This window comes from Rhinolophus sinicus, linkage group LG05, assembly GCF_036562045.2.
Source record: "Rhinolophus sinicus isolate RSC01 linkage group LG05, ASM3656204v1, whole genome shotgun sequence".
In the NCBI taxonomy this organism is placed as follows: Eukaryota; Metazoa; Chordata; class Mammalia; order Chiroptera; family Rhinolophidae; genus Rhinolophus; species Rhinolophus sinicus.
Window position 1 is genome coordinate 91194565 of NC_133755.1, and position 144179 is coordinate 91338743.

The window sequence follows — 144179 nt, forward strand, 5'->3', positions numbered from 1 at the left end:
TGTGTGTGTGTGTGTGTGTGTGTGTGTGTGTGTGTGTTCAGACTGAGGGACAAAGGCAGAGAGTGGCAAGGAAGTTAGTATCAGCATTCATTCAAGAGGCATTCAACAAATTTATTGACTACCTACTATGTGCCAGGTACTGTTCTAGACACTTACCAATTCCCTGTGCCCCTGGCATTGGAAATGGCCATTTGGAAGCAGACCCTTTAGAGTAGGAGTCTAGCAGAGACGCAGAAGCCAAATAGCATCTGCTCCATTATTAATTGCTTAATAACATTTGGTCTTCTAATTTATTTGCCTGGGGACGAGAGAGACTCCAGGTTGTCAGGGCAGGATGAAGCTGTTGGCCAATAGCTGCAGAGATTTCTCTCTCTCTCTCCCTCCCTCCCTCCCTCCCTCCCTCCCTCCCTCCCTCCTCCCTCTCCTCTCCTCTCTCTGAGCCTCCCAATGCCCTAGGGTTTTGTGTGTTTTGCTTTGTAAGAGAGATACCTGTTCTATCTTCCCCTTCTGTCTTTCTCTCCATGGTGACAGCTGTGACCATGAGGCCAACACATGCCCTCGTGGTTGTGTTACCAGCCTTATAGGTCCAGCGCTGCTTGTCATCCAGTGTCCGAGAACTTGAGTGACAAGGGTTGGTGAGGAGAAAAGCGTACTTTATTCTAGATTCTGGCAGCTAAGGAAGATGGCAGACTAAGGTCCAGAAAAAAACCACCTTCCCTGAACTGAGAATAATCAGGAAGTTTTATAGTCAGGCAGGCAGGTGGGGGAAAGAATAAAGAAAAGTAGGAGTTGGTCATGTAAGTTTCAGGGCTGACAGTTGAGAAATTGCCTCCCAGGGCCTGGTCTGAGAAATCGCCTTCCATCGCCTGGTCAGCTTCATAAGGTTGTCTCCAACTCAGCTGCCGTGGCTTGAGTGTTTCATGTGTCATCAGCAAAAACTGCAGGGCAGTTGTAACCATAGATCCTGGTATCCGGGCATCTAAGAATTGAGAAATTGTTCTTTCTGGGTTAGTGCTCTGCTGATTAGTTAGATCAATAAGGTATATGTAGTCTTAAGAAAGGGAACCACGCAGAGTCATTAAGTCAAGGAGTGAAGGGGAAAAACAAAAAGAAAACATGAATAGCAAGCTATGAGGTGCCTGAACTAAGTCTAACTAAGTCATTAATTTCCCAAGTTTCACCCTTACAAATTCGGCCAGGGTCGTCATGGGGCTTCACATGATGCCCTCTGCTCTTGGTTTGGGAAATTAAACAGATTGAGAAGAGAATTTGCCACGGTGAAAGCCCAAATCGTGGGAGCAGAGCTGAGGTCATGTAGTCACTTACCAGACCTCCGCCATCCAGGTGGGTTCTTTTGGCTACTGTTCTTTGTGAGTTGTTATTTAGGGACTTTTGAAATATGGTTTCCTTGGGAAATGTGTAGTCTTTTTTTGGACTTTGAGTTTCTATAGATAGTGATAGTGAATTCTTAACTTTTTATTCTGGCGGAGACCATAGCATCAATCCCATGATCCTGTGTTTTTTCCTTTGCGAATGTAGATGAAAGGTGTTGTTTTGAAAGTGTTTTGCCTGTTTTGTTTTTTCCGGTGTTTTTGGAAAAGGAACCTAAAGCCAGATGGGGGATTCTGTGAGACGGATGATCTTGAGACAATTCTGTGAAATTCTTCCCCAAACTGAGATGGCAGTGTTTTCATAGAAAAATCTAGCTGGAGTCTTTACCTAGTACTGATGTTAACTTTTTTTTCCCTTAGGATTTTGTTCAGAAAGTTTTTATAGTAGGAACTTATAGTAGGAATTTCATGTTTTTAGACTAGTGTGAATCTAGTATGGATCGATGGATTTTTGTTTTCAAATAGCTTTATGGAAATATAATTCATATGGCATTCAATTCATCTATTTAAAGCATACAATTCAGTGGCTTTTAGTACATTCACAGACTTGTCATCCATCACTACAATCAATTTTAGAACACTTTCACTATCTCCCAAAAGAAACCCACACCTTTTAGCTATTAACCCAATCTCCCAATTCTTTCCGTAGGCAACCACTAATCTACTTTCTGTCCCTATACATTTGCCTATTTTGAACATTTCCTATAAATGGAACCATGCAATAAGTTTGTGTTTGGCTTCTTTCACATAGCGTAATATTTTCAATGTTTATCCATGTTGTAGCATGTATCATGGATTTTTAGAAATGTGGGTTTTTTAAATTTGTTTTCTGTTTAAAAAGGGTTTCCCCCCATCTTACTATTTTTTCCTTGCCGTTAAGAAAATGATCATTTTCTTTTCTTTAAATGTGGTGTTCTCTGGTAAGTCAGTCTCTTCTTTTTAATATTTCCCAGTTAAACAAAGTGGTTCTTCTGAGACTGGGACGTGTCTTTTCTGGTTTGCCACTGTCATCTGATGAGGAAGTTAAACTTGAGGTCTGCAGTTTCCCAAGATTGATGGATGTGGAGAGAACTCGCCAGACTGGAAAGTGACTGACCTGGGAACTTCTCTCAGGAGTATTTATCCACTGACTTAGTATTCATAGGAATTTCATTTGGGGTTTAAAATGCAAGTGGGTTCTGTTTCCTGGGAGCTGTTCAGTTAGGTTTGGGTGCTGCTTTCCCTGGGTCTAGGATTGCCCTTACATTGCCATTTTACTTACTTATCGTGGCAGATCCAAGGTGCCCATTCTTTGAACCCTCTCTTTCCACGTTATTCATAAGAAGCAACACCCTGATTCTGGGAATGAAACTTGTCCTTCCTGATTTCCCCATTGACTTTCAGAGCAGGAACCTGAGGTCAGTGACGCATTGTGTCCTGGACTGATGGTCAGAGGAGACACGAGGGAATTCTCACTCTTACTGAGCATAGAGAACTCAGCTTTGGGAACTTCCTCTTATAAATTATAAAGGCTGTCTTGTAGTGTCTAGGTTAAAAGTTCATCCTATAAGAGGTGTCCCTAACTTGAAGTATTTTTGCCTTATCTGGATTGTGAAAGCAAGGCTTGTCAGACATGAATAAGGATGGGGATCTCCTGAGATCTTGTTACAAATGCAGACACTGATTCAGTAGGTCTGGGATGAGGTGGAAATTCTGTATTTCTAGCAGGCACATCCTAGGAGATGCTGTTGCATCCCCTCGTCTACTAGACCATACCTTGAGTGACAAGGGTGTGGTAGAGAACTTGTGGGATGAATTGGGACACAGACTTTTGCTGGGGCCAGGCCCCCGGGATTGGGTGCCCCTCGGTTCTCCTTTTTATTCCGGAGAGGGTGGGTGGAGCCGAGAGCTCCTACTGCGCATGCGTGCTCATTCTCCTACCATCCTCTCCACCTTTGGTGGTCTTGAGGGTCGCGCCTGTTGCTGAGACGCAGCGGTAGCCCGAACTTGCAGCCACGGAGGGGAGCGTCGCCCTGGGGAGACCTAGGGAGGGCACGGATGGCAAGGCTCCAGGGGTGGAAGCCTCTTAGGATCAGAGATGAAAGAATTAGCGGACCCTTGAGGGTCGCAATGTTCAGGTTCGTTTTTATGCATTATTAAATAGTTACATTTTAAATGGTTATATAAGTACCTACACAATATCCTAGATTTTGCCTCCTGGCCTTCAAAATTCGTGTTATCTGGTCCTTTGAAAAAAGTTTGCCAACCCCTGTATTAGAGGTTTAAAAGTTTAATTATTAGGAGGCAAACATCTTTGTATCCACCATCCAGGTCCGGAATAGAACTTTGAAACCACCTGAGGAGCCCTCCTTAGACTCTGCCTTCACCCCTACCACCTACCTCCTCCCAAAGGTGATTACTCCCCCAGCTTTCATAGTAATCACTACTTCGCCGGTCTTTATAGTTTTATCACCCAAATATCTGTCAACATAAGAAACGTTCAAACCTGTAAAGAACTTTTGTAAGAGTTTTTTGAGCCGAACTGATGATATATGCGGGGGAGCAAGATCTCAAACGCTTCACAGAATAACAGTTTTGCAGCAGCTTTTATGCATTTGAAATTAAGGAGGGGACGTAGAAAAGGCAAGGAAAATTGGAGAAAACAAGGTGGGGATTGGATTACAGGGTAGATAATAAGGTATATGCTCTCTTGAGGGATAATACCACTGGTATTACTTCTGGTATTTCAAAAATGTGTTAACTGAGATACACAAGAACAATGGACAGGCCTCAGCTTAAGACAAAGATAAACCTTATACAGGCCTGGGGCCTGACTACCCACCTTGACCTCCCCAATTAAGAATTTATGATCAGCTCAGCCTGGGAGGTTACTTTCCATGGAACCCCTTTATTTTGTCCTCATATCCATCCTTAGATGTTAATAGTTTTCTTTGTTATTTTAGAAAGCTTACTTGATATGCGTTTTAAGTCTATAGGTTTCCTCTTAATCCCCCTTTTTTCCTTAGAGTGTGTCTAGTGCAGAGCCAGGGAGGTGTGACCTGTAGAGTTTCCCACAGTCTTAAGTTTTTACTGACTACATATGCAACATTAACTCACATTCACCATGTTCCTCTGTCTTCTCCCTTTCATGCACATTAGCATCTGGATCCAGAGACTTGATCAGACACAGGTTTAGATCCTTTTGGCAAGACTCTAGATCAGGGGTGTCCAAACTGCGGCCCGCGGGCCAACTGTGGCCCATGATCCATTTTTTTATTGGCCTGCAGCAAATTCCAAAAATATATTTAGTTTACTTAAATAAACCAGGTGAGGCAATACGTACTTCACCTCATGTGAGTGGCCCGGCTGTTTGTGTATTTTACCACATATCGCCCTTGGTGAAAAATGTTGAAAAAGGTTTGGACACTCTTGCTCTAGATGGTACTGTGCTCTTTCAGAAGAGGGCACGCTGATGTCTGGTTGTCTTTCTATGGTTTTAGCAGCCACTTACACATACTGCCTAAATCTGTTAAATCACTGGAGGGTGAAACGTGGTGATATTCTAATTCTATTATTTCTTTTTCATTAGTTGGACTCTTTCTATAAAGAGGTGCTTCCTCTAATCTATTATTTGTTCACCAGTGGTAGAGTTGACGTAGAAAAGGCAGGATAAATGCTTGACTTCTTTCCCCTTTAATTATCAGTGTTTAAGGTAATGAATTTGTTTCTTATCACTCTTCAAAGATGACCTATCACTTTATTTTTCAATAGCATTATGAACTCATGGATTGCAGCATATTTGGTGGTTTCAATCCATTGCCAAGTGGACGAGAAAAAGGGGTTCTATGGAAAGTCACCTCACAGGGTGATCTGATCATAAACGCCTAACTGGGCAGGTCATGGTGGGGAGTCACGCCCAGGCCTGTAACTTCTCTAGCGAAAGGTTTGAAGCCAGCCGTGTCCATTGTTCTTGTGCATCTAGGTTAACACAACTTTACAATGCCAGAAATAATACTTCCTTGAAGGAGGTACTAACTCTCAAGAGGGCACATAATCTTATTCCCTCCTTAATTTCAAATGCATAAAAGAAGGTGCAAAATTGCTATTCTTGGGAGCATTTGAGGTCTTGCTCCCTGGCTTATGTTGTCAGTTTGGCTCAAATAAACTCATAAAAATTCTCTGTAGGTTTGGACGTGTCTTATGATGACAGCAATTATCTCTGTTAAACCTCAAATTGGCCCACCTTTGGTGAGTGGGAACCTCTTCGATTTGGCTTCTGAGCCCTTTTGACACGACCCTGGGAGTCATTGATAGGTTTCTTGCTTTCTGTTATGAGAAGATATTCCTGGCTCTTTTTGTATATTTCTTGCCCCAGACTTGGAATAAGTCATTTCCAAAAGTCCTGGTTTCTTTTAGTGGGAAATGGTATCTCAAAACTACGAACTGGGTGCTAGGGATGCTCATTGTTTCTGGGCTGGTCATTGTTTCTAGGTTTTTATAGAGGACACAGATAGGGAGAATATATGTTTACAGATAAAATGTTCCATTCGAGGATTTTAAGCAGGGGAGCAATGATCTGATTTACGCTTTTGAAAGATCATCCCACTGAGAGAGAATGGCCTATGGGGACAAGAGGTGAGGCAGGAATGAATGCCTGTTAGGTCGTTGTCCAGAAGAGAGGGGAGGGCCAGGACTGCAGCAGTAGGGACAAGAAGTGGTTGGATTCAGACTATAAGTGGAGACAGAAGTACCTATGCCCATGGATGGAATGCAGGAAAAGAGAGAAAAGACTAATTTCTAAGTTTACGATCTCAGTAACTGGGTGGTGGCGGTGCCGTTCACAGACATGGCAAAACCTCAGGGGTAGCCAGGTGTGGAAGGGAATCAGGAGTTGAAGTTCAGACATCTAAGTGGAGATGTCACTCGATTTGGGTGTAAAAGTCTGGAGTGCAGAGACACGATCAGGGCTGCCGCTATAGATTTGGGAGTTAGCAGTACGTCGCTGGTCCTGGATGAGGTGAGATCAACTGGTGGAGAAGTGGGATGGATGGGCAGGTCCTGAGCTGCATGCTGGGGAGCTGGAAGAGGAGACCCCTGCAGGGAGCCTGAGAAAGCAATCGGGGTCAGGCAGAAAACTGGAGAGTGTGATTACATCCAAGCCTCAAGGAGAGAAGATAATGTTCAAGGAAGAGGGAGGTGGCCGGCCCGGTAGCTCAGGCAGTTGGAGCTCCGTGCTCCTAACTCCGAAGGCTGCCAGTTTGATTCCCACATGGGCCAGTGGGCTCTCAACCACAAGGTTGCCGGTTCGATTCCTCGATTCCCACAAGGGATGGTGGGCTCCGCCCCCTGCAACTAAGATTGAACATGGCACCTTGAGCTGAGCTGCCGCTGAGCCCCGGATGGCTCAGTTGGTTGGAGCGTGTCCTCTCTACCACAAGGTTGCCGGTTCGACTCCCGCAAGGGATGGTGGGCTGCACCCCCTGCAACTAACAACGGCAACTGGACCTGAAGCTGAGATGCACCCTCCACAACTAAGATTGAAAGGACAACAACTTGACTTGGAAAAAGTCTTAGAAGTACACACTGTTCTCCAATAAAGTCCTGTTCCCCTTCCCCAATAAAATCTTAAAAAAAAAAAAAAAAAGAAAGAAAGGGAGGGACCAGTTGTATCAAGTGCTGCTGAGGGTTGAGTGAAATGAGAGCCGGAGACCTGACCAATGGATTGGGCGAGATGGGAGTGGTTTCAGGGGGACGGTGGGAAGGGAAGCCCAGCCAGAGTGAGTGAGAAGGAGAGGTGTGAAGGTGGGGACAGGAAATGCAGGCAAGTCTGGAGGGCTTTTGCTGGGAAGAAAAGCTGGAAAAAAAATAATGGAGGCTGGCAAGGGCTGTGGGCTTTAGGTAGTATGTTTGTTTATTTTTAATAATAATTTTTAAGGCTAGTTTGTATGCCAATGGATGTGATCCAGTATCAGGAAGAAACTGATAAAGCAAGAGAATGAGAGGATGATCGCAGTAGCAAAGTTTTTAAGTATCTGAAGAGACTGAAAAATTCAATGCAAAATGGAGGGATAGGCCATATCCATGAGCAGGGACATTCCTTCCACTATAATAAGAGAGGGAGAGCCGGATACAAATGCTAGTAGGTCAGTGGGTCTAGGGCCGGCAAAGCTGGGGCGTACCCATCCTCATGCATCTATTTCCTTAGTGAGTACACAGTGAGGTGAAGAGATAAAATTCCTGTCTTGAAAGAGAGAAGGAGACTTACTGGAGAAGTGTAGTAGGATTAGCTAACAGTGTTGGCCATTCTTTTAAGATTTGAGGTTATCAATTTAAAAGGAGACTCGTCACACAGTGGGGTTTTCGCTGTCCGTGCTTAGGTGCTCAGGTGCAAGCACAGAGCCGACGGGTAATGGGGTGTAATTGGGTCTGGAGTTCTGCCATCTGAGTGTGATGGAGGTGGGGGGGCAGGCATGAGTAAGGGTGTTTGCAGGGAAATGGTTCAAGTCCTGAACCTCATTCAGTATTTGAGTTCTAAACTCTATCCACATAGGCTCATCTCATCTAATAGCCTTAGTGAGTATCATGTCTCAAATCTTAAAACACAAACCTTAATCAAAAATGATGTATATGATATGTGGCTTCTCCCTCCCCGCGCCCTCCTTCCTTTGGAAGCTTTGTTACTTTAAGGTGGAGAAAAGAGACAAGAGACTGTTAGCCTATAACATTTAAAAATTATGTTAAAGAAATAGGGCCGGCCCGGTGGCTCAGGCGGTTGGAGCTCCGTGCTCCTAACTCCAAAGGCTGCCAGTTCGATTCCCACATGGGCCAGTGGGCTCTCAACCACAAGGTTGCCATTTTGATTCCTCGGCTCTCGCAAGGGATGGTGGGCAGCGCCCCCTGCAACTAGCAACGGCAACTGTACCTGGAGCTGAGCTGCGCCCTCCACAACTAAGACTGAGGGGACAACAACTTGACTTGGAAAAAAGTCCTGGAAGTATACACTGTTCCCCAATAAAAGTCCTGTTCCCCTTCCCCCAAAAAATCTTAAAAAAAAAAAAAAAAAAAGAAATAGTCAGTAGTTTAGTAAGAGAAAAAGTTGTCATTAAGGTGACTTTTCATCAGAAACCATAGAGGCCAGAAGACAGTGGAGAGGCATCTTTAAAGTGCTGAAACAGAAAAACCTGTCAACACAGAATTTCTTATCCAGCATAAATATCTTTCAAGAATGAAGACAAAATAAAAGTTTTAGGTAAAAACTAAGAGAGTTTATTGCCACGAGGAAATTCTTCAGGTTAAAGGGAAATACTACCAGATAGAAAGTTGAGTCTTTAGGTGAATAAAGAACACTGGAAATGATAACCGTGAATGAATATGTAAGGCTATCTTTTCCCCTCAATTGATTTAGAACACACCTAAATCTTTAAAGCAAAAGAATTTTACAATTGTATGGTTCTATTTATTGCCCCATCCTTTATGTTATGTATTTATATAACTGACTATACCATAAAGGAAGGGAATGGTAAATGGAGCTATATAGTTGTAAAGTTCTTACATTTGACATGAAGTGTTATAATATTTAGATAGTCTCTGAAAAGTTAAAGATGTATATTGTAATCCCCAGAGCAGAGCTCAAAGTGTGGTACAAGGACTTTGGGGGCCCCCAAAACCCACCTACGAGGTTGGCGAGGTCCTCCCTTTTCCAACTACATAGCTCTGTGAGGTTGACTTTTATTCACATACGCCAACCAAAACAACACATCACAACAGATTGAATGCAGAAGTTGGTATGAGAAGCCATCTGTCTTTTAAGCCAGACATTAAAGAGATTTGCAAAAATGTAAAGCAGTGCCTCTCTTCTCATTATTTCTTTAGAAAAAAATATTTTTCATAAAAATGTGTTGTTTATGTTAATATATAATGGATTTATTTATTTTAATTAAAAATAAATATTAAAATTTGGTTTAATTATAACATCTAGGTGGTGGGTATATGAATGCTTACTAGTCATGCTTTCAATTTTATGTTTGGAATTTTCATAGTAAATTTTCTTTGGGGGGAAATTTTCTTTGTCTTAAAGAATTTTTGCACCTGGCCGAGACGCCTTTAGAGAATGTGGGACCTGAAGGGCTGAAAGGACCCCTTTAGCAATTCAGAGGACTCAAGGGAAATTGTGTAGAACCAATAGACCTGGAACTGGATAGGTGTGTATTAATGTGGGGGTGGGGAGAAAGAGTAAAAGGACCAAGGGGACCAGGAATGGAGAATGGAAAAAAGGGAGGGCAATTAGAGAGAATCTCTACCTTTGAATGTTCAGCTAGGGTGGACCTGTCTGGACAAGGGGATTACATATAGTACTGGTTTTCCTGTTGCTTCGGGCACTTAACACTATGGAGAATCAAGAGAGCAGTATAAACTAAGGAGGACAGTTGACCACTTGGGCAGGATCTCCAAGTGGCATGATTGTACCAGGGCTCAGCGTTTGGGTCTCAGGATTGCAAGTCCAGAAACTAAAACATCCGAGCACCCCATGTGTGCCCAGATCATGCCATCCCCCTTCACAGTAGAAAACTACACAGACCAGATGATGACACATGGAAGTGCCTAGTGGATCGGATGTGTGGGGCAGGTGGTCATTGCATTCTCTTAATGGGCATGAGAAACAAATATCTTCGGAAGCCTGTTTGGGGAGCAGAACAGTACAGTAAGAGGAGTGAGTGGGATGATGGCTTAATGGCTGACGTCCTTGACTTACAGGACCAGATGCACGCCTGCAAATCCAATCGGAAGGTTCACCTTGGCTGGACTTCCCACACTCTCTCCTGGACAGAGCTGGAAACGCACTTTTCAACCTTGGTCTTCTCCTTTCTAGACTCCATGCTTCTGTTAACAGATTTTTTTTTTCTTCATATGACACAGTGAGTTAGGTTGTCACATTTTAAGTCAGTTATCCAATGGGTATTTTCCATGACTTCTTAACCACAACTTTGCACACCGGAGTCAAAGGTACATAAAATAACCCGCGTTTGGGGAATGGGAAATGCCAAGAAATTAGAAGGCGTGATTGTAGAGCTAGACAGCCAGCTGAGTACCCAGACTATTTGTCAGACCCTTTTCAGAGTTTATGGGTTCTGTTTGGATTTTAATCCTATGAGGTTTTCATCCCTCCCGCTTACCTTCCCAGCTGGTACATGGAACCATGTTTGATACCTCAGAGGGTGGCATTTTTCTGTACACTCTATTCCTACAACGCATTTTGGTTGGAGCTGAAGCAAGTTTCCACTTATCACTAACATTGGCTCTGATGGGATTTTCTCTCATCATCTCAGCGGCAGTCCCGAGTCAAGCAGTCTTTTCCAGATAGGCAGATAGAAAACTGAAACATCATTACCCTGGCTAACCAAGGTAATGTAGGCGTTTGTGAGAACTCATGTCAAAACATTTCATGGTGTATAATTTTTTAAAAAACTAAACCAATATTCAACCCAGTTGATGACATACATGCTGTACTATTTAGAGGTGAAGCGTTCGGATATTTCTTACTTTTAGAATGCATCAGAAATAGGATAGCTTTAGAGGTATTCATTTTAGACAGTGGGAAAAGGGACTCAAAACTTGTAGGCCACATGTTAATGGGGCACCAGTATGTATTCGCTGATTTTTTTAAAGTAGTATTCATTGCATATTTTTTTTAAATTTCAGAAGTGCATGTAGTGTAGAAAAGCTGAAGATTGAGCAGCTTCATTTAAGTGTGGCTTTGAAGGATACAGTTGTGTGGTGCACAGGAAAGCACCTTCCAGTTGTGGGCCAGAGGTGCTTTGATGCTGTGAGGGGAAGGAGAAGGGGTAAGATGTACAAAGAGCATGTCCGTGAACCCAGCCCTGTTGCTTGGCACTGTGCTTGAGTAGCCAGTAAGGCTCGTGCTGGAAGTGTCTGAGTAGCTTTCCAGGGGGCTGTACAGTTAAGAATCTATTCTCTCCTCACAGTTGACCAAGGCTGGGGGACCTGTGTAGTGTTTTTTTCCTTCCTTAGAGAATCTGCAATAAGGCAGTTCTTTCTGTAAAGCTATGAAAAGTTCTCCAAAGGTGAAAAGGAAAACACGCGGCATGGTGTGAGTGTATACTGTAACTGTGCACAAAGGGATGGAAAAAGAATGCTCATATTTTCTGGAAGGGCTGCACAAGCAATAACAGTGTTTTCTATTGGGATGGGGTGGAGGCGGGGCCTAGCCGGACGGGGGAGGCAGTGGGAGGGAGGCTTTGCTTGCATACCTTTTTATAGTTTTTGATTTTGCGAGCTATTTAAATGTATTTCCCAATCAAAATGAAATATAAAAAGAGCATATAGAGTAACATGAGATGATGCTTTCCAGTTCTTTGGAATAAATAAAAATGGCAAATGGTAAGGCGGCGGCGTTCCCCAATTAACCATAATTTTAGTTACAAAGACCAGCCCTACGTAGTGAGTTAGAGAACTCTGTCTTAATAAATGTCGTGCATCAGACTCATCCATCAAGGTACATTATTTCGATATTGGTTCTATTTCTCATTGTTTTTTTTTAAATTTTGTTTATCCTATAGTTTATCATTACATCTTCCTCTTTCACAAAGATATGTGGGCCGACCCCTGCCTGTACTTGTAGGTGGGATTTAGGGAGGCAGAATAGTGTTGTCTTCTAGAACACATGCTGCAAAGTCAGGCATCATGTGATGGCCGTGGCTCCTGGGAATCAAATTAGCTCACTCGCCAGCATATCTGATTTCCCTGATGCTTCCTTCTTTCTTGTTTGAGCTTTTAGGGATGGAGATAGTCATTCTGGCTTTGGTCTGGAGACTGCTGATGACAAGTCCCTTTGTAATAAGTATCTAATAAATTAGAACACAGATTTCCATTATCCCTTCTTGAGATGGGGCCTCTGTCTGTAAGGATGTCTGGAGAATGGAAAAGTAAACACAGAATTAGGAATCCTAACATTAATGAAGTTTCCCTCTGTTACCAGCTTACTCTGTTGTCTTTGAGATGCTATTAAAAATGCATACAGGATACAAGTGAGATAAAACATATCAAAATTCAAGTTGATTCCAATTTACAATGGCTCCATTTCCCTGGCCCTCCTGCTTCCAGCAGCATTAGCGATCTGGAACACAGCCCAGAGCGTGGGAGTAGGGGAAAAGGGCCTCTGGGCAGTGAAAAGTGCTGCCATAAAGCTCAAGAAGCTCAATTCAAAGGAGGTTCTTTCCCACACTTGCTCAGGGCCTGTGGAGTCACTAACTTATTTAATATTAATATAACAGCTCTCCCTGATTGGGGACTTACTGTTTGCCAGGTAACATACTTTGTATGTAATAACTTATTTAATCCTCACAACGATACAATGAGGATTATTGTAATTCCCATTTTACAGATGAAGAAACAGAGAGGTTAAGTGACTTGCTTAAGGTCACACAGTGAGTGACAGAGCAGTAATTTGATCTTAGGCAGCCGGGCTCCAGAGCCTATCTCCTTCACCACTTCTACTCGTGTTCCTCTGATTGTGTGTGTGTGTGTGTGTGTGTGTGTGTGTGTGTGTGTTTAACACACATAATTCTAAAAAGCTTATATATTTGGTTTTCTAACTCTCAGCAGATTAGGGCTACTAGAAGCAAGCATACTCATAACATCAAGAGACAGATGGAGAACCTGTAAACTCAAGCAGTCTGGTTCCTTGCTAGGAGTCACTCCCGCACATTTCAGTTGTCCTTGCAGGAACCACCAAAACCTAGTATAGTACCACAATTCAGATGTATAAAGATGGCTGTGGTAGACACAATAAGCTGTCCTCCATGTTCCATTTCCCCTTCTTCCTCTTAGTAATAGAACCCCCAACTCTTCCATGGACCGTGGCTGCTGAGTCTCTTCCTGCTAGGTGGGACCATGTGGCTAAGTTTTGGCCCCTGGACTAGGAGCGGAAGCGAGATGTGCCAGGTCGTACCAGCTCTGCCCTCTGCCTTTTCTTCTCCGTGGGCTGGGATGTGATCTTAGGGTCAGGTGGTGAGAAAGGAAATACCCAGGGATAACAGCAAAGGATGAAAAGGGCTGTATCCCTGACCCTGTGGAGTCACCCTGGGTGTCCTGGACTGTTCATTCCTGCATTGTTTCATGCGAGAGAAAAATACTCCTTGTAAAACCATTTTAAATCTCCCTTAGAGCAGCCAAACTCACAAGCCAATGAATATCCACAGGACATTACGGAACGGTTATGCTATGTTTGCTGTATTTTGTTAACAAATCAAGGACATAGTCAAACCATTTTAGAAAGGGTTCAATAACAAGCTTTAATGAGGTCTAATAGGGCAACTTTAATTATTTCGAAACATCCCCAGAAACTTTCTAAATGCAGAAAAAGGTTGATGTTATAAGGCGAGGATGTAAATTCAATTCGGTTCCACAAATATTTATGGAATGGCTACTATGTGCGAGACAAGGCCATAGAGTCCTTGTGGTCAGGGAGCCCTGCCAGTGGGGTGCAGGGCCGAGGGGGCGGACACAGACACGAGCTTGCGGATATAGGAAGTGATCAACCCCAATGGGCACAATACCCATCCCCAACTTGGGGCCTCCGGGAAGGCTCTTGGGAGGGACATCCAAGCTGAGTAGAAGGAGGACATTTGATTTGGAGGAAGTGGGCAGTCCTGCAGTCCAAGGCCTTACTCCCTCCAAAGCCCCACAGAGGGAACCAGTGAGCAAGGTGTCAGAAACGTGGGCCACAAGTCTGTGACAAGAGTTGGAGAAGACTGAAGAGGAAAATGTTTTTCCCTCTACTTGTAAAGTAACAGGGACCAGTGATTTAGCTCTTGGCAGTGCCGAGCTTCCCTTACAGAGAGGAGGACTTGTGTTTTAATGGGGAGTTGGAGCTGAAAAGCCCATTCAGGAGCTTCTCTACCCCGAGAAACATGTCCCATGAAACTAACATCTTGAGTTCCCCTCTTTCTCCTTCTGGTTCCAAGCGCCTCCCACCCATGGGACAGTTTCCAGCAAACTTTAGTTTTGTGCCCTGTTGGAATGTGGGTAAGCAGGTATTACCTAGGTGTGTCATCCAGGAATCAGAGGGTCTTCAGCTAATAGTGTCTTCTTTCATTTTTAAGTAGTGGTAAAAGCTGACGCAGTAGCCAGGAGCTGGGAGGATTAAAAAAAAGAGTGCTCACAGAAGCAGCGTTGGCTCCCGCTCACTCTCATCCTCAGTGACAGGCTGATAGATAATGGGCAAAATATTTAACTCTGGTTGTCAGCTCTGTGGATGATGATACCCTTACCCAGGCAAGGGACGGCAAGGAAAGACAAATTGAAGATATTAGATGGCACTTGGCAGACTGAGAAAGAATGTCAGTAATTAATTACTTTGGAACAGTTTTGCAGAAATATCGATGCCTGAAAGACATTTGACATTTTCTTGTCCCCAGACAGTATTAAATCAGGAAAAAAGTCCAGATTATGGTAGTTGGGATAGAGGAGTGAGTTGCGGGACACAGAGAACAAGCAGAGGTAGAATAGGGCCAGTCGTGACAACTGTCTTTCCCTGAATTGTGGTTTCAGGTTGGCTTCCTTGGGGCCTCACCCCAACTTTTTTGATTACTTTTTCAGTCCCCCAAGTTAAGACCAGATAAAAAAAGATGCAAAATAAATAAGTAAATAAATAAATACATAAATAAAATGGACTAAATAGAATACCAGAACAAAAAGCCCTTGAATTTGGCTGAAATGAAATTTCAACTATAAATGAGAAGGCTTCTAATTTACCCCGAATGAGTTAACATTGTTCTCTTTGATATAATAGATAAATATATTGAGCAGTAACTATTTGGCACACTGCACTAGTTAGTTGAATTGTAATCTAATTTCCCTGCCCCCCAAAAAAGTATAAAATGACTTCCTGATGTTCTTAGAAAAGAGAATGCAATCCCTAACCTAGTCTGGCAAGCCCTTCCTCACCCTCCTTCATTCTCCATGCTCTTACCCAGTTTCATTTTCTTCACAACACTTATCTCTAGCTCTCATTTTCATATTTATTTCTCTGCCATTTTAAAACTTGTCATTGAAGTATAACATAGGTGCAGAAAGCTGAGCTTAGGTGAACTCCTGGAGGGATTTTTCCAGTGGCTATGGACTTCTTAAACATTTTATTTTTATTGTAAAATATACATAACATGTACCATTTCATCCATTTTGAAGTATACAATTCAGCGGCATTAAGTACAGTTACATTGTTGTTTAACCATCTCCACCATCCCTCTCCAGAACGTTTCCATCATCCCCAACTGAAACTCTGCACCCATTAAACACTGATTCTCCGTCCCTTCTCTTCCAGCCCATATCCCCCAACCCCCAGTAACCATCAGTCTACTTTCTAGCTCTATGAATTTGACCACCCCGGGCACCTCCTATGTGGCGGTGGACTTTCAATGTCGAGTGGACTGGCTGTGGCCCTCAGACACCACGTGCCTCCCATTTCTTTTTATTTAGTGTAAGTTTATTAATGTCCCGCTGTGTGATGACAGTCCCCAGCTAGCAGTGGAGCCTCGAAGACTGTTCTTAGGGATTTTTCTCTCATTTCCTGTCATCACCATGAGAAACTGCTAGGCAGTGAATAGTTCAGGGTCAGACCGCTGTCTCCAGTGTGAGTAACAGGAAATGCCAACTTCACAGTTAACTTCTCTTGCCATAGTGATAAGTGGATTCCTTCCCCTTAAGTGGATTCGTTTGAGTGCTCAGTGGTGGTATGAGCTCCCTGTCTTAGAAGAAATCGAAACCATGTTTGAAAGATGCTTCTTCCAATAGTGATGATTTCTGAATGTTTCTTCTTCATCTGCTCTGAAAGACTTGCTTCCTAAAATATGAGGGTTTCCTATCCAAGAGTGTTTAAAACAAAAATGTGTTAAGTATGCAGTTCTGCCTCTTTCCTGCCCTGACCCCTTCCCTAAATCTGAGTCCTGTTTAGTTGAACAAGGAACATCTGGAGCTTTCTTTTTTTTCCTGAGCAATTTTATTTTGAGGAACTTATCCTATAGAAATATGCGCACATGTACAGAATTGTTCGGAGTAGCATGTTTTTTCCCTGCAAAATATTGGCAGTAACCTAAAAGACCATCAAAAGGGAACAGTTAAATAAGTTATAGTCTGCAATTCCTGGGCCTAGGAGTGCTGAGTTCAGACTCTTCTGGCTTTTTCTTCCCCTGGAATTCTGAAACTGGCTTCCCCTGTATATAGAGATCTGATACAAGTCCCCATTTGCTGCTTTCTCTACCCAGCCTGTGGGAGTGAGGAACTCTTTAGTTGAGGAACACCTGGAACTTTTAAAGGACTGTTTCATCTGGAAGAAAGGTATATCTGGTTTAGACTGTTTCTGGGATAAACAGAATAGGAGTTTGAAAAGATTACAGTGTTTTGGAAGATTGCAGTGTTGGAAGGACGTGTTCCTGCCTTATTCCAGAGCATGAGAATCATGAGGGCATTTGATTTGGAGGAAGCAAGCAGTCCTGCAGTCGAGGCCTTACTCTTTGCAAAGCCCCATGAGTGAACCATGAGCAAAGTGTCAGAAAAGTGGACTACAAGTTTGTCACAAGAGTTGGAGAAGACTGAAGAGGAAGACGTTTTTCCCTTCACTTGTAAAGTAAAAAGACCAATAGCCTCCTGAATCCCTGGGTGTTTTGGAGGAACTGTTGAGGATGGATGAAATTCATTGCATGAAATTCTTGTTCTCAGCTCCTCATACCCTCCCTGTATTAGAACTATACATCCACACCCTGTGCCATGTGATTTTGTATTATTGCCCACTGGTGTGTGTAGAGTACATGCCTCACTTCACTGATTTTGGGTTTTCCCATGAGACTTGCTTTGACCAACAGAAATATGGGTAGAACTGACAATGTGCCAATTCACTCATTCCTCTTGTGCTTATGCTTTTCTACATGAGAAGAACATGCATTGGGCAGCGGCTGATCCCAGAGGAATGAGACAAATCCCAGGAAGCAAACCTGAATCTAAGCTGTACCCTCAAGCCAGGCTGACCCGCAGCCTGAAGTAGATTGATGTTAGCTGACCTCCAGACCCATCAGTAATCAAAATATATGCTTGTTGTAGGCTACGGGATTTTGGAGAAATTTGTTACACAGCATTATGGTGGAAATCACTGACTAATACAAAGACCCAAATGCAGAAGATGAGAGTAAAAGGGTAAGTGAGGTAGATGGCTAATGGATGAGTAAGGAAAGAAGTGATGGTGAGGTCTAAGTGTAGCAAATAAGAAAGGGCCTCCAATGGGTGGCTGGCTGTCTCAGTTGGTTAGAGCACAGTGCTCATAATACCCAGGTCACCGGTTCGATTCCCACATGGGCCAGTGATCTGCGCCCTCCACAACTACATTGAAAAACAACGACTTGACTTGGAGCTGATGGGTCCTGGAAAAACACCCTGTTCCCCAATAAAAAATTTAAAAAAAAAAAAGAAAAAGAAAAAGAAAGAGCCTCCAAGAAAATGAGGTGGAGATGAGAGGAAAGGAGTACTGCAGCTGCAGTTCCATCTGATGCTGGATGGGCAGTGGGAGGAGGAGCAACACACACACACACACACACACACACACACACACACACACACACATCTTTGCTGTTGGTAAGCACTGGGCCTTTCCAGTGTCTGTTCAGTGTTGACAATGTCTGGGAGGTTTCCAGGGAGTAGAAGCTTGATTTCTAGCAGGGTCTAGACTTCCAGTTTTAGGGCCTACCTAGGCTATGGTAATAATATGAGGTGTGATTAAATAATATGGTGAATGTTTAAATAAAAATTTATTACAGTGGGGCCGGCCCGGTGGCTCAGGCGGTTAGAGCTCCATGCTCCTAACGCCGAAGGCTGTTGGTTCGATTCCCACATGGGCCAGTGGGCTCTCAACCACAAGGTTGCCAGTTCAATTCCTCGAGTCCCACAAGGGATGGTGGGCTCTGCCCTCTGCAACTAAGATTGAACACAGCACCTTGAGCTGAGCTGCCGCTGAGCTCCCGGATGGCTCAGTTGTTGGTTGGAGCACGGGCTCTCAACCACAAGGTTGCCGGTTCGACTCCCGCAAGGGATGGTGGGCTGTGCCCCCTGCAACAGCAACCGCAACTGGACCTGGAGCTGAGCTGCGCCCTCCACAATTAAGACTGAAAGGACAACAACTTGAAGCTGAACAGAACCCTCCAGAACTAAGATTGAAAGGACAACAACTTGACTTGAAAAAACAAGTCCTGAAGTACACACTGTTCCCCAATAAAGTCCTGTTCACCTTCCCCAATAAAAAAAAAAAATCTTAAAAAAGAAATTATTACAGTAAAAGACACATTACTGTTAATTCCCCTCAAAATATTCCCCCATCGCTTTGAACACAGTATCCCATCATCTTGCCACTTTCTGAAGCAGTTCTGGAAGTCCTCTTTCGTGAGTGTCTTTAGTTGCGTTGTCATGGCTGCCTCGATGTCCTGAATCATTTTGACTTTGGGGAAGAGCCAGAAGTCACGTGGTACCAGATCTGGTGAATAAGGTGGATGAGGACACACCACAATGTTTTTATTGGACAGAAATTGCCGTATACCAGAAGCGATGTGTTACATAAAGCATTGTCATGCTGGAGGATGATTTACGGCACACTTTAAAACACACCTTCTCTTAACCGTTGCTCACACTTGGCTGACTGCACCAAACAAGTTGAAACTTGTCACACACTGTGATTAAGGTTCAACATGCCATTCCTCGTATTAAAGATCCCTGCCTTTCTGTTGGATGGCACTCGGCAGCAGCATTCATTGTATTTTGTGATCACAACGTAAAGGCTTCATGTCACAATCGCTTCCAGTGTGGCAATTTCTGTCAAATAAAAACATTACTGTGTGTCCTCATCCACCTTATTCACTGGATCTAGCACCGTGCAACTTCTGGCTCTTCCCAAAGTCAAAATGACCATGAAAGGAAAATGTTTTGAATCAATTCAGGACATCGAGGCAGCCATGACAGCGCAACTAAAGACACTCACAAAAGAGGACTTCCAGCACTGCTCCAGAAAGTGGCACGAATGATGGGATAAGTGTGTTCGAAGCGAGGGGGAGTATTTTGAGGAAGATTAATGGCAATATGTCCTTTACTGTAATAAAGTTTTTAAAGTTTAAACATTCACTGTATTGTTTGATCACACCTCATATGTCATTGGAGCAAAATTAAAAAGGTGGCTAATGTGAGATCTAAGGATAGAACTACTGAACAGGTATTGCACCACTAACCACTAGCTGGGATGCTCCCTACCTTTAAAAAGTCATTAGTACAGGGAACCAGCCCTCCAAAGTACAGATGCCTGCTGTATGCTGGGCTCTCTAAGGTCTTGTGACCTTGGGAAAGTTACTTAATCTCTCCAGGCTGAGATTTGGAGATAATGGAAATAATAATAGTACCTATCCCATAGGATTGTCATGAGTAAGAGTGGGATTTTGGCACAGAGTAAAGCCCTCCATACATTAATGTCGATAACTGCTGCCATTTTGTAATAAGAACTGATATATGGTATTCAGTAGCAAATTGACATATTTGTATCTTGTGTTTCTGAGCCTAGATATTTAATAAAGGCAGGAGTCCCACCAAACACCTGACCAAGTCCTGAACTTTCATTGACAATACTCTGACCAGAAAGCAGTCCACCCAAGTTTGGGTACCTTCTTCCTCAGCGGACATCAGCCAACCTGTTGGCTTTTGTTTTTCCTTTTCTCTTTTTCTCAGGGAAGTCTGTTTATTCTTATGCTTGGGAGTGGAAAAAGGTGGAGGGGGATTTGAAGGAGCAGATGGCGGAGCTCAGTAAGATGCCCCATCTTACCATCAGCTTAGGCTGTGGTAGTATGATTTTCTAGTTGGCTTTTCCACCATGAGCTACGTGACCTGACCCCTCTGCAACACCTATAGTTTGTAAAATAGATTACATGACCTTTATCATGACTGCAGCTGTTTTTTTCTTTTCTTTTCTTTTTTTAAAGAATTTATCGGGGAAGGGGAAAAGGACTTTATTGGGGAACAGTGTGTACTTCCAGGCCTTTTTTCCAAGTCAAGTTGTTGTCCTTTCAATCTTAGTTGTGGAGGGTGCCGTTCAGCTTCAAGTTGTTGTCCTTTCAGTCTTAGTTGTGGAGGGCGCAGCTCAGCTCCAGGTCCAAGTTGCGGTTGCTAGTTGCAGGGGGCGCAGCCCACCATCCCTTGCGGGAGTCGAACCGGCAACCTTGTGGTTGAGAGGATGCACTCCAACCAACTGAGCCATCCGGGGGCTCAGCGGCAGCTCAGCTCAAAGTGCTGTGTTCAATCTTAGTTGCAGGGGGCAGAGCCCACCATCCCTTGCGGGACTCGAGGAATTGAACTGACAACCTTGTGGTTAAGAGCCCACTGGCCCATGTGGGAATTGAACCGGCAGCCTTCGGAGTTAGGAGCATGGAGCTCTAACCGCCTGAGCCACTGGCCGGCCCCTGTTTTTTTTTTTAAGCCAGGTTGGTCTCTGAACACTAACTTGCATTTATTTCCTTATCTGCTGTATACATTTGCTCCAGTTCTGTCTTGCATTCTCCTTTTCCAGGAAAGAATTTACCAGATCAATGGGCATGACCCAACCCCTTACCCAAAGGCCTCTAATCCAGCTCTTCAACAACCTGCAAAAATGAAAGTTGCTTTTATTGCTTTCTCTCCTTGCCCTTTACCCAAGAGAATAGGCCAAATGCTGTTCATTTCCTCTTGCAGCAGATTTGAGTTTGTACTTCATTATGATATAAGTCACTTGGAGGAGGAAATGCTCTTAACAAAAGTACACACTTATTGGCTTCTTAAGATCTGCGTTTCATTCTAAGTGCTTTAATGTATTTATTCATTAATCTGCTCAGTCACCTCTGAGGTGGGTGCTGTATTCATCTCCCTTTACAGGTGAGGACACTGAGTCTCATAGAGGCTAACTTGCCCAGGGATACACAGATGGTAAGTGGACCTGGCAAGATCTGCACTCAGGGAGTCTGGCTCTGAAGCCTGCACTTAAACCCTCTATGTCATTGTCACAGTATTGGCTGGTTTGAAGGTTATCATAACATTTATTTACTTATTTTTTTCTGGAAAAGTTACAGATATTCAGCAATGTTCAGAGATTTGGCAGACTCTTCATAGGCCCCAGGAAGAATCTGGCCCTCCACTGATAAATATTCTCTTAGAATATGGATTACTTAATGTCTCTTTGTCCCCAACTTTGAGCCCAGGGACCTATTCCAGGCAACAAGAAAAGTCCATTCAATTTCCTATTATTATGCCAACATCTCTCCACTCTCAGTTTGGCTGAAATCAAATTAACCATTTCCCTTGTCACCCCCTCTTTCCTCACTAATTCACACAGAGACTAATGTACAATTAGATCCATCTTTCGCGATCTGGCGTCCTCTACCCACAGGTGTTGGAGTGTCTTTGCCTTCTTCCTTTGTTGGTTGGCATCTCATAAGGCACTTCCACTCAGTCCTGCTCAGACAGTGGGCTTCCCATCTTATCAGACTAATCCACCTAGAACACTCGGGTTCCAGAAGGAAAGACATGGCACAGTCAAGCTAGGTAATTGCGGAGTGTAATAAAGGGACTCGTAACAAAGGTGCAGGTGGGCTTTAGGGAAGTCAACGAGGGATGGAGCAAAGCCCCAGGTCTGTAACAGTGGGGGGCCACTGTTACCCCTAGGCCTGAGGGGCCAGGGAAGGAAGCAATTACTGGACCTAGAGAGAGATGGCGGAGAAGGCCCTTGACAGGAGCCATGGCCTTAGAGAGAGGAATATCAACTACTGAAGCCCAAAAGGGAAGGAGCTGGGGGAATTAAAACCCTGATTTCACTTCTGTCCTTCCCTCCTGAGAGACACCCTCCAGTGTCTCTCAAGGGAGCTGGGGAATGCAGTCCATACAGGTCAGCCTCCTGGATACAGATCAGGGTGGGGAGAGTGGGGAGTGAACCTGGAGGGGCAAAGGGAAGATATAAAGGTACACAGATATACCACTTTTGCCTGATCTTTCTTCTCCTGAGGGATTTGCAATGACTTCCCATTCCATATTGGATCAAATTCAGCCTTCTCCCTTCAAAATCCATAGGGAACAGGCATTGCACTCACGTACTCATACACTGTTATCCTCACTCTGTGAGTCTATTTTATACATTGTGTATGTTACTGAAATCTTAGTCGTGTATTTATGTTACTCTGATATCCTAGCCAAGGGGAGATTGTTGTGCTTCTGGGGATGGGATGAACATCATCCAGGCCTTTCCTGGGCAGTCTGGCAGCATAGGATGGGAGTGGCAATTGCCTGGTTGGTACTGAGATAGCAAATGGACCCCTTTGCTGCTGAGAGCACATGCTGAGAAGGCTCTGGTACAGTGGTAAGAGCCCAGGCTCTGAATCTATAGAGACCGGGTTTAAACTCCAAGTTTGCCAGTTACTAATTGGACTGTATGTCACCCCTCTGAGCCTGTCTTTTGTCATCTGTAAAATGGGGAGGATTCTTAAAGCACCTTAAGGTTGTAAGGATTAAATGTGATAATACATGTAAAGAGATTGGTATAGCATAGGCCCTCAACTGGGGCAAGTGACTTATTTTTACCCACCTTTGGAAACCTGCCCCTAGCGCAGTGCCTGGCACATAAGAAGTGCACGATAACCTTCCTGTCCTGAGCTGGGGGCAAGGCCCTTTGAGGATTTGGAGGCAGGTGAGTTCTGAGATAGCTAACGCTTCCTCTCCACACCTTTGCCAGACCCCCTCTGCCTAGCACTGATGGTTTTCAAAGGCTACCTTGCGTCAGGAATCCACTCAACACCCATTTCCCCAGCGCCCTCTTGATATGAGGCCCTATAATGCCTCACCCTGTAGGCTACAGTGGAGAATCCTGTCACATTTCCTTCCCTTGCCCTGGTGTACACTGCCCTCTGGTGTGTACTTACGGGACAAGCACGTTCAATGAGAGTTTTGTGGTGACTTTATTTTGACATTGGGGAAGAAAGGCTCCCTTATAGGGGCTGTTTTGCAGTGGTGTGTGTGTGTGTGTGTGTGTGTGTGTGTGTGTGTGTGTGTGTGTAGAAATAGTGTTTAAGACACCCTCCATTTAACTTGCAACTCCTGAGGTTTACCAAACACATGAGGCTTTTTACCAATGTCCCTGGCCATCAAATAATGCCATCCTTCTGGGCTCAAGTTTCTTTCTATGGTAGGCAATTTGTGTTTGGCCAAGACCCAAAAGGAGCAGGATCAAGTTGATATCACTTCCCTTCTGCTGTCTGGTTTCCTCTGATTCCTGGGTACCTAATTCTTAGCACTGTCCCAGCTGCTTTCATGGGTCTGCCGTTGCAGGCGACAGTCGAGCCAAGAGAGACCCTGCAACAGCAGGCCCGGTCCACTTGCTTCCGCCGCCCTGCCTCTTGTCTGTTGCCCCTTCTCAGAGCAGAGCTCTGGGTCAGTGAACGCAAAGTGGGGCTCCACAGGCTGGAGGGAGCCAAAGGGGGCTAGAGTCCAGCACACCTTCTGCTGGTCCTGCCATGGATTCTGCTAGAAGTATATGCCTTTAACCGTTAGGTTGAATCATGAAATTGACGATATACAATCTTTGTTGACCTACAAAAACAACCATTTCATACAGTTTAATGTAATGCTTAGGCTCATACACCCTGTAAGTGCTAGTGGTGGCCCTGGAGTCCCAAGTTCCCTGGGTCATTCAGATCCAGGCTCATGGCACATCAAGATCAGGGACTGTTGAGCTGCAAGGAGGTTCCCCAAGGCACTAGAGAAGGTCGAGTTGACCTCAGGGGCCTGGGACTGGCCCCACTCCCCATGTGTGGTCCTTCTGTTCTTGCATGGATTCTGTGGTGACCTCTAGGCCAGACTTGGTTTGGGGTGTGCAACCAAGGGAGGAGCCACCAGCACCACGCCAGGCAGCAAGGGAACCCTGGACAAGTCAACTTAACCCTACAACTTAACTCAATTCTAACAGTGTCTCCCAAAGGATAGTACCCAAGTTAAGGGTTCAATCACACAAGGCTGCTAAACCTCCAGGCCGGGTGCAGGAGGCATGTAAGACTTGCCCAAGGGATGAAAGCAAAGTGGCCTGGAAAGTTTTAAAGCTGCTGCCTAATAAGAGGTTTATGAATCGCATGTCACAGGACTTACTGAGAGTGAATTTTTTTATTAAATCAACCATTTTTCTAATTTTTTTTAAATTGGGGAATATTGGGGAACAGTGTGTTTCTCCAGGGCCCATCAGCTCCAAGTCATTGTCCTTCACTCTAGTTGTGGAGGGCACAGCTCACTGGCCCATGTGGAAATCAAACCGGCAGCCCTGTTGTTCAGAGCTCGCACTCTAACCAACTGAGCCATCCGGCCGCCCTGAGAGTGAGAGAATTTTGACTCTGGGATTCACCCTCTATCCTGTAATCCCCGGACTAACAGATAGATCTTGGTGTCCTGGAACCTGGTGGTGCAGGTTGGGGACCTGGTGTCTTTCCTCCCAAGAGGATGCAAACAGGAGAGGGAGGGTCTCAGTTCAGGGCATTTTAACATCCATCCATCCATCCATCCATCCATCCATCCATCCATCCATCCATTTAGTCATTCATTAAACAAATGGTTATTGAGCACTTTTATGTGCCAGGCACCACACTGGGTACTTGGTGGATAGCAGTGAACAAAACAGACAAAAATCTCTGCCTTCCTGGCATTGCAGCATTGTGGGTCAGGCCATTAATAACTATGCTGTTGCCCAGCTAATATTTCTATTACAAAGCTGGTACCTCTCCTACCATGGGATAATTAAACAGATAAAATGTGTTTTTCTTAAACTTTATTAAGAGGAAATGCCCAGGATATAATGAGAGAAAATTGCATATGTAGTTTAGCTCCCATGATGTTAACATATATGTGCATACAAAAATGTGCAGGTGGGAAATAGCCTCTAAACATTAGTAGTGGTGTGGCAGACTGTATTTTCGAGGATGGCCACAACAAGATCACTCATCCTCTAGGCTCTTCATACAGTGTGACCTTGATTCTCCCATTGAGACGTATAGTCAAGGTCTCCTCTCCCTGCATCCAAGACAATACAGCGTCTGCCTGTTCCTCCTGGCATGCTCCTATTTGGAATGCCAGACTCTGTGAGGAAGCACGTGGGAAAGCCACGTGTAGGTGATTTGGCCAAAGCTCCAGCTAAGGTCCTAGCTGATAGCCAACGCAAGTCACCAGACATATGAATGAGGAGGCTCCAGCCACCTTCTGACTGCAGCCGTGTGAGAGATCCCCAGCATGAACAGCCTAGTGTAGCCTAGCCAACCTCCAGAATCAGGAGACAATAATGAGAGTTGTGTACAGTCACAGAGTTTGGGCGTGATTTTTTTATACAGCCATAGATATCCAAAGGAAGTGGTTTACCTGGATTGTGGGTCTATGGGTATTAACACTATTTTTCTATATTTTCCAAGATTTCTACAATGCCCATTTATTTTATAATCAGTAAAAAAATTGTTATTAAAAAGAAAAACATGGTCTAAATTTTTTTTTTGCTTCACCTAAGGAGAAATTAGATCTGAATTTGAATTGAGGGGCTTAAACTAGACTGGGCGAAAAGCTTTCCCTACTATCCTGATTAGATGCTGGAAAAGATTAGTAAAATAAATTCAAGTTGGTATGATGGAAAGAGTGGTAGACTTGGAGTGAGTAAATTTGGAAATGAGTCTCAGTTTTCTGGGTGACCTTGCCCAAACCCTTGCTCAAATTCAGCTTTCTATTTTGAAAACTGCAGCTGGCTGCTTAAGGAAGATAAAACATCCACCAGGGCTCCTGGCCTAGAAAAAGCGCTTTGTGAGTGGGAGGTAATCCTGTCTAATCAATCCCAATTATAAGCGGGCATCTGCAAATGTGGAAGGCTCATCCTTCACTGCTGTCAGAGACTGCAGCTCTAATAATGAAAATTGCTCGGAGAAGAGCCCAACTGCTAAAAAAGAAATCCAGAAACTCTGGGCAACTTTTCCAGTGGTCATTTGCCCACGACGCTCTGCGGGGGCTGGAGCCTCTAGCTCTGGCGCTCTCAGAAGACTCCATCGCGTGCAGGAAACCAGAGAGCCCTAGGATGCAGAGGGAGGAGGACCCGGAAGCCCCGCGGGTGGGAAGCGGCGTGGCCGCGCGTTGCTGGGGCGAGTGTCCGGGCAACCCTGGAACGCGACTTCGCTGGAGGAGCAGACGGCGGCCGCGTCCCTCTGGCCCTTGGCTCTCGGCTCCTCGCCTGGTTGCCAGTTGGTGCGTTGATCTCGCCGGAGGCCCTTCCAGCGTAGAGCTGGGCCACCCCTGTGGGGAATGGGGCGGAAGACCCAGAGCGGGAAAGGGAAGGAGCACCTGGGGGAGAGGGGCGAGGCCGTGGGTTCTGCTCCCGCCCAGGGACAGAACCCCTCGGAGCTCTGCGGGCATCCAATCCAAGACACGCCCCTTAGAGGGACCCGGGGAAGCTCTGATTAAGAGGCCAACCCTGCCCTCTTGAATTTCAATGGCTTGTGAAGTTTGTTTGTTTTGATTGCTACCTTTCTTACAAAGGTCTTTTCTTTGTCTCTGGGTTGCTTTTAATATTTAAAATCAACACGTGCATAGAAGAGTCCATGTTCACGGGAAATAGTCCGCGGGGCTGTCCTCTTCCCTCCATCTCCAGAGCGACCTGCAGCGGAGAGCTGGAGAAGGTTCAAGAGAAAGGAGCCCACGGTATGACCAGGGTGGTGAGAAGATACAGTTGCGTTTAAGGAACCAGGAAGGCTGGGTGTGGATTTGGTCGCCATATCCAAGTTTACTAGGGCCAAGAGGCACCGTTTGAAATTTAAAAGGAGGCTAGTGTGGGTGTGTGTGCATGTGCGTGTGTATGTGTGTGTGTGTGTGTGTGTGTGTGTGTGTGTATGTTACTTGAAGATTAGCTTATGTCTGTACGAGTATTAACCCAAGATCTGATAAGGCAGAGAACAGCGTCAAAGCAGAGTCTCTTACTTTACCTCCCTGGATCTCACAACAGCCCAACGGGTATATTACATATGAATAAAGAGAGCGATAGGTTTGACCTGCCCAGTGCTTCAGTCAATAAATGGTGAAGCTGGGATTTGACATAAGTCTTCTGGTTTCCAAAGTCTGTTCCCTTTCTTTTTTTTCTCTCTCATATATTAGTAGATTTGTGGCACTGTTTATTGGATGGGACAGGTCAAGTGGAAATTATGACCACTTTAGGGAAAGGTTTAATTAGATAATGGATGGTAGCTCTGTAATTGTTTCTTAAGGCTGAGGATGTTTGGGGGCACGTTTGTCTTGAGAGAACAGTGTCATGAAGCAGAACAGCCACAGTCTCAGAAAATCTCAGAGTGAGTAGATGTCCAGGTTGGCATTTACCTGTTATAGGTGAGTGGCCTGTGTGCTGCAGATGTTACCACAAAAGGTCTGCTTGCCTGCGGGCATCCAAGCCAAAAGAAAACAGGAGCAGGCGTTCACAGGAAAGAAAGTAAACGTTTACTTAAGGAGTTAGCACTAAGCCCAGAGATACAGGTGAGTTAGTGCTTTCAAAAACCTGGCTCTGCGATGGCCTCTATAAAGGCTATCAAAAGAAAAAATCATTAATCGTGGTTTCTATGGGAGTTGGGGCTGGGGGCTCTGTTGATTGGTGGGGGCTAAGGCAGTTGATCATGTGATCATTGCTTCAGGTTCTGGCGTTAGTCATGGCGCCGTTTGGTCTGGTTTCCAGAGGATGTGGTCTGTGGGGCCGTTCCACGTTCCTGAGTCTGGAGCTGAAACATCACCGAGGCCAAGGTGTTATCTCTATTTTATTAAAATCTAATTCTAGTTTGAGGTTTAGTTATTATATCTTAGTCATGGTTGATAGACCTGAAGCTTTATTCTTAAATGAATTTGGTGTTGACCAGAACCTAATGTCCCAAAGGCTTACTGATTAAAAGGAGTGGACATACAGTATAAGCACAGGTAGGAGCGTCTGGGGAAAGAATGCAAGTGAGTCGTAGCTCTATCCGGCTAAACCAAGCTGGCTTGGGTTAAAGCAGAATGCATGCTAGATACGTGACGTTCATGTGCGGTTACACAAAAGGGATTATAAAATGTTCTGTCTCTGCTCCATCAGCTCTTAGCTTGGTCCCTGCTCTTTTGTATTCCAGGTCTGGATCTACTCCTTCCTAAGCGTGGGGAGAGGAGGGAGGTGTGACTTACCATACCTATCTATAAGCAGGGCCAGGAGAGAAGGAGGAGTTAGAACCGTTAGTTGCCCAACATGCAATTAGGTCAGCAAGGTGAAGAAGGTTCTGGAAGACTAAGCTCCAGACCTTTCTGCAGTTTCCAGGTTGATCTGGGTTAAGGAGGGAGCTGCTATTTTAAGGCTGGGTTAGAGGGGCTCGTGTTTCTGAGTTAGGAGTAGCAGGAGAGCCTGGCCCTTGAGGTCCCCAGACCACATTAACCAAAGATCCGTGGCTTCCTTTTCTGCTCTGTAGGTGTGTCCTCAGAGACCACACCTGAGCTCAGCTTAACATGGAGTCCACAGGGTTCTGGAAGGAAGGGCTCCAGAAACCAGTTGAAGATCAATGCACAGCTATAGGGTGTATATGCGTTTTTCCAGCAGAGAGGTCCCATTGCTTCCTTACCTTTCAGGGGAGTCTGTGATCCAAAAAAGGCTTAAAAATCACCATCCTAGATCCTTAGATGGTTGAGCAGATAAGCAGAGGTGGGAAACTGGATGTTTAGTTAAAGGGTATCCACATTAAGCTAACTTGGCTTCATGTGTTGTCTACTTCCTGCCAGGCAGTGCTATTGTGTAAACCAGCTGAGATGACAAGCGTGAAAAATGCCTTGGTTATGTAAGGTTGTTATTCCTGTCTAAAGAAATGGAAATAATTATCATGGATTCTACAGATGGTAACAAAGAAACAGAATTTCTTCTAAACTCTCTTTGCCCCCAAATTCCTTTCTAGTCACCAGAACCTTCTCTTGGTCCTTTTGGTCGTATCACCTTTCCTTATCTCAGTGTTTTAGTGACTTGTTAGAATTTCCTATCTTATGGCTTACTGGACATTTATTGCATTTATTTAACAATGATGATAAATGGTGACCCTTTCAAGAATGATGTACCTGAGCTTATGTGTTCCTCTCCACAGCCTAGTGAGCTAGAGCGGTGCGGTGGGCATTGGGAGCAGGGCTTGGAGGGGTAATTGACTTGCTTAAAGTTACTTGATGTCTGCACGATGGGAATATCAGTATCAGAGTAGAAGCGTTCAGATTTGCAATTCCAGCACTCTTCTCCTACCTGAGCAGATGTTGGAGAGGCAGTTTGAGGCCATGTTTGTGTCTCCAGGTTGTGTATGGGGCTGAGTTACTTCTAGAACGATCCTATAGTTGGTTGGATCTGAGAATGTGATGTCTGCCAGTTTAACAGAGAGACTACTCTTGTTGTCCTTGTCAGTCAGATAAGACTTTCCTGTTACCCAGCAGTGACAGGCCACTTTCTAGAGCGTTGCCAACACAAAACTTCTTAAGCAAACAAGGAAATATGCTAAATCTGTATATGTGATTTTACTGCTCGCTGCTCAGGATTATGTAATACACTTAAATTTTGCCCCTAAAATTAAAAAAGAAAACCCAAAAACTTGTGAAGAGGCCCCCTCTGATACCATCCATAACAACCAATTCTGGCTTTGGTGAACTCTCAAGTCCTTTAGTGGCAAATAATACAATTTAAATGTTTACAGTCTATGAAAAGGCAGCCTCTTTTAAAAACGGTGGGAAAATATTATCCAAAGTCAATGCTATAATAAATAACTCAGAACTTACATATGAGAACCAATGTAGAAGATATCTCTGCCCTTGGTCTGATTTATTCTCTACATGTATGGGTCTTTTCTGCATCCTTATACGTAAATTTTATATTTTTTATATGGGTATATTTCTAGAAGTAGAACCATTGGATCAAAAGTGTACTTCTTATAGGCTTCGGAAGACACATATGTGCAAACTACTCTTCAATAAAATGGAGACATGTCCACCAGTAATGTATGAGAATGCTATACCGCTAAGCTGGGCCAAACTTGGGTATTTGCAAACTGAAAGCAAATAATGGTGTCTCATTTTAAATTCAGCTCTTCGATTAGTAGGAAAGATTAACTTTTTTTGCAAATGTACATTGGCTATTTTTATGTGTGTTTTTTTTAATGAATTGCCTAGTCATGTCTTTTGCTCATTTTTTTCTACTTGAGTATTTATTTTCATCTTATAAATTTATAAAAACTCATAATTTGTCATGACTACTATTTTTCTTACCATGTGTTATAAATTTCCCCCTGTTTATAGTTTGCTATAGAAGTTTTAAATGTATGTTTCCAAGTTTATTCATCTTTTCCTTTATTTTGCCTGTATTTGATATCTTTCTAAGAAATAATTTCCCCACTTTAAGATTATATAAACATTCACTTATCATTTTTTAGGTACATCTTTTATTTTAAGTTTTACATTCAAATCTATAATTTATCTGGAATTTATTTTGGGATAAGAGAGATTTAATTTTATTTTGATTCTAAATGGTTAATTAGTTGTTGTAGCAATTTTCTTTTTATGATAAATGGTGACCCTTTCAAGAATAATCCATTCATTCTTCACTGAGATAAAATGCCACCATTATCATATACAATTTTATTCTATCTACATTTTCTATTTTGTTCTGTTGATTTATCTGTCAGGGTTTGTATCAATACCATCTTGATTACTGTAACATAAAACTACATTTTATAAATTATACTCCATAGCTCTGTTACCTTGAACAAGTTATTTGACATTTCTTGTACTCAATTTTTTTTACATGTAATGTAAAGTTATTTCTATTTTATTTGTAATTATGACCTCCTTTTCATTTCTCATACTGTTTACTTGTGTTTAAAATCTTTTTCTTGAACTTTGCTTGTCCCCTTGTTAATTTTTTTCCACGAAGCCATAATTCTGATAATTCTTTTTATTTCATTCATTTCTTTTATGATTTCCTTCTTTACCATTTTTTGGGGGTTTATTCTTTTTTCCTTACTTCTTGAATTGAAAGCCTACTTCATTAATTTTGGGATTTTTTTTTTTTTTTTTTACACTTTAGCCCATCAATTCTAAGATGAACATTTTTCACAGTTTGCATCTGTGAAGTTGGATTGGTCTTACCAGTGCTGTGGGCCCAGCGGCAGGTGTGAAGTAGTTGTCATAAACTTTGCTGTATGAGTACTGAATAATGCAGAAGGTGTGTCTGTGGTTTGGAAGAAAACTCCAGAGGCAATAGAGGAGCAATTAGTAATGCTACATCACCCTGTTGCACTGAGATCAGTTTAGGTGGAAAATGTGGGCATCAGTGATTGAGTTGAAAAGTGAGTTAGTAATCAAACTTTCTTATGTAAGGTTGAAGAATGCCTTAATTTATTTTGCTTATGTTTTTTTCCTTTAAATATGCACACGAGTGATATAGGCTTACAATCTCTAAGTTTAAAGGTGCTTCAATAAGTATAAAGTAAAAAATTCTAAGTGATAAAGCATGTGTTATAGTTTAATTGGCAGCTTTTGTTCTTTGTGGTGCATAGAATAATAATGTTATTACAATGGATGGTGTCTTATATTCAGTGAAATACAGTATATGCATTTAACGCTCTAGTTTCTAATCACTGCTTTAGTTGATCCCACAAGTTATGATATATAGTACTTATGTCATTGATGATTAAGCACTTCATGCTTTCCATTACGATTTCTCCTTTTATATGAAATATTTACAAGTGTGGTTTGAGTTTCCAAGCATATGGACTTTTTTTTTTTTGGCTGTCTTTTTATTGTTGACTTGTGATTGTGTTGCATTGTGGTTAGAGAGTGTGGACTGTGTTATATATGTTGATGCTACTTTTGTGGCTCAAAGGGTGGTTAGTCCTTTGGGGGTTGGGGACCTGTGCTCTCCTCTTCACAGCTCTGCCCCTTTCTTGCCCCTCTGCTGGGCTCCACTCCATCTCAACTACTCACACCTCAAGCAATCAATTGATCTTCACTGTACCGGGGGCTGCTCTAGGCCCCACAGCATATTCCCAACAACTCTTCCCACACTTGTCTGGTCCTGAGAATCAATCACCTGAGATGCTTTTTGTTAAACATATGGATTCCCAGGTTTTCCCCAGTAGTTCTGGGTCAGATCTCTGTGATCTGCATGTTATTAAACAAGTGCCCCTAGGTGATTCTCATGACCAGGCAAATTGGGGGACTGCTGTGAAGTTGGGAATCAGGAAGTGGGATGGGATGGAATGCAGTACAGGGATGGAGCTCGACTCCACTCGCAGAAGAAGAAAGTCATTAACAAAATCATGAGCCTAAGAGCTACTGGGGGAGAAGGGCCTTGTTAAAAATGTGGATTTCTGGACCTCACATAGATTCTAATTCAGTGGGTCTGTGATGGGGTTTGGGAATCTGTATGAGTATTTTTAATTCTGATACAGACAGTCCTGATGCCCTACCATGAGAAACACCAGGATGGGGATATTGTGAGGAGACGAAGAAGCTCAACTGGCCTTCAAATTGGGTAGAGACACAGGCAAAGTCCTTGTCAGAGTAAAGGCTTTGGTGATAGGGTTGGGATTTGACAAGAGTATAAAAGATACGATCCACTTGCTATATGAATTTGAGAGGGAGTTCATAAGAAATGAATAAAACATTGTCTAAGTAGCAGTCCCACTGATAGATGATGGGAATTTGCAGACGGCACGTGGTAGATACCATATACACGTGAAGCATGACTCTGTGTAGGTGGAACAACAGTCAGTCAAAAAAGGCACTCAAGTCAGAGAAGTCTGAATCTTATTTCTTGTCATTTTCTTATAACTAGAAGTTACATTGTGTCTATTGAGCTTCTATGCTCTATGCAGTTATGCATAAAGAAATGCACTATCCATTCATCTGACTTTTAAAAAAAGTGAGTGGACAAGGCACACACCTATATAAAATGATGAGAGAACAGACGGTCTTTCACGAAGCAGTAATTGTATAGCAGAACGAAGACACTTCTCTATCTGATGGTCACTGGCTTTTAGGACTCTTTTGCTTGTAATTATGGGGGGTTGGGGAGTTATAATTCTTTTTCATTTATTCACTCGAACACTATTGAACATCGATTTTGTGCCAGGCCTTGTTCTGAGTGCTGCTAAGATGAGTAAGACACAGTCTAGTGGGGAAGACGTGTATGTAAGTGGTGACGACACGACAGTGTGAGGGGAACCCATGGAAGCTTCTGAAGACAGTTCTTTGGGTTGCGATCACCAGCTGTATTCATTGGTCTTTCTACGAACAAATCCTTTGGAAAATCGTATTGAGATGGTCGATACAACATACAGGGATGGGTAGCTCAAGTCAGATCTTATCTCTTTCACTTAGTTCAGAGTCGGCAAATCATGTAAAAGGGCAAGCAGTCTAGCATAGTGCTTAGGATTTTAGACTGTAGTGTCACAAGAACTGTGATCAACTCTGGGCTGAGATGTTGATTTTCTGTGTGCAAGTGGCTTAATCTTCTGACCTTCAGTTTCTTCACCTGTAAAATGGAAGGATAAGTAAACGTACATTTGTGGATGGTTAAGAGAATCAAATAGGAAAATGCGTGTGAGACGTCAACACAATCCCTAGTACATAGTAAATACTCAAAAAACGTTATTTTTTAAAAAAATATTTATGATCTAGGGAACAAGATAGAGTGGAAGCTATTTTCGTTCATGTAATCAAATGGTGATATCTATGTGTTGCAGATACTAAATGCAAGGATTTTCTGGAATCTAAGGGATGCTTTGCCAACACAACATCCTCTGACCAAAGGGTCAGCCCCTCATCTTCTGTTGCAACACTTCTAAATGTCAGTGAGTCTTCAGGCCCCTGCCGATTGTCTGCTCATCTGGAGTAAGTAAGGGTCCAGTGAAGAGCCATAAATGGTGGGGTGAATTCTGACCAGGGAGCCAACAGTCTGAGCAGTAGCTTGACATCTTTGACAAGAACATGGATTCTTGTCTGGGTTCAAATCCCAGCTCTGCCACTTAGCACCTGTGTGAACTTGGGCAAATCATCTCCTTGGGCTTCAGTTTTCACATCTGTAAATGGGGATAACACTCCATAGGATTGTTGTGAGGATTAAATGAGTTAATACATGTAAAGTGATTAGATGACTCCCTGGAATACAGTAAGTTCCGTACAAGTGCTTGCTATTATGAAGTTCAAAAGCAGGTGTGACTAAACTATATTTTTTGGGAATACATACATACGTAGGTAGTAAATCAAAGAGAAGCAAAGAAATGATTACTTTGAGGGTCAGATTCAGGATAGTGGTTACCTCTCTGAAAAAGAAATGACACATGGTTTCTGGGGAGTGAGAAGGGATGGTTAGCCTTGTTTTTTTCTTGTCCTGGATGTTGCCTTTATAATTATTTATAAAGCTGTACTTATGTTTTATGTATTTTTCTGTTTATATTTCTTTTACAGTAAAAGTTTTGACAACCTTTTTCTAATAACTTTTGTTATAATGAAAGTAATTTCAGTTCATTGTAGAAATTTTGAAAATAAAACCAGTATTAAAAATAAAAATCAGGGTGGCTGGTTAGCTCAGTTGGTTAGAGCATTGTGCTAATAACACCAAGGTTGCCGGTTCGTTCCCCGCATGGGCCACGGTGAGCTGCATCCTCCTTAAAAATAAATAAATAAATAAATAAATAAATAAATAAATAAATAAAATAAAAATCACAATAATTCCACCTCTTAGAGAGACAGTGTTAAAGCTTTGATGTTTTTAACATGTATAAGAAAAAAATTTCTATTTCTTTCTTATGCAGATACATACATATTTATTTGATCATATTATATTACTCTTTAAAACCTACTTTTTCCCATTCTGCATTTACCTGTTCTTCCCCTGTTTATCTGTCCATGTCCTTCCCACCCTGGACCCTAAGCTCCTTGAGAGCAGGGACTGTGTTTAGATCCTCAGTGTCTAGAACAGTGCCTGCCACAAAACGTATTCAGATAAATGTTTGTTGAGTCAACAAAGTAGATGAGTACTTCCAAGATTCTTTTGGAATGTTTCCGTTATCCTTGCAATATTTTCTACACAGTTTGTTCAGCAAAACCTTTTGAAAAATATTTAGGAGAGACATTTCATGTCAATGCCAAAATTAACATATTCTGAACTTGATGGGAGGTGGGGCTCTGAGTTATTGCATTTTTGCTGTATCTGCACACAACCAAAGTTCAAAGATATTAGTATACATATGTTTATTTAAAACTGGAGCTCAAGCTATACATGACTTCTGAGTTATTGCACTAGTGTTCTTTATGATTTTTAGAGCATATTGTTTAGCGTGAGACTACAGATCCAGCTTAGATCCTATCTAGGTGTGCTTTAGCATTAAATTCTCCGAAGGTCCATTTCCTTTTAGTTTTCTTTCTTTCTTTCTTTCTTTCTTTCTTTCTTTCTTTCTTTCTTTCTTTCTTTCTTTCTTTCTTTCTTTCTTTCTTTCTTTCTTTCTTTTTTAACTTGATTTATTTTAATAATAATTACTAAAATGTATTGAACACATTTTTCAGTATTTTTAAAAGATTTTTATAAAAATATAGCTAACGTACAATATTATATGATACTAGTTTCAGGTGTACACCATTTATATTCAACATTTATGTACCTAAAGAAGTGATCACCGTGATAAGTCCAGCAACCATCTGACACTGTACCACGCTATCACAATGTTAATAACTATATTCCCCATGCTGTACATTACATCCCCGTGACTTATTTGTTTTATACCTGGAGATTTGAGCTCTTTATTCCCCTTCATTTTCCCCACTCCTTTTTAAAATTTTTCAGTTACAGTTGACATTCAATATTATGTTATATTAATTTCAGGTGTACAGCATAGTGGTTAGATATTTATATAATTTAAGAAGTGATCCCCCCTGCCTAGACTGGTACCCACCTGGCACTATATATAGTTATTACCATATTATTGACTATATTCCCTATGCTTAACTTTACAACCCATGACTATTTTGTAACTACCAATTTGTACTTCTGAATTCCTTCACCTTTTTCACCCTGCCCCCACAAATCTATCCCTTTTTCACCCTGCCCCTCCCATCTATCACCCCGATAAATCTAGTACCCATCTGACACCATATATAGTAATTATAATATTATTGACTGCATTCCTTATGCTGTACCTTACATACCCATGACTACTATGTAGCAACCAATTTGTACTTCTTAATCCCATTCCCTTTTTCACCCATTCCTAACCCTCTCCCATCTGGCAACCATCAAATTTTTCTCTGTATCTGTGAGTTTGTTTCTGTTTTGTTTGTTTGTTTATTTTGTTCTTTAGATTCCACATATAAGCAAAATCACATTGCATCTGTCTTTCTTTGTCTGACATACTCCACTCAGCACAACACCCTCCAGGTTCATCCATGCCTCTATGGATGGCAAGAACCCATTTCCTTCTATGGCCAAGCAATATTCCATTGTATATATTTACCACCTCTTTATCCGTTCTTCCGCTGATGGACATCCAAGCTGCCTCCACATCTTGGCTACTGTAAAGAATGCTGCAATGAACATATGGACGTCCCCTCAAAGTAGCCTTTTGGGTTTCTTCGATAAATACTCAGAAGTGGGATTACTGGGTCGTTCTTTGTTTTGTTATAACCTTTGTTTTAAAGTCTAATTTTTCTGTTATATGTATTGCTACCCCAGCTTTCTTGTTTTGTCTTTGTTTCCATTTTTGTGAAATATCTTTTTCCATCCTTTTACTTTCAGTCTATGTGTGTCTTTCGATCTGAAGTGAGTTTCTTGTAGGCAACACATGTATGAGTCTTGTTTTCTTCTCCATTCAGCCACCCTATCTTTTGATTGGAGCATTTAATCCATTTACATTTAAAGTAATTGTTGATAGATATGTAGTTATTGCCGTTTTATTATTCATATTTTTGATCTTTTTTTTGTCTTAAATAAGTTCCTCTGAGATACCTTATAATACTGATTTGGTGGTGATGAACTCCTTTAGCTTTTTCTTATCTGGGAAGCTCTATCTCTCCTTTGATTCTAAATGATAGCTTTGCTGGGTAAAGTAATCTTAGTTGTATGTCCTTGCTTTTCATCACTTTGACTATTTCATGCCAATCTCTTCTGGCCTTCAAAGTTTCTGTTGAGAAATCATCTGACAGTCTTACGGGAGTTCCCTTGTAGGTAACCAACTGTTTTCTCTTGCTGCTTTTAAGATTCTCTTTTTGTCTTTAACATTTGGCATTTTAATTATGATGTGTTTTGGTGTGGGCCAATTTGGGTTCATCTTGTTTGGGACTGAGCTTCCTCGGCTTGTATATCTATTTCTTTTGCTAAGTTAAGGAAGTTTCCAGTCATTATTTCTCGAAATAGGTTTTCAATTTCTTGCTCTCTGTCTTCTCCTTCTGGTATCCCAGTGAGGTAAATGTTGTATGCCAATTATTATTCCAGAGGCCCCTTAAATTATCCTAATTTTTTAATTCTTTTTTTCTTTTTGCTGTTTTGATTGGGTGTTTTCTGCTACCTTATCTTCTAAATCACTGATTCGATCCTCTGCTTCATTGAATCTACTGCTGATTCCCTCTAATGTATTCTTCATTTCAGTTATTGTATTCTTTATTTATGATTGGTTCTTTTTTATGTTTTCTATCTCCATTTTTATGTTTCCTGTCTCTTTGTTGAAGTTCTCCCTGAGATCATTGAGTATCCTTATAACCAGTGTTTGGAACTCTGTATCTGGTAGATTGCTTGTCTCTATTTTGTTTAGTTATTTTTCTGGAGCTTTGTTCTGTTCTTTCATTTGGGACATGTTTTTTTTTTTTGTCTCCCCATTTTGGCTGCCTCCTTGAGTTTGTTTCTATATATTAGGTAGGGCTGCTATGCCTCCCAGTCTTACTAGAGTGGTCGTAAGTAATAGGTGTCCTGTGGGGCACAGTGGTGCAGTCTCCCTGAGCTGGGTGCTCCAGGTATGTTCCTTGTGTGGGTTGTGTTTGCCCTCCTGTTGTAATTAAGCCTTGGTTGCTGTTTGCTCGTGAATGGGAGGGATTGACTCTTGGACTGCTTGGTTGTGAAGACTGGCCATGACTACAGTGGAGGAACTGTTGTGCAGGGGCTGACCCTACAGAGAAGGATTTGCTTTAGCAGGGCTCTGGTGCCTGCCCAGTGTGCCCTTTGGGTGTGTCATCCTTGGAGATGCCTGGGTGATTCTCCCGTTCAGTCTGAAGCTGGCCACTGGGTGTGCCAACCCCAGGGCCTCCTGAGAGGGGACCTGCTGCAGGCCAAGTTCAGCCATAGCCTGTTCAGGTGCCTGGGGCCACCTGGTGTGAGTCACAAAGTAATTTGCAGATGGCTACCACCCACACTGGGCTTGGAGATGTTACGAACAAAAGCCACCTCTCACTAATGCCTGGCTTAGGGCTGCTCAGCCAGAGGTATGGGACACACCAAAGCCAGATGCTGCTTGTTTGTTTTTTTTGAACTTTTGAGAGATTTTAGGAAAGTCTGCAGTATGATCCAAGACAGGCCGTTTGTACAGAAAAGCCACTGGAAGTGGCTTGGGTGTGCCAAAAGTTGGTTGGGGTGGGGTCTCAGGGAATCACCAGGGTGGGGCAGATGAATGGTGTTAGCCAGGTTGATGAAGACTCAAATATCACCATATCTGTGTCTGCATGCTGGGAAGGGGTAAGTCTCAGCACAGAAACAATGGCTTCTGCCAGCTCCTCTGTTGGAGAAAGCTGCCCACCAGCCCTTGCGCTGGAGCCAGACAACTCAGTTCCTCCCCATATGTCTCTGGCATCTTTTGAGCTGCTGCCCCAGCACTGGAGCTCAGAGTGGGTGAGTCTGTTAGTGAGTAAGTCTGTGCATGGGCCCTTCAAGAGGAGAGCCTGGGGCTGCAGCTGCTTTTGTCTCACTCAGCCACAATCTCAGCTGGTTTTCCCAGCCAGAAGTAATGGCACTGGAACCCTGGGTTGGGGAGCCTAGTGTGGGGCTGAGACCCCTTGCTCCTTTGGGGTGAGGGAACCTTCACAGCCGAGATATCCCTTGAGTTTTTCTTTTTTTTAAAAGTTTATTGAGGTGACAATTGTTAGTAAAATTACATAGATTTCAGGTGTACAATTCTGTATTACATCTATAAATCCCATTGTGTGTTCACCACCCAGAGTCAGTTCTCCTTCCATCACCATATATTTGATCCCCCTTACCCTCGTCTCCCACCCCCCACCCCCATTACCCTCTGGTAACCACTCAACTATTGTCTGTGTCTATGAGTTTTTGTTTCTCATTTGTTTGCCTTGTTCTTTTGTTGTTTTTGGTTTATATACCACATATCAGTGAAATCATATGGTTCTCTGCTTTTTCTGTCTGACTTATTTCACTTACATTATACTCTCAAGATCCATCCATGTTGTCACAAATGGTCCTATATCATCTTTTCTTACCACCGAATAGTATTCCATTGTGTATATGTACCACAACTTCTTTATCCATTTATCTATCAAAGGACATTTTGGTTGTTTCCATGTCTTGGCCACCGTAAAGAAAGCTGCAATGAACATTGGAGCACACGTGTCTTTATGTATAAATGTTTTCAGATTTTTTGGGTAGATACCCAGAAGAGGGATTGCTGGGTCATATGGTAATTCTATTCGTAATTTTTTGAGGAACCTCCACACTGCCTTCCATAGCGGCTGCACCAGTCTGCATTCCCACCAACAGTGTATGAGGGTTCCTTTTTCTTCACAGCCTCTCCAACACTTGTTACTATTTGTCTCGTTGATGATAGCCATTCTGACTGGGGTGAGGCGATATCTCATTGTGGTTTTTATTTGCATTTCTCTGATGATTAGTGATGTTGAGCATTTTTTCATATGTCTATTTGCCATTTGTATGTCCTCTTTGGAGAAATGTCTCTTCAGGTCGTCTGCCCATTTTTCAATTGGGTTGTTTGTTTTTTTGTTGTTGAGTTGCATGAGTTCCTTGTATATTTTGGATATTGGCCCCTTATCGGAGGCACTGTTTGCAAAAATCTTCTCCCATTCTGTTGGTTGCCTCTTTATTTTGTCGATGGTTTCTTTTGCTGTGCAGAAGCTTTTAAGTTTCATATGGTCCCATTTATTTATTTTAGCTTTTACTTCCCTTGCCTTTGGAGTCAATTTCATAAAATGCTCTTTGAACCCAAGGTCCATAAGTTTGGTACCTATGTTTTCTTCTATGCAGTTTATTGTGTCAGGTCTTATGCTTAAGTCTTTGATCCATTTTGAATTAATTTTGGTACATGATGACAGATGGCAGTCCAGTTTCATTCTTTTGCATGTGGCTATCCAATTCTGCCAGCACCATTTATTGAAGAGGCTGTCTTTTCTCCATTGTATGTTTTATGCTTCTTTGTCAAAAATTATCTGTCCATATTTATGTGGTTTTATTTCTGGGTTCTCAATTCTATTCCATTGGTCTATGTGTCTGTTTTTCTGCCAATACCATGCTGTTTTGATTATTGTAGCCCTGTAGTACAAGCTAAAGTCAGGGAGTGTGATACCTCCAGTATTGTTCTTTTTTCTTAAGATTGCTTTGGCTATTCAGGGTCTTTTGTGGTTCCAAACAAATCTGATGATTTTTTGTTCTATTTCTTTAAAAAATGCCATTGGGATTTTGATGGGGATTGCATTAAATCTGTATATTGCTTTGGGTAATATGGCCATTTTAACTATGTTGATTCTTCCAATCCATGAGCACGGAATGTCTTTCCATTTCTTTGTGTCTTCAATTTCTTTTAAAAATGTCTTATAGTTTTCAGCATATAGGTCTTTCACATCCTTGGTTAAGTTTATTCCTAGGTATTTTATTCTTTTTGCTGCAATTGCAAAAGGAATTGTTATTTTTATTTCTTTTTCTGAGATTTCATTGTTAGTATATAGGAATGCAATGGACTTTTGTACGTTGATTTTGTAGCCAGCAACTTTACTGTATTCATTGATTGTTGCTACTAGCTTTTTGGTGGAGTCTTTAGGATTTTCTATGTATAGCATCATGTCATCTGCAAAGAGTGACAATTTAACTTCTTCATTCCCAATTTGGATGCCTTTTATTTCTTTCTCTTGCCTGATTGCTCTGGCAAGGACTTCCATACTATGTTGAAAAGCAGAGGTGATAGGGGACAGCGCTGTCGTGTTCCTGAACTTAGAGCAAAGGGCTTCAGTTTCTCACCATTAATTATGAGATTAGCTGAGAGTTTGTCATATATGGCCTTTATTATGTTAAGGTATTTTCCTTCTATACCTATTTTATTAAGTGTTTTAATCATAAATGGATGCTATATTTTGTCAAATGCTTTTTCTGCATTAATTGATATATTCATATGATTTCTGTCCTTTATTTTGTTTATGTGATGTATCACATTGATTTTGTGGATGTTGAACCATCCTTGTGCACCAGGGATAAACCCCACTTGGTTGTGATGAATAATCTTTTTAATGCATTGTTGTATTTGATTTGCTAGAATTTAGTTTAGGATTTTTGCATTTGTATTCATCAGAGATATTGGGCTGTAGTTTTCTTTTCTTGTGTTGTCCTTACCAGGTTTTGGTATCAGTAATGTTGGCCTCATGAAATGAGTTGGGGAGTACTATCTCTTCTTCAATTTTTTGGAATAGTTTGAGCAGGATTGGTATTAGATCCTCTTTGAATGTTTGTTAGAATTCAGTAATGAAGCCATCTGGTCCCAGACTTTTGCTTTTGGGAAGGTTTTGGATGACTGATTCAATTTCGTTACTGGTGATCGGTCTGTTTAGATTTTCCAGTTCTTCATGGTTCAGCCTTGGAAGGCTATATGTTTCTAAGAACTTGTCCATTTCTTCTAGGTTATTGAATTTGGTGGCATATAGTCCTTCATAATATTCTTGGATGATCCTTTGTATTTCTGTGGCGTCTGTGATAACTTCCCCTTTTTCATTTCTGATTTTCTTAATTAGTGTCTTCTCCCTTTTTATCTTAGTGAATCTAGCCAAGGGTTTATCAATTTTGTTAATCTTTTCAAAGAACCAGCTCTTTGTCACATTAATTTTTTCTATTGTCTTTTTGTTCTCTATTTCATTTAGTTCTGCTCTGATTTTTGTTATTTCCTTTCTTCTGCTGACCTTGAGTTTCATTTGTTCTTCTTTTTCTAGTTCTTTAAGGTGTAATGCAAGGTTATTTATTTGGGATTTTTCTTATTTCTTGAGATAGGCCTGTAATTATATAAATTTTCCTCTTAAAACTGCTTTCGCTGCATCCCCAAAATTTTGGTAGGATGTATTTTCATTGTCATTTGTTTCTATGTATCTTTTGATCTCTCTCTAATTTCTTCTTTGACCCAGTCGTTCTTTAAAAGTATGTTGTTTAATCTCCATGTATTTGTGTTTTTTCCTGCTTTTTTTTTTTGCAGTTGATATCCAGTTTCAAAGCCTTATGATCAGAGAATATGCTTGTTATGATTTCAATCTTCTTAAATTTGCTGAGGCGGATTTTATGTCCCAATATATGGTCTATCCTTGAGAATGTTCCATGTACACCAGAAAAAAATGTATAGTCTGATGTTTTAGGATGAAGTGCTTTATATATGTCAATTATGTCCATTTCATCTAATGTGTCATTTAGGGCTGCTATTTCGTTATTTATTTTCTGTTTGGATGATCTATCCATAGCTGTCAATGATGTATTTAAGTCCCCTGGTATAATTGTGTTTTGGTCAATTTCTCCCTTTAGTTCTGTTAGTAGTTGCTTGGTATATTTCGGTGCTCCCCGATTGGGGGCATAAATATTGATGACTGTTATATCTTCTTCTTGTATAGTCCCCTTTACCATTATGAAATGACCATCTTTGTCTCTTGATACCTTTTTAACACTAAAGTCTGTTTCATCTGATATCAGTTCCCTTGAGATTTTTAATGGTTACATGCAGGTGTGGGACCAACCTGTTCCAGGTCTCCGTCCCTCCTACCAGTCTTGAGGTGTCTCCTTCTGTATGTCCTTAGTTGTAGGGTTTTGGTTCAGCTAGACTTCAGGTGATACTCAATGATGGTCATTCTGTAGTTTAGTTGTAGTTTAGACTAAGTTTGAGGTGGTCAGGAGAAAAGGTAAGCACAGCATTTATGAACTCCTCCATCTTGACTGGAAATCAGTCCATTTCTTTTTCAAGTGGAAATGATTCTATTGGCCATCACAGGATTGCTAGTAGGGAGCAAACGAGACAAGCAATATGAAGTTGCTTTGAAACTACTCCAATATAATAAGGGTGATGAAATGTTTGAAAAAAGAGCCTATGATTTGATAACAGATAACTGAAAACATTGGCCACAGCCATCTGTCACATTCAAAGCCCCTTAAACCAGAAGTGATTGCATTTTCTGCTGACACCCACAGTAGTGTGTTGTAGGCCTTTTTAACTGCCAGGAAGTTCAGCACTAAACATCATTCTTCTTTATTATAACCATTTCAGTCTAGGTTTGTTTTTGATTACTTCTTCCTCTTATCTTTATACGTGTTGATTTTTAATTTCCATTTAATGGTTTTATTTAACATGTATTTTTTTGTAACAGTTTTATTGATGCATAATTCATATACCATATAATTCACCCATTTGAAATGTGCAACTCAGTGGTTTGTAGTGTATTCACAAAGTTGTGTAACCATTACCACAATCAATTTTAGAACGTTTTTGTCACCCCCAAAAGAAGCCTGTTACCCTCTAGCAGTCATCCCTCACCATGTCCACTGTCCCCTCAACCCTAGACAACCACTAATCTACTTTTTGTATCTATAGATGTGCCTATTTTGTGCATTTCACATAAATGGAATCATAAATATGTGGTCTTTACTGCCTGGTTTCTTTAACTTAGCATTATGTCTTCAAGGTTTATCCATGTTGTAACATGTATCAGTACATAATTCTTTTTTTAAAAAAAATTGTGGTAGAATACATACATATAACATAACATTTGCCATTTTATGTATTCTTTTGTTTTTTAAATAATTGCAGTTTTTGCAATTATTTTTAACCTTTTAAAAAAAATTTTATTGGGGAAGGGGAACAGGATTTTATTGGGGGAACAGTGTGTACTTCCAGGACTTTTTTTTCCCAGTCAAGTTGTTGTCCTTTCAATCTTAGTTGTGGAGGGCGCTCAGCTCCAGGTCCAGTTGCCATTGCTAGTTGCAGGGGGCGCAGCCACCATCCCTTGCGGGAGTCGAACCGGCCACCTGGTGGTTGAGAGGACGCATTCCAACCAACTGAGCCATCTGGAAGCTCAGCAGCAGCTCTGTTCAAGGTGCCGTGTTCAATCTTAGTTGCAGGGGGTGCTGCCCACCATCCCTTGCGGGACTCGAGGAATTGAACTGGCATCCTTGTGGTTGAGAGCCCACTGGCCCATGTGGGAATCGAACCGGCAGCCTTCAGAGTTAGGAGCACGGAGCTCTAACCGCCTGAGCCACTGGGCTGGCTCCCTCACCTTTTAATTTTTTATTTTTTAAAGATTTTATTGGGGAAGGGGAACAGGACTTTGTTGGGGAACAGTGTGTACTTCCAGGCCTTTTTTCAAGTCAAGTTGTTGTCCTTTCAATCTTAGTTGTGGAGCGTGCCATTCAGCTTCAAGTTGTTGTCCTTTCCGTCTTAGTTGTGGAGGGCACAGCTCAGCTCCAGGTCCAGTTGCCGTTGCTAGTTGCAGGGGGCGCAGCCCACCATCCCTTGTGGGAGTCGAGGAGTTGAACTGGCAACCTTGTGGTTGCGAGCCCACTGGCCCGTGTGGGAATCGAACCGGCAGCCTTCGGAGTTAGGAGCATGGAGCTCCAACCGCCTGAACCACCTGGACGGCCCCATTTTACCTATTCTTAAGGGTACAATTCAGAGGCATTAATTATCCTCACATTATTGTGTGAGCATCACTACTATCTATTTTCAAAAAATTTTCGTCATCCCAAACAGAAAATCTGTAACCATTAGACAATAATTCCCAATTCTCCCCTGTCCTCAGACCTTAGTATGCTAATCTCCTAACCTAATCTATCTTCTCTCTCTATGAATTTTACCTATTCTAAGTATTTTATGTAAGTGGAATAATACAATATTTGTCGTTTTGTGTTTGGCTTATTTCACTTAATGTTTTCAAGGTTTATCCATGTTGTAACATGTGTCAGAACTTCATCCCATTTTGTGTCTGAATAATAGTCCATTGTATGTATACATGACATTTTGTCTATCCATTCATCTGTCGATAGCTATTTGGGTTGTTTCTACTTTTTGACTCTTACGAGTAATGTTGCAATGAACATTCACAAACATGTATCTGTTTGAGTCTCTGTTTTCAATTCTTTTGGGTACACCCCGAATACCCAGCAGTACAATTGCTGGGCTGTATGGTAATTCTATATTTAACCTTTTGAGGAACCACCAAACTGTTTTTAAGCATGAATCTTTTGAATATGTTTCAGGCCCCTCAAAGTGTGAATAAGCAAATTATATGCTCATGGACGTTTATGGAAGAGTAGGCCTAGTTCTCATAAGTGAGGGTAATTCTAGTATAAGATATGTAAGACCAGGTTCTAACTACCAGTTGAGCATATGGAAGAATCTAATCCTTCTGCTTCCTTTCCAGCCCTGCTGCAGATTTGGATCTGAAATCCTCCTCCTCACATTCTGATCACTGCTCTGAAACCTCATTGCCTGAAGTCCAAGAGGATAAATATCCCGAGGAGTTCAGCCTTCTTAAGTTGCAGACAAGTGAGTAAGTCATAGATTCTCCTCCACATGCTTCCATGCCCAGGGTCTTTTCAGAAGTCTGCCAAACTGTTGGGCATCATGCACTGAAGACCCCCTAAGTGCCAGGCATTCAACACGCTTCATCTATAACTCTCACAACAACTCTGCTGGGGCAAATATCATTATATATTTTTCAAAAACAAAATGCTTTTATATAAAAACCATAAAAGAACTGTATCAAAATGCTAAAATAATAAAGAATAGCGAGTATAGAAACCCCTTCCCTCAACATTCTCCAACAGTATCCCCCATTCTGCCCAATAGCTGTGAAGAGTTTGATATATATACTATTCTTCCAGAATTTTGAAATGCGTATGTTTAATTATATATATGCTTACATATATATATTTATAGTTTTATATTTGTATTTTATATTTATACATAGTATATATATACATATGCTTATGTATATATGCATTCATATATATGGTGTAGTATACAACCATATTTTCAGAAGTAGGAAATAGTGTACAAACTATTTTCAAAGTAGATAAATCATGGATCTCTTTCTGTGTCAATGCATATAGACCTATGTGGCTAATGGAGACCTACCCATTTTACACAGAAGGAAACAGGCTTGGAGAGATTCAGTCACCCATCCAAGCACACATAGGTAGGAAATAGAGTGATGGGATTAGAATTCAAACTTCCCTGCCTCCAAAGCCTATGTTCTTTCTTGGCTACCACACAGCCCAACTGTTTCTCAAGCAACCGTAGAGCTGTTAGGAGATCTTTTATTGCTTTAACAATTTTATAGAAAAAATACCAAATGAGGAAACAAAGACACCGAGAGGTCCAGGAATTTGCCTCAGGTCTCGCAGCAGCCTTTCTTATTTGCCATAATCACACATATACCTAGTCTGGTGTCACATGTGTGTGCTACTGTTGCTGCCAACGCCATATTCCACCCGGTTAAGTTGCCGTGGTTGGCCCTGCCCTTCCCTGGTTGATGGGCATTCCATTCTTCCTACCCACGTATCAGAGTGAAGGTTGGGTCATAAGTACCTGTAAAACTGTCTCTGAGCTTCCCCGTACATCACTTCCAACCATAAAATTGGCTTTATTTTTGGAGGAGAGGATAAAAATGGAAAAAAACACACCACGAGGCCTCTTAGACCGCTTTCTCCCCACGTCCCTTCTTTTTGTGTCTAGTCCCACAGAGGCTAACACGGCTCTGATGTAGAACCAAGGAATTATACATGGTGATAAGGTTGTACAGCCAGATAGTGCCTGGGGAGTTTTCACAACCTTTTGTCATTCCATTGCATTATGAGCCTGGGACTGGAAGGATTTCTGATGTCTTGCAGAAGATGGGCAGCGTCCTGAGTGGACATTTTACCCGAGGTGTAGCAGCAGTATCCACACCTACCACGTTGGAAAGCAGTGCTTCTTTAACGGGGTCTTCCTCGGAAACAAGAGGTCTCTATCAGAGATGACAGTGGACAAGTGCTTTGGGAGGAAGAAATATGGTAATGTGTTCCTCCTGTTCCTTGGCTGTGCAATGCCTGAAAATAACCTTGAATTGTAATTCTGCAGGCCCAGCATTCTGTGGCTGGGGGCAGCCCTGCAGGGTTACCATGCCACCCAAGGGCGGCCACGAAGACAAGAAAGTAAAGGGGATGGTTGGCAGGCTGCATTTTTTGGCAAAGAACTTACAACATACGCTGATCCACATTTTTGTATTTCTCTGAATTTCATGAAATGCTAATGTGACATTTAAGTCATCAGATAGGTTCTCTCAGATACTTATTAATAGAAACTTTCATTGAAGTCCGGGGAAAATAATTCATGTTTCAATTAGATGCTGCCTGTCATATGCATTTAAACTGTATTCTTCACAAGGAAATCATCCCATAAACCTTAGCCTGACATGCATGCTGTTATTTCACAGCTTATTTAATTACAGGTAATTGAGATGAGGATTATCTATGTCTGTCTATCTATCTATCTATCTATCTATCTATCTATCTATCTATCTATCATCTATCATCTCTACCCTCGGTTTGTAACTTGATGAGTTCTCTGCCCCAACATACCCATAATTTATTGAAAAACCCTACAGAGTTTTCTGAATACCAACAGACCATTTATGGCATACTGTTCTGCAGAAATACCTGTGTAGGAGGCAGCCCCTGCTTCAGGAATGACTAGAATTGCTGTTGTAGGAATACAAAGAGAAAGAAATAGGAAGTTCTCATGTTTGAGTTTTAAAATAGACTTTTAAACTCATATTGGAGACAAAAAGTTTTGAAAACCGAGGCTTTTGTTTGCATAGAGAATGCACGAAAAAGCCAGGCTAAAGGAGGTGGGAGAGTAGCCACCGATGTGGGGTCTTTGAGGAGCCCTGCATCCTGCCTAATTCCTGAGGTCAAAATCTCGTGGGTGATTGGATGTGAATCTAGCTGGAGCATCTGTCTCAGAGTGTGGCTGGGGAATGACCTTGAGCCTCAGAGGGAAGTGGCATCTTCCCTGACTCTGAGCAAGGGTAGTGATAGCTGTGGGCAATGGGTGAGCAGAAGCCAGCCTCAGGCTCTCACCCACCCAGGAGATGTGGAAGCATAGCTTCATTTCTGTGCCCTGTGAAGGCTGTGGAGGTTAGGACAGAGAGAAAGAGGGAGAGGGAGAGAGAGCAAGCCAGGAGAGCTGCACAGGTCTCACACTGGAATGCAGGAGGCCACAGTGTGATGCACTGTGGTGCATCAAGCCAGGGATCTTATGAGAATAAATTTATGTCTCACCTGAGGCATTGTGGAGGAGGAGGGCTTTCTGAGGATCGGAATGGATGACACATTTTAGCAGACAGCAAAAATAGATGCCCACTCTCAGAGAGTAGCAGAGGCAAGTGGAACAGCAGGTACCAGTGTGGTTTGCAGACAGTAACCCAGGCCCCAAAGCTTCTACAAAAGCCTCGATGTCATGTAACCCTGCTGTGCACACCCCTACTTCCCACTCCCAACTGAGATGCAGCCATCAGGATTTATTTAACTGGTTTAAATCTGAAACAACTGAGAAAAACCAAGAAGGGGCTCAGTGTAGCTGTATGTTACTAAAGAATGCTCTTGGCTGCGCATAAGAGAAAAAACACATTATCAGAGGCTTAAATCATAAGATATTTCTTATGTCCTTAATAAGAAGTTTTGAAGTCTAGGTGGCCTGTAACGGTTTGGTTTCCCAGTGATGTCCTCAAAGATAAAGGCTCATTTTGTCTTTGTGCACTACCATTCTTAGTAGTGTAGGATTTTTGTCTTCGTGCTTGTCATCTTATGGGCACAAGATAACTGCTCCAGTTCCAAACATCACATTTCTATTTAAGACACGAAAAAGAGGAAACTCTCTTGTTGCCTTCCCCTTTTAGAAGGAAGGGAAAGTCTTACCATATGGTCCTTAGGAGACTTTCTTCCACTCGTGTCTCTGGCCAGCACTGGGCCAGCTACAAGGATACGTCAGAGTGAATGGCGTTCTGGTGATGATTCAAATACTAACCATAACCCATCCCTTCCCTCCTAACTCAACAGTAAACATTATCCTGAATTTTGTGTTTATTATTCCTTTTCCTTTCTTTCTTCCTTCCTTTTATGGTTTTTATAAATACTGAGGAAATGCAAAAGTATATTTATGAAATAGGTATTGACTATATAGAATAAAATTTCACAAACACTTGTATGCATCTCATTCCATTTAAGAAATGGAATATCTTTATATATCGAAGCCTCCAGTAGGCCCTTCCCTGAATACAACGTCTTTCTTCTCACCACTCCAGTGGTAACCCCTATTCTACTTTTATTAAAAAGAAACAGATTTTATTGGGGACATTTTCAAAGGTGCCAAAATAGAGAGAAGAGCATAATGTAACCAAATGTACCCATCACTTAGTGTCAACGTTATCAAAAGGTGGCTACTCTTGTTTCATTTTACCCCTCTCCCCCAGGGATTATTTTAAAACAAATTCCAGACATCATATACAGAGGGTGCCAAAAAAAAAAGTATATATATTTTAGGAAAGGAAAATATTGTATTAAAATTGTATATACTGATAACAAAAGGTGAATACAAATCACGTGCATACATTTTTTTGGCACCCCTGGTAGTTTAATCTGTAAACATATCATTATGTACCTCTAATAGATAAAGATTATTTTTATTAACATGACCATAATACCATTCTCATATCTTTTTTTTTTTTTAAGGTTTTATTGGGGAAGGGAGACAGGACTTTATTGGGGAACAGTGTGTACTTCCAGGCCTTTTTTCCCAGTCAAGTTGTTGTCCTTTCAATCTTAGTTGTGGAGGGCACAGCTCAGCTCCAGGTCCAGTTGCCATTGCTAGTTGCAGGGGGCACAGCCCACCATCCCTTGCAGAACTCCAGGAGTAGAACTGGCAACCTTGTGGTTGAGAGCCCACTGGCCCATGTGGGAATCGAACCAGCAGCCTTCAGAGTTAGGAGCATGGAGCTCTAACCATCTGAGCCACCGGGCTGGCCCCCATTCTCATATCTTTAAAAAACTAACAATAATTCCTTAACATCATCAAATATTCAGTCAGTGCTCAAATATCCAATTGCTTCACAAATGCCATAATTTTAAAATATTTGTAGTTTGTTTAAATTAGGTTCACATTTGGCAATTAGTTAAAAAGCCTCTTAGGTCTTTTTTAATATGTAGGTTTTCCCTCCCTTTTTCTCTTGCAAATTATTTGGTGAAGAAACTAGGTTGTTTGTCCTGTAGAGTTTACCACAGTCAGGATTTTGCTGATTACCTTTCTTGATAGCATTTAACAGGTTCCTCTGTCTTATGTATTTCTTGTAAACTGATACTTGATTTGTCTTAGTGTGATTATCTCAGGTGATGTTGTGCAATGACTTATTTAAATATCAAATGGTCTTTTTCCATTTCTTTTCTTTCTTGATTTCACTGCAGCACTTGATATTGTTAAGCTTGACACGGAACACTTCTTCTTTTGTGAAATTCTCTCCTCCCTCATTATTTCTTTTTAAATTAAAAAAGTTTTTTCAATTACAGATGACAGCCAATATTATTTTAGTGTCAGATGTACAGTATGGTGGGTAGACATTTATAAAACTTACAAAGTGATCCCCGCATAAGTCTAGTACCCTCTGGCACCGTACATAGTTATTACAATATTATTGACTATATTCCCTATGCTGTACTTTACATCCCCATGACTATTTTGTAACTGCCAATTTGAACTTCTTAATCCTTTCATCTTTTTCACCCAACCCCTCAAACCCTGTCCCATCTGGCAGCTATCAGTTTGTTCTCTGTATCTAACTCATTATTTCTTGAACAAGATGGAGCAGCATCATCAGGGACCGCCAGCCAGCTGCCATTTTGAACTGGAATCAACACATTTATTATAGAAAAAATATATTTAATTAATAGTTGACTCCCAGCTGCTGTGATCAGGCTATTGGGAGAGTTCTTTAAAGGTCTAATTTGTTGTCATAGAACCAAATGTTGTCTGTGGTTATAGGTTGTCAGGAACTAGACCTGAAGTATATTTTTTTCTCTTGTATGGGCCTTCCTACAGTGTAGCATATTATAGTCAGAATAGGATGGATTCTGCTGCAGTCACAAACGTTCGCTGAAATCTCGGCAGCTTAACATTAAGGTGTGCTTCTTTCTCTCGCAAAGTCCACTGTGGATCCAGGGGCACTCCAGAGCAGCCACACTCCAAGCAGTGACTCATGGATTCCTTTTGCTTTCACCTTGCGACTTCTCCATTTCAGCATGTGGCTTCTAAGGTTGCCATAGCAGGAGAAAGAGAAAGTCCCACATCAGGTCTTAAAAGCTTCTGTCTGGACGTGACACACACATCTCTGCTCACACCCTATTGGTTATAACATGGCTCTACCGGACTGCAAAAGGGTGGAGAAATGTGGGGCAGAATATACTAGGTTGGTGCAAAAGTAATTGTGGTTTTGCAATTATTTTTAACCTTTTTAAACCTCAGTTACTTTTGCACCAACCTAATATTTGGTGAACAGTTTGCTCCTTCATATAGTTCTTTGATTTGAATGTGTATATCCCATTTTCTGCCTGCCGAACATCTTTATATCTAGGATATTAGATGGTTTGTCTGAAATGTTAATAAGCGTTAGAACTGATCATGCTGTGTTATGGATCTATCAGCTATTGATACACAGTGGCCAGCACTTTTGGCTGGTACCTGTTTTTGTGGAATATTCAGAAATTATACCAAGATCCCATATTATACCTAATAGTGTTGTTTGGGAGATTTCCCCCTAAAAGTAACATTTTATACTTACACACAAGCCATTGGTGCTTTTTCTACTTGCTGGCATTATCTTTTGAGATTTTTGACAATAGATTTCTAAGTGTTGTCTTCAGACCATCTGTATCACAATCAACTGGAAAATCTGTAAACAATGCTGGTTCTGGGAGCCACTCCAGGCGGGGATCCATAAAGCTGCATTTTTAAGAAGCTCCCTAGTGATTCTGAGGTATGGTAAACGTCTACGATGACTATTCTGCAGTGTATGGATGGCATTTATTACCTTATATAGTATTATTTAATCTCCTATATAAACGTAAGATAAGATTCCCTAGGGAAAGGTTTATACCTTAGCTAGACGGCAATTGTATTTTCCATATTTAAAAAAAAATTGGGATGGGGGTTGTATTAAGCTAGTCCTGATTTTAAATAATAATAACTGCTACCGTTCCTTGAGTACTGATTGTGTCCAGATTACTCTCAGTACTCATGGTAACTGCAAAGTAGACATTTGAAATAAACAGTTTATAAATGAGGATTCTAAGGCTTAGGGGAGTTAGTAAATAGCCCAAGGGCACAGAACTAGAAACTGCAGAACTGAATTTGCGCTTAGGCATGACTGACTCCCAAGTTCAAACCCTTCTCAGCACCTCCTGCTGTCACCTGACCTTTACCTGTCAAAAGGTAGGGTCACTCTACTCTCCTTGCTTTGAATCCTTCTCATCTCATACCCAACAGACGCTCAATCCCTGGGTACAATTGATGCTATTCCACTACATGTAAGAGCTAAGAAAAAGTTTAAATGAAGAATCTTAACTATTGAAAAGGCTTTTGAAAGAGAATGGTAAACAAAAAAAAAAAAATTAAGTGCTCCAGTTGCTTGAGTACTGCCACCTATTGTAAGATGGCTTCTCTGAGTGAGGGAGAGGAGTTTGGGTAGGTAGGAAACAGTTTATCAAAAAATCTTCCCTTGCTCTCCCTCTGGCTTGCATTGTGGGTACAGTTGAATTGAATAATATCAAAACACACATTTAAAAAGAAAAGGAAAAGAAAGAGTTCTAGTCATTGGGTGTGTGGGCTAAAAAGGAGGATGTGCCTGCACCCACGTATCCCTGCCTCTGATCCCAAGGCCGGTTTGTCTTGCAGCCCAGGCTTGTTCTCTTAGGAGGTGCATGTGGTGGCAGATGTATGGGTTTAAATGACCATCTTGTATCAGCTGACTCCTTTCGATCTCATGTGATTAGTTACTTGTTCCCGGGCTAGTTGAAGGGACTGAGTTGGGTGTCGGTGGATACACAGTGTGTGCCCAGCCGCAGTGGACTATGTCCCGACTCGTTTTCACCAAGAGCATTACCCGCGGCTGCTGCACTGCCCCAGTCTGAAGCAGGAGGAGCAGGGCTCTCATTAGCTGATTTCCTCCTGAGACCCAGTCAGAGAGGCAGAGCCCCAGTGACGTGGCTTTGAGAGCCTCATTGAACTCCTTGAAAATGCACTGATGCTCAGGAATGAAACGATTTTAAGTCAGGGTTCTTGCTCATCATGGCAGAGATACCTCTGATTCGCCATTCATTTGAACATCCCATCCGAACCTAAGCTATTCTTCTTAGGTTGAGATAATCATAACAACACTTTTTAGAAAATGTCCCAAACATAGGCTCACACTTGTATCTTCTTCCCCAGGTGAGACCATTACAAACAGAACTTCAAGATACCTATGTGTACCTCATAATAAAATACTAACTTATCTTATTTCCATTGTCACGGCATATCTGTGGATCATTTTCAACCTTTTTTTTTTATGACTTTGTTTTTAAACATCTTTCACAGATATTGATCCCAGGAATGGAATCCCAAGGTCAACTCCAGGAGACAATCCATATATGTACGCAGAACAGAGTAAGGGCTTCCACAAAGCAGGATCAACTCTCCCACCTGTGAATTTTTCGACGTAAGTGTATGTTAATCCTAGGGCTATTTAGTTAACTTGGAAGGAATTGTATCTTTTTCTACTACATATAAATTGTTTTTTTTTTTTTTTTTTTAATGAGTAGATTATTTTATTTTTTATTTATTTTATTTTTTTATTGGGGAAGGGGAACAGGACTTTATTGGGGAACAGTGTGTACTACCAGGACTTTTTTTTCCCCCCAAGTCAAGTTGTTGTCCTTTCAATCTTAGTCGTGGAGGGCGCAGCTCAGCTCCATGTCCAGTTGCCCGTTGCTAGTTGCAGGGGGCGCAGCCCACCATCCCTTGCCGGAGTCGAATCGGCAACCTTGTGGTTGAGAGCCCACTGGCCCATGTGGGAATTGAACCGGCAGCCCTCAGAGTTAGGAGCATGGAGCTCCAACCGCCTGAGCCACTGGGCTGGCCTGAGAGAACATAAATTGTATTTTATAAGGGGTAGATCGCAACAAGACGTGGTTGGTGAAAATTTCTAAAAAGTCCACATTTAGCTCGTTAGTGTACACATGCATGTGCGTGTATAATTCAAATTATACGCAGGATCTTGACTGCAAAGAAGTGGTTGTTTAATCTATTCCTATTGTTATTACCACAAATCTCATAACTTCATATTTTCATGCCGGATAAGGTTGTTGATTAGTGATTACTATTTTGGTGGACTTACCCTTAGAACCAAACTTAGACCAAAGCAAGTGAGGAGAAAGGGAGGGTCATTAAATTAAAAGAAACGTAGTTGGTGTATTGCATTAAAAATGTGAATTAAAAAATTAACCGTGTTTGATTTAGTGATGTTTACTAAACATGATAAAAATAATAAGAATTATGGTCATGTATGGGCTTCCAGTTTTGAAGCCCATACACGACCATTAAAATGAGAAAATAAGACATTTTATTGAACACAGTGATATAGTGATCATTTTGCTGTAGAAGCCAAACCAATTTTATGATTACCTTTTCTGTTTTTCAGGGTACCTTACGAAAAGAAATTTGATACGTTTATTCCACTTGAGCCTCTTCCACAAATTCCTAAGTGAGTTCTCTCACCATGTTTTATCCTATCCTATCTTTATGAAAATATCAAGTATTTATTCTTTTCCCCTATGGAGGAGACACTCAACACGTAGGAACCTTTCGAATCCCAGCAGGTAGGTGGGGCAGTTTGTTTGGAGGGTTTCTGGCGAGACACTTGGAGGCAAGAGCCTGTGCAGTCTGGCAGCAGGGCTTCTCACGCTTCGACAGATGTGATTGACAGGCTGACTATCAGATGCCACGTGGTGTGCTAGGTATGCGCTATGGGGGCAGAAAGACAGGGCCCCTGATTTCCAAAACATAAGGGTTTGTTGGAACAGAAGGACACATGTTTAAATGAGTGCAGCCAGGGAGAATGGTTAGAGTTTGAAGAGGCAGAGAGAAAGCCATTGGAGTCTCGGACCTATTAATGATATTTTTACTCAGTTCCATTCTGAACCTCATTTTTTTTTTCCCAAGTAGTAGTATCCTGACCTAGACAGAGGTATATGTCAGTGTATTGCTCTTCATCCTGCTTTTCTCACTTGGGCTTTTACTATTGGCTTGTCAGTTTTAAATGATAACCTTGACTCCCATCTATTACCTAACTGGTGATCCTGCTCTTTCTTCTTGCAGGGAATTCCCTACCCTCAGCAGGTTATCAGGGCTTTCCCTCAGTCATGCTACACTTCTCCCTAAAAGAGTGGAAAGTCTGGCTGCTAAAAAATAAAAACATTCTTCTTCTTCCTGCTCCAACTCGTCCCAGGAGTCATACTGCCCTGGTGCCACTTGGAACACACTCAGTGCAGCCCACACATGCCATTTCAAATCTCAACAGACCTGAGGATGCAGGGTGTCTGCATGAGCTGAGGTGCCAGCAGAAAACAGAAGGAACGAACACTCAGCTAGGATTCTGAAGGCAGTTTATTGAAGGGACTGTTTAACAGATGTGGGAGCAAATTGAGGGAACTCACCTGGGAGGGTGAAGCACGCAGGGACTCCCGACAGAGGGAAGCTCTTACTGCTCCGAAGTCTCAGCAGCAAGAGGAGGGATTATGGTTCACAGAGTGGTAGGAGACGGAGAAGGGCTGTCCCGAAGGAGTTGTGGCAGTGGAGATGCAGCCACTGCTGGAACTGGGATACCTCAGGAGACAGGGCAGGAGCTGGGTAAGAAACACCCCAACCTCTCTTCTCACCCTCCGATCTCCTGTTGATGCCTCCTATTAGCCAAACCCAGCTCAAAAGTGGGGGCAGGGAGGAGTCAAGGTGATGCCAGCTGCAGGGGTCAGCGTCCTGGGCAGAGAAGTGCGGAACAAAGATCTGGGTTTGGGCAGGAGCAAATGGTGAGCAACTAACATGGTGTTTTATTTTGATACTGATCTTCTACATTGGAGGCCTTTTTACTTTTGGAGGGTGTCAGACAAACTCAAACTCAGGATGCTCTTTTCTTCCTACAGCTTTCCTTTCTGGGTGAAGGAGAAGGCGAACAAGCTGAAGAATGAGATAAAAGAAGTTGAGGAGCTTGACAAGTGGCAGCCAGCGATGCCCTTGATACACAGTTTATTCCCTCCTGGTGGGTTAAAGAGCCTTCAAAGAATAGCATAAAAACTGGAGGTGAGCCCAGAAGAGCAGGCTTTTGAGAGACTTCTCCATGGAGAGGAGAGCGTCTCCCAGAGTGGATGGTGTCCTTTGTCCCAGGTGGTCCCTTCTGCAGAGGTCATGAGCCGAGTGTGTTGGTTGAAAACTCTCCATGGAATACAACCTTTACCTCCGTGCCTCTGTCCACAGATTCGTTGGACTTCCCAAGGCAAACCTGAGCAGAGACAGGCCCACTGAGCACACACTGACTGAACTCCGGAGAGCCTCTTCCAGTTGATTGCTTCTGTCAGTGTGACTGTTCTAAATCAAATGTCTGACTTTGATGAGATATCACTGTACTTTGCTTTTTTTTTTTTAACTTTATATTTTGAAAAGTTTCAAACTTACAGGAAAGTTGCGAGAATTGTACATGAGCCACAGATTGTTTAGTCAATTGAACAATCTGTCACCTAGATTCTATGATTGTTAATATCTATCCAAATTTGTGCGTACGCACTCTTATATTATCACTAGTATTATTTTGCTGAACTACTTGAGAATGAGTGGCAGACAGCATAACCTTTGACTCCAACATACCTATACATTTCAGTATGTATTTCCTAAGGTCCAGGGTATTCTCCAGCAATCACAATACTGATATCAAATTCAGAGCATTTGACATTGAAACAGTACTCTAACTATACAGTCCGCATTCACTTTTATTCAGGTAAATGTAGTTGTCTAAGGATGTCCTCAAATCCATGGTAAGATACAGACATTATGTGAGCTTTCATTAATTTTGGTGAAACTATTCTCATTGCATTAATTCTTTTTGAGATTTTCTCTGCTATTCACTCGATACATGTCAGAAAAACGTGAAGGCTGGATCTCCACCAGGCAATTAATACCACTGCCCTGTAGCTCCACTCCCTACTTTCGTATCGTCTGTCCACACAGCTCAGTGAGCACCAGTCATGAGTCTTAGGTTCTCTCATCAAAGGCGAGAAGCAAACATTTGGAAGAAAAGGTGGCAACAAAAGCCAACCCTACACAGTCAGCAGGCAAACCAATGACTCAACATGTTCGTAGCCAATCTCCTTCTCCACTAAGGAGACCCCACTGGTTGACTACTGAAGGGTTCAGATCTGGTTTGCCCAAAACCTTAAAGTGGAAAGAGACAATTGGGACCCATGCTGAGACTCCAAGTGTCCAAGACATGAGGCACACTTTCTTTCCCTGTCAAAACATTGTCTTCAGACGATTCCAAAGCGAATGAAGCAGGCTTAAAACATGGTACGATCATGCTTTCTTCATACATGGTTTCACACAAACTAGGAGAGATCATGTGGCCTGACCACTTCTTAGGTTAACATCAGCGTACCTCTGTGTTAGTTCTCTTGCTTCTGGGACACAAGGCCCACCCCTCACCCCAACAGAATCCAGGAAAACTAAAACCAAATAATTTAGAAGAGGAAAAAAGGAGCTTGCCAACAGATTTTCTCAAATACGTTAACTTCTGAAAAAAATTCTTTTTTTGTGCTTCTGTTGTTTAAAATATAAAAATGTCAACTGCCATCACCTATGTGGGTGGATAATGAGGAACACAATATACATGAAAGAGAAGGTTCTGCAGGAGTTTCCAGATGGGATTATCTAGGCGGAACAGGAAATTACTCTGAGAAGGCACGTTGGTGTTTGGAAGGAAGGACTAGTCCTACATAGTAAAGGTATTACGAAAAACAACCGAAATACAGTTTCAGGAGATTTGTAGTAGTCTTTATATTTCAAAGAGGTCTATATAATTCCTTAATACTGCTCTAAACCCGAATAGATATGATTTTGAAAAATTAGTACATGATTAAATTTCTGAAGTTGCAGGGCCACATTTCATCCCCTGGAAATTAGGGCAATTTTCACTGGATTTGGTGTTCTCTGTGCGCCCATCTCAGATGCCAGGCTTTATTCAATGGCACCTCCAACAGCTGACAGGTGAAGAGTTCCATCACCAACTTTGGGCAGGCCCTATGTACGCAAGCATGAGTGTTTTGAGGAGACTGAGGCCAAACGGGAAAAATACGTTAGCGTCACAGTTGTTCCAGCCCTTTCTTCTTTCTAGGCACAAAGAGGTTGAACCTATTAGACGTAAAGATCCCCTTCACCCTACTTTAGGTTCTTTAGTAAATAAAAACGTGTGTGCACAGTGTGTGTGTGTGTGTGTGTGTGTGTGTGAGTCTGTGTGTGTGTTTAATGTTTTACTTTCAATAACTGAAGTTTGCAGGTTTACCAGAAACAATCTGTACCTGACATTCACAAGTAAATTCATTAGTGTACCAAGTTACATTGCACATAAGGTATTCTAATTTCAGATCCTGGGAAAAATGAAAAATGGCCTCTGCGGACTAGAGGGAAAATTATGCTATACAGCTAGTGGCACTAAAGTCCAAATAAACCTAATGAAGAGAATTCAGGGGCCAGCCCGGTGGCTCAGGGAGTTAGAGCTCCATGCTCCTAATGCCGAAGGCTGCCGGTTCGATTCCCACATGGGCCAGTGGGCTCTCAATCACAAGGTTGCCGGTTCAGCTCCTCGAGTCCCGCAAGGGATGGTGGGCTCCGCTCCCTGCAACTAAGATTGAACATGCCACCTTGAGCTGAGCTGCCGCTGAGCTGCCGCTGAGCTGCCGCTGAGCTGCCGCTGAGCTGCCGCTGAGCTGCCGCTGAGCTCCCGGATGGCTCGGTTGGAGTACATCCTCTCAACCACAAGATTGCCAGTTCGGCTCCCGCAAGGGATGGTGGCATCTGGACCTGGAGCTGAGCTGCGCCCTCCACAACTAAGACTGAAAGGACAACAACTTGACTTGGAAAAAAGGCCTGGAAATACACACTGTTCCCCAATAAAGTCCTGTTCCCCTTCCCCAATAAAATTAAAAAAAAAAAAAAAATTCAAATACTGTTTTTATAGTCTCTGTACTCAAAGTTATTAAAATATTAAGACATTAGGGCATTAAACTTAAAATTCCACAAATGATTTAGGAATAGTCTGTATGATTCCACTGTCCTATATTTCCGGTACGAGGTATTCAGTTGGTTAGACTGTTTCCTTTTGCTCTTAGGCATTTGGACCTCAAAAGGTAGGTAGGTAAAAGCCTTGTTTACAGGATTTGACTCAGTGAAGTATTTTAGAGTTGGAACTCTTCAAGATCATGGCACTGGCCCAAAGAGGCTTTTCTTTCCTGGCTGGAAAATCAGGAGAGAGTGATATCTCGGCAATGTGCCAGCTATGGTATGGTGCACCTTTTAGGGGAGCTACTGGCCAAGTTCCCAGTGGGCTCTGGGAAAGGACATGGGAGCCTGTTTGAGATGCCTGGTTCCTTTCAAAGCTGGGAAACGCAAGGAGGGATTATAGCCTGAGCCCACCCTGGGGCATGTGGAAGCCACTGCTGACTTGAGGAGCCAACATCGAAGCTTCCAAACCTGGACTTTGTGAGAAATATGTACATGACAAGTGAACATTTCTTGTTCATGAAGGAACCCAGCCTCAGATCAAATAAGAAGACTAATATCCCAGTGACTTGTTCTCTGAGGAACTGTGGCTGCCTCTCCAAATATGGAGAGGGTGTGGGGGCAGCTTCTCGTGGTGATGGCGTGAGCCTGGGTATGAGCATCTGGCTAGAAATGTGTTCTTTCGGTCGGGTGCAGTGTGGGCTGGAGTAAAAATTGGGGTTCTCTTAGAAAGGGAGGACAGAATGGATGCACGAGGCGTAACTATACTAAAATTATTTGTTGTTTATCTGAAATTCCAATGTAAGTGGGAGTTCTGTATTTTTATTTGCTAAATCTGGCAACTTACAGCCGAGGTGGCACAAAGGAGAGGGATTTGAGGGCTACCTAGGAGGCAAGAGGTAACAGTGGCAAGACTCCACATGGGATGGCTTGGATGTGGCTGGAGGAAGGTATGGGAGGAGGAAAAGTGTCAGCAAGATGGATGTTGGTGCTGTCGACAGGGTAACATGTAGAGTCTACCCATGTGGTATCTTTATACATTAGAGAAACATGTCCTCTCTGTGAACACAGTCCCCCAATGTGCCACTTGAGCAGTGTGCAAACTAGATTTCAGCTCCATTTGTCCCTTGTGCAGTGAACTACTTACACAACCGTACATGGCAGCTGGCAGCCTTCTGCTATTCACTGAAATAAGGAATCCTGTGGAGAAGTATAGATTTTCTGGGGGAAGTTCAATTTTGGGAAGTTGAAATTGAGGAGCCTGTGACTCACACAGGAAGAACCGTCCAGGATTTTGTTGGGCATTTGAGTCTGGGGTCTGGTATATGCATGTGAAAAAAAAAAAAGTTTCTTGTGAGAAATGTAAATCCCAAGTCTGTGCCATGTGGATGCAGGGTCTAAATGTAAATTACCCGACTGGACTATCAATCCCAAAATGAGAAATGAGCTCAAAAAGACTCTTGAACCTCTGAGGCCTGAGAAAATTAAATTCTCTTTGGGAACACTTCCCCACCTGAGGACACAGGGGCCTCCCTAGAAATAACACTCATGAAGATGAGCTTCTGAGAAAAAAATGACAAACTACAGCTGGACCTACCACAAGGAAGTCTCAGTAGGTGAACCTCAAGCCAATTAGCATGATTACCCACGGTTAGCTATACGACGTGAATTACCAGCATTTCGGCTGCATTGGATTCCATTTTGTAATAACTTGACACCCAGACATTAATTTTTTCCAACACTAGCTGAGGAATTTCTAAATGGGAGGGAGAGGCTTAGGGATGGCAATCTGGTAGATGGGGTGTGGCTAGAAGACTTGTTTTGAAATTGTATTTGCAAAGCAGCACAGTGTTTCTACTTAAATTCCACCGGTTTATTTGGGGAGATGATGATTATGGGAGTGGCTAACCCCAGCCCCTAACCATGCCTTGTTGTCATGGGCTTTTGACCCTTTTTTTCAGCCCTTTTCTGGACAGTTTCTTGAAGCAAAAAACAGGATGAAACAGAAACTAGAACTTTGATTGTTTTCTCTAATAAGCAAAGTTAACCCAGTCAGAACCAGCTTCCCAAAAAGGGATGTGGGGTGGGGGATAACGCAACCTACAAAACCCTCCTGCTAACATCTCTTGTTACCTCTTTGTAAGCTGGATGGACCTCCAACCTCTTTCCCCTGGGCCAGAATTTCCCAAATTGTGTTTCCTGCATGTTAATAGATACTATAAGAAAAAAGGTTTCCAGGGTCAAATTAGTTTGGAAAAGCTATATTAAAAAGGGAGGGTAGTGGTTTCCTAGGGCTGCCATAACAAAGTACCACAAACTGGGTGGCTTAAAACGATACATTTATTCTCTCACACACTATTTTGGAGGCTGGAAGTCCGAAATCAAGGTCAGTCAGGTTGATTCCTTCTTGGGGGCTCAGAGGGAGAATATATTCCATGCCTCTCTCTTAAGTTTCTGATGTTGCTGGCAATCCTTGGTGTTCCTTGGCTTGTAGATTCATCACTCCAACCTCTGCCTCCTTCTTCACAAACTGTTTTCCCTGTGTGTTCACATCTCTCCTCTTCATTTTATAAGGACACCAGTGATTGGATTAGGGCCCACCTTCCTCCAGTATGACTTCATCCTTAGCTTGATTACATCAGTAAAGACTCTATTTCCGAATAAGGTCATAGGTATAGGTACCAGGGATTAGGACTTTGCACATAGCTGTTTGGGGGATGTAATTCAACCCACAACAGGGAGAGACTGATTTCTTCATCTTATAACTTCTTACAGGCTTTAATTTTGGTGACTCTGTGAAAGGGAGCTGATAGAGCGTACTGCTTTTTTCAAATTCAAGTAATCGTGAAAAATTTGTTTATTTTAATGCAGTATCCCACTGTTCTGAGGAACATATTTGGGTGAGTGAGGAAGAAGTGGAGGCTGTTTCTCATTAAGCCTCTGTTTAGAAATGACCACTTCCTTTCCTAAAGGTTCACAGTGACAGAAGGTACAGTTTGATTTACTGATGGTGACTGTTCCTCATGGCTGCCTTGCAAAAGATCCTTGGCAGCCCCTGGGGTGAGCTGCCCTCTTTGTGGGGGCCCTGAGGTCTGGCTGGGGAGGCTGGGGTGACATGGTGGGGTGGACTGGCCAATCCAGGCCATGCTGGAGGACAGCCTCTGGTGTTCATGGCTATGGGGCGCTGGTTTGAGACATCCCAGAACTGGCATGATGTTGCATTTTCTGAATGCTAACATGGAACATGCAGGTTGCATGCTCAGGGAGGCCTTGGGGGATATCTGACAAGGTTGCTCTGTCTGAATGGGCAGGTTGTATAACGCATGCCCCTAGGGGAACCAATTCACATTGTAGATATTGTAGATCTAATTTTCTTATAGTAAGAGTGTCCTGTTCTCAAAACATTAGTATTTTGTGACGGTTTTCAAGCAGACGTCAATAAAGTGCCTTGAAGAAAGGGCACCTTTTTCCAGTTGGTATAAAGGTGACATACGGGGGAGAGGCGGTCCTGAGGGGGAAGGAAAAACCATCATCATGGGCTCTTGGGATGCTAGATCTGAAATGGCTCTTGAGAAAGGACTAGATTTGTTAGGAATCGTGCTTACAAATAATAGAAACCCATCTTCAACAGGCTAAAGACCAAATGGGAACTAATCATTAGAACTCAAAACAGGGATGCATCTAGGACTGAGGAACATACTGCATCTAGGGTCTTCTGCGTAGCCACGACCTACCTGTCTCTCTACACTCCTGTGCTCCTCTTAATGCATCTGGCACCTGCTTTTTTCCCCATTTTAGTCTACATCGTACAAAACATGGTGGCTGACAACTCCTGGGTGTCACATATAAGATTCATCAAACCAGCAGAGAAACTGGCCTCTTCTAGGTTCCAGTGTCAAAATTCCTGGGGAGAAGACTTAATTGGCTCAGCTTTGATCAGATAAATCAAATGGCCAGTGCGTGTGTGTGCGTGTGGGTGAGACTGTAAGCACAGCAACTGAGATGATGTTGGGTGTGGAGTGGGTAGGAGGTAATGATCACACATCCTACAGAGGGTTTCTGGGACAACCACTGATCACGTGGGGTTGCCCTTCTTGTAATAATATGACATTTTGAGTAGTTACTATGTATCAGATACTGTGCTAAGTTTATGATCTCATTTAATCCCTAGGACAACTTTATGAGATTGGTACTATTATTATTATCTCTACAGGTAAGGAAATTTCGGCTTAAATAAGCTCTTGCCTTTTCCTGAGTATTCCGTGCATAAATTCCTATGAGTTAAATGCCTAATAAAGTGATAAATTAATAATTTAAAAAGCTCTTTTCATGGGCTGAAACTCCACACGCATGATGCGCCCACTCTCCTCCACTAGGTGACGTCACGGCCAATCCCACCACTACGTTCCTGCTCGCGAAGATCGTGCTTTTCCTCCAACCTTCTTTGGCCGTGCGCGCCGCCTAGTGCGCTCTGGCCAGAGTGGTTCGACGGTTTTCTGTTGGTCTTCCTAGATTAGAATTTTAACAACAAGGCACTTATTTTCCTTGCAGCCACCCGAGTTCTCGCGATACTTGCAACTCTGCTTCCCCCGCCCCCCGCCTTGCGCCTGCGCAGATCTTTACAAAGGAGAAGGTCGCGCCTGGAGGAAGTGGTGCCTTTGGGTCCCGTGGCCGCAGCGCCGTTACTACTTTTCGGAAGCTCCTCTCGGCCGCTTGCCGAGACACCCCACCGCCAAGATGCCTCGAATTATGATTAAGGGGGGCGTATGGAGGAATACGGAGGTAAGTCTCCTTTTCCCGCCGTCCGCTGCCCTTCGCCCCCTCCGGCAGCTTGTGCGCACGCGCGCGGAGGTCGGTGAAGAGGGGAGGATGCCCTGCGGGGTCTGCGTGGGGGTAGCGCGGGGTGGACCCTCCCGGCCTTTGGTTCCCGACCCTGCGTTATCTGAGCACTTCAAGGACGGGGACCGTGGTTTAACCACCTGACTACCTGCCAGGCACTTGTTAGGCCCCCCAGTGAACACCTATTGAATTGAGGACGCGCCCCTCTCGCTGGAGGAACTCAAGTGTATGGAGGGGAAGAAGGGACATCCGCGAGAGTTGGTCTCATGGGCACCTCCGTGCCTCAGCCCGGGCCCCGCGCCTCTCTTTGATACTCACAAATAAAGAAGTGCTGTGGCCACAACTTTGTTTCTTCATCGACTTCCTTGCAAAGGGAAATAAGCTTGAGTGCCAGGTTCCAAGAGCCCGTTTATGCCCGCATGCCGCTGGTTATCTGTTATCGAGGCATAACTTGTCTGCCCTCCCCACACGTCCCAAGGCCTGTCTCTTCCTGTCACTCTTCCTCACCCTGGATAGAAGCCAGATGGGATCAACTGACTACAGTAGTTTCTTTGCTTCCAGAAATGTAGTGGATAGTGCCAGGGGTGAGCCAAAGAGCAGCAGAGAGGGAGTAAAATAGAGATAAGATGTCAGCGCAGTTTGTGTTCCTGAGTGCATTGAATTTGTCAGTTTCTGGAGCACAGCGTATCTTTTCATGATCTGTGTCTTTTTATATCTTGTGCTTTCTTTAAATCTCCTCCTACTACTTGGCATCTTTCACCATCCTTCAAAACCTCTTGGAATTTTTGCCCATTCAGCCTGGAAACATTAGTCGCACGCCAGTGGTCCCAGGGCTCTTCTCGCATCCATTTGTTATAGCTTGCTTTGTCCTTTTGCAGGCATCACATCCTCCTATGTGATGCTGGATACGTTTTTTTAACTTGTCACAACCTCAGTTTTCTCATTTTTCTTATGGGGAGCATAATAATACCTATCTCATGAGGTAGATTAAATGAGTCAATATATTTGGATCATTTAGAGCAGAGTCTGGCACATAGTAGTCTTTCCGTAAGCGCTAGTTGCTATTTCTTTCCCCCAGCAGACAGCACTGGAAGAGAACCAGATCTTAGTATCCCTAGAACCTAGGACAGTAACCAACATGAAGTAGGTTGCTTGGCAAATGTTAGCAGAATGAATCTAGTAGAGTAGATAACTGCTGTATCTACTTAGGTGAAGATGTGTTTAAGTAGAGCAGTACTGCAACAAAAAGTTACACGTAAAGTCAGTGATAACCTTGCATCATTGTACAGAGGGAACCAAGCCATTTAAACTGGAGAAGAGGTGACTTCTGGGGGAGAAACAGATGCACAAAATCAAGTAACAGCAGGATCCCCTTCAGTGGCTAAAGCCCTGCAGTCTTTTTTAATCTCTGATGATGGGAAGGTGGAGTGGGGCGGAATAGCTTGTGTATGAGGCATATAGCTCAAGTTCAATGTGGGAAAAAGCCTAAAAGCAAAAATGCCCCAGGTGCGTTCGTCTATGGCTCTGTTATCCCTGTTGTCTTTGGCTTAGCTTGCTGGGCTGCTCTGGGATTGGTTAATTCCATATTGGAATGGGTGCCATGGTGAAATGGTGTCTAGATACTTGGGGAGGCTGGAGGCGGGGGAGAAATTCTTAATTACTAGGTTTGACCTGGGATGTGGATTCTTGGATCAGAGGGGAGATTATGGGACTGGAGAGAAAGTGCCATTTGTAAACTGGAGGCAGGAAACCTAGATTGGAGAATGGAATCACTAAAGGCTTAACTTGCTACTTGAGGGTTGGATATGTCCAATTCAAAACCTGGTATAAGGTAGGTGTTCAGGAAATGTTTTTTGAATGAATGAATAAGTGAATGAACTGTATAATTTTTGAGGAGAATGACAATCATGCTTTGGAGAATACTTTTTGTTCCCCTTTATCAAGTAGGGTTTTGTAGATTGGGCTTTACCCATCTCAAGTTTATTGGAGGTGGAGGGAGAGGCTGTAAAGAAGGGTAGGGTGTCCTGAGAAATGTCTCCTTAGTTTCTTGCATTTTGCTGATTCTGGCTTGCTGTTTATTATGATAGAAAACAAAATTTTTGTATTATTATTATTGTTATTTTTTTTAAACCTAGGAGGTATGTGTGTCTTTCTCTTTCTTGCTTGCTACCCTGTCAGAGTTAATTTAAATTTTGTCTTTTCTCACTTGGTGTTTTGTGATTGAATATATTGTTTTTCTCTGACAATTTTTTAAGGATGAAATTCTGAAAGCAGCGGTAATGAAATATGGGAAAAACCAGTGGTCTAGGATTGCCTCACTGCTGCACAGAAAATCAGCAAAGCAGTGCAAAGCCAGATGGTATGTACCAGTTAATGAATGGAAAACAGAAAAACGACCTTAATTATAACGAGGAAAATGTCAGTTCTTTGACGCTTATCAAAGAAAGCAGGCATTGTGATAATAATAGAAAGGATGGAGTGGGAGATGGGAATTTAGATTTAAGACTTAGCTGTCACTTGCTTCCTATGTGATCTTAGGCAAGCTATTTTTCTGCCCTCTCTCCTGTGCCTGTTTTCTCCCAATTGGGTGATAATACATCTTGGCCTTAACTGCTGGAGATATGAGGTTCAAGTGAGTTAATGTGCTTAAGAGTACTTTGTGAAGCATAAAATAAATCTGCTTTTATTTAGAGATGGACTCCAGCTTATAAATTGCGTTCCCAAAGTTTTAAAAGTTGATTAGAACTTACTTTCCCAAAGAAATAAATAATAAATAATGGTTAATATTCTAGGCTAGTTCACAGTAGTTGAGTTTTCTCATAATACAGTTGAAATATTGTATATTTGCTCCCCCAAAATATAACATAACCCAACACTACCCCTGGGGTGTCCCCTTTTAAATCACAGGGTAGTGGACACATTAAACTTTTATATGTGTTTGTGGCATGAGTGATCTGGCCCCAGCCCTGACCCATGTGGTACGAGGACCGTATTTTGAATTGTACAAGAATGACCTAATTTCCTAGGTGCCTGGGGAGGGGAAAGGATCAGAATGTAGAGGTTGGACCCCAAAGAAGAAGATGGTCCTGATTTCTGTTTCTCGTAGTGGAGCTAAGCCCCTGCCCTAATGTTTGGTAAGGCTTATATTTTCTTTGCCAGCCTCTCATCCTGCTAAGTAGAATGGGTGGAAAAGGTGGGTCGGGTGGGGTATTAGGAAAGACAGATCATGACGGTAGTTTTGCTTAAATTGAAAAACACACCAAACAAAAGCAGTGAATATTCTGTTGTAAAAAAAGAACAGCTTTCATAATTAGTTACCTTGTATTTTTCAGACACCAGAAGTCAGTGTATCTAATGTATAAATAAGATATTCATGCGAGGTGACTGATTAATATATAAAATTGTCTCTTTTTAATAGGTATGAGTGGCTGGATCCAAGCATTAAGAAAACAGAATGGTCCAGAGAAGAGGAGGAAAAACTCTTGCACTTGGCCAAGTTGATGCCAACTCAGTGGAGGACCATCGCTCCCATCATTGGAAGAACAGCTGCCCAGTGCTTGGAACATTATGAATTTCTTCTGTAAGTAAATCTCCAAAAATGTGTACATATCTTCTGAATGAAGCTGAATAAAGTAGCATTTTCTGCCTTTAAACATGTAGTTAAAGATCTGAGTAACGCTAAAGGAGCTAATGCTATTAGAATACAGCCTCCAAATCTCATGTGGTTGATCAAAATGATGTCTTCTGTTAATGTATTTTGTAAAAGAATAATTAAAAAATATCCAAATCATACATGTTCATCATGGAAAACCTTGGAAAAAATAGTAAACCAAATAAAAATCACCCATAACCACACTGCTGAGAGTTAGCCATTGGAACGTTTTGGTTCTTCACTAATAGTTTTCTTTATATTTGTATGGCTTACTGCATTTGTGATTAAGGGGCTACTTGAATCCTATTTTATAGTGAATGGAAACACTCACTGAAAGTAGAAGGAATTTTAATAGCATCTCTTTCAGGTGAAGCAGTAGTATAAGTGCTCTGTTTTGTTAATACCCATCCATTGGGTTTTTGAAAGAAAATGCCAGGGCAGGAAACCTGGTATTTCTAAGACTAAACTGTGTGATAGTATGACTAACTCTTCTGAACTCTTTTCTAGGGATAAAGCTGCCCAAAGAGACAATGAAGAGGAAACAACAGATGATCCCCGAAAACTGAAACCTGGAGAAATAGATCCAAATCCAGAAACAAAACCAGCACGGCCTGATCCAATTGATATGGATGAAGGTAAGTGTAGGCTCGTGAGGAATTTATTTCTTTGGTAACCATATACTCCTTAGGCTTCTTTTCAACTTATTTCCTTTCTAAACTCTGACTTTTTAGAATCCCAATTAAATCTGCATTTGTTATTCTAAATCTCGTTCTAAATGTGTCCAGACTTCTATTATAGAGCAATTGCTTTTTTTTTGACAGTGTCTCTTGATCTTCTGATTATTCAGTTGATTTAATAAGTTGAGCAGTGTAATACTAATGGGCAGATTTCCTGGAAGCTAGAGCTAAGTAAGCCTTTGGAGATCTGTATGCTCCTTCCCGTTCTGCGCTGAGAACCAAGAAGTCAGGATATTGGGCTCCAGTCCTCAGTTCTTTGACTTGAGGCAGGTAATTTAATCTGAAAAAGCAACACTGCAAGACTCTGATGGATTTAGGATGACTCCTTGAGACACTGAGTCAAGAATCAGAGGAACTGCATGTTAGATCCATGCCTGTCTCTTATTAGCTGTTTGACCATAGGTGAGTCATATGATCTCTCTGAACTTTGGTTCCATTTCCTGCAAGATGGAGAATGATGTCTATCTTACCTTACAAGATTGTTGTGAAACATTTAAGGAATATTTGGTGATTTTTTAAAATTTAAAAGTTTGAGGGTAGTGGTTCCCAAAGGCAGACAATGGCTGGTCTGGCTGCTTCCTTGTCACATGGGGAACTTTTAAAGATACAGGTACGAGGACCACCCCTGGAGATAACCGAGTCAGTAATTTTGGGAGTGGAGGGGCGATTCTGGAATCAGAGATTTTTAAAAGTTCTCTTGTGATTCCACTGGACAGCCTTGTCTAGGAATAGGTCTAAGGCATCAGTAATGACATTTATTATTCTACTTTGGGGAGCCATGGAAAATGTATTGGATGAGAGAAATAATTCTGAGGGAAGAAAGGTGTAGCTAATGAAGATGATCAATTCCCTTATAATTATTTAGTAGTTTTGCTGTATTTCACAGTTTGTGCTGTGCCAGTTAATAGATGATAATGAAGGAGGTGATAATTATGGCCACTGTTTAATGAATACTTGCTAGGTGCTTTACCTATCTCATTTTACTTAGCTTTTTTTTTATTTTTTTATTTTTTAAAGATTTTATTGGGGAAGGGGAACAGGACTTTATTGGGGAACAATGGTCAAATTGTTGTCCTTTCAATCTTAGTTATGGGGGGTTCTGTTCAGCTTCAAGTTGTTCTTTCAGTCTTAGTTGTGGAGGGCGCAGCTCAGCTCCAGGTCCAGTTGCCGTTGCTAGTTGCAGGGGGCACAGCCCACCATCCCTTGTGGGAGTCGAACCGGCAACCTTGTGGTTGAGAGGACAGGCTCCAACCAACTGAGCCATCCGGGAGCTCAGCGGCAGCTCAGCTCAAGGTGTCGTGTTCAATCTTAGTTGCAGGGGGCGCTGCCCACCATCCCTTGCGGGACTCGAGGAATTGAACTGGCAGCCTTGTGGTTGAGAGCCCACTGGCCCATGTGGGAATCGAACCGGCAGCCTTTGGAGTTAGGAGCACGGAGCTCTAACTGCCTGAGCCACCGGGCCAGCCCCCTTTACTTAGCTTTTCTTAACATCCCTGTGAAGTAGGAATTGTTATTCTCCTTTTATAGATGATGAGACATTCTCAGGGAGGGTAAGTTATCCAGGGTCATATAGGTAGCAAGTGGTGGGCCTGGTTTTTAACTTAGGTTTCTCTGATTTAAAAACACAAGCTATTTTTATTATGCTATCCGATATAATAATTATATGTGGTTTTTCTAATCTTAAGCAATAGGGTATGTCTCTCACATACCTAGCTTCTGTTGGAGAAGAACTTAGTTTTTCTTCTCTTTATTTTTGCAGATGAACTTGAGATGCTTTCTGAAGCTAGAGCTCGCCTGGCTAATACTCAGGGAAAGAAGGCAAAGAGGAAAGCAAGAGAGAAACAGTTGGAAGAAGCAAGGTATGGTTGTTTTCATCCATAGTTGAACAATTGGTCTATGCATCCTTAGGCCTAATAAAACTGCGTGATTTATCCAACCTTATTGGGTGAGTAATAATTAGAATTGTCCAATTCCAGTTTTGCTAATATTCCTTAGTTTATTACTTGAAAAAGTCTTATTTTTTCCCCCCAACCATTTCAGAATATAGAAAATGCATATTAAAATTTTTTTTTGGTAAGATACAGCAGAAATAATGCCGAGATAGTTCAGTTGGCAGGTTGGATTTTTCTGTTAGCATAGGAGAGCTTTGTTTGTTGTAGCCATCTTGGAGTCAGATGGCTGGAGGACTGTGTGACTTTTGCATGATTGCCAGTTAGCTACTCTGCTTGATTAGTGTTGGGCAAGCACTGGCTTAAAACAGGAAACTCGACTGAGCATAGATGGACTGAACATTAATGAACCTCAAACCACATTTTAGGCTCTCACAGAAATTTGGATTTAAAAAGTGAGTGAATTAAGTACTGCCCTCTACTCAAGGTCCTCTCCACTTTCCTCTCCCGTTTTTTCCTTTTGGTTGGCGCCATGATTGACATCATTTCTAATGGACCAGAAACGAAGAGGAAGTGGATAAAGGAAAAGCCTGAATTGTATAAGAGCTTATTAACGTTTGGAATTCAGGCATTGTAATCTTAGTACACAGCTGTCTTGTGGTCCCCAAGTCAGGAAGTGCTTTCTGACCTGATGAGTAGCATTATGTTGATGGTTTCCCCCGTAATGGCTTTCAAGTGCCAGATTTTGGGATGGAGCGTTCTTTCATGCCTGAGGATGCTTGTTTTGGCATCACCGGCCAATCACTAACCCAGAAGAGTAACTTATGATGGAAGTACCAGTGGCCTGGGACAGTAAGCAGACACCAAGAGGAGGTACTAAATTTGCCAAGTCTCAGCCACCTTTCTATTCTGTACACTAGTTAGGGTTAAATAATGTGAGTAAGGTTGAAAAAATACTCATCCATTTTGTTCACGATTGGTTGAAAACCAGATGTTTTTGAGCCTTTAACCATATGGATTGGGCCAGGGACGTGGCAAGTGCACGTGTGAAAAATCTCCAAGTGTGGCTGACATTGCTCGCTTTAAGTACATTTTACCAGGTTTAAATTTACCCTATACTTTCTTTAGATTTTCTTAGCGAGTCTACACATCTTATAACTTAACGTATGTATATCTTATAACAGACTAGATAGGTCTCTATGCAAAGTGCAGTGCAGGGCTCTTTAAATGCTGAATTACAGATCTGTTTTATAACTTAAAGCTTCTTATTGATTATAAAAACATTACACTTTTCCGTTAGTGTTGTCTTTTTTTGGGGCATGGTTGATATCGTGCTGCATAGCTTGGTTGTATTCACTTAGCCTGTTTCCCGGAAAATAAGACCTAGCCAGACAATGAGCTCTAATTAGTCTTTTGGAGCAAAAATTAATACAAGACCTGGTATTATTTATTTGTTATATTTATTATATTATATATTATATCATATTATACCCGAGCGGGTATTATGTTATATAAGACCCAGTCTTATAGTAAAATAAGATCAGGTCTTATATTAATTTTTGCTCCAAAAGATGCATTAGAGCTAATTGTCCGGCTAGGTCTTATTTTTGGGGAAACATGGTAGTATTATATTGCAAAGGCTTTTTAATGTCATTTGAAGTCTTTATTTCCTTTATTTAAAGAATGAAGTTATTTTAACTTTTGAAGTGTTTCCTTTCAAACCTTTCTCTCAATATAGATGTGCATTTATGTATATGTACACACAAAATAACGTTGATATAAGATTCGATCATACTGTATATGTCATTTTGATGAAAAGTCAGCCGTTAATCTTATTGGGATTCCCTTGTAAGTTAATGAATCATTTTTCTTTTGCTGCTTTAAAGATTTTCTCCTTGTCTTTGGCTTCCAGCATTTTTAATACGATGTTTCTCTTTGTGGATTTCTTTATGTTCATCTTACTTGGAGTTTTGAGCTTTCAGGATGTGTAGGTTAATGAATTTCAATAAACTTGGGAAATTTTCAGCTATTATTTGTCAGAATAGTTTGTCTCCCTTTTTTCTTTCCTCTCCTTTTGGTACTTCTTTTGTGCATATGTTGGTGCACTTAATGGTGTCCCACATTTCTGTGAGGCTCGTTCGTACGTGGTTCTTCATTCTTTTTATCTCTGTTCTTCAGATTGCATAATCTTTATCCGTCTGTCTTCATGTTCGCTAATTCTTCTGTCAGTTTGAATCTACTGTGGAGCCTCTCTAGTGAAGTTTGCATTTCAGCTTTATCCTTTTCAACTCCACAATTTCCATTTGGTTCTTTTTAATCATTTCTATCTTTACTGATATTCTCTGTGTGATGCAACATTGTCATCATACCTTCCTTTACTTCTTTAATCATGGTTCCTTTTGTTCTTTGAACATACTTATGAGGGCTCCTTTGAAGTCTGTGAAATAGAACATCTGGTAGCTCTCACAGGCAGTTTCTGTTACCTGCTTTTTTTTTCTGGTGTGCAGATCATGCTTTCCTGTATTTTTTTTTGCATGTCTCATAATTTTTTGTTGAGAACTAGAGTTGAGATGGTAAAGCAATTCTGGGTCCTTGTGTTCCCTTCACCCCCTCCTTGTTACTGTTACTTACTTACTTGTGTAGTGCCTGGCTGGATTATTTAGTGAGTCTGTTCTTGCTTCCCTCCCCTCAGATGTGAAGCCTCCCATCTTGCTTTTCCTGCCGTGCAATCCTGGTGTGCCCACAGTCACCCTGGGATGACAGTGGTTTTGAAGGACTTTGGACATCCTTTTCCCTGGCTGCACCCGGCTGTTAAACTCTATTAATTGTTAGCTGATTGCTTCATTGTTTTCAGTGTCTTGGGGCATAGATTGCTCCATACATGGATCCAAATTTGGGCTCCTCCAAAGGGATACTTTCTGAAGTCGGTGCTTGATATTTGTTCTGACTTCAGGGAGGCTCCTCCCCCGTATGTCTTTCGATGTTTCTGTGGCAAACTAGCGGGCCTGCAGTTCAGCCTATTTCTCCAATGAACCTCTCGGTTTTTCTTCCCATTGCCTTTTACCACAACTTGCACAGTTCCTGAGAGTACCATTAGGCTTGAATGTCTCCATGCTCTGTTGCACGTGAAGTTACTGTCTTTGGGGAGATACCTGGAGTTCTCTGTTTTACTGTTGCACTCTGATGTGTTTGTCTCCGAGTGACACCTTCACGTCAGGAGCTGAGTGCTCGGTGATGGGGTGGGTAACAGCCCTAGTTCTCCTTGGCCAGCCGTTTCCATCATGAAACCCTCATCCCACAATCTGGGGCGAGGGCTCTTAGGACTCCAGTATTTTCAGTAGCACTGTGCTCAAGATAGAGCCTCTGTCTGGGCAGAAGAAGGAAGCCACTACTTTTCTGCTCTGGATTGAACCAACCTCTTCAATGGATATCTGGAGGCAGGATTAAAAATGTTGCTATATTGTGCCCCTCCTGTAATGAAAGCCCTCTTACTGGGTGTGGCCAGTGTTCTTGGCTGCACCAGTGTGGAGTGGAGTTTCCATCTCCCTAAGCTGGGAGGGAGGAAGAGGGGGAAGGAGTGGATCTAGATTCAAGTATCACAGACTCTCATTTTTCTTACCAAGTTTTAGAGTTTCTTGGATAAATGCCTCTTCGTTTGCTCTATCACCTTAGGATCCCTTTCAGAAACTTAAAATTATCATTTTTTTTTTTTACTAATTTTTGTCAGTTTTTCTGGGGAATGGGTCTGCAGAGCCTCCTGAAGCTGGAAGTTGCTCCTGTGTACTGTTTTATAAATTTATTTCCCCCCCCTTTAATATTGTGAATAACTGTTCTCATCAAGTCATTAAAATGATAGCATCATGGGAAAGTACAAAGAAAAAAGTAAAAAGTAAATGAAATTCCAACTTCCAGTGATTATCACTGTTAATATTTGGCACACATTCTTCACATCTCGCCATGCATAGCATAATTGATAGATATGCATATAATATTTGTATGTTGCTCCATAACATGTAAATTTCATAATAATAATTACGTAAGTGTGTCTTGGGCATCTTTCCACGTCAGAATAGATTTATAGGCTTTTTAAAGGTTATATAGATGACTGTTATGCTATGCAATCTTATAACTATGTTATAAATTCATTTAACTCATTTCTTATTTTTGGATGTTTAGATTCTGTCTGGCTATCCACTATTCAGAACAGCGCTAGGGGAACAGTCTTGTAGCTAAGTCCTTGTTCATGTTCTTATTTATTTCCTTAGGCTTATGGCAGAGGAGTGAATTTGCTGGGTTAAACAATTTTTTTAAACTTTAGTGTTTTAATGTATATTTCTGAATTCTCTTTGGGAAAAGGTGTACCAGTTTGCTTTCTTAGTATTACCAGTGTGGGAGAATGGAGAATGTCCCCTTTTTGCACCCTGGCCATTAAAACAAAACAAAAAACTGAATGCTAATAGATATGCAAAAGTGGTACTTGTTGATTTAATTTGTGATTTTTAAGTTATTAGTTAGGTAAATCTTTTGTCATTTTAGCAATTTGCATTGTTTTTTTTAAAGTGAACCGTTTATTTCCTTTTGCTCCTTTTTCCTTTTGGGTTGCATTTTTTAAAAACTTGCATAGATTATTATATCGAACCATTCCTAATATTAATTGAAAATATTTTTTTCTTATTATTTGCCTTTTAATTTTGTTTTATGATTTTTCTTTACAGAGTGCTGCAGAAATATGAAATTTAAATTTCAAAGCCATTGATCTTTTTTTTTGTTCTTTATTTAATTTATAGTTATTGAGTACATTCCCATCCAGAGATAAGATAACATATTTACTTACATAGTTCCTTTTGGTTTTTCTTTTTGCTTTGTGTGTGTGTGTGTGTGTGTGTGTGTGTGTGTGCGCGCGCGCGCACATATGCATGTGTCTTTAAATTGAAACTGAACTATATTTTGGTGAATGGTGTGAGGTGAGGATTTATTTCTTCCCCAAATAACCAAAAACTTTTCTTAACTCTTTTGGATAACCATCCCATCCCCATGGCATGTGATTTTCAAGGTGTTGTGTTCTTTTTCAGGCGTCTTGCTGCCCTCCAGAAGAGAAGAGAACTTCGAGCAGCTGGCATAGAAATTCAGAAGAAAAGAAAAAAGAAGAGAGGAGTTGATTATAATGCTGAAATCCCATTTGAAAAAAAGCCTGCTCTTGGTTTTTATGATACTTCTGAGGAAAACTACCAGGCTCTTGATGCAGATTTCAGGAAGTTAAGACAACAGGATCTTGATGGGGAGCTAAGATCGTAAGTGGCCTTGCTGGTTTTGAAAACAGAAAAATATTAGTCGGAATTTTATGGAGGGCCAAGTATTATCCTTGCCAGAGACAGACTTTTATTGTTTAGCACAGTGTGGCCCACATACGCTTTTATTTATTAATGGGTTGACCTTTCTGAGAAAATCAGTGACCCTGGCTCTGCTGTTTTTAGCAGACATGCTGTTTGTGTCTCTTGAAATGTCTGCGCTTTGGGTCTTAGTGAACTGTCTTCTCAGAGTCACAGTCTTAGGATTTATGTACATTTGTGACCAGGTTGTTCTACTAATAGTCTGAAGGAATCTGTCAAAATGTCTGGTTCGTTTTGGTTTTTCTAGTGAAAGTTTTATCTCCTTTTTCTTAAAATGAAAATTGAAAAAACTCACCAATACATTCTAAAATTTTTCACTTAATGAGGATTAGTAGGTATATTTATAAAATGTTTGTTTTAGGGTTCGTGAGATTTTGCCTATTGCTAGGGATTTTTAGAGTTTCTTTAATTATTAGATTTGAATATTGTGAGGAGAACCTTTATATTGTCAAAAGTTCTTTCTTTTTTAACTCGTTGACTGACTTTGCATTTCTATTGACATGAATTGTTCCTAAACAACAGATATCAGCCACTGTGAAACAAGATTTTCTTGGATGTACTCCATTGTATTTTCTCAAAATAGGACCTTGCTTTAGGTAGCTTCTGCAAATAAAGAGACTGAAGATGAAAACTAATCATTTGGAAGGAGTAGACTAGATGGGGGAAGAGGATGACACACAGAAGGGAAGGAGGCCTTCCTGGAGCTTTAAAAGATGGCCTTGAGCCTGGCTTTAGACAAGTTTTTGGTGTAATTTGTCAGGAGTTAAAATATCCTTTTTAAAAATTTTGTGAATTTTAAAATCATAACAAGCAATTGAATAAGTTTTAAATTTTTAAATTAAAAAATTTGCAATGTTTTCATTCCCTTCATATAATTGTTTTCCTTTTTAGAATACTTCATAATTTTCTTATGTACATACACATACTTATATATGAATATATGTGATATCGGAATAGTTCTGTGTTTTTCTTTTAATGTTGTGTTGTATATAACATTTAGCTTATTGTCATAGTTTTTATAGTTATATAGTTTTAACATTCAATACTTAAATTACTTAGTGTATCCCATTTTATTCATAATTGTTAGCTATTCTAAGTCTGCATTCCTCTTGAATATAGTGGGTAGGTAATGGTGTAAGGACCAACTTAATGTATATAGTTTATTTTGATTGTTTATTAGTTTTCTTAGAAATGGGCTTATTTTGTTAAACTGTATGAGAGTATTTATATGGCTTTTAATGTTATTGCCTATATGTATCTTTGAAAAGAAAAATTTCTATTTTGATCCATGACAGTGAAAAAGAAGGAAGAGATAGAAAAAAAGACAAGCAGCATTTGAAAAGGAAAAAAGAATCTGATTTGCCATCAGCTATTCTTCAAACTAGTGGTGTTTCTGAATTTACTAAAAAGAGAAGCAAACTAGTACTTCCTGCCCCTCAGGTAATATGATAAAAGCAGTTTTTTCATTGTGTGAACTCATATGTTAACCATTAATTCAGCAAATATCTGAGGGCCTATGTACCAAGTTTTTGCTAGGTGCTGGTTCCCCTGCAAAACTGATAGTATAGTAGGTGAGCCACATAAAAATAAGTCATTGTGATTATAGCATGATAAATAAGCACCACCTCCTCTGCATAATGATACCAGGCCTTAAACTACTCGTGATGGTTTAGTAACTGATGGTCAGCTGTTACCAGTTTGTCAGCAGGTTAGGGCTCCCAGGCCTCATTTTTGTGGTTGACCAGGATAAAGATGGTGTTTGGCTCTGTGGACTTTTCACTGCTTTCTTTTAGGAAATGTTTTGTTGTCATACTTTTTGAGCCAACAGCAGTGAAAGTCACCGTGGGAGTTGAGGAGAAGAGAGATAGAAACATTTCCTCATTCAGCTTATCATGGACTCTATTCCTTTGACTTGATGATAGTTGGGTAGAAACATGGGAATTTTGGATAAGCTCTTGGGTTTGTTTTTTGCAAGTACAGATGAAAAGGGAATTATTGATTGATTGCCACAGGAGAGGAGCTGAATAAGCTCTTGTTCTGTTTCGAATAGTATAGCTCTGTGGAACTGGACAGTTTAATGGAGCACAGTGATGGACTTAGGAAGCCAGAGAAGCTTCTCTCCCCAAGTGAGTGCACTGGCTGTATCAACACAAGATTCTTCAGCACAAACAAAATAATTTTGTCAGATTCTGCCCTTCCTAGTACTAGTGATATTTCTTAAATTGGGACTTTGCCTGTTATTTTCTTAGTGCTCCTTAGGATATTCATTTTGGTAAAGTTACTAAGATAATACATTTTGATTTTTTAAGGGATCTTATGGGTAAGTGGACTCTGTGGTTTTCGGTCATCCCACCATATGATAGTTTTGTACAAACAATACTATTTTATGTTTTTGGTTTATTAATATGTTGCTTGGTTTAAAAGAATTTCAGTATGGAAATACATACAAAACTTTGCAGCTTGATATCATGGAATCCTCCCCCCGCCCCCACCCCCACATATTATATAGGAAAGACTTAAAAACTTTATTATGGAAATTTTTAAACCCACAAAAAGTAAAGAAAGTAATACAGTGAACCTCATGTACTCATCACACAGTTTTAGCAATTTATCTTTCTGGAATATGAACCTTTTAAGCTGTGTTCTTCTCTGGTTAAAATATTGTTTACTGTGATAACTGTCGTTTTAGATTTCCGATGCAGAACTCCAGGAAGTTGTGAAAGTAGGCCAAGCAAGTGAAATTGCCCGTCAAACTGCTGAGGAATCTGGCATCACAAACTCGGCCTCCAGTACTCTTCTGTCTGAGTACAATGTCACCAACAACAGCATTGCTCTTCGAACCCCACGGACGCCAGCTTCCCAGGACAGAATTCTGCAGGTAAGCTGTCACACAGTAGAGGAAGCCTTTCACTTTGTTTGTTGTTCTTGGAAGCATTCGGAAGGTGAACACTGAGTGGTTTGGTTTTGTTTCTTTTAGGGTAAACCGTTTGAAACTGAATCCTGAATGCACAGATCTTAGCGATTTCTAGAGCAGGGAAGCTAACTCAGCATATTCAGTAATTTGGTGCTTTCCTTTCTTCATTTATTAAGTCATAGTTTTTTTGAAGCCAGCCCTTCTACCTTCTACCTTCTAATGCAGTCTTTGGTATCTGTCAGTAAAGCACAGCATTGTAAAATGTCATGTTGCCTAGCAATCCTAGAAAGAAATCAGATGTGTATAGTCAGTAATTTTTAAAACTTCTTGCATTTCTGGACTTAGCTCGGCCTAGGCTGCTGTCAGTACTCCTTCCTTCTCCTTAATACGTGATCTGTACAGCCCTGGGTGTTCTTAGGGTATCTGCATGCCAGAGGATAACAAAACACTTATTGAGTCTTTTATTAGCCTTAACATCTCATTTCCTTTTTTCTGATAGTCAGAAATATAATTTTAAAGTTTTGATTCAGGAGTCAAGTAGTCCTATAAGGCTTAGTAAGAAAACAATTGAGTCCCTCATCACTTGCTCTTTAGAGGCATCAATTACAATTCTTGGTTCTTATTACCTTATTGCGAAGACACTTGTAACATGTTGATTTTTTTTTTCTTCCAGTTTTAGGCATTTTTCCATCCAGAATTTGAACATTTGGCTCTCTTACATCTTCTGCCTTTATCATGCATGCACTCTTTCCATTCCCTCATTTTCCATTACAGTTATGTCGTAATTTTGGTTAGCTCCATATTCATGGTTTATGTTATGACTATGGAAACCATATTCATTGCTGAGCCACAAAGTGCTTTATAATTATGCACGGTATTTTGTTTTTCTTTGAGTTAATACTTGTTTTATTCAGTTGCTAAATTTTCTGATTACTTAGCACTAATTCAACTCTAAACTTTACATTAACTGTGTAAATCTATAATCTGGGCAAATTTTAGTTATTATCTTTTTGGAGAAGTCTTTCCCAGAACTTCTCAATGTTCTAGTCTGGACTGATTACTCTTAAGATTTGTTTATAGCTCCTTCTCTTAATTACCCTTCACTGTCACCATAGAAAGTCCTTTGGGTCCCCTCTTTCCTGGTTCCCATGTCTTTGGCTTTCTTGGTTTAGTCCCTTGTTAATGAAGCATTTCCTTTAGTAGCTTTCTTGAGGAAACGTCCATGGGAGATGGAATTTTTAAGACCTGGCATATCTGTAAATTACTATTCTACTTTCTTATTTGATAGGTAATATAACTGGGTATAGAATTCCAGATTGAAATGGTTTTTGTTCAGTTTTGAAGGCAGCGCTCCAGTGTCTTCTGGCTTCCATTGTTGTTGAGGCCTCCGGTGTCATTCAGGTTGTTAATAAGAAACCTGTTTTTTTCTTTCTCTGGAAGTTTATACGATCTTTTCTTTTTCACAGGCATGTTTCTTGGTGTGGATCTGTTTTCAGCACTGTGTTAAGTGCTTGGTGGATCTTTTCATTCTGGAGACTCATGGCCTTCAATTCTGGGAAATTATTTTGAAATTAAAAAAAATTTTCTCGCTTTCACTGATCTGTTCTCTTATGGACCTTAAATTTTCTTTTTTATTCCTCTCAGGTTTTCTGTTTTAATTGACTTTTTGACTTATTACTAGGAAATTTTCTGAATTTTATCTTTATTCAGTGTTAAAATTTCTACTGTCATAGTTTCAATTTCCAAGAGTTTTTTAAAAATGTGTTCAGTTTTTAATATTTAATTCTTAATTATGAATATCTTCTTTTATTTCTCTGAGGCTATTAATGATAATTTTGTTTTATTTTTATCGGGTTTTTCCCCCCTGCATATTCTTTACGTTTCTTTTGTTAGTTTTATTCTCTTTCATATGAATTATTTTTTTAAGTACCTTTTTATTTTTATTTTATTTTATTGGGGAATAATGTGTTTCTCCAGGGCCCACCAAGTCATTGTCCTTCAATCTCGTTGTGGAGGGCGCAGCTCAGCTCCAAGTCTAGTCGCCATTTTCAATCTTAGTTGCAGGGGGCGCAGCCCACCATCCATGTAGGAATTGAACCAGCAACCTTGTTGTTGAGAGCTCGCGCTCTAACCAACTGAGCCATCTGGCTGCCCCCTTCTTAAATATCTTTTGATCTTTGGTTCTGTGCCTATATTTAGTAGGTAGAGGTGGGGCAATTAAAGCTGAGGAGAAACTCCTTGGGTGTGGGTGAGGCTCCTTGACTCTGCGCTTCCTTGTAGGCTGAGCTGGCTGAGGTGTTTCATTGGGGAATTATTGATGTCAGTATTTCTAGATCTTTTCTCTTGGGTTAGTTAGATTCCCCAGAGAAGTAAGTAGCTTCCAGTCTCCTTCCTGGAGGGCATAAAGCTGGCCAGCCTTTTGGGCGCCTAGATGGGGGAAAATGCTTTGTATTTGGAATAGCAAAAAGAGCACCCATAGGACTTTGATAATGTGAAATTCAAAGATCTTTCCATGAATAAAGACATACTGAATAATGGAATAAGCCTTGCTCCAGTTATCTTTTTTGCCCCCAAATTTAATGGTTTAAACATTCTGTTATGGTCATGGTTTCTGTTGGTTCAGGAATTTAGACAGGGCATAGAAGGAATGGCTTATGTCTGCTCCATGATGTGTGGGGCCTCAGCTAAGACGACTCAGCATTTGGGGGTGACTTGATGGATAGGGCTTGGAATCATCATCATTCCATGTTTGGTGTTTGCTGCTGGCTGTGGGTTGGATCCGCATCTGGGAATATGGAATAAATTCAGCTTCTCCATGTGGCTTGGACTTGCTCACAGCATGGTGAGCATGGTGTCACCACAGCATGGTGACATCAAGAGTGGAACTTCCCCCATGGTCTCTCAGGGCTTCAGTGTGAGTGTGGTGGGAAGCTGCACTTTTTTCACCTTGGATGTCAGCAGTGTCACTTAATGCTGCGTTCTGTTAGTGATAGGCAAGTCACAAGCCCACTTAGATTCAAAAGGAGGGTTATAGACCCCGCCTCTTGATGGAAGGAGTATTAAGGTTGGATTATAACAAGAGCATGTGAGATGAGAAATATGTTTGTGATTATCTTTAAAAATAACAGTCTTTCACAGACCCTCAGTTGGGGATTAAGAGACTTGTAGGCGCAGTGGTGGAGGACTCAAGAGAGTATAGTCAGTCCTTCCTAAAGATCAGACAAAACTTCAGAAACCAACCTGCCTGTGTTAGTTCTTGTGAGGTGGATGTGCCAGTGGGTAGTGTCTTAACTTCCTAGTAGGAGAATCTGAGATTCAGAGAGGCTAATGAACACTAGATAAAGAATTAGTGATAAAGCTAGATTAAAGTTTAGGTGTTCTGACATTTAGCCTAAGATCACATTGGGAAATTTGAATTCTAAGTTCTTTATGATTATGAAGAGTTTGGCACAGGTAATAGGAGAAGCTTTTGGTAACGGTAATTTCATGTGAGGGCCACAAAAGCATTTCTTGACATAAAACTTTGTTCTTAAACGTCTGAGGTGCTATGTTCTGTTGACAGAAGGAATGCAAGTATTGAATTCTGCCATGGCCCAGTAGTCATTCTGTCTCTTGGCTTTCACTGAGAAAACGTGTAAGAATTCTGCCTGTTGTTTGTGTAGTAGGACCAGAAGAGAGGATTCTGTTCTTCTTTCTAAACTTTCTTTACTTTCTCGTTAATCAGGAAGCCCAGAACCTCATGGCCCTAACCAATGTGGACACCCCATTAAAAGGTGGACTAAACACACCTTTGCACGAGAGCGACTTCTCGGGTGTGACTCCACAGCGGCAGGTTGTACAGACTCCAAACACCGTTCTTTCTACCCCATTCAGGTATTGTAAATAAACAAATGTTTTCTGTTTTAGAAAACTTGAATCTGAGGACTTGGATAACATGTTTGCTTTAATAAGGTTAACAGAGAATCAAAATAAGTGATCAACTTGCCTTTTTCATTTCTTCTCACTCATAGTAGTAAATAACAAAATAGTGTCCAGGAAATGTTTAAATACCAAATGGAGCTTGCCTCTTTTTGTAAAGTTTCTGATGTTATCACCTTGTTTCTGAATACTTTTTATCTGATTTCGAAAAGCAAATTAATCCATTGTTAATGATTATTTGGTGAATTTAATAAAAATTGCAATTTTTTGAATGTATGTACGAGGTCTGACAATTAATTTTGCGAACTCACTCTAGAAAAGGTGCTACATACCTCATTGCTGAATATCACTACAGTCACCTTCGAAGTACTCCCCTTGGGAAGCTATGCACCCACGCCAGCACCTAGTCCACCCTTCAAAGCCATTTTGGAACTCTTTTTCTGGAATGGCCATCAGAGCTGTCATCGTATTACCCTTGATGTCCTGAGTGTCATCAAAATGTCTTCCTTTCAATATTTCCTTTTTCTTTGGGTGAAGAAAGCAGTCACTGGGGGCCAGATCAGGTGAGTAGGGAGGGTATTCCAGTGTAGTTATTTGTTTACTGGCTAAAAACTCCCTCACAGACAGTGCCGTGTGAGCTGGTGCGTTGTTGTGATGCAACAGCCATGAATTGTCGGAGAAAAGTTCAGGTCGTCTAACGTTTTCACGCAGCCTTTTCAGCACTTCCAAATAGTAAACTTGATGAACTGTCTGTCCAGTTGGTACAAATTCATAATGAATAATCCCTCTGATATCAAAAACGGTTAGCAACATTGTTGCAACAAGTTCGCGAACTTAATTGTCAGACCTCGTACGTATTACTGCTTTTCCCTAATATTTCATTATGAAAATTTCTAACATTCAGAGAGATTGAAAGAATGGTAAAACAAGCATCCATATACCCACCACTTAGATTCTACAGTTGTTAATATTTTACTGTGTTTTATCGCATATCCATCTATCAGTGCATCTTGCAGGTATCAGTCCATTTCACCCTTAAACCCTTCCTCGTGCATATCATTAAGTAGAGTTCAGAATTCAGTATTTGTTTGCAGTTTTTTTGTTTTAAGCTACTGTGTTTTTAAGAAGAATTTCCCCCCCTTCTTCCGCCTCCCTTCCCCCGACCCCCACTGCAGTTCAAACCGTTGTTTCTCAGTCTAGTTGTGTAGGACACAGCTCCCTGGCCCATGCTGGTATTATGAGCCTTGCGCTCCCCCCTGGCTGAGGCAGTCGGTTGCCAGTCGCCCACAGCAGCCCACGCGGACCTTCGGCTGCTCTCCCAGTCGGCTGCTCACAGCAGCCTAGCTCCTGGGAGAGCCGTTGTTCACAATCCTAGCTGTAGAGGGCGCAGCTCACTGGCCCATGTGGGAATCGGACTGGTGACCTTAGCATAAGGAGCTTGACACTCCAACCACCTGAGCCACTGGCTGGCCCAAGAATTTTTAAGATATCAGCGTTATAGAAGCTAGTCGTATTAAACTGAAATTTGAGCTTTTAAAGGTTAGAAATATTTGGGGTTTACTTTTAATTTTAAATGTTAGGATATGTCCTCCTACTGGTTGTTTAGTATGGAAAACATCTCAGACTATTACAACTGTACATGACAGCAGGATCAAGAAACACTGGCAGCCAAATCCTTATATATTAACACTTCTTGCAAGGCTGTAAGAGAGCCCAATCCGTCTTTCCCTGTGTATGTCTTGTCTCTCAACTTGATTGTACGTTCCTTGGGGGCAGGGACCATGTCTTATACGCTAGCACCTCACCTCACCTCTGGGGAACAGCTGTCTGGCAGCACCACCTGTCTGGAACATAGCTAAGATACAGGAAGTAAGCAACCAAAAAAAAAAAAGGCTGTGAGCAATTAAAGTTTAAGTTGCAAAGTCTATGGACTTTATTCCTAAGAGATTTCTTAGCCCTCACTCAGAACTATTCGTATTTAAATACGACTCTAAAAGCCTGGTGTTTAGCTTCCAAACAAAATGTAAAGAGAAGAATTACCTAAAGTAGGTCCACTGTTGATGATGTGATAGTGAACAGCTATAGGCAGGGAGGGCACAGATGATATGATGAAGACCCTGAACTCAGAGAGCTTGTGAGTGTGGTGGCTCACCTCTGTACCCACTGTGTGTTCTCAGCCACCCTGATGTGGCAGGAGAAAGTGGAAATAATGTTTGGTGGACCTAGTTTGGAAGGCAAGAAAACGTCAAATGTAATGACTGTTTGAAGTCAAGAAATTAAAAATACTGTGTGTAAATACTAAGCTAGCTGAGCTACACCTTTATTTTAACCTAGAGATCTAACTTAAAACCAGGTAGGGAGACAGAATTTCTGGAATCTTTATGTATTGTTTTCCTTGTAAAATAATTCATGTGAAAATCATTTGAAAGCATAACACAAATAAAAGTGGCATTTTTACTCATTAGCATTTCTGTTTTTCTAGGACTCCCTCTCATGGCTCTGAAGGGCTTACTCCCCGGAGTGGGACAACTCCCAAACCAGTTGTTAACTCCACCCCGGGTAGAACTCCTCTTCGAGACAAGTTAAACATTAATCCCGAGGATGGAATGGCAGACTACAGTGATCCCTCTTACGTGAAGCAAATGGTACATATCAATTCCTTTTTAATACTCTTAAAAAACTAAAAAAAAAAATCTCATGGGTGCCAAATTAAAATAATCCGCTTTGTCAGTGCCTACTACATATACCGTAAGAATCTAAACACCTACAAGTGTCAGCAAAGTAGAGTGGTTTGCAGTACTTGAGATGGGGACCTTGTGGTTGCATGCCTGCTTTTTCTTATTCTTAATCTGTTTGTGAATACTGATCATGCTTATAGTAATGCTCCTTGTATCTCTTTTATGATTTCAACTTTTATAACTTACTAATATTTTCTTGAGTGATACATTTATTTAAACTTTTTTTTCCTGTAAAATAAATTTTGTTTCAAATGCCTCATAAATGAGATTTTGACCCTGGAAGAAGGACAATCTAGATCTCAAAGCCAAGTTAATTTGTTAGTTTATTGCTGATCTTAGTGAAGTTTCGTGTGTATATTTCGCATGGTGATGTAGAAAGGTGATTATAAAAGTTACAGTTTTGCTCGGTCCATGTTACTGCTTTTATTACATCACTATTGGGACTTACCTGATGCCATAGAAATCATTTGTGAGATTTTTTTTTAATGAGTTCCAGTGATATTGGCCTGTTTTCAGTTTACAAATTAATTCTAACTTCATGTATACACTTGGTTAGTTTAGAATTTTTTAGTGCCCAAATTGATACCAACTTACGCCAACTCTGAATGGCTACGTAAGCATTACACAAATGAAGAATCTAATGTGTGCAGAGCACGGATCGGGACGCTTGAGGGGATTTAAAGTTGAGTCAAGATGTTCTTTGTCGTAAAGAAATTTATACGCTGGAGAGATTGGCAGTACGAAAACAAGTTCAAAAATAATTGTAGCATAAGAAGTACAATTGAGTTAAACCAACATGTTTAGGGTGGCCAAAGAAAGAAATAATAACATTTGTTGGGTGAGTACTAGGAAAGCCTTCCTTGAAGAGGTATGCTCAGGTGGGTGGCAGCTGTCCCAGGTGGAGGCCACAGCATGAGTATGCACAGACCAAGTTTTTAGCAACTCGTAGCAAGTCATCTGCTCCTCATATTTAGCATACATGTAACGGAGCAGCAGAAATGAGACTGAAAAGGTGAGCCAAGGATGTACTGGGGAACACTGGGCTCCAGGCAGTTTCCTTAGGGAACAATGGACTGTGTTTTTTTTGGATTGCATATAATCTAGTATTTCTGTTATACACACGCACATGCACACATACTCAGGCATCTTTCCAGATTAGGTTTTATTAGTTCAAGGATAAATTGACTTTGAGCTTGTTCTTTTCATTTGCTATTAAATTTCAGTGTCAGAAATGTTTTCCGTAAATAGAAACCCTAAAGGACTTTCTTCTGCCCATGCAGAGGTAATTCCCAAACCTTCTATTAGAATATCCCAGAGTAATTCACTGATTCCAAGTCAAAGCTTTTGATTGGTCTTAATGTAGGGAAAAAACGGAGATCGAAATTAAAAACTCAGCTCTGGAGTTAGGAATTGTTTTCTAGAATTAAATTTAGGCTAATTATTTTTTTGAAACTCTTATAGAATGTTAGTTGAATACGTAATGTGTGTAACTTGAGAAGGACCAATTCTTTTCTACAGGAAAGAGAATCTCGTGAACACCTTCGTATAGGGTTGTTGGGCCTTCCTGCCCCTAAGAATGACTTTGAAATTGTTCTACCAGAAAATGCTGAGAAGGAGCTGGAGGACCGTGAAATAGATGATACATACATTGAAGACGCTGCTGATGTGGATGCACGAAAGCAGGTGGGTAATTGTGCTGGAAGGGAAGGGGTAGTTCGCGGGATCCGCCAGCAGGCTCAAAGAGTGCAGACTAGCCTTTAAATGTCTTGAGATCTCTATTTAAAAGTCTTTTCACTATTTAAAAAATTACCATAAAGTAAATTACAGCATTAATATATACTCACATAATTAATAATATACTCAGCATATCTTGAATAGGCATTCCTAAAATGTATATGTACATAGCAATTTAAATACCCTGTGTCAAGTTCATTATGCTTCTTCAAGATACACGTAAGTAGTCTTTTAGATGTTGCTTTTCACTCTAGCCAAGAAAAGGTGTTACTGAGCAGTCTTAAAAGCAAGCACATTTTGGATTGGTTGAGTAAATGGTTTTAGGTCAATGTAAACTAATAAAAAATGTGGATTTGGAAATTTAGAGTATGCTAGAATATTAGTAACACTTCGTACTAAATATCGTATAGTTAATTACTTTTTTCATTTGCAATAACAACCCAGTGATGTAAATAGGATAGGTGTTAGCTTCATTTTAGAAATGAGGAAACAGGCTCAACTGAATTAAGTTAACTTTCCCAGGTCTCATGGCTGGAAAGTGGTGAATCTTGAACTAAAACTGAAATCATGTGACCCCTATCAGGAATTCTTGCTGCAGTTCATTTCAGGATGGTTTTAGCAGTTGAATAATTTCATGAGATTGGAGTGAGAATGGCGTCGTTGGAAATCCTATTTTAGAGGGAAACCACATGAATGTAGTTTTTGGTGGGGAATATAGGATACTACTTTTTTGTGTTTAGTGCTCTTAGCTACTTTGAGTTACATTTATTCTCAGAAATGGTGTGAAATTCTAATGTGTTATCCCACATTATTTTTAATTAGAGAATCAGGAAACAACACATTCATGGGCTGGCTGTTTAAATTAAGAATTGGTAGCTTTGGGGGTGGAGGGAAGGGTTGTGTTGCAGGAGGAATAATTAAGAGTCCCCTCTAAGTTTAGGATCTGATTGAGAGAAGAAAAGGTTGATTATTTGTTGGCTACAGCTATATAAATTTGAAGAATGCTCTAGTAGACATTGGAAGTTCTTAGTTTCTACTTTACTGAGAAAATGAATAGACTTATTTCTGTTGCCTTATATTGCTTTCCTACAAACTTACAGATGTCTGTAGGTTTTTGCTCTTGAACATACATGTTCTTATAGACTAAAGTGTTTTCACCTTTATTGAAATGTGTCAAATACTGTATAACTGTTATAATGGATATAAAAATAATTTTTTAGGCCATACGAGATGCAGAACGTGTAAGGGAAATGAAACGAATGCACAAAGCTGTTCAGAAAGATCTTCCAAGACCATCAGAAGTAAGTGTTAGAAGTTTTGGCTTAGGAAGTTTTAAGTTTCTTTTCATGTGATTGATGTTTTTTAGATCATTCATAAAGTGTGTTAAACAATTTCATCTATTCTCTGGAATTCAGTAAAGCAGTTTCCAGATTCAATCACTGGTACAAATAAGATTTTAGAAGGAAAAAAAAGACTTTCTTTTGAAAATGTGTAACTGCTGTTCAATTCATGCGAGAACAAGTAATAATATTAGTATTTTGCAGCGATATGTTTGGTAATTATACTTATTTTAAAATTTTAGGTAAATGAAACTATTCTAAGACCCTTAAATGTAGAACCACCTTTAACAGATTTACAGAAAAGTGAAGAATTAATCAAAAAAGAAATGATTACAATGCTTCATTATGACCTTCTACATCACCCTTATGAACCGTCTGGAAATAAAAAAGGAAAAACTGTAGGATTTGCTACTAATAATTCAGAGCACATTGCCTATCTGGAACATAACTCTTATGAAAAGTTCTCCAAAGACGATCTGAAAAAGGTATGATTGAGCAGGAATATTTCTGTCTTGAGATATAAGTATTTGTTTGATAATGGTGTGTCTTGGACAGATACTAACTTTTTCCCCCATCCATACTGATATTCAAAAACGACTGAAATAGATGGTTAGGACATAAGTATTCATATTAAATGTTATAAAAGGAACTCCCCCTTGCCCCCCCAGCTGCCACGTTCAGTGATAGACCTTTATCAGATAAACACTGGCTTTGGTGACAAGGTGTTTTTGTTTCCTGGCCATGTGCCAATTGATAGTGACTGCAATTGCCATTTTCTCTGTTTAACTCTGCTAACTCTGAATAGAATGGAATGCCTTTAATACTCAAACGGCACTTATTTAGATGAGTACAAAAAAGCAAGACTATATTAAAAATGTTTACAGATCAAACCTTTCACTTATTCAAAGAAAGGAAATATTTCTTACTGAACTTATTCCCTTACATGATTTCCCCATGTCCTTTTTGGATAAGGAAATAAATGTTTTATTCTGTAAAGTCTGTCCTGCTGCTTCATGCATTGCTTTTTATTCTTTCTGCTCTGACAGAGCAAACAACTGTGGTTGTGAAGAGAAATCTGTACAACGGTGTGAAAAAATGCAGTTTGGTTTTATGGTTGGAGTGCTCATTAGCTTACAAGTCTTTTTTCTTTCCTCTTTATCCCTGAGGGGCAGTTATAAACCTATAGATTGGAATGGGCTAACGCATACTTGGGAGAAAAAATTAAGATTCTTTTTTCTGTCTTTTCTCCTCTACTTTCCCTTTCCCTCTTTTTCTTTGTGTTTTACCTTATTGCATAAGTAATACATGTTTATTATAGGATTTTTAGAAAATAGAAACAGGGAGGAGGGTTTAGATTTCTATTTCAACAATTTGCCCCTGGTTTCTGAGTAACTTTGAATTACTTTTTTTTTAAGTAAAGTGCGATGGGAAATGGACATCTGTTGAGTGCCTGTGCTGTGGCACGCACACTGAGTCATTGATGGGGTGGAGAATGGGACTATGAACTTGATCCTTGAACAGTTTCCTCTTTTGAGAGTGAAAATGTGAGGGGAGATGGGATTTTGGAATTAAGTTTTCTTAACTGTATTGTATGTATGGAAACTTGAAATAAGGATCACGTCGTTGCTACTATTGGTTCAGTAGGGGATAGATTCTAACAAAATATTTGAAAATAATAATTGTAAGTAGTGCTTCGGAATGATTTGAAACAAAGTAGTTTAAATATTCTCCCATATTTTATTTATCTATTTATAGTCTTGTTTGTTCCAGAAAGAATTCAAAGCAGCTATTTACTTAGCAGATTCTTTTTGGAAAGTTTAAAGATAACTTAGCTGTACTCTCTCAAAATTATAAGAGCTGGAATTGTCAATTTTTTACTACGTACGTGCTCTGAATGGTATTCAGAGTAAAATACCATTTCTCTTATAATAAAGTGTCAAATTTTCATTAAGTATGTGAAAATTGGTTTATTATTTTCCTTAAAGGGTATTGTTTAAGGTATACATTCTTTATCTTTTATAGATGTGATTTTCCACATTTTTGTTTAAATTTTTTGTGTGCTGCTCATGTCTCTTGATTCTACATATTTTGGTTTGTGTTTATTTTCTAATATTACTAGAATGATTCAAAGCTTTCTGTAAAGCACAAAAAGTGATTGTCAGTTTTTCATGAGCCATGAAGCAAAGCGCTGGAAAAAATTGATGTGCTATGCTCACGGAGTCTGTGTGTCTGATGTTGGGCTGGTCTCTATGTGTATTATCCCCATTTGACAGATGAGAAATAGTCTCAGATGTTATTGTCAGACGGCTACTTAAATGGTAAAGCTGTGATTTGAACCCAGGCTTGTCCAAGCCCCACCCACCCGTCTGTGATCTTAAACTGTTTCTTTAGTAGTGAACAAAAGCTGGTCTGTGATCCTTTGTTATTTGACTTTGTGCCTCCAGTCTCATTCTCTGGCAATGTCAGGGGCATTCCATCAGATGAGAAAAAAGGCACATGTCAAAAAAATGCCTACTTCTCTTTCATGATCCTGTGAAGTCCTAGGTGTGGGGAGGGATGGTAGAGTTGAGGGAGCTCACCCAAGCACTGATGGTCTTTGGCTTGGGCGTGATCCAGCCTCGACTGCTTACTAGTGATGTGCTTTTGAACAAGTTGTTTCATCTCTCTCATCAATTTCAAAATGAAGTTAATGTTGGTTACTTTGTAAGGTGGTTGTGGGGTTTGGAGATAATACATACAGGTAAAACGATTAAATCCAGTTCCTGGCACATAGTAGATACCTGAGAAATGGTAGCTACTATTATAATGAGTGAAGGAAAGGACATTTATGTTGTTGGGGATACGTGGATGCTTGCCTTCTCAGACCAGTCTGCATTGACTTACAGGCTCTTCATTCCTTTTACATAGGTGTTGTTCCCCTCTTCCAGAAAAACCCCAGTCAACCAGAACACCTTTCCTTTGCCGAAAGGAGGAAAAACTAGTCTTTTATAGCTTTCTGTTGATGGCAAGTATTTCTAGTACTCAAACTTACTGAAATTATTATTGTAAACAGGCCCAGGATGTTCTGGTACAGGAGATGGAAGTGGTAAAACAAGGTATGAGCCATGGAGAACTCTCAAGCGAAGCTTATAACCAGGTGTGGGAAGAATGCTACAGTCAAGTGTTATATCTCCCTGGGCAGAGCCGCTACACACGGGCCAACCTAGCAAGCAAAAAGGACAGAATTGAGTCGCTTGAAAAGAGGCTTGAGGTTGGTATCCTTATAACATTCTAATTTAAATGTACTTTGACTGAAACAACCAAATAATGCCACTGGAAACAACTTCAGAAAATTAGACCTGAGGTGATTTGCCTGTGCAGTTCTTGAGGGAAAACTGCCCTAAAGTGTTTGATCTTCTTTGGCCTTCTTTGTTGGATTTTTCAGTTGCTGGCCTTCCTGATAGAGTGCCCTCCAAGTTGGCCACAGGTCAGTCAGAACCTTTTAAATGTGGGAACAAGGAGCCAAGAAGTTAACACTAGGCGTTTGAAACAGTATAAATCAGTGCTAGAGTAAATTGTTTTCTCTACGAAGGGATCTCAGTGGTACCAAGGGGCCTTTCTTCTGTAGCCAAAAGAGCACATTTACAAAACTTTGATACCTTTTTGTGCGTCCTCTGATTTCCTGTGATGTTCTTACAGAGAGCGCCGAGTTGGATTATCTGGACAATGGCTTCCCTGATTTTTCATGTCTGTGAAAATGTTGAAATGTACTAGATGGGAGTTACATGACATGTGGTTTCTTAATATAGTCTGCATTTTTTGAATTCCAGAATCTGTGTAGGCATTTTGCCGATGGCATGGAAATTGTGGTTCATGGACCCCTAGACTGCCTCGTGGATTCTTTTTCCTTTCCTTTTTTTTTTTTTTTTAAATTAAAATGTATTGGGGTGACAGTGGTCAACAAAACTACATAGATTTCAAGTGTTACAATTCTATAATACATCATCTACATATCACATTATGTGTTCTCCACCCAGCGTCAGTTCTTCCATCAGAGTATACTTGACCCCCTTTACCCTCTTCTACCATCTACCCTCCGCCTTACCCTCTGGTCACCACTAAACGGTTGTCTGTGTGCCTTGTGGGTTCTTAATGGTGGTCTTCGGGGATGTTTCTGAGGCCAAAATGGAATGGGGAGGAAAAAGGAGTGCTTCAGGCAGTCACATGCAGAAAATGGCCTCAGTTTTCTCTTATGTGATTATCAGTTCTGTTTACAGAAAGCAGATTTGAAAATATTTTAATTCAGAGTTAAAATAAAAAATGGTAGCATCTTTGGGGTGGTTGGGGCTGTTGTGGGGCTAGGGAAACCAGCAGGAAAAATTGGTATCTTTTAATTTGCAATGATTCTAAGTCTTAATTTTACCTTTAAGATCATATGTGTAGGCACATAGTGTTTAATGCCTGTGAGCCTCTTTTATCATTTAGGGAGAAATCAGAGTTTCTTTCTAGAGTAATTCTCATGATATCCTAGCCATCTGGTGCTACTGGTTACTCTTGCTGTATTAGTGTCTTCCAGCAGGGGGTGCTGTTGCTCTGTGTTTTAATTCACAGTTAAAGTGAGGGAAAGTAGAACATCAGTGGTTAAATTTTACGTTTTGTTTTCTGTTGTGTAGGCTTCATTTCTTATAAGTGGTAGTTAGCAGTGTAATTCTGATCTAAGGTCAGTATCATAGTTGATTGGAAAGATATTTGGAAAGCTTTCTTGTAACATTTATATATAAATACTTAGGTCTCTCACTTAGTTTGAAAATCTTCTCATTTGAGGTCGGTAAACTCTTTCTGTCTCAAATGGTAAGGACATTTTGTGCCGTTTAAAATGTTAAAAAAAAAGTTTTTCCCTAAATCTCATTTACTTTGTTGAGGCACTAACTTTCATGACAGCAAATAAATGTGTCACAAAGTGAGTGGTGCCATAAAGTACAGTGATTTTTATTTCTATGTTGAATTGGTCTTGTGAGTTTTGAAGGGAAAAGTACAGAAAGAACCACTGCTGTTCTTTAGGAGATTTATTTGGGTCGTTTATGAGCAACCATTAAAAACATGTGGTTCTCTTTGTTCAGTTCAGTACCAGGAACTGAAATCTTCCGTTGAACTATTTTTGTTGAAGGATTGGTGATTTTGGAAGAATATTCATAAAACAGTCTGAAGTAATTTTTCTTTTCTTGACTCCTGGATAACTTACTTTATTGTTTACCCAACTAGTTACTTTTAAAGAATATGTAATCGAAACCTCTAATTTAGTAAACTATGCTTATTTCAAATGAAAGTTCATTAAATCTTTAAAAAAGAAGAAAAGAGACCCAAAAACCCAAATAAACAAATCCCCTATTTTATTTGTATCCATCCCTAATTCAGAACTAGGTTTGTCTTAGCTTATGTTAGTTTTTGAAGACACAATTCTACTGGTTTGAAATACATAAATATTTTATTTCAATTGTGGTAATTCTTTCATCATTTCAGTTGATTGCTAAATTATAAACATTATTCAGAGTTTGTTGTGGGGAAGGAACTCCAGTTGTATTATATAAACTAAATGCTATACTGAAATTATCCTTTCCACTCTTAGGTTCAGGGGCATATGCCTTTCTGTGCAAGCACAGTACCATGGCTGCCAGTGTGTTTGATTTTTGCTGCCATGAACTTTGGAACAGTGAATTTAAATTATGGCCCTATCACAGCATATCAAGCAAGATGAAATCCAGCTTTGTCGTGGTTGGTGTCTCCTAAATGGATTAAAAAAATATGCCCTGAGGTTTATGTTGGAGCTAGTCTTGGAGCCATTACTCATGATTAATATTTGAAACTTAGAACTTAAATGAAAATCCTTAAGATACTCATTTAAAACTAAGAGAACCATCTTAGATTTTATGTAGAATATGGTGGGTGGTGTAAGGAGTCTGTTAAATAAATAGAATCAGAATGTAGTCATGGGTCAGAAGTAAGTGAGAAAGACTTCTGAATTATAACCAAGTCCATGTATTTTATTCTGCTTTGGAGGCAGAATTAATTTTAGAACCTTGCCAGACATTTGTGTATAAAGTAAGGCAGCGGCAGCACACAGAACTGACAGCTAATATCAGAAAAGGAAAAGTCAGAAAGCACAGCATGTTGAGGCCATTTAAATATGGTGGCAAAACGCCCTGTGTATTTTCATAGCTTCTGTGAGGACATTATAAGTGTATGACAGGAAGGTACAGTGATTGTTGTTTATAGTGATACACCAAATAAGTAAGAGAAGCTTAATTTCTGTTCAGTGTCATGTTTTTAAAAAGAGGGATGGCTATAATAGGTAAGCTTTCACCAAAGGGGTTAAAAATTAAAGCGCTTTAGTACTTTATTTAATCCCATGTCCGTTGACTATTACTGAGCATCTACTATGTGCCAGCCGGTTCTAGGCCCTGGCGATGTAGCAGGAAACAGGGCAGATGAGTGCTCCTCTCCTGTGGACCTCAGTTATCTGGAAACCGCTTAATGTGGAGAACCTCATTTTCTGACGGTGCCAGATAAATGAGTCATTACTGTATTTGGGAAGTGCAAATAGAATGTGAAGTGTTCTAATTTGTTTCCACTTTAAGTGGAAATAGGAAATCGTCTGAAGACATAATTATTTTAAGTGAAATAATTTCCAGTAGGTGCAAAAGTGAAATGAGAAGTCTGAATTTAGGCCTGCTATTAAATTTAATAGTATTTGAAATAGTATCTAAACTGCTGTGTTGAGGAAGTTTGGCTGAAAAGTAGATTTTGTCATGTTAGCTATAAAAATGGGAAGGCTTTCCTTAGAGGTGGAAACGAGGTCCAGAAGTAATACTTCTCCCTGTATTTTATTGGCACAGTCAACTTAGTCAAGAAATATTATGTAACACTGACTTCTTGGAAATAAAATAACTTAAAGAACACAGATAACACATTTAAAATCCTTCTCCGTGTATTTGTAGAACTCTGTGAGGACCCCTTCCTTTACTGAATGGTTATATTTCAGCAAAAGTGGCTGCACAGTGGATACCATTTTCTCAGTGATTTTTGTTATAAAGTCAGATGTTTTTACACAGGAAAAATATCCCCTTCATATTTTTAGGGTAAGGATTAGTGGGCAGTTCTGGGTGGAGGACTGTATGTTGTGTCTCAGCAGGGCTATACTTATACTCCCTTGTGGGTGTATGTGGGGGGTGGCCTGGGGTGCAGGAGAGAGGTTCCCAGTACTTTGGAATGCTGTTTCTCAAGTTCTGCTCTGCCATGACCCTTAAAAGCATGGGCAGATTTCTTGGTTGTTTCTAGCAAGGACTCCAGAGCTGGGCCAGAGATCTCCTTGGTACAGCCACGTTGCTTCTGTTATGTCTCAACATTGAGTTGAACTTGTTTCATGCAGTTTGGGTTTCATTTCCTAGTCTATGCAGATGTGAAGTACTCTCGGTATTTGTTTAGTACATCCCTGTTCTTGGAAAGGTTTTTGTTAAGGTTTTGCCTTGTTGCTTAGCATGCTTTGCAGGGATGCATTCTGCAGTTGTGAACTCTGAGAGATGCAGACAGGAATCACGTACTTGGACCTGCATCTCACTAATAAGAGAAGGTTCCCTGATAAAACTTGATGCTAGTGAGCAGTATAGAGATTACAGGAGAGTCACTCCTGGACTCTTGTTTACAAACATTTCGATGGTGGAACCACATCTTTACAACTACAGGACAATGTTGCTGAATGGTGGGCTGGAGCTACCATGAATTCTGTATTTATTTGGGGCATTCCTACACCTGGGTTTCCCGTGGTATAAGGTTATATTCTGGGCCCCTCAAGCAAGAGTTTCAGTGAGGGATGCTCTGAATGTTTCTGAGCCTCACGGTAACAGACTTTAACTGAAGACAGTATTGGAGACCCAAGGATAATGTGTTTATTTTGGAATTACTTAAACTTAGTAACCTTAACAAACTTAGTGAGTTTGAAAGTAACAATTACACTTTTATAAGTCCCATACAGCCCCCTTTTGTAATGACCCAGGGAAACACTTACGGTTCCACTGATTCATCTCCTGGGGACCATCAGTTTTCCACTGGTCTCTGGCCAGTCTTTTTTAGACAGTTTCTCTTCTATGCATTTAAAAAAATAACATTTGTTATTTGGCATTTTTCTAAAAATAATACCTGTACTTTGTAGAAAATTTAAAAAGACATTTAAAAAATGAAGAAAAGAGCCTATCATTTAGACATAATCACCTTAAACATTTTGCAGGGTGTGTGTATGTGTGTGTGTTTTTATATTTATATTTATGTATGTGTACATATATGATTAAATATAGGAAAAAGATTACTCTGTACATACATACATACGTGTGGGTAAAAGGTGTTTAAAATTGGGGTCGTCATATAGTATTTTGTTGCATTTAATAGTATAATATTATAAATATTATTAAAAAATAAAAAGAAACCTGATCACTTGCTCTCATTTAAAGTTGGTGGCAAAGATTAGCTTTGGTGAAATCTCCAAATAATTCCGGGAGTTATATTCTGCCCAACTTCTTGAAAAGTTGTCAAGTAACTTTTTATATCCTGTAAAAATTTTCTGAGATGTTTGTTTTCCTATCGTTTTATAGCTTATTAAGAATAAAAGAATTAGGAATTTAAAAATACAAGCTGGGAAAAGTAAAAGCTTTTCTGAAGTGGCAATTCTTATATGTAGCTATGTAGGGTTATTGTCTAAGTCAGAGAAAGAATGATGGGCAGATCCATTAATTAAGATCTTATTTACATGTGTCTAGAATAATTTGTTTTTCAGGGAACTGTCTGATGGCATTAAGCCATTTAGTCCCACAGCTGGAATTTCTTCAGGCATGTTTGTGGTTCGGGAGCTGAGGCAGGGAGGACTTGCAGTTTATTAGCAGTGGTTTGGCCTAAAGTGTTGGACTTTCAAGCAGGACACGACTGCATAGCTTCATCACTTACTGGCTGCGTGGCCCAGCACAAGTTACTTAACCTCTCTGGGTCTCAGATTTTCTCACCTGTAAAACTTGGGTAGGTAATAGTTTTTATCTCAGGGAAGTGAGAGTTTGAGATAATGTAAGATTAAATGAGATACTGGATGCCTAGCAAATAGCAAGTTTTAGTGAATGGGAATTCTCTCCCATGTCTCTTCAGGTCTGGTTCACCCTTAGTGTTATCGAAATGGGATAAACTTGGTTTGATGCTTTGAGGAATCAAGAAGTAACTTCACCTTGGACAGCAGGGTGGCTAAGTTTTTATTCTATACGTTTTGATGAATGTCTGAAATTTGAGACATGGGTCAATTTTAGGAGAAGAAGCAATCAGATTTTGGTTAGTGTAAATGGATCTCATGTAACTGGATTTTAATTTAACATTTCATATATACATTTTCGTGTGTTGAAATAGTTGACATACATGTTAATGTCTCCATTATATTTAAATGTATTGATGTTTCATGGTTTGTGGTGTACAGTCTTAAAATAATTAGCCTTTAGAGTAGATACCGAATTTGAATTATAAAAAATCTTTTATTTTGGGAATTTAAAAATACACCCAGAAGTAGACTAGTGTAATGAGTCCTCATGTATTATCACCCACCTGACAGTCATTAACTTATACCCACTTTGTTTCATCTACTTGCCCTTCCCCATTATTTTGAAGCAAATTCCAGACATCATAAAACAGAATTATGGTGTGTGAAATTGGTCAACTTGGTTTCCTTACACATTTATATGTAGATATATTCTCATTTAAATTGAATTTTACTCTTTCATTTGGATGTAGTCAGCTTTAATTATATCAAATGTTGTCCTACTTTAAATTCCTAATAGTTATAGTGAACTTGATTTTATTTCGGATTATTAGAAACTTAAAGCACAGACTTCCATTATAACCATATTTTGGAGTCTTGTCTGGTGACAGGTGAACAAAGTACTTAATCCTAGCGCCACTACTAACTTTGTTAGATGTTTTAAGGAGACTTTGAAGTGTATCTCTCAGTGCATATAAGGATTTGAAGAAAAATTTTTTGAAAACTTTTGGTAAATCGGCTATAAATTCAGTGATTTGAAAATCATTGTTTTGGGAGAACTTTTGGTAAATCGGCTAACCAATAAGATGCAGTGCAAGCTCCTTAAGCTAAAATTGTTTTTTCCAAAGTAAGTTGTCCTTTAGGGCAGTTGCTAGTGTTTAATTGTATTTGTTTTAAGGGCTTAGAAATATGAATCTGAGTCTGGTTCTTCTTGATTCTTTGTATTTTCAGCAATAAGATTTTATCCTCTGTTGGACTTCAGTGCTGCTTCTGTGTGTGTATAAGTGTAGGTAGTTCTGTCCTGTGTATGCACGTGTGTTTAATGCTTGAGATTTATTGGCTAGAAAAAGGCCAGACGTTTTAGATTAGTTTTTTTCCTCCTAAAGTGCATTGAACCAGTCATAGGTTGAGCATTTTACAAAGTATACAGACACCTTCCTTCACATTTTAATGATCAGATGGCAGATGTAAGATAAGTAAGCTACAATGGAATATTTCTTCTTTATACTTTTAGTGACTAACTTTATATAGTTTGACTACATTAATTTTTCCCTGTACTTAATATTTTTTTTTTGGTAGAATTTATTTCCATATTTGCTTGGACTCTTAACATGATATTTGAGTCAAGACTTCTATAAAGCTCGAGCTAAGTAAAACTGTTGGCATTAAATGGAAGCTAACAACTTTGCAGTTTCGAAGGCTTTGGTAGTTTGGGAATAATAAATGACTCAACTGTGTGAGGTGAAGTAATTCCCAGGTATAAGGTACCAGTCATACTAAATGTGCCTTGGTGACTACTTAAACTATTATGCTGTTGCACCAGACTGGAAATTGAATATCCATGGAGTGCAGCATATAGCTAATTGAATTATCTTAACCTATGAAAATGTTAATTTGTATGACTAATTTTTAGAAAGCAAAAGAACCCAACAATAAAAAAACACTATATGCAACAACAGGGATGGACCTAGAGGTATTATGCTAAGTGAGATAAGTCAGACAGAGAGACAAATACCATATGATCACACATGTGGAATCTGAAAAACAAAACAAAACAAAACAAATGAACAAAGAAAGTAGAAGCAGACCTATAGATGCAGAGAACAAACTGATGGCTGCTAAAGGGGAGGGTGCTGGGATGAGAAAAGAAAAAGGTAGATTCTGACAGAGATTGCATTGAACCTGTAGATCAATTTGGGGATATTGCCATCTCAATATGAAATCTTCAGACCGAAGAACATGTGATGTATTCCCACTAATTTAGATTTCCTTTAAAAAGGAAGCCTGTTTTGTAAGAAATGCCATCTTCCTTATCACTCCTGGCCATCTTTCAAAAAAAATAACATTTTAATACATAAAAAAACCTCAAAACCACTATATGTATTAATTTGAAATTCTGTGCTGTTCAGGTTTTTGGAATGTGTACTTGAATCCACATGTAATTAGAGTATCAAATGTCGGTATTCTTAGAATATGCTGAATTATGGTATGAGGAACTTGATGCAACTCATGGTTTTAGTTTTTCACTTACTGGGAATGAGAACTTTTTGGTAGGTCTAGTTAAGAGAAAACAGCTGATAACCTAGCTTCTGTAATGACAGTGGCTGAAACGGGATTTTCTATCCTGATTGCCTATTCGAATCATTTGGGGGCTTTAAAAATACAGAGGTCTAAGACCATTTCAATAGGGGTCTGTAGGTTTAGGGCACTGGCACTGGTAGATTTTTAAGAGCCCTACAGGTAATTCTGAAGTTTATTATAGTAGGGGTTGAAAACCACTGGCTTGAAAAGACATGCTACATTCATGTTACTTGGTGCGGTGGTCTTCAAGGGGCAAACTGCTCCCTTAAAATAAGCAACAGTTATTTTTGCCAGCTTTATTTCCAGGAAGGGGTCCATGCCATTTTTTTATTCAGGTTGGAATTATGAAGACAGTATTGAAGCCTCATCCTTAGTCCCTTGGTCCATCAGAGAGGAGAGCGGACATGGTTAAACTCTTAGTGCCTATAAAATAATTGTAATCAGAGCTAACATTTGTTGACTGCTTACTCTGTGCCAGTCGCTGGGCCGCTAAGGGGTTCATGTCTGATTTAAGCTTCAGAATATCTTTTAGCAAAGGCTGCCCATTTTACTGACAATGAAGTGGAGACACAGGTTAAATAACCTGCGTCAGCTCAGAACAGTGGGTGGCAGCGCTGGTAGAGGGAGTAACTTGCTCTTTCTTACACGCTGCTGTGCTGCGTGGCTTCCCCAGTATTTCCTGCCTTACAGCATTGCCATGGGACGAACTTTGATTTGTTACCTATTAGAAGAAAATGGTGCCTTTATAAAGGACATTATTTAGTCATGGATTTATTCTTCAAGTGAATGGCAGAAGAAGAAACGCTGTTAACTTTTATAAAATGCTGAAGATATGATTGGTTTTAAAAGAGCTTTATTTAAATTAATTTTAGATGAATCTCACGGTCTTAAGGCACACACATGCAGCGTGTCCTCCTGCCTCCCCCCTTCCCAAAGGCGTATTTGACTTGTAATAAAGAAAGTTGGAGATGGGTAGGTATGAAGGGCTGTTTTTCAAAAGTACTTTATATTTTGAGGAACACTTTAGTTTTTGATGTTCTTCTTATATATTCTAACTTTACATAAAGCATTGAGATCGACATCTTTGTTTTTAAATCACTTGTTATGCATTTGTAGGATGTTTCAGAGTTGTTATCAGGGATACCTACGTGTTTGTTTTGGAATGATATTATTTCTAAATATTTAAAAGACATCCTACGTACAGTTTTCATATCAGCCTTTTTGCACGTGACGTTTTCTCTTGGTACCTTCTCTGCTCATTTACCGCCACCCCTGCATTTAGTATCAGAAAAGTATTTATGTATTCACACTGTCTCCTGTGTTATAAGTGCTCTCAGTTACGTTATTATGAATCACAGAGTATCATTCGGGTGTCCATTATGCTGAAACTGCATAGTTTTGATTGCCTGTGGATGCCGCTTGATGGAATCGGTTTGACAGAGCGGGAGGTGGGAGAGAGGGCAGAGAGAGACAGTAAACTGATGGAGGGGAGGAAAGGAGGGGCAGATAGAAAGAAACCAACGCAGATTTAATAATTATTCCTAAAGCTTTGACCTCAATTCCTAAAGCCGTGACACAATTATGTTGTGTGTTGAAAACAAGCATTTGCAGATCACTTTAAAATATGAAGCGATTATATTGTGGGACCCAAGAATATCCACCTAGAGGAGGTGTCACTCCAGTGAGACGCTGCCTTACACACGTACTCCATTCTCGTCCGCCTCTCATTGGACCTTCTCAGCTGGGGCTGCCTCTGCCCCTGTGCGTCAGCTTTAGAATTTTGTTCAAATCTCTCTTCTGTTAATTGTCTCTCTGTTAATTGTCCCTGTTCTTTTGTAAGTTTATACATTTTTACATCTTTCCCCCAATTTTAGAATGATCTGAGGAGGTAGCCCATCTGTGCTTAATATACATATTTAATAGGAAAACTGTCATTTCTCTTAATTTTATGGTGTCCTTTCAGTCTTCAAAAATTAAAAAAAAAAGTTTGTTTCCAAATGTGATACTTTCCTTAATATGTTGTATGCTAAATTTAGGATTATTACATTATAAAAATAATCGAGTAATTTTAGAGGTTGAGGGGTTTTGTTTTGATCACAAGTATGGTACATCAATTGGATGTTACTTGGTTATTAAAAATGTACCACATGTGTAATGTAGAAGTACATTTTTGAGATATAGGTGGTAAAAGTGGGTCTCTTGCCAGTTCCAGAATCAGTGCAGATCGGTAATAGCAGAAGTCATTTTTAGAAGTAGAGATTAGTTTTTACCATATTGTGAAATTCAAGCCTGCTTTGAGATTGAACCATGGGTGAAGTTATTATAAATAGATTATTTGGGACTAATCTGTGAAACCCTTTAGATGCAAGACAGACTCTTTTTAAGCCTAATTTTGTGTTACGGTAGCTGAAGTATAAGGGACTCTAATGTACTTTTTTGAGGCAGTCGATGAACCAGCAGCGCCTTTTTAGTCCTGTTATTTAGCCTGCTTTTCTCACGTGTACTGATGTGATCCCTCTCCCCCCTCCAGATAAATAGGGGTCACATGACGACAGAAGCCAAGAGAGCTGCAAAGATGGAGAAGAAGATGAAAATTTTGCTTGGGGGTTACCAGTCTCGTGCTATGGGGCTCATGAAACAGTTGAATGACTTATGGGACCAGATTGAGCAGGCTTACTTAGAGTTACGCACTTTTGAAGAACTCAAGAAACATGAAGATTCCGCTATTCCCCGGAGGCTAGAGGTAACATTGCCTGGCAGCGTTGCTTAGAAGGAGCTGCAAAGGCTTATGCAGCGCTTTGCTTTTCTCGTCGTCTTCCTGTTCAGGCTATCTTCTGAAGTTGATACTGTCTGGCTTCTTTCAGTGAGAACCTAAACTTTTTGACTTTCTGATCTAGCATTGCCTGGGTGTAGATGGACAGACCAGGCCAGTGGTGGATACAAAGGCTTTCCCTTGACTCATTTTCTGTTTTGTATAGAGATACATTATGAAATGGAATAAGTAACCTTGGGATTTGTCCCCCTGAAAGTTAATTGCATCCCATTCAGACAGCTCTCCGAGGTACATTAAATCAGTGTCTTTTTGTTTAGTAACTTAGGATGCTGGGAATATAGCTAGTCATTCCAAAGCATCAAATTCCTTTGGTTTAACTTTATTTCTCAAGTGACATGATAGCCCCTGCCCAGATAAAGGGCGGTCAGGGCTTATTTAAGTGCATTTGTGGGAAGTGCTAAGACAAGAATGGCTTGTTTATTTGTAGTAGAAGCAGAGATTTGACAAAAAGACGGTAGTCATTCATATGACCAAAGAATGGCTAGAATCGTACTTGTTTTAGCAAAAGTCGTTGCTATTTTTGTTTCTCATTGGGGAATGCTTGCCTCTTAAGAGTCAGGACTCAACTCAGCTGTTTGTCCTAAGATGATCAAGTACCATACGATTTTTAAAAATTTCAGTGTGCTTACATATGAAATAATTATTTAATATTTTTGTTTCTTCAAGTGTCTAAAAGAAGATGTCCAGCGACAGCAGGAAAGAGAAAAGGAGCTTCAGCATAGGTACGCCGACTTGCTGCTGGAGAAGGAGACTCTAAAGGCCAAATTCTGAAGCACAGTGTATGTTCTGTCACAAGATGAATTAATTGCTGGTTTTCCTGCTCTGGAAGGCTGAAACCGATGTTTATCTTCATTGACAAATTTGCCCATGATTGGTGGTTTTTCAGATGTTTATTTTAAATGATATTGATCTTACACATTCTATGTATAAAGACTTTAATTCTACAGGACATTTTAGGGTTTAAATTATTAAGACGATCATTCTTGTAGCAGTGTCATATTTGCAAAATTTTTTTTTAGTTTCGGCCTTTATTTTGAAAGCCTGATTTTAAAGTGCTGCCTGTGAGTACACTCTTGAATAAAAACAAAATATAAAAAATGGAGAATGTAGCTTTTTGTCTGAAGTAATTAGATACTTAGAGTGCCCACAAACCAGGGAATATGTACACTGTGTTAAATTTAATGAGTAACTTTTGGGTAATCAAAATGGTGATCCAGTATCTTAAATCCTTAAGAGGCAATCATTCTGTGGCTTTGTTAGTTTTGACTGTTTTAGCTTAGACTGGTCTATATACTGACAAGATTAACTTTTTAATACCTAATTTTTTTTTTTTTTTCAGTGTAACTTTAGGAAAGGTCTTTTCTCTGGTCAGCTGCTTACACAGTTTACAGATTAGGTCTAAAAAGATTTAATTTTTCTTGACCTGTTATTTTCTTGTAAATATTTTTTTGACAAAGGTATTTTAAAGATTAATTTCAACAAGGCTATCAAACTATTAAAGCTCTGTGTTTATCTTAAGTCAGTCACACTCGTGTAGAATTTGGGGAATGGATGGGTAGAGGTGGGAAGATCTAATTTTATGCAGTTCATATTAAATCATTTAGGATAGTATTAGTTGGCTGTAAGTTCAGTATAAGCCAGCAATGTGTTAGACTTAAACAAAATAGTTTGCCCAATCTTAGAATATACTAGGGTCTTAAAAGGGAGGGAGGGACATTCATTCATCAGATATTTATTCACTATATACCCAGTGTCAAGAGTCCTGGGGATAAAACAGTGAACAAAATAGGCATGGTTCCTGTTTTGTGGAGCCTACACAGTCCACTGAGAATGACAGACCGTAACTAAGAGTCAAATGTTTACTGAATGACTCTTACGTGCCAGGCACTTATTGATGTGTTGGAGTTGAACAGTTATTAAGACACAGTTCTTGCTCCCATGGAGGTGCCATTATTGGGAGAAATAAACATACTGGGAAAGGTATCAGATCATGAACTCTAGATTCTATGCAGGGGATTAAAATAGATGATGGGAAAGCGTGACTGGGTGGCTACTTTAGGTTGGATGATCAAAGCGCTTTCTAGGGAGGTGACATTTAAGAGGGGATGTGACTGACATCTTAGAAGGAGCCATCCTTGTGAGGTTCAAGGGAAGAGCAATGCCAGCAGGGTGAAGAACTAGCACAAAAGTGTGTGAGGAACAGAAAGGAAGCCGGTGTAGCTAGAGTGTCAAGAATGGCATTTGTATGAGGCCTGGTTATACAGGGCCGTATTTATAAGGCCACGGTAAGGAATTTGGGTCTTAGTCTATGATGGGAAGCTATGAGAAGATTCTAAGCCGAGGAATACTGTGATCAGATTTATAGAAACATCCTGTAGCTATACTGTGTGATAATAACCTCACCAGGCTGAAGGTAGGGAAACCGGTTACTCTAGTAACTGATGCAGTAATCCAGGCAAACAGAAGTGACCACCTAGGACAGTCCTGATGGAGACGTGGGAAGGTCTGAGCAGCAGTAGTCTCAGTTCTGTAGTCTCATCAGACTATAAATGTATATTGTCCTGGTATCCACTCAATTCTAATACCTTTTCTAGTAATTTTGCATGGGTTTTCTAGGAAATACTTTGCTATCATCTGTGAATAATGATGTTTCTTGTAATAGTTTAATTTGTATTGCATAGTTTGTTGGCTGAAATGTTTAGAAGAACGTTCAAGAATGATTATGGTGGTAGACATTCTTGTTTTGTTTCTGATTTTAATGGGAACAGCCAGAGTGTTTTATCTTTAGGTTGGCTGTATGGAGTCAGATAGCCTTCATCTAGAAAGGAAATTTCCCTCTATTTTCAGTTTTTAAAGAATTTGAATTAGGTATGGCCCTGGAATTTTGTCAGATACACTTTTTGGGTATCTGCGAAGGTGGTCATACAGTTTTTTCCCCATTTGATTTCTTGATGACATATTAATAAATTTTCCAACATTGAATCATCTTTGAACTCCTGGAATCAGGGAGTTGAATTAAAAACATTTTTAAAAAAATGATTTAGTTTACTTACATCTTATGTAAACTTGAATTATATGGATTTAAAATCATTGGTCTAATAATACTAGTAAAGTTTCACTTTGTTTTCAAAATTTGAAGTAATGCATAGATTTCTAGCCTAAAAACGACCAAGAATTGTGTAATTTCAAAACTGGCCATCTCTGTGCATTGTAAACTGCTCATGCTTTTGCCACATAACAGTGCAACTTTGACTGGTATACATACCATCATCCTTTGTCACTATCCTGTAAAACCCAGGGTTCCCTACCAGCACCACTGTGAGAGCGATTTTGGTGACTATTTTAACATTCACAATTATCATATTCTCTTACAGGCATTCATTAAGTGGTTGTGTTAAAATGTGTTGAAAAGCATGTTCAAGTCCCAGTAACTTTGCGACAGAAATGTGATAAAGATCCAAAAGAAACCACCACTATGAGCAAGAGTTTTTTTTTTTTGGAAATATTAGAAAGCACGGTGAGATAAGAAAAAGCAGTCTCAAAGAAAACATATAGTGCAGTGATTATAGACTTAACGCTGTCCATCCTTGTACCCTCTCTATTTTTATGTTTATTTTTCTGGGAAAATTAGTTTTGAAATATGTGATGTCCTTGGGAATGCATTTTTCCTAAAATGTGACTGACTGGACTGCCTTATTGGAACTATGGACTTGGATTTCCTAATATTTTACTTGGGAAAATTGCATTTTTGCATGAGTGAGTTTGGTCTTTTTGGGCTATTGTCCAAGTTTTGACATAGGGATTTTGCTAGCTCTGTAAAGCGGATAGGATAACTGTATATATTTTTCTATGCATTAAGCAGTTACATTATAGCATGGGAGTGATTTGTTCCATGAAAGATTGAAGGACGGTGCTTATAAAACTTCAGAGTTCAGAGCCCTTTTTGGAAATAATTTCTTGATGATTATCACTTTCTTCTGTGACTATTAGCTTATCTATTTTTAAATTTAATATTTTGTTTTAATGTATATTTCTCCTTTTGTGTTTATTATTTACTAAATTTAGGTAATTTATACTTTTCTAGCAAACTTCATTTTTTGAAATTTAATGCATTTATTTGTAGAGAATTTTAATAGAGAATAAGTATTTCTATTAAATTTGCTACTTCCAGATTATAAGAAATTTACCTTCTCTTAGTTCTACCATCATTCCTTTTTTCCTTGATTAGACTTGCTAAAAGTATCTTTTTTTCTCTTCAAAAAAGCTAGTTTGGATTTGCTTGCCAATTGTGATTTTGTTTTAAAATGTATTAATTTCTTATTTTCTGCTTATTTTTGTTTTCTGTAGAGTTTTTCCCGCTGTAACTTTTTGAGTCTGATGCATATTTTTTGTTTTTGTTTATATACAAATGAATACGTTGAAGGCTTTTGCTTATCTCTAATTTCAAATATATTCACATCCCTGCTATGCTGATGTGTTTTGTTTACTAAGTAGTTCGTGTTTTGTTCAATAATTAAGAATATTTACAAATTTCTGTGTGATTGGCTTTTTTCTTTTCTTTCTTTTTTTAAAATTTTCTGCTTGTAGGATTTTTACCATGTGGAAAGAAAATATGGCTTACGTAGTTTTTGCTTTTTAGAATTTATTGAGGTTTTGAGGCCTAACCTTTTAAAAAAATTTTCTCTGGATGTTTTTAATGAAGGTTTATTCAATTTGTGTGGGACTGATGAATGTGTATTTAACCACTTTATTCAAATTTTATTTTTCTCTGTTTGGTTATAAACTACCATAGAAAATACTGTCTTAAAGTCTTCTATATAGTTATTTCTTTCAATTCCATCTTGTCCAGAGCTTTTGCTTTGTATATTTTGATACTGTTATTTAGTGTACAAATACTCGTGTCTGTTAGGTGCAATGCATGAAGACTTACTAGGCTATAATGTTATTCTTTTTGTCCTATTTATGCTTTTTGCCTTGAATTTTACTTCTTGGATAATAGAATATTTCTCTTTTTTTGTTTATGTTTGCTTGATAAATTGTCTATCCTTTTACTTCTATATAATTTTTAGTTGTCTCTTAAAACAGCACATCTTGTTAGATTTTATATTTCAACCCATTTGGAGGGTCTCTGCATTTTAGTGGGGGAGTCTGATCCATTAGCTTTTATGTTAATTACTGACTTTGGTCTTCTGTGATCATGTTTTTTGCTTTCTCACTGATTCCTCTCATTTCCTAAATGAACTGTAATTTCCTGGCTTTAATTTTCTTAGTGATTTAGAAAATATACATCCTCTTTTAAATTTTACAAATGATTATGGTATCATTTAGGGTTCAGGAGAAAAAAACCATACCAATCATTTGAACAGGGAAAATTCAATACGAACAATTATTAACTAGTAACGGATTAACCACCAAGAGGGGCCAGGACATCTCTAAAGAAGACCAGGACTAGCAGATGTAGGAGCAGCCACTGCTTGTAGACAGAGAGAACCCAGGGAAGGGACAAGCTTTCCCTCCCCACAAGGCTGAGATTCAGATCTCACGGAAGAGGATGTGTGCGGCCCCCTGGGTGGAGAAGTTTGCTCAGGTGCCACAGTTTGAGGTGGCAGGCAGGGTGTCAGGGAAACTCTAGGAAGTCACTTGCAGGGATGCCATTGACACTCCGAGGTGCCAGCAAAACTCCCGTGAACGTGTGCCAGTGGCTCTTTCACACATTGCTGGTAGAGAAGCGTCCTGCTGGTAAGAAAGTCACATGCTGATAGTGACACTGTAGGAGCAAGCGGGAAAAGCTGTGGAACCAGGAGACGCGAAGCGCCTTGCAATGTCCCTCCAGTGCCACCTTCGGATAATGCCTTGTGTTGTGTCCACTGGCAAATGAGCAAAGCTTATAGGCTACAACACTAGTATCAAAGCAGGGCAAAAGAAACAGCTCCTTTGCACCATGGTAGGGGGATTCTGTTTTTAGTCTTTGGGAAATCTCTAGGGTATGCGTCCTATTTCACTATTCAAAGCTGTTTAATTCATCTGATTGTTGTCCCTTGTGGCCAATCTTTGGGTTTGGATCCAACTTTTTCATCTTTCAGCCTGGCTTCTTGTGCTTAGAGCATCCCTTGGAAGTGTTTCCTTGTTCCTTGCCCTTCCTGCAATCCCGCGTTATTTCGTTGGGTCCCATTTATTCCACATTTTCAGCCAAAGATAAAGATGAGGGGAGTTCAAAAATATTATCTCATTTAAAAAAGTTTATTTCCATCAGCAGTGTATGCATATGTTTTACAAAATCAAATTCTGGGATGATGATGGCTGGAATATTTTTTGGATTTATTTAGTCTCCACATGAAATCATAGCAACCAACCTCCCCTGGACAACATTTACAAGGTAGCTAAATGACAAGATATCCATCCCCAGGAACTCCAAAATACGTGTGGGTGGGGTAACCCACCAGCAGGCACAGGATGTGTGTGCTGTCGTCATGTCTATGCAGCAAAAGTAAGGGGGGCAGTGGAGCATCTGACACACCTAAGAACAGGAGAACCTTAAAGTAGCCAACAGGTGTTCATGGAATGAATGGTAGACCAATTGGAGATAAGTGGCTAAAATTGGGAAGGGTTTTGCCCACTGCAGTAGTGGGTGAGCCAAAGGGAGTAAAAGTGTGAAGACAAATTAGCAACCTTGATGATTTAACGTGTTAACTTTTTTTTAGATAGGCCTACACATTTAAAAAATCTGTCTCATGGCAAGATATTTTCCTTTGGAAAAAAAATACAACAACTTTGTAATATATAGGTATTAGCATTATCAGCTCTAACATTTGTTAGCCATGTTGACTTGCACTGTCCAGTATGGTAGCCAGTAGCTACATGTGACCATCGAGGACTTGAAAAGGGGCTGGTTCAAACTGATAATAGGCTGTAAGTAACTTACTAGATTTGGAAGACAGTATGAATAATAAAAAATCTCACTTTAATGTTGAAATTACAATTTTTTTTTATAAATAGTGGGTTAAATATTAAAATTAAGTCTACCTGTTTCTTTTAAAACGTGGCTAGTAGAAAATTTAAAATTTCATATGTGACTTGTATTACATTGCTACTCACAACCCTTTTAATTTTTTTGTTACTGATTTCTAATTTAGTTCCATTGTGGTTGAGAACATACTCTGGATGATTTCAATCTTTTTAAATTTATTGAAACTTGTTTCATGACCCAGCATATGGTCTGTTTTGGTGGATGTTCCTTGTTCACTTGAAAATAATGTGTATTCTGCAGGCTTTAATGTTCTATAAATACCAATTAGATCACATTGATTGGTAGACTTCAAGTGTTCTATATCTTTAAATGCTTTTTTTCCTCTCCACTGTCCTGTAAGTTGCTGAGAGAGGTATGTTGAAATCACCAACTGTAATTGTGGATTTGCTTATGTCTCTTCAGTTCTGTCAGTTTTTGCTTCTGTTTAGAAGGTTTGTTATTGTCTGTATACACACTTAGGATTATTATGTTTTCTTGTTGAGTTGTCATTTTCGTCATTATGAAATGTCCTACTTTATGTCTGGCAACATTCTTGGGCCTGAAGCCTATTTTGTCTGATACTAATATTGCTACTCCAGGTTTCATATAATTAGTGTTTTCATGATGTGTCTTTTTCCATTTTTTCACTTTTAACCTCTGTATCTTTATAGTTAAGGTGGGTTTTTATAGGTATAATGTTGTTGGTTGGGGTGTATCTTAGGCATGTATCTTAGACTGCTTCATATTTCACAGATCACTGAGGCTCTGTTCTTTTTAAAATCATTCCCTTTCCCCTCTTTTCTTCATTTTGTATAAATCATATTGCAGTTTTTCAAGTGTTGTACTGATTTTTTTTCCTACAGTGTCTAATTTGTTGTTATTCCTTTGCTGTGAAAATTTCATGTCAGATATTATATTTTTGTCTTTAGCAGTTCCACTTTGTTCTTTTTTTTACGTACTTTTTCTCTTCATTCATATTTTCCTTTACATCTTTGAGCATATAGAGCGTGTTTATAATAGGTGTTTTAATGTCCTTATCTGCTAATTGCATCATCTGTCATTTCTGGGTCTATTTCTGTTGACTGATTTTTCTCCTGGTTCCCAGTCATTTTCCAGTTCTTTGCAGGTCAGGTACCTATGAAGGATGGTACACATTGTGAATGTTACATTGCTGGCTTTTGTTTCCTTTAAATTATATTGGGTTTTATTCTAGCAGATAGTTAATTTACTTGCATTTCAGTTTAATCCTTTTGAGGCTTGTTTTCAAGCTGAACTAGGGCCCATGCCTGTTTTTCTAAATAAAACTTGACTGGAACACAGCCATGCTCACTTGTCTGCTTTCGTACAACAGCAGAATTGCGAAGTTGTAACAGAGACCATATGTATGGCCTGCAAAGCCTAAAATATTTATTGCCTGATCCTTACAGAAAAACTTTGCCTACCCCTGCTCTGGTAAAGTATTTGTTCATTTAAAATGAATTTATAGGCAAATATCTTAAAACTTGCTCAGTTTTAATTTCTACTACGGTAAATATCAGTAGCTAGGACCCACATAAAAGATTTTTGGGATCCTCAATTTTCAAAAGTGGAGAGGAACCCTGAGGTCCCCCAAACTGAGAACTGCTTTAGATTAAACTTGCTGGATGTAAGGAACTTGTCCTGCTCAGAGAATCTGCAGCTCTCTGGGGCCTCGGATTAAAAATGTGGTGTGCCCTGCTCTCCTGGGCGTTTCTAGCTCCCCCAGTGCCTGGGAAAGGTGGCGGCGGCTGTGTCTTGTGTGTGCAGTGTCACTGCCCTTTCCTTACTCTCATTATTGGAGTCTGAGGTTTTTCAACCTAAAGAAGCAGCAAAAGTGACTACCTGTTTCCCCGAAAATAAGACCTAGCCAGACTCAGCTCTTATGCGTCTTTTGGAGCAAAAATTATTATGAGACCCAGTCTTATTTTACTATAATATAAGACCAGGTCTAATATAATATAATGTAATATCGGATCTTATATTAATTTTTGCTCCAAAAGATGCATTAGAGCTGATTGTCCAGCTAGGTCTTATTTTCGGGGAAACACGGTTAGTTAGATTTTGTTGTTTTTAGTGATCCTAGAGAGGTGTGCAAAATATAGTCATGAGGGAACACTAAGCGATTAATGCAATAAAATCTTACTTGCAGATGAGTGACAAATCTCGTGAGGATAAGGAAGGGATTTGATCAAATAATGAAATTAAGGTTCAAGCAAAGTCCACGGTCTGCCCTGGTTTTCCACTGTAGCCACCATGGGATCTGAAATCTCAGACCAGACTAACCGCAGAACACATTCATTTTTAGGTAAAACAACCCTTTATATTACTGTACCTAACAAACCCCAGGGACTCATCTCCCTAAAAGCAGGCATAAACTGAAGGTTTAAAGAAATCCACGTTTTGGATTCATGAATAATTATGGAGGTTCTTTCTATACCTTGGGAATGTATCTTGTACTGATACCCATTCAAACAATGAATGGAAGAGCAATTGTCATTCTTTTCCATCAAGATCACTTGATGTTCTGCTGCTTCTCCCTCTCCCACAAAGAACATTTGGCTGAGTGTACTCGAAAGTTGTCCTGATCTAACGAAGTGGCTGAAAAATAGGAGCTGGACCAGACTTTAGAAGTGATGCACATGGCCTGCCGCTAGGAGGTGTATCACGGATTCATTGGAAGATGAAACAATTTACTCTCTGCACCCAGAGTAGCTCTTGCAGGGAAACTTAAGAGCTGACTGAGTAGTAGTGTTCAAAATATGTGAGTGATACTTACTTGATTGCTCCAAGGAGAACACCCTGCTCCCCAACAAAAAAGGACAGGTCTGCCAGCTGTAGTTTGGCGTTTAAAATTCTTCACCCAAGGAAGGAGAGGTCAAGAAAACCTGTCCAGATTAGGATTTGCTCGCTTGAAGTTTTTAACATCCATAGAAGCGTCCAATTCTGAACCTTGAGGTCGGCGAATAGGCCCTAGACATCCTGCAGCAGACTCAGGCCATGTCCTCTATGCCCGTCTGAATTCCTGACACAGCAACCATGAGTATAGCATGATTTCTGCCCCCAAAGTTCAGAATTGGTTCATAACATCTGACGGGAGAAGAATAGCAGCCAAGTGTCAGTTGGGTGGTGTGCTGGCAGGGAACTGAGGCTTGGCATGAATGAGCCTCCTCTCTGCCTGATGAGTTAGGAGGAGCCCACAGGAATGAGCAGCTTCTGAATACTTCCCGGGTTGCACCTTTGAGATCCGAGCTCGGGGGGAAGGTGGGCATCACAGCAGTGATGAGCTTGCGGATGGGAACAGGCACTAAACTAGACGGATTCGGGGCCAGTTAACCTGCAGAAGCTGTCATTTTCAGGGGGAGGGAGGATGGAACTAGAGGGCGGGACTGGGGAGAATCATGATTTACAGACTCGTGTGGAATTATTTTTCCAGTCACCCGTTAGGTTTTATTTTCGGCTCTTGCTTTGATGATAATTAAGTGTTTTAGTCTTGCCTTTAGTAAGAATCAGTTCCAAGTGACATGCCTGTTATGGTTGGTTAAGGAAGTGGTGGCACACCTCTTCCAAATTCTGACTGTCTCCTGTCTGTCAGGGGCCCTTAGGGGTGAACCTAAACCTGAGCCAGCTGGCTCAGCGTACCATGGCTCAAGTGCCATCTAGTGGTTAAATCGAGGAATTGCTTTTACCTCCGGGGCTAGTAACGTCTTTTTTGACTAAGACTCTTTGACCTTCAAATCTGAGAAACAGAATCTGTTCATTCTCAAGTGTCGTCACTATTTTCAAGTGAACTTGCTTCTTTGGAAATCTTTATTTTGAACAAGATGAATTCCAAAATAATAGTAGGTCCTAAAATTCCTGGCAGATAATGAGGAAATAAAAACAATGATTTTGCTTGATGACAAAACCACAGCAAACATGTAGAGGGGAAAAACCTAAACAAAACCAGTGCTCTTTGGGAAACAAGTTCTTCCAACCTGAGACTTAAGTACCACTCAGTAGACTCAGCTGTCAGCACCTCAGCTTCCAGCCCTAGTACGAGCTCCCTGAGTGTGGATGAGCCAACAAAGCTCGCATCTGGTGGCTGTAAAGTATCATGACTGATTGTGGGACAACTTCAAAAGCAGCAGGGTGCATGTGTGTGGCCTTTTCCCAAGTAGTCCCCTTGGGAAGCCATGCACTTCCAGCAATGCTGCCACTGCTTTAAAAAAACACGTCTTTGGAACTGCTTATTGAGATTGTTTTGAATGCCTCCAGTGGTGCTCAGGAAAGACTGACCTGGAGGCTGTTCCTGTACTGATATTGGGAAAGAGAGACAAAAGCAGGGTGACTGGTGAGAAGTTATTGCAGGAGTCCAAGGTGATGAGGGTGGGGGCAGTGGAGATGAAAGGGGATGGATTCAAGAGGCTTTGTGAAGGCAGACTTGAAAAGTGTCAGTACCTGGATATGGTGGCAAAAATGGCTCTGGTTACTCGTCTCTGAGTGACAATGATGATACTTCTGAAAGAAGATGGTGAGGGGAACTGATTTGGCGGAAAAGATGAAATGTTTGTTTCTAGTGGAAATATCAAGCGGGCATTGGGTCTGGAGATCAAGAGGGAAGTCATTGTTAGAGACTATTCTGTACTTAACTAAATTTATGGAACAAACATCATAAAGTACCCCCAATCATAACAGCTTGCATTTATTAAGTAGCTGCCATACTAGGGACCATGCTAAACCCCCCTGTGCACTAACTTAATCCTCACAAAACTGAGAGTTGTTAAGTGCTCTATTATTCTCACATTATAGATGGAGATAAAGTGGTTTGAAAAGAGCAAATTTCGTCCCCAGTTCAGGCTGAATTAAGTGAGAGTAGGAAACCAGAAGAAATAAATGAAAACATCACTGTCATTACTGATGAAACCAGACTGGAGGCTGGAGCTTAGATTTGTGCTAACAGTGACTTTCTAGTGCTCCTACAACCCCCAGGCCTTAGAGCAGCCACCTCACGGGCCAGTGTGAGTTTGCAGAGCAGATGCGTTCACCTAGCTGCTGCCTCACACTGGTCTCTCTGGACTTTGGTCCTACATGTTTGACAGGTTCTGGCAACTTCACAAAGCTCTGTTGATTGCTGGTTGCAGCAGGCAAGTTTATAAAGTAGATCTGAATTCCTAGGAGACAGGCTCCAAAATGATCATTTCAAGAGCACCTAGCCCTTGGCTGGCAGGGGTGGGCTGGGAGTCCAGGCACTGGTGGCCAACTGCCAGATATTCTGAGTGGACTGTCCCTGTGGACTTCAGGAGCATTGAGGCCTCAAGCCTCACTGTGCAAAGTGTCGTTTCTGCACCAGTGACTTTAGCATCACCCAGCCCTGCTGAATGGGAATCTGCATTTTAACACGATTCCCCAGGTTGTGTGCACGCTCATTAAAATTTGGGAAACACTGCTGGAGCTGTACCCAGAAGCTGCCTCGTCCATGAAGGAGAAGCTTGTTTTTCTCCTGGTTGCCCCCTGCTCTCAGGAAGGCTTGATTAGTATTCTCCTCCCTGCAGAGGCCTTCCGCTCTGAAGGCTGCCAACCACACTTCCTTCGATCACTCATTATATCAACAGTTTGTCCGTTATTTGGGAGCAGTGAAAAAAGCCTTCTCAAAATATGCCCTGAAGCTCATGGGGCATATGTGATAACTTACTCAAACCAACCTGATACTTATTTTATTTTCCTGCATAGTCCACTCCAAAGAGTTTTTAAAAAGTAAATTTCTGAAACCTTTCGATGGGCCATTTGTTTCACTACAAGACTTTCTCCCCAGAGGAATTTGTGATTATAACTGGAGTGAGAAAGCCCTGTTATTAGAAATAATATTTGGCCCTAGAAAACTCTAGAGAACTTGGGTGGAAGGGGGAATGGTAGAAAGGACAAGGAGGCCTAGGGGGTGAGGATAGGGAGAACAAGGGTTCTTGCTGTATTCATAGTTCCCATTTTTGTACCTTGACAAAGAGGCAGAGAAATCCACGGAACAATAAAGGCTTAGAAAGGTGCTGGTTTGTCTAGAACTGTGCTGTTCAATATGGACATTAGCTACATACAGCTAAAATGAACATGTAATTAATTAAATTGACATAAATTTAAATACAATTACATTCAGTCACGCTAGCCACTTTTCAGGTGCCCAATAGCCACATTTCCACCATTGAGGAAATTCTACTGGGCAGGGCTCTTCTAGAAAGTCATAGGGTTGTAAGACCTATGTTGGCTGCTAAGATGTAGCAATATATTTCTCATTCAAAACTGAACTGCATCAGAGAAGGCCTGAAAGCCTGCGTGGTCTTCGCGAGGCGAGGGTGGGTAAGTGTGCCTTCCTACTCTGTGGTGCATTGAAGACAGAAGGTGAAACATAGGCATCTGTGCCCATTTCCTCTGTTGGAGGGACAAAGAGCTGTAGGCCGGGTACTGAGCCCAAAGCGCGAAGACACGGTTTCGTGGTCTGCCTCGTGTCACACTGGACAGTTGGCAACACTCGTGGTCTCTTCATACAAGGATGGTGTCTGTCACTGACTTGCAGTGTGCTTGTGTGCTGGAGAGAGAGACAGACGGCGTGATTCTGAATTGCACAGGGGGCTTCGAAGATGAAAAACTTCCTGAATCCTCATTGAGTTAAATAAAACAGCAACAACACAATATACTTGAAACAACACCATAAAAAACATACTCCTGTCACTTGAACTTCCAATAATGTACATATTATTTTGTCCAGAAGAAAACTCGGGGGCGAACATTGAACTGTATTAGAAAATGAAGTTGTACAAGTTTAATATGGCTTTTGAGATTTAATTTTAACAGGTTTAGAACTAACCCTGATGCAGGCTGTTGTACGTAATAAAACCTTAGTTTGGCAGCTCAGCAAAATGACACGTTAAAACCCAAAAACATTTGCATTCTTATATAGCTCAACATTTTATTTAGGGGTCTGCATATATAAAATGTGTCTATACATATTCTTCTTACAATTCAAAGTGTCTTGTCCTTGCAGTTTTTCCTCTGGCAATAAGAAGCCTTTTTCTTTTCCCTTTTGACTCATTTAGTCAGCACTGTTGATTGGTTCTCCTTGCACACAAGTAAAACAGCACCTAAGATTAGCTCAATGTCTGCACATCGGTCTTTGATAGCATATTTCAATGTATTTCAAACTCAGTTGAGATCCTCTTATAGACAATATGTGAACACAGGTGCAAACTTCTACACAATACTGAAGTGGATGAGAGAGAGAGGAAATGCCCCAGTCAGGGTCAACAATTTAACTCTTTCACTGCGTTAATTGATTTCAAATTTTTTTTCAAAAATCCACAAAAAATAAGAAGTTGATATTTTGACTATTTTATGCATTTAACAACATTTTGAGCTGCTTTGTATATAAATGACATTATTTTTATTTTAAACCTTTGTTACATGGTAATAAACTTATCGTTATATTGAATTTTAGCAAAAAATACTCAAAACATGCTAAGTGGCATCAATTAGATAGTGCAGGCCACAGGAAAACATATCCAAACATCACAACAAATTAAGACAAGGTTAATATGGCAGCAAAATCTCCGCGGTTCAGCTCATGTCTGTGACCACCCGGTTCTCAGTCTTGCAACTGTTTGGCCATCTTAGGCCTGTGGTGTGGAGGTCACTGCCAGAGGACAACGTCCTGCCCACACCCTTTCACACAAGCCCTGCAAACCCAATCCATCTGAAAACCTGGACATGTTCCCACAGCACATAAAAGAGAGAGTGATTTTTCACCGTATTCAAGAGTCAGTGTGGAGTTTACAGACCTGCCTAGGCTTCCTAGTACATTTAAAAAGGTTAGAATAAGCTTATAAACCTTAATTTCTCTACATTTCCTCAAATATACCATCAGGGCACAAACGACCATGTCACTGAGCTGGAAAGGAGCAGGAGGGGCCCCTCTGGAGTTGTCACAGTGAAGACAGCAGGGACCCTGGCCTAGAAAAATCAAACCGTGCAATCCAGAATGTAACCAGAATGCCTAAAAAAGGCTGTATGAGCGAGCCATTCCACATCTGGGGATGTATTCTACAGCTATACTGGCAACTCAAGGGAAATCATTGCAGCATTGTGTATGTGAAAGACAGGAAACAAATGTCCATCAATGGATTAAATTCATCATGGCAGCAGCCATGCTGTGGAGGCCTATGCAGCCCTGCACTCTGGGACTGGGCCCCTCCACCCCCGGCCTTCTCTCTGCCCGCCCACTGGGCCCTCTCCATTCTCTCTGCTGTCCAAATCCAGCCAGGCCAGCTTCAGCCCACCTTCCCGACTCAGCCCTCCTCTTGAGTCACCTGTGGTACTGACATGTGTTTGGTCTCTTGTATTTTAGATGGCATTTGTGATTTCTTCCTGTGTTACCTGTTAACTCCTTAGCTAGAGCACCAGCTCCTTGGAACCATGTCTTCTAAGCGTCTGCCTAGAAAGAGGACTGCTCGATCACTTTGCTTTCTCTGTGTCTCTCCTGTCTGTTTGTCTCTGTCTCTGTGTGTGTCTCCCGCTTCCTCTTGTCTCTGGGCGTCTCTGGCCCACAAACACCAGATCCCCTTGTCAGGCCCCCCCCGCCTCCCCCCCTTCCCCCTCTGCCCTGCCCCCCCCGCATCCATACCAGCGGATGAGCTGTAAGTCTGAAAATTACGAAACAAGTACTTATTTTTTTTCACTTGTATAACTTTTTATTTACAATAAGAAAACAAACATTAAGCATTCAACAAGTTATATTTCAACATTTTTAAAATTAGTTTCAGGCGTACAAAGCAATGTAATAGACATTTACACCCCTCACAAAGTGATTCCCTCCCCACCCGCTCCATTTACTGCCCCTCGTATACAGCTGGTACAATACCGGTGACTATACCGAACAGTACTTTTGTTGTGCTGGATGGACAGACAGCAGGCGATGGGAAGAGGGGCGTCATGGAGGAGGAACTGCGTGGGAATGAGAATAAGCACTGTTGTCAGAGTCAGAAGTCCTGAGTTTGAGTCCTGCCTCTGTTAGTTTTAGGCTGTGTGATATGGGGCAAATACTTGATATTTCTGAACTTGACCTCTCTGTGTGAAATGCAGCTGTTGGGCCCTCATGATAGGTTGTCTCGAGAGTCAGGTTAGTATGCTCTGTGAGTTGCTGAGCGCCCACAGCTGCAAAGCTTTCTTACCACCCATGCTCTTCACGGCTGCTTGACTGGAACTCCAGGAGAAAGATACTAGAGCGAGCCTCACACCAGATTCAGAGCCAAAACGTGGAACCGTGGAGGAAGAGGGGGCTGGGGGGCTGGGAGCGCCTGCGCACTCATCATTCCATGGTGACTTGACTCAGATGTCCTTGGCGTTGGTTTCTATCTGAGTGAGTGAATGTGCTGATTAGTTGTACTTGGTGAACCAGAAGCACAACCAAAATATGTTCCTCTGTGGGATTTAAAAAAATTAACAGGAAGAGCAGTGTGTGGTGATGAGTGTGGAAACACATTTCAGTTTTAGTTTTCAACCATTAACACATATGGTCTGAAAGCCAGTCTGGGAAAACAGGCTTCTGTCAACTGTACAGTTAGTTGGGTGAAGTCCCTCCTCCCTTAGGGCTGATGGGGGAGAAGTGAGCGTGGCCCTTGTCCCATGAGGGGCAAACGGCAGAGTGGAAAGAGCTTTGGATTCATGCAGGCTCGACCACAAAGGAGCTGTGTGACCTTGGGCAACTTACCTACCTTCTCTGAACTGTAGTCTCTTCACCTGTAAAGTGGGGACTTCCTTTATCGGATTTTGTGAAGATTAAATGTGAAGTATCTAGAACTGTGCCTGGAAACAGCAGGCCTCCAATCAATGGTAGGTATTACTATCACCAAATTCATTCAGAAACGGAAAGCAGAACCAAACCACTGTTACTTGGGGGTTTTCTGTTACAGCTGAATTTAATCCCCACTAATACACTTACTTTACAAATAAATTCCCCACGTCTTTTAGGAAAGGATTGAATGTTACAAGCCCCAGACTTCCTACATATGGCCTAGCCTTTAAGCCTGTTTTGTATTTTTCCAAAAGAACTACCACTCTCTCAATGAACATTCTCAGCACTCTTTGACAGTTTTCAGAGTCCATATGAAAAAAGCTATGTGTCTAAGTTCTGGCCAGAGGGATGGAAGCTGAAATGTATGTGAGAGATGTGTTCTTAAAAAGAGGGGTGGGGGGCCCTTCTTCCCTCTTTCTGCACTGTTTTTACTCACAAAACCTCTGGCGCCAAATGCATGTGCTTTTGTTTCCCCACACCAGCTATTTCTCTGGACACCAACTGGGTGTCCTACAATTCAATTCAGTGCTGACGCTGTTGCCCTGGAGACGGTGTCATATCCCACAGGCTAAGGGCTCGGTCCAACAGGACGGCCCCCACATCAGACACCAGTCCCAGCTGGCCACCTCCATGTCTGACTGGCTGGCTATAAATTGGGGGTTCCTATGACTTTCTCCGCAGGCTTGACCATTTGTTAGAATGGCTCACAGAACTCAGGAAAGCACTTTACTTACTTTCATCGGTTTGTGATAAAGGCTGTTATAAAGGATACTAATGAGTAGCCAAGCCAAATTAAGAGGTACATACCGTGAGGTCTGGAAGGGTCCCCAGCACAGGAGCTTCTGCCTCCATGGACTTAAGGTGCACCACCTTCCTAGCATGTGGATGTGTCCACAATCCCAAAGCTCTCTGAACCCCATAGTTTAGCGTCTTTATGGAGCGTCCGTTATGTCATCATGACTGATTAAATCATTGGCCATTGGTGACCGCACTCAACCATCAGCCTTTTTCCCCTCTCTGGAGGTGGAGGGCTTGGGCTGAAAGTCCCACCCCTCTGATCACGTGGTTGGTTCCTGTGGCAAGCGGCACCATCCTGAAGCTACTTAGGGCACCACCAAGAGTCACCTTATCAGCCTCGACTCAGGTATGGTTGTTGTGAATAACAAGAGACGCCCCTGGCATCACTAGCACAGGAAATCCCAAGAGGATTAGGAGCTCGGTGCCAGGAACTGAGGACATGGCACAGGGGCCACCGTACCCCAAGGAGATGCTGAGAAGGGAAGCTGGGCTTGGGAGAGAGCAGAATAGAAGGTGCTTCGGTCCCCAACAACAGGGAGGACGACACCAGCCCCAGTCTGATCATTCCTGACTTTGAGAACAAGCAAAGATATCCCTAAAGGGGCTGATTATTTTACCCCGCCCACCACCTAAAATCTCAGTGGGTGTAACCAGGCCCGTGGAAGGACGCCTGGTGAGGTTGGGCCAATGTGAATAAATGAGAGAAAGAGGAAGAGTAACTACTCCAGCCCCTGCTAGGAGTCGTGTTATCCTCAAGGGCATTATCTGGTGGTATGGCCTCGGCTCTGACCTTGACCCTGGTCTGCTTAACACAAAAACTTGTATGAAGACCTCAAAAAACCTACTTACTTCATTTGGAGATAATCTGAAACCAGTTAGGAGAGCTGCTATTTTGAAAAATATTGCAAAGATGCAACAAGTATTTTGACCAAACAGAATGATGAGCTGAATATAACAGTATGAAAAGTGAGATGAGGGTGAACGGAAGAATCTGCCTGATTGGGGGCCCAAACACCAATGACCTCAGTTAAGACTACTGAGGGAATTGTGTTCAGTTGTGAATGTTGGGGAAATATGACCATCAAGGTGAAGAGACTCCAACAAGTGACATGCGAGTACCAGGTGAGGAAAGAGCTGGGGGGATGGGGTTAAATGACATGAGAACCCTGCATCAGTTTCCTAGTGCTGCCATAACAAAATACCACCACCTGGGTGGCTTAACCAAAAGAAATTTATTAACTCACAGTTTTGGAGGCGAGAAGGCCAAACTCAAGGTGTTGGCAGGGTTGGTTCCTCATTAGGGCTCTGAGGCAGAGCTTTTTCCATGCCCTTCTCCTAGATTTGGGTGTTTTGCTTGCAACCTTTGGTATTCCTTAGCTTGTAGACGCACCGGTCCCTGCTTTGTCTTCATCTTCACATGACGTTCCTCCTGTGTGCCTATCGCTCTGTCCAAATTTCCCCCTTTTAAAGGGACAGAGTCATATTAAGTTAGGGCCCACGCTACTGACCTCATTTTCACCTGGTCATCTGCTAAGACCTTATTTTCAAATAAGGAACTCACAGGTACTGCGGGTTAGGACTTCAACATCTTTTTTTGGGTAATACAATTCAATCTGTGACAATATTTCCAATATTTGGAGGGTAGTCATGTAGAAGAGGCTTAGTTATTTTTTTTATGTGACCCCAAGGGAGAGAAGCAGGGCCCGGGTGGCAGTCCCACAGAGACGGATTAGCCCAGTGAGAATGTCAGACCTCAGAGTGTTAATCTGGCTGTTCTCTGTATAGCTCCATGCTCCTCTCCTCTCTCACTTGTACCCAAAGGCTATTTTCCTTCCCCTACTCCATATATAAGCAAAAACAAAGATGCAAAGAAACTAGTGACCCTATAATTTATCATAAACCTGGATACTTCTGAGAGTGATAATGGAGAAGCCCAGCAAGGGGGTACACTGACTAAATAATGAAAAACAAGACAAAACAACGCCAAACCAAGAAACCCTCCCAAACAAAAAAACACCCAAGTGAAAAATCAGGTTTTCATCATCACTATGCACTAGCAATCAGCAATTCTGGACCATGTCAGTGATAACATACTCCTCCTTAAAAAAATTGTTTTGTTGGGTTAAATCCTACTTAATTGTTATCGTTACTGTTGTTTAAATAGACACGTAAGTTTCAAATTAGCTTGTTTTAATTCATTTGCCTTTAATAAACTTTATAGTCTACATGGCTGTTAATTTGAAGAACACACAATTATACAGTTGGCCCCTGACACATGGGAATGCCTGTACATTCATTTGGAGAAGTTCGTAACTATTCAAAATCATTCACTCTTGGTGAACAATGGAAGTCTCCCACCCCTGGTGAAGTACTCCTGGCTTTAAACAATAGATTAGAAATAAGCAATGGTAGTACAATCATTATAAAGATTAAGAAACAGAACTTGAGTTACTTTAATTGTTATTCTATGTGACCAGTTGGAGTTTTTATTTGTATTCCAAATTTAAACAGTAGAAATGGTGAGTTGTAATATTTTTATTTGGTAAGTGCAAATTTTAGCTCAATCAGTGGTTTTTTAATATGTAAAGAGTGGGTTGTGTTAAAATATGATCCACTCTGGGTATCAAATATGCTGAGTGAAGTATAACAACTGAGAAATCAGGGAAAACTGAGCTGTCTCCTGGACCATTCCATTATGGACCAAAGGGGAATAGTTCTCACCTTCTCAGAGACTAGAAAAGTCCAGTCCTTTTCTAGGGAGAAGGTGGGGGCTGAGGGGTAGGGAGGACCACCATGAGGGGGGAGGAGTCCAAGAATGACCTGGATATAGCCTTCAAAAATACGCATATTTGTTTAATAAAAATGCAATAATACTATAAATGCAGTTTGGTGATCGGATTTTAAAAAATGTCGATTTACAGAGTAAATCTTTTCATGTCATTAAAATTTTTCCTGCAATATTATTTTCAAGGGTTGCCATCTTGCTTTTTAAATTCCCTTCTGTGTGTCTCCTTGCCTTATCTCCCTGCCTCACATCATATACAAAAATACATTCTAGAAGCTATAAGAAGTTAACATAAAAAGTAAGTCCTGAAACTATTAGAAAAAAATAGGAAACTATCTTTAAGATCTTGGATAGGGAAGGTGCTCTTAAACAAGACTCACATCCCATTTCCCAACCTCAAAGGGAAAGAACAATCAATTTGATTTCATTTTTAGGATTGCCAGAGATATTGCATAAAAATGAAAAGACAAGGAACATATTTGTAATGTGTATAGAAGACAAGGAATTGCTAACCTGACTTTATAAAGAACTCTTCTAATAGTTAAAGAAAAAGACAAATGATTTAATAAAAAATATGAACAGGCAGTTTGCAGAAGAGGAAATCTCAATGACTAATACACATACGGAAAGATACCCAACGATACTAGTAATCAGAGAACTGAAAATTAAAACAACATTGAGATATCATTTTAACTCATCAGATTGAAAAAAAATTAAAGTCTATCAATATCAAGTATTGATGAGGATAAAAGAAATGGTAATCTCATACACTGATGGTGGGAGAGAGTAACTCATCAGAGTCTAGGAAAGTGGAAAATGCATGTGTTGTGTGGTCCAACAATTCTATTTCAGCATTTATACTCAAGAGAAACTCCTCAACCTGTGCACAAGAAGCGAATATGGTTGGAAACAACCTCAACGTCCATGAGAAGGGGAAAGGAGTCCAACGTGGAAGGGTTTCAAGAGGATTTGCTGGGCAACAATTGAAAGGAACAGCCGAGAAAAAATGGGATGCAGAGTGATACACTGAGCAAGGCAGCATTTATGAAAATCTACCCCACTTATTTATAGGGAAGGGACAGGCATTGGTACTCAAATATTTAACTGGAATGGTAATGTAAACTACACAAATCAATATATACATCAAAAATTAAAAATATTCTCTTTTATTCTCTAAGGTGCAGCACAAAGTTTTCATCAATTAAATTTGATAATTTCTGAATTATTTGTTCATGTTTAGGAATTGTTGGTATGAGCTTTTGTTTGATGTGGCTGACCCTCGTTAAATGATGCAGTTATCTGGGCCATGACTTGATACAGGAAACAGCCTCAAACTCTTCCAACAATTTCCCTTTTAAATTAGTCATTAGGTAACTTGTAACCACAATAAGTCTGTCTGAATGTCATTGGTATTATAAATGGTGTTGATCTCTTCTCAGATTCTGCTAAAATAACAACAATTAAATTGAACATTTCTAGGCCTTATAAAAATCATCTGAACTTGCCATATATTCCACATCTCTATTATTAACTAAATCGTTGAAAATTGTTCCTTGAAATGTCATGTTTAGTTAGGTCAAGTCTAATCTCTCAGGTGAATTAGAGGTGGTGCAGCATGCTGGCTAAATGCATGGGCTCTGTTGCTAGATTGCTTGTTTTGAATCCTGGGCTCTGCTAGTTAAATTTGAACTATCTCTGTCCTCAGATTCCTCACCTATAAAAATGGGGATGATGATGACATTTATGGTACTTACTGAGGTATACATTTAAGATGGTGCCTGGTAATGAACAAGCACTACAATGCCTGACGATTCAGTTTGCTAACTCATCCTAGAAAAAGTGCTACATACCTCATTGCTGAATATCACTATGGTCACCTTTGCACTACTCCCCTTGGGAAGCTATGCACTGAGGTCACCCTTCAAAACAATTTTGGAACTCTTTTTCTGGAATGGCCATCAGAGCTGTTGCCATATTACCCTTGATGTCCTGAATGTCATCAAAATGTCTTTCTTTCAATATTATCCCCATATACTTGGACAAACATGTCCCTGATTTCACTGTCACTCTTGCCAAATTTAACAAGAAGTGTAATGTTTGTTTGTTGCTCTAATTCAAGCTCAGACATTTTTGCGACGGCACACAAAAACACGCAACAACAATAATGAACGCCACTTAGCAAGATACCGCCATATGTCAACATGAACACAGCTGTGAGACACGGATATACCAAGGTTATGAAACCTTACCGAGCTGTTTGTACAGTGCTGCCAATGTAAGTGCACAGTGGCAAGTTCATGAACTTAATTGCCAGACCTCATAAGTCCAGCTAACACTATACCACGCTATCACAATATTATTAACTATATTTCCTATGCTGCACGTTACATCCCCATGACTTATTTGCATTATACCTGGAAATTTGGACCTCTTATTTCCCTTCCCCTCTCCCCCTTTTACAGTTGACATTCAATATTATTTTATATTAATTTCAGATGTACAACATAATGATTAGACACTTATATAATTTAAGAAGTGATTCCCCTGACTAGTCTAGTATCCACCTAGGACTATTACATAGTTATTACCCTATCATTAACTATATTCCCTATACTTTACATCCCCATGACTATTTTGTAATTACAAATTTGTACTTTTTAATCCCTTCACCTTTTCCACCCTGCCCCCAACCTCCTCCCACCTATCACCCCAACAAATCTAGTACCCATCTAACACCATACATAATTATTAAAATATTATTGACTATATTCCTTATGCTGTAACTTATATCCCCATGACTACTTGTAACAACAAATTTGTACTTCTTAATCCCTTCCCCTTCTTTCACCCACACCTCCAACCCCTCTTCTAGCTGACAACCATCAAAATGTTTTCTGTATCTATGAGCTTGTTTCTGTTTTGTTTGTTAATTTTGTTCTTTAGATTTCATATATAAGTGAAATCACATTGCATCTGTCTTTCTCTGTCTGATATACACTACTCAGCACAACATCCTCCAGGTCCATCCAGGCTGCTGCAGATGGCAAAGACGTATTACGTTTCATGGCCGAGCAATATTCCATTGTATATATGTACCACCTACTCTTTATCCAGTCTTCCATTGATGGACAGCCAGGCTGCCTCCACATCTTGGCATTGTAAACAATGCTGCAATTAACATATGGATACATACGTCCCCTCAAAGTAGCATTTTGGGTTTCCTTGGATAAATAAATACCCAGAAGTGGGATTACTGGATCTTTCATAGTCTCTTCTTAAGCTTCTGCTTTAAAGTCTATTTTGTTTGGTATAAGTATTGCTATCCCAGATTTTTTTTCATTTCCATTTTCATGAAATATCTTTTTACATACATTTACTTTCTGTCTGTGTGTGACTTTCAATCTGAAGTGAGTCTTTTATAGGCAGCATATGTAAGGGTTTTGTTTTCTTATACATTCAACCCTCCTATGTCTTTTCATTGGAGCATTTAATCCATTTACATAGAAAGTAATAGTTGATAGATATGTAACTATTGCCATTTTATTAGTCATAATTTTGATTTTTTTCTTTTTTTGTCTTAAAGAAGTCCCTCTAACATTCTTGTAATACTGGTTTGGTGGTGATGAACTCCTTTAGCTTTTACTTGTCTGGGAATCTCTTTATCTGTCCTTTGATTTTAAATGATAGCCTTGCTGGGTAGAGTAGTCTTGATTGTATGTCCTTGCTTTTCATTACATTGAATATTTTGTGCCAATCGCTCTGGCCTGCAAAGTTTCTGATGAGCAATCAGCTGACAGTCTTATGGGAGCTCCTTTATAAGTTACTAGTTGCCTTTCTCTTGCTGCTTCTAGGATTCTCTCTTTGTCTTTAATCTTGGCCATTTTAATTATAATGTGTCTAGGTATGGGCTTGTTTGGGTTCATCCTGTTTGGGACTCTCTGCGCTGCCTGGACTTGTGTATATATTTTTTTCACCAGGTTAAGAAAGTTTTCTGTCATTATTTCTTCAAATATGTTCTCAGTCTCTTGCTTTCTCTGTTCTACATCTGGTACCCCTATGATGCGAATGTTGTTATGTTTGATATTGTCCCAGAGGTCTCTTAAACTATACTAATTTTTTTTCTTTTTGGATTCTTTTTTCTTTTTGCTGTTCTGATTGAGTGTTTTATGTTACCTTGTCTTCCAAATCACTGATTCAATCCTCTGTTTCATCTAATCTGCAGGTGATTCCATCTAGTTCATTCTCCATTTCAATTTTTGTATTCTTCCCTTCTGACTGTTTTTTTTTTATGATTTCTATGTTTTTTAATGCTTATTATCTCTTTGTCGAAGTTCTCACTAAGTTCCTTGAGCATGCTTATAACCATTGTTTTGAACTCTATCTCTGGTAGGTTGCTTGCCTCTATTTCGTTTAGTTCTTTTTCTGGATTTTTCTCCTGTTCTTTCATTTGGGACATATTTCTTTATTTCCTCATTTTGGCCACCTCTCTGTGTTTGTTTTTATGTATTAGATCTGCTGTATCTCCCAGTCTTGGCTGGGTGGCCTTATGTAGTAGGTGTCCTATTGGGGCCAGTGGCACAGTCTCCCTGGTCACCTGACCTGGGTGCTCCAGGAGTGTCCCTTGTGTGTGTTGTGTGTGCCCTCTGTTATAATTGAGCCTTGATTACTCTTGGCATGTCAGTGGGTGGGATTGATCCTTAGGCTGACTGGCTGTGGGGTTTGGCTACGTCCACAGCTTATGGGATGCTATGTGGGAAACTTACCCTACTGAGTGGGATTTGCCCTAGTGGTCTCTGGTGCCCGTTGAGACTGCCCTTTGTGTTTGCCACTTATAGGGCTAATTGGGTGGTGCTCTGCTGTGGTCTGAAGCCAACCTCCAAGTATTTTGGTTCTGGAAACTTTGGGGGGGTGGCTCCAGTGAAGGCCCAGGTCAGCCACTGCCTGTGACTGGCTGGGGGCTACCTGGTAGAAGCTACAAAATGATCTGCAGTTGTTTGCTGCCTGTGTTGGACCTGGAGGTATGTGGGAGAGGCCACACTAAGAACCGAGGATGGCTGTCACCAGTACCGGGTCTGGGGTAGCTCTGCAAAAAGCCAGGACACTCCAAGGCCTGTTGCCACCTTCTGGATCCCTTAAGGTTCAGCCACTGATAATGCCTTGTGCGGTGCATGAGTTGGGTGAGGCAGGGTCTCAGGGAGTCACTAGAGTGGGAAGAATTGTGGTCACCAGGTTAATGTAAATTATGGTTTGGTGCCAGTGTTGAGCCTGGAGCAAAGCAGCAAAAGTCTCAGAGCACACCGAGGCCAGTTGCCACCCGCTTGGGGCCTGCCAGGCTTCAGTAGTTTTTTAAGAAAGAGTGCAATGTGGGTGGGCCTGGCTGCTTGAGTTCCTCCAGCGGTGCAAGAGTTTGGCGTCCCAGTGAGTCAGCCTGGCAGAGCAGTGAACCTCACTAGGCCAATCAGATTCAGATTTGGCTGGAGGGGGTGGGCTCAACACAGGAAAGATGGCGCCTGCCTGCTGGCTATACAGAAGGCAGCGCTCTCACTGGGAAAATACCATCTACCCTCCAGTCCTTCCCCTGAAGCCACACTCCTCAGTTTGCCCCCGCTGTGTGTCTCTGAGGGCCACTGTCCCTCCGCTGGAGCCCAAGGGGAGTGTCTGCAAACGAGTGAGTCTGTGTGCTGGCTGTTTAAGAGGACGTCTGGGTTTCCCAGAGCCTTCTATCCCACCTGAACGGTTGGAATCCCCAGTGATTTTCACAGCCAGATGTTGTGGGGGCTTCTTTTTTTGGCACCAGTATTCTGGGTTGGGGAGCCTGGTTTGGGGGGTTGGGGACCCTTGCTCCTCTGGGGGGAACCAAGGCAGCTGAGATATCCCTCCTGATTCTCAACCAACACACGCAGGTGTGGGGCCTGTTCTGCGTTTCTGCCCCTCCTACCAGTCTCAATGTGGCATCTTTATATTTTTAGTTATAGAACTTCTGTTCAGTAGACTTCAGATGGCTCTCCAGGTTGATTGTGCTATAATTTAGTTGTAATTTCAATGTGTTCATGGAAGAACGCAGGCACAGTGTTTATCTCCTCTGCTATCTTGGATCTTATGTTCTGCCTCTTTGTCCTAGCCCTCAGCTCTTCTATTTTTGCTTTGGGGCTCCAAATTGTTCCTTCCTTGAAGATGTTTGAAGGACATGACTATCCAAAGTTTTGCTCTATAATAGCAAAGATTTCTTCTTTTATTATGACTTTAACTGCTTTTCAGAAACTGACAAAAGTCAAGATGTTAGATTTATAAAGGATTAGCAGCTTAGAGCCCTGTTTTCTGCATACAAAAAAGTAAAAAATGAAATTCCATGAGCAAATTTGTCATTATTTCCTGACTAAATTATACATTTAAATTTAATACAAACTTGATATTAAATAACTAGTTTATACATTGCCTTACTCCAAAAAGGATGAGAGATAATACTGAATGACACAATTTATTGAGAGATAATACTGAATGACACAATTTATTATGCAAAGTAGAATCATAAGATAAAATTATTTCACCCTGTGTTTCCTTGTTCCCTGTAAAACAACAGCAAAGCTCCCATTTTCCATTTCACTTCTCATCTTATCCTCTCCATGGTTTGAATGTTTTGAAAATTGTACATTTCTTTCTTAGAGAAATAAACAGCTAATGGTTTAATGTCAGGTTGGGCACTGCAGTTGGACAGACCACTTGGGGTGGGGCTAGTCAGACTGCACTGGGGGACAAGGGCCAGCCTCGTGGGAATTAGGGGCCCAGTGCCAATAACCCAGTCTTGGGTGGCTGCAGACCAGTAGAGAAGATGGCCTGGGAGGGAGGCAGTGTGCATGCGTTCGGTCCCGGAGGTGAGTGCAGGGCAGGACGGAAGATGGAGGGACATGCCCTGCACACCAGTTCCCTTTCTGGACCCTGTTAGTGGTGAAACTCTGATAGCATGGGCCAGGGGACAGGAGGTGGCTCCTGCAGTCCTTGCATCAGAGGGGGCTTTTTCTAGGTATCTGGGGAGCTCAGGCGCCCCAAAGCTTGCCAGGGAGACCTCTCTGCCATTGGCCCTGATTTGATAGATGGGCTACTTAGAAGCTTGTTTTTCCTGATGTCCTTTGGCCCCCTCCACCTGGTACCACCACCTCCTTTTCTCTTCCTAGAAACTCTCCAAGTTTATCCCTTCCTGGAGCATTTATATTTTAAAAGGTGACAGTGGGGCAGCAGGAGAGGGCAATGCTCCAACCCAAAGAATGCAATGAAAACTAAGGTGTACTGAGCACCTACTGTGTGTTTGGAGCTTGCCTAACATCACCTCATGTGTTCTTCACAACAACACTGGAAGGTTTTACTTCCCCATTTAACAGCTAGAGAAGTGGAGGGCAGCTTAAGAAGGTACAGTTACTTGGTCAAGATCACAGAGCTGGTGGTTCTCTGCTGGGGCTGCATTTGACAGCACATTGGGTAGAGTGTCAATCCCCAGACCTTCCTCAAGAGGTGCCTTCTCCCCTCCCTCCTTCCCTTCCTCCCTCCCTCCCTCCTTCCCTTCCTTCCTCCCTCCCTCCCTTCCCTGGTCTCCAGAGCCCACCCTGGAGCCTGGCCCCTCTCCCCTTGCCCACAGAGCCTGGGCTGCAGTGGGTGGCGAGGAAGGGTTTGCTGGTCCCGGTTGCCCTTCTGCGGCTTGAACAGGAAAGAGACAAAGGTCCCATTTTAGGGCTGCTGTCTGTTTCCATGTCTCTAGTTGCTGAACCACCAGGAGGAAAAGCATTTGAGGTATTTCCATGGGAAATGGTAGCCAACCAAAGCTCTGTTGGGTGGTATTCTAGTTAATTGCAGGAAGGCGGGCAGCCCTCCAGGATATTACCTTTCTTGGGCTGGAAAGTGTTTCTTTGAAAAAACGTTTCGGTTCAGCCGAGGCCTCCTAAGTTTTCGCAGATTTGCTTGTTCATAACTATGAAGAGAGTCACCAAGTCAGTCCTTCGGGGGCTGGGAGGGGTAAGGTGGGAGGCAGTGTGGGGCGGGAGGAAACCGCTCCGATGACAACTTTTTGCTAAATGATGGCTGGAAAACACTGGATTATATTTCCCAGCCGGTATAAATTCCTACAGGGGGCCCATTCCCCTGAGGCCTGCCTCCCCCAGATGGAAATAGAATCTGCGACCCTGAATATAATGTCTCATGCTCCTGCACTGGGAAGAGGGCAGGAAATGAAGAGAAGTGATCACTCTTCTTAAGCATACTTTTTTTTTTTTTTTTTTAGAATAATGAAAAGAAAAGCATTTACAAAGGTGTGTGAATGCCAGCGTGTTACTCCTGACACGTTGGGTTTGCATGTGCTTCTGCCTTTACAGAATGTTTCCAATTCACAGCAGCCCTGGGAGGTGAGCAAGGCCTCCATCAATCTGCATCTGAGAGATGAGGACATGATGTTAATAACTCACAGCACAGGTCACCACATGGAGCTCCGTCTGCCATGACCGCATATTTACTGGGCACCTCCTTTGTGCCCAGCACTGGGTCTGTTGGCAAGGACGTTGAGGGGGCTGCTGTCTAGCTGTGGATAAATGCCTTGTTTATGTGGAACAACCCAACGTGAATGACAGCCTTTTGTTCTGGAGCACTGAGCGGGGAAGGATGAGGGTGGTTGGTGTGGAAAGATAGGCGGGATGTGACCCTCCACCCACAGGGCTCTTTCCATCAGAGTTCACAGAATCTATATGCTGTTCCCAAAATGGAATATTTTAATTATTGTTGGTGATTTCCTATATGGTACTTGTTATAAATTCAAATATAAGGGCATAGGAAGTAAAAAGTCAAAGTGTCATTCTTCCTACTCCCTGAAATTCCTTCCCCCCCCAATTAACACTCAACACTGTAACACACTGGTACGTATCCTTTTGGACATTTTCATGTGTATGCAACCTGCTTGGAGCTCTTCTGCGGCCACTCCTCCAGGTCCACTCTCTATTCTCTTCCACCCTCCTCTGCCCCTGCAGGGCACTGAATATTTAGTCCCTGGCTACTCCCTCTCTGCCATGGGGATCCTCTACTTCGGGTCAGGCCTCTTGTCAGGAGGCTTTCCCTCTCTGGATTCCAGAACTGCTCCCTTTACTCTTCCGCCTTTGGGATGGTTACAGGCCCCTGGGTGCTTAATCGTCCCTTGATTTCCTTAAACCCTTTTGTTAAACTCTCCTCAAGTCACCCACCTCAGGTTTTGCAGGACCTTGACTGATAATAAGCACGTACATTGTTTTGTAATCTGTACATATATATGCATATGTATGTAGAAAGTAGTATATATATATTTACATCTATCTATCTATCTATCTATCTATCTATCTATCTATCTATCTATCTCTCCTACTTTTTAAGGTGAGCATGGTTTTCCATAGTATTACATCGAGCGGATATCCATTATTTATGTAATCAGTCCCCCTATGAATAAACATTTAAGTTTGTGTTCAGTTTTTCTCTTTGATATCAGGGTATTCCCCAACATGTCTATGACTACTTCCAGGAGCCTGAAGCGTGGCATACAGCAGTGGCAAGGCACTTCACTTCTCCCAGCCTCAGTTTCCCCATCTGTCCAGCGGGAATAGCATACTGTGTAGATCATTTGCACTGGAGGCATGTGATGGCCAATGATTTTGCTGAGGCCTCCTCATCTTTGAACAGTTGCTGTTGTGAGGCTGGAGTGTGGGCAGTGGGCAGTTAGCCACCATGGCAGCTGATGGCGGGGTGTCCTCACCTCAACAAGGCTTCCGTGGTTGCACATTCGGAGGCCCCTCCCCATCACGCTCATGAACTGCCAAAATATTAATTCTGGAGGAAGCCCTGAAGAGAAAACCAGCTATTAGGGCTAGAATTGAAAGAGAAAATGAAAATTCACAGAAAGTGGTGATTCTTAAGACCACGCACGTAAGAAGTATTATGGGAGAAATGATGTGTTCTTGGGGCATTTGGGGAGCTCTGAAGAGGAAGTAGGTAAATCGGGGAGAGGGTGTTTGTGGCTACAAGGCCACCGTTCTGCCCACTGCTGCGACCCCTCAGCTCGTTCCAGAACCACCCCCACCCTCGTTCTTCGTGGCTGTGAGAGGCCACGCTCCCGAGAGGACAGACGCGCGGCCACTGGTCCTTCCCTCCCCAGGGACTTAGAGGCCTCGGCTCAGAGAGCATCTCCAGCCCAGCTGCCCGGCCCGGCCACTCTCGCTCCAGCGCCCGAGGGACCCCGCTCCTGCCTCAGGGCTGGAGGGTCAGGTGGGCCGGGACTCCCCTCTGCGGCCAGCAAGGGTCTAGGGGAGGCTAAACGGGCAGCAAGCAGTGGACCCCCGAGAAATCCCGAGAGCGCGCGCGCCAATGGAGCCCGAAGCCCTGCGACTACGGCCAGCAGGTGTCGCTGCTGCCTCAGCGGACGGACTGGCGCGCCTTCAAACTGCCCTGTGCCCACCTCAACGAATTTGCCTTCAAAATAACAGTTAGAAACCTGTGTCACCCCCGCCCCTGCCTTCTGCCTAAGAGAAAGAGTGAACCCTCCTTCCTTCTTCCCCCAAATGGCTGCGAAGGTGCAGTAGGAAGAGGACTTCATGCAGATTTGCTGGGCTGCTCCTTCCCTCCCTGGTCGGCCCAGCACATGTATCACTCAGCAGCTGGGTCTCCCAGGCACTCCCTGCCTGCCTAGCTCTGCCCTGGGAGTTGTTGGGGTGCACGGATGACGGGGCGTGAGGGACACAGCTCTTATGGACTTATAATCCAGCAGGGGGGTGGGACAACTTGAAGGGGAATTCTCAAGAGTAACAAAAAGGGGGCCCAGCCTGGGCAAGCCAAGTGTATCTTCTCTTCAGGCTGTTTTTCTTTACTCCTGGGGCTGTACTGGGGGTCTTGCTCCAGGTTTTCAGTTATTTCTGGGACTAGTAGGAGAAAAGAAAGCAGCTCACCTGCATAGGGTTATAAGGTGACCAGTTGTCTCATTTGCCAGCACTTGAGGGGTTCCTAGCATGTAAGACTTTCGTGCTTACCCCTGGAAATCCCAGGGCAGCCTGGAATAACTTGGTTACCCTAATTGGGTACCCGCCACTTTTCAGGCGTTATCTCATTTAATCCACATTGGTGGTAGTATTGTACAGAAGATACTGAGGGTCAAAGAGGCTAAACAAGCTGCCCAAAGCCTCCGGATAGGGAAGGAAGAGCTGGCATTTGAATGTAAGTCCATTTGTGTTCTTTCCGCTGCACTCCACTGTCTTCTGGATGTCTCTGAAATTGGGAGCTGAGAAGTGGCTTTCACAGGCAAATCTGAGAGGCCCGAACGGTAGGCAGCCATGGTCGTGGGCATAGATAATTACTATGCGTGCTGCAGTGGTTGCCTGAGCTGGAACAGCAGCCCGAGAGCTCCTTTCACTTGGGTTTTCATGCTCAGCTTGAGTGTTTTTGAAGGCGTGGAGTTCTGAAGGAAGCAGCATGTTGGAAACTGGGGGGAAGTGAGGGCTTGTGTGGATCAGTGGTCAGAGCACACGCTGCAGAAAGGTACACTCTGGGCCAGGCCAAGGGGTACGTTTGGACCTAATAGGGCTTGGCGGGGAATAACACCAGATAACACCAGTTGGAGAGGGGCAGATTGCACCCGAAAGCCCAAATGAATTCATCCTCCTCCTATATAGCCCAAACGTTTATATAAAATGTCTTTTAGTGCAAGAACAAAAGCCCCAAGCCCACTGAGCTCAGGACCTGGGTGTGGGAGCACAGGGAAAGGGTTGGTCTGGCTGAGCTGGGCAGGGGTGGGGTGGGCAGGAGGAAGCAAATCCTGAAGGCAGTTCACTGTGATCTCCTTTGAGGGACAGGCAGGGACACAATCAGTTACTTCCCCAGTTTGTAATGAAATGGTGTCAAGTTCTGACACAGAAGCTGGAAAAACACTCAAGCTGAGCATGAGAACCCAAGTGAAATGATTCACATGGTGCTCAGTCCATTTGGTCAAACCAGCTCTTGTCAGCTCAGGCTGGGGCGCTGGGCTAGGACGAGTGTTACAGAAATCAGCCCCAGCAATCCCATTCTGCCTGTGAGAGCCAGCCAGCCCAGCAAGTCGCTGCAACCAGGCTGAACGACAAGCTTATCAAGACAGCTGCTCAAGGTGTCACCTGTTCATGCCTGGGATCTGTGAAGTCTGCTACTGCCTTCGCAGGTGAGAATTAAGGAAAAGCGCCCCTTCTGGATGGGCACAGCTCTCAGCAGCACAGTTTGCAAGTGGAGTTCAGTCTCCACTAGCGCCCTCAGCTGGAGGGCTTTGTGCAGTGCATAGACTGCACAACCACATGGCAGTGAGGCCAACAGAAGCTTGTTTGTGTCAGGGACTGAGGAGCCCCTTGGGAGAAAACTCCTCAGGAAGGAGGAGAATGCCTGGTGTGAGTGGGTGCAGGAGTGAAGCTGCAGATGTCCGAGTCCTGGGCGATGTGCTCCCTACCCGTCCCCCTCGGTGCCCAGCACGTCAACTCCGCCTGGAAGAACCCAGGGGAAGTTATTCAGGAAGACGATGAGGAGGAAAGGCCCTGTGGGCAAAGGAATAACATGGGCAAAGGCACAGAGGCGCAAAACCTGCAGGCTGCCTGGAGAGTAGGGTGTAAAGTGGGGACAGGGGGATGAGGTGGGCAGGGGCCAGAAGCTAGAGAGAGGCCTGCGCTTCTGCGCATTGTTCTGTGGTTGAGGCCAGGGCAGGAGGAACCAGGCTGGAGAGCACAGGACCTCACGGGAGGGCAGGTGGGGAGGTATTTCTTTTTTGTAGGTTCTCCTGATATTTACTCCCGTAACACATAAATGCTATTCCCAGAAACGTCCATCAACAATTCTGAGCTCTGTCTTTGCTCGTCACGTCACTCCTGCTGTGAGTCTTAGAAATAGGAGTTGGGAGGCTTACGCTCAAGCAAAGCTGCCAAGTCTGAAGAAGAAAGTTGTGATACTGCTTATGTACCTGCTGGGCCTAACAGAGAACAGAGGGTGTGATGGGGGCTTGGAAGGAGCCAGCTCTGTGCTTGGCGTGGTCTGGAAGGACTTCTCATACCTGCCCACTGCTTGTGTAGACCCAGCTGTGTGGGCAGTCTGCACCCCAGACTAGGGTACCGGGGAAGCCAAACACCCTTCCCCTGGATTCTGCCAGCTGCAAAAGGGCACAGCAGCTCCCATCCACCCGGTGACTAGAGCAGAAGCTGCCGTTGTCATGATTATTTACTTTTCCTCCTGGTGGATGGCAGCGTCTCAGGGACCGACTCCTGCCTCTCACCCATGTGTGCATGTGCGCCAGGGTGTGGACCTAGTTCTGGCTTCTCTTTCTGGGAAGGCACAGGAAAGAGGCTGGAAAGGGCTGCCTTGACCAATGCTGATCTGGAAGGGCTGAGAGTGTGCAGACAATGGCTGGTGGGCCACGCTGTCTGTGTCCCAGGGGCTGGGCCCCATGCTGGGCTGTTCTAACAAGAGCTTGAACTGAACCGAACCATGACCTCCAGATTGGAAAACACTGCCCTGATTCACTGAACCCAAAACCGAATCCAAATATTATTATTTTTCGACTGAACTCTGAATTGAACTAATGTTTTTTCTTAAATACCTACCAAGTCAGTTTGAACTAGACACAAACATATGTGTTTTCTGAAACTATTGAACCTGAACTTCAAAATAATCTCCTATCTGAGGGTGAAGTGAGACTTTATTTGCTTGAGCATCCTAGTCACAGCAGGCCGCGAGAGCTTCCTTTATGGCAGGAGTAGCTTTTATTTGTTCAGCACTTTAACTCGGCTTCTTGGTTTTAAAAATTGGGGTATAACTTATAGGTAGTGGAATGCACAGATCTTAACTGTATGGTTTGATCAATTTTGACAAAGGCAAATACTGGAGGAACTTACATCAGCCCAGAGTGTTCCCTCTGCCCTTTCCCGTTCCTTCCCCATCCCACCAAACAACCACGGCTCTCATTTCTATTCTCTTTTGTTTCTCATTTGAGCCTTATGAATACTCCACTACCACCTGGAAAGAGGGAGGACAAGTATGTTAATACCCATTTTATGGACAAGAGAACGGAGGCTCAGAGAAACACAAATGGCTTGCTTTAGCATATAGAGCTAGATGGTGGCAGAGTTAGGATGACCCAGGTTTCTGGTCTCCCAGCCATGTACTCCATCTTTCCATCTCAAGCCATCTACTGAACTGGATACCGATAATGGATTTAATGCCTCAACGGGCATGCTGGGGAATGTATCCCGTCTCTGGCTTCCAGGGCACGATGGGACTTGCAGGGTGGTTTCACCTATTTTTAAGGTCCTCTTGGCAACAGGGTCCCAGCGTGTGTCTTGGTCTTAGGCTGGGTCGCCCCTGCAGATAGGGCCTTCTCCTGGGGCCTCTGTGCACCCCTGGGATGGCAGCCTGCACTGGGGTGTCTGTTCCGTCTCCAGCTTGCCTGTGTGTGGCTGTCTGTTGGTGTCTCTGGCTGCCTGAGTGTAGACAAACTGTTTCTGACCCCCGAGGAGCAGTGTCTGTCTCCGGGCAGCCGAGCTAGAGAACATTGACCAGGTTCCCAGGCTGGTTTTCCTGGGGAAACATTTTCCAGAGCCTACAACAATGTTGTATTTGATTTGATTTTTCCCCCCTTTGCAGGCGATTGTGTGGTTTGGGGTGTTTTGCTCCTAGTTATAATCCAATAAAGAGCAACTGCTGAGATTTTTCCAAGAGTGCCGCTTTCAACCGCCCTCGTTGAAAACGCTCTAATTTATTTCAGTCGCTTGTGGGAAAACCAGCCTCAGCTCAAAACAAAGGCGTCCTGTGCTGATGTAATTGCCCCATGAGCCTCTCCTTAGGGCCCCCGGCCTGCTGATGGTCACTGAGGCAGCCCAGGAAGAAACCTCCTTTCTAGATGGCGGAAGTTTTCCAGAAGAAACTGTTCTCTTCCCAACCTCTCACGGGGACACGCAAGTCCCAAACCCCAGTGAGTCAGGAGCCGGGATATTCTTCATGGCTTTCCCATTTCCTGTGGCTCATAGGGGTCAGTTCATGGATTTACCACACCTTCATGTGAATTAATTTGATCACTTTTCTTTCTGCTTAACATGTAGTCAAGCCCTGCCCATTGAGGAGCTAGAAGTTTGGGTGAAAAGACTGATTAAGAGGGAGGGAATTTTGGCTAAACAGACCTCCAGTCGGGCCCTTGTGTGGTGGAAGTTGTAGGAAGGGTTTCTGGGCACTTTGGGGTAGGAGGAGGGGAAAGAGACACCAAGGGATGGTGAGACCTCCGGGTTCCACCTGCTCTCAGCCATCCAAAGTGGCCTGTTCTCTGTCCCATTCTGTCTAGGTGCCACTAGACTTCTGGCTAAAGGGATTACAGACCACCTAGTCCTTGACCTGCTTTGATGGTGTGCAAATGCTTTTCTTCTTGAAAAACACAAGGGCCTCCTGGACTCTAAATCCAAAATGGTGGCCCCATGGCAAAGCAAAGTGTGAAAGGTTTTTGTTATTTTGTTAGCGCATAGATAAGACTCTGATTGAATTACACAGCGTGGTACCACCTGTCTGTCTCTAACTGTGTTTCTAAGGCAGGGACCTTATGGGTGTGCTGGGGCCTGGCTGTCTCCAAGCCCTTGCTTTCCATTTCATTTGCAAAGTGATTTCCATAGAGCCACAGAGCTCTGTTTTTTTCCAAGTCAGAGGAAGTCACATGCCCGGGAGCATTTGACTAGGAGATGCCCTTCCTTGCCCATGGGTTCCCCTTTCCCCCCAGCCATTCCTTTCCTAGAACCACCTGGAGGGACAGAATAAGTCAGGTGGGCAGAGTCCTATCCAGGCAGGGGCAAGACCTTTGATTCTTAGTGGTGCGTTAGGGAGAAGAACCAAATATTTCACAAGTACAGATTTCTAGGATTCACAGCCTTCTGAGATCCTAGTTTAGTCTGTCTGAGGTGGGACTCAAGCATCTTCATTTTTATCTCAAAAGTTCTTGTATGCATGTTCATTTAGAACATTTAGAAAATTAAAATAGCAACCATAATTGTTCCTCCTCTCCAACAGTCACATTGAACATTTCTGCAAACTTCCTCCCAGTCTTTATTATTGTATATACATTTATTTATATCTGGATCAGTACCACACACTCACTTTCTGTCCGTTTCCTTTTGAGCATCATGCGTATTTTCCCGTGACATTGAATATTTTTTGAAAGCGTGGTTTGTACAGGCTGCATATAAGGGAATCTTTGTCTGCGTGTCTGATTATCGTACTTGCTTGTGCTGGGTTCCTGGCTGTGTGAGAAAGCTCTAGAGTGACTTTCGTACACTTAGCTGAGCTCATTCCCTTGTGCTGGGTTCCCCTCCCTCAATGCACCCACCTCCTGCCTCCTTCCAATATGGAGCATTTGCTCATTTCTTTTCTTAGTTTTAAAATCGCAAAAGCAGTGCACGTTCAAGGGAAACCAGTCAAGCGATATGAAGGCATGTGAAACAAAACACGCAGTCTCCTGGTGTCCCGCCCAGGGATCCGTTGGTGTGGGTGCATCCTCACACACCTTTCTCTTCAGTCATTTTTATTTTTAATAAGCGCCTCGGGTGGTTTTGCTGCTGGGGCGCTATTGATGTGGGGGAGAGGACAGGCTGGGAATCTGAGGACCTGAGGTCTTGTCCCGGTGCCACCGTTCACCAGCTCTGGGAATGTGAGCACAGCAGAAAATCTTGGACCTCACTTCCCTCTTTGCAGCGTAAGATTAATGACATCCTTGCTGCCTGCTCATCAAAGATTGTCCTGGGATTAGATTAGCCCGATTTAGCAAGCAAGCAAACAAACAAAACAACATAAAACCAAACAGGATGCCTCGTTAAATTTGAATTTCAAATAAACCATGAGTAATTATTTAGTATAAGTGTGTCCCATGCAATATTTCATCTGTATTTTACCTGGCAAACCCTACATGAGATGGAACATGTGGAAATGACTTGGAAGTGGGCCCTGGCAGGATGGCTTCCCAAGGCCCCAGCTGGCCTCTTCCTTTTGGGTAGAAAGCATTCCTTTCTCAAGGGGAGATCAGGACTCATCTGTCCTTGGACTTGAGTTAGCTCCTCAAGCACTGGCAAGTGTCAGGGAGGCAGAGGCCTGGGAGCCGCGGGGCTAAGGAGGAGGCACAGCTGTTTATTAAGCACCTACTATGTGCCAGGCAGTTGGTAAACACTCCAGTCTTCACGTTTATGCTCATGCTTGTAGGTGCTAATCCTGCACCTGACTCCCTTCCCTCCCAGTCTTCACCTCCCAATCCTCTTTGTACTCCGTGCCCAATTCCTGCCTCCCCGGGCAGCATGTTTGGAAGTGCTTCTGGGGCTCGAGTCCTTGCTTTTCTGTACTTGTCTTCAGGTTGTGGACCACAGAGGCCCTGGGGCAGGGGTGAGTTCCCCCAAGGATCCTGTCTACCTAGCCTCCTTCTGGGCTCCTCTGCCCCCACCAGTCTCAGTCTTTCATGCAGGTGTGAGTGGGTGGCATTGGTGCTGTGAATCCAGAAGTCCCTGGACCCCTACCTCCCCTTCTTTGATGAATCACATAGACTGGCTTTCCTGGGCATCGTGGGGCAGAGGCAGGGGTCTCCCAGCGTGCCCTTCCTTTCCTGGGGCTACTTCCCCGCTGCTGAGGCATGGTGCTCTCCTGTAGTGCCCTCTGAGCCCTGAGCTTCCCCCTCACACCCTCACAGCCCTCACCCAACTGCTGTCTATAGTTGTGGGAGCCAGGACTTTGTGCAACCCCAGGAGATGCAGATACAGTCAATTCACAATGAGCATGATTCTATAATTCTGTTCTAAATCGGATGCCATTTTAACCTGTACTGTAGGTCAGTGGTCTCTTAGTAGCCATAAATGTGCAGGAGGTGAACACTGACATTGAAAACATTCTACCCTTCGTGAGTTAGTTCACTCCAGCAGCTACACACCTGATTCCAGGAACTGAGTTTGAGAACCTCCTGAAGCCTCCTGGTGTTGCGGTGGCCCCAGGGTCTCGGTCCTGTGGAGGTTAGTAATGCCAAAGACAGAGGCATAACTTTTTGGATGTGTTCTGTCTCTTGGATAAAGCCATTAGCGCTATTGCGTACATCTTGTCAGTAATGATGATAATAGCACCTCAGATTTATACAGCATGTTATTCTTTGTCCTGATCAATTTTAATAATTGAAACAATATTGAGAAAGCAAAAGGCTCTTCTCTGCTCCCAACTCAGTTCCCTCTGCCTCCCGGTTATCTACTATTAGCAGTTTGGATTATAATCTTCTAGACTTTTCCATCCATGCACAAACATATATGTGTGCTTATTTTTCTTTCCACATGACTGGTATCGCATGACACATATTGTTCTGTAATCCTGCTTTATTCACTTAGCAATAGGTCATGAACACACAATTCTTTTATTCTTTTTTTTTAATTTATTGGGGTGACAATTGTTAGTAAATTTACATAGATTTCAGGTGTACAATTCTGTATTACATCATCTATAAATCCCATTGTGTGTTCACCACCCAGAGTCAGTTCTCCTTCCATCACCATATATTTGATCCCCCTTACCCTCATCTCCCCCCTCCCTCCCCCCTTACCCTCTGGTAACCACTAAACTATTGTCTGTGTCTATGAGTTTCTGTTTCTCATTTGTTTGTCTTGTTCTTTTGTTGTTTTTGGTTTATATACCACATGTCAGTGAAATCACATGGTTCTCTGCTTTTCCTGTCTGACTTATTTCGCTCAGCATTACACTCTCAAGATCCATCCATGTTGTCACAAATGGTCCTATATCATCTTTTTTTACCGCCGAATAGTATTCCATTGTGTATATATACCACAACTTCTTTATCCATTCATCTATCGAAGGACATTTTGGTTGTTTCCATGTCTTGGCCACCGTAAACAAAGCTGCAATGAACATTGGAGCACACGTGTCTTTATCTATAAATGTTTTCAGATTTTCTGGGTAGATACCCAGGAGAGGGATTGCTGGGTCATATGGTAATTCTATTCGTAATTTTTTGAGGAACCTCCACACTGCCTTCCATAATGGCTGCACCAGTCTGCATTCCCACCAACAGTGTATGAGGGTTCCTTTTTCTCCACAGCCTCTCCAACACTTGTTACTATTTGTCTTGTTGATGATAGCCATTCTGACTGCGGTGAGGTGATATCTCATATGAACACACAATTCTTGTTTATCCCTCTTAACCGTGATGTCCCGTATGGTTTGGGTGTATCCCAGTTCTTGCAGCAATCTTTTTCTGACTGACACTTAGATTGTGTCCAGTTTTGCCGCTATCATAAACAGTGTTGCAGTGAACACCTGTGCTACCTGGGCACCTAATTGTTAACCAGGTAACTTAGAGAAACTCATTCCCATATGGTACTTGATGTGCGTAGGTAAAACATTATCCCTTTACAGATACAAAACCCCAGCACAGACTGGCAAAAAGTTCGGTGGCCATGGGCTAGTGAGACACGGAGCTTTCGAGGCCCCGTCCAGGCCTCCTCTGCTTCCTCATGGCTGCCTTTTCCAGGGATCAGAGAGCCTGAGACCTTGCTCCTCTCGCTTCAGTGTGCACACACATATCCTGGGGAGCATGTTGCAATGCGGGTTCTGATCCAGCCTGTCTGTGGTGGGGACCCGAGAGCCTGCATTTCTAACAAGCTCCCAGGTGGTGCACGTGCCCCTGGTCTGGACCACACCTTCAGCAACCAGGCTTTAACCTAGAGAGTGTCAGCGTGTCCAGAAGACATGTGTGTGTGTGTGGGGCTTCGCGGGCCTCCAACCTGGGGCACAAGCGCTGCAAGCATCAAAGATCAGAAGTACTCACAGCGCGCTCAATGCTAGAGCTAGAAGGGCCCCAAGAGGTCAGCTAGTTCAGAAGACTGAGACTCAGATCGGGGGATCAGGGGGGCCGGATGCGCCCACTCTGGATCCCACTTGGGTCTTTCCCCACGGGTGGGTCCGGGGAGGCTGGTGGTGGCTGGGGAATGGTGCCCATCCTCCATCTAAATTTTTTCTTTCTATGTCTCACTGTTGTGGCTGCAGAACTTGATTTG

General features: G+C 41.5%; 2 protein-coding genes across 2 annotated transcripts; both read left to right on the plus strand.

The window, feature by feature from the left end:
* Positions 1-26265: 26265 nt before the first annotated feature.
* On the plus strand, positions 26266-57607 carry SPATS1 (spermatogenesis associated serine rich 1). Its single transcript, XM_019734589.2, has 8 exons — positions 26266-26684; positions 27030-27137; positions 34208-34355; positions 46122-46246; positions 47593-47754; positions 54365-54485; positions 55467-55529; positions 56965-57607. The coding sequence occupies exons 2-8, from the start codon at positions 27038-27040 to the stop codon at positions 57110-57112; spliced, it is 867 nt and encodes a 288-aa protein (XP_019590148.2). The 5' UTR covers positions 26266-26684; positions 27030-27037; the 3' UTR covers positions 57113-57607.
* Positions 57608-64699: 7092 nt separating this feature from the next.
* Positions 64700-104787, plus strand: CDC5L (cell division cycle 5 like). Its single transcript, XM_019734745.2, has 16 exons — positions 64700-64867; positions 67180-67283; positions 68343-68504; positions 69084-69211; positions 71073-71172; positions 76275-76493; positions 77888-78032; positions 79282-79470; positions 83231-83379; positions 85907-86069; positions 87681-87845; positions 89117-89197; positions 89479-89721; positions 92289-92486; positions 103387-103599; positions 104356-104787. Exons 1-16 carry the CDS (start codon positions 64823-64825, stop codon positions 104458-104460), a joined length of 2409 nt encoding a protein of 802 aa, XP_019590304.1. The 5' UTR covers positions 64700-64822; the 3' UTR covers positions 104461-104787.
* The last annotated feature ends 39392 nt before the right edge of the window (positions 104788-144179 follow it).

What these genes read in the sequence shown, in the direction of transcription:
- SPATS1 (XM_019734589.2), top strand. Translation starts at nt 27,038, where the DNA reads ATGTTCACGGGAAATAGTCCGCGGGGCTGTCCTCTTCCCTCCATCTCC. An exon ending in TCAAGAGAAAGGAGCCCACG is followed by an intron (nt 27,138 to 34,207) that starts GTATGACCAGGG and finishes TATGTGTTGCAG; the next exon opens with ATACTAAATGCAAGGATTTT. An exon ending in CCTTCTTAAGTTGCAGACAA is followed by an intron (nt 46,247 to 47,592) that starts GTGAGTAAGTCA and finishes GATGTCTTGCAG; the next exon opens with AAGATGGGCAGCGTCCTGAG.
- CDC5L (XM_019734745.2), top strand. Translation starts at nt 64,823, where the DNA reads ATGCCTCGAATTATGATTAAGGGGGGCGTATGGAGGAATACGGAG. An exon ending in AAGCAGTGCAAAGCCAGATG is followed by an intron (nt 67,284 to 68,342) that starts GTATGTACCAGT and finishes TCTTTTTAATAG; the next exon opens with GTATGAGTGGCTGGATCCAA. An exon ending in GTTCTTTCTACCCCATTCAG is followed by an intron (nt 83,380 to 85,906) that starts GTATTGTAAATA and finishes CTGTTTTTCTAG; the next exon opens with GACTCCCTCTCATGGCTCTG.